The following is a 144,179-nucleotide window of genomic DNA, read 5'->3' as shown; positions in this document are numbered from 1 at the left end:
GTCACTCAGTGAGTAATAAAGGAGATGCCAGCTCCCGTCTGAACTCATTTTTTGTTCTGGCACTCAGGGAACTCACTCATCTTGGTAATTCTTTGCAGCTCTTGCTTGTCACACATGCTGGGTGAGGAATGCCTGTCCCAGAAAAGCAGATACCTCCCCATCAAATGGGGAAGCAAAGCCAAGCCCAGAGGAGAGAGGTTCAGCCATGATGTTTGTTTTGGGATTTCCCATGTCAAGTGCCTGTACAGGTAACTCCCTGCTCAGCAAACCCTTCCCTCCTAGACTTGCACTCCAGCACGCTCACACACAGGAGGCAGGGGGGAAAAGATAGACTTTACCCATGCCAACTCTAAAGTCTCATTTGCAAAGAAAAGAGCAACTTGCCCTCTCAGGCAATTAACAGCCATTATGTTTTGGGGCATTTTCTTGCTGCTGCTCAGCAGCCACCCACTTTCCCTGTAGGCAAGAGCCAGCCCTGCTTTTTAACACTTCTCATTGTGTCATGTAAGAACCAGCAATCTCACCCAGAGCCTTCAGCAAATGATGCTTGGATCCAGTGACACAGCGTGAACAGGGAGCTGCAAGCAGTGCCATTTGGCTCCACTCATTTTGGCATACTGGAGTCCTGTGGGCAACATTCCTGCTGCTGGTACATTTTTAATTTTTTTAATGAAAATATAAGTGAAACAGCATCCAAACTACAAAACTTCCCAAGGAGGCACATTGCCAGTTCTCATTGGCCAAATTGGGCAGGGGAGCAGGAACATCCCTGCAGCAGCAAAGGCACTGAGAAAGGCAGGGGCTAGATGAGGTGGATTTCCCTGAAAGTAACAGGTGAAAATGGAGGGGAAAAAAAGAAACAAACAACCTCCCCAACCAATCAACCAAAAAAATACCCCAAACAGAAACTTTAAAACCAAGCAGAAACAGGACCAAGGATAAAGTATATAAGGAAAGCTGTATGGCAGTAAGAAGAATTGCGCTGAAATTCTGTCTCACTAATGCTATCATCTTAGTTATCCTTTCTGCTTCCTTCAACACTTATCAGTCATCACATCCTCTCACTGATTTCTGATCTTCAGCTGCTCATCTTCCAGCAAACTCTCACGTGGTTAACTACTGGGAACAGTCCCACTCCAGTAAAACTGAGCTACTAATCTTAGTAAGAGTTAGCACCTAAATTACTATTTCAGGACTAGGGCCCTGGCACATGAAGCTTCCCAGGCAGCAACTGCCATAAGCTGTTCAGCATCTAAAGAGAACTATACAAATTGTTTAAGCAATTTTAAAACCAACCCACTGGATTTGTGCCTGGTTGCACAATGCCAGGGCTGGAGCCTTTACCTCAGCCCAGCCTCCAGCCCCACTGCAGCCCTTGGGCTTGAAGAGCACCAGCCCTTCCCAGGGATTAATGGATGGAGCTTTTGAACTTTGCCTTTATCAGCAAACACCTCGGCTGGGGGTTTTATTTAAAGGTGTTAATTACTTGTTCGTTGTAATTGCAGCACAGCTACAAGCTCGTCTTGGATTTCTGCCACACTGATGCTTGTGGCCTCCATTTAGCAGGATCACCTGCACCCTGCCCCTCTCCTGGAAACTGGGTGGGTAATGTAAACTCCAGCACAAAGGAGTCAAAAGAGGATTTCTGGTCACTCAAAAGTGATCAGAGAGCATTTTAAGAGTATTTTGAATCTGTATGTTCAAGAGAATGAGCAAGATCCACAGGTGCACTATACCAGCAGAATGAAAGTGGTCTTTAGTTATGCCAGACAGGTCACTAACCCCGGACTCTAAATAAATACAATATAAAAATACAGAAATCATTCACAGAGAGAGCAACAGAGTGAGAAGTTGAAGCTCATCTTGAGTGCTCCCAGGTATTTGTGCCCAACAGAAGGTAAGTCCCCCCCACTGCCTTGAGGGGGCTGTCTCACATGCTGAGAAACAGTTCACCATGAGGGCAAAAGGACAAAGTCCTTCCTGGATGAGGCTTGAAGCAACTGTGCAGTCTCAGAGACAGCAAGCAGCTAAACCAGATTTTGCCATAGGGCTAAATAACAAAAGATCAGTGTTTAGCAAGTAACTTAGGCAACAGTATCATCCATATTTCTTTTTCACATGACAAAACTGAACTCAGAAGAGTGAAGAAATGTACATTGAGTAATTTCTCCAGCTGTAGTGTGCTGACTTTGTCAGCTATTCCCTAAATCCCTGAAACCTTCATGCAGAGTGTTTCAAGCCAAGGGATGCCATTGGCAAGGAAGGGTGAAGGAGGCAGGTGAGGGATGCTACTCTGCTGCTGCAATGAGCCTGCAGCTCCCCATGCTGCTGCCACAGCTTCAGCCACAACACAGGTGCTCACCTGCTCTCCTCCACACCATCCTGGCCTGCCAGGCTTACATCTCATCTCCAACACTTAACGGTGGGAAAAGCTCCTTCCTTTACCTCAGGGTGAGCTCTGGTCTCCTTTGCTTGTGTGTCATGCTCCCACCACCTAAGTGTGGACTGGGGAACAGCCTGGCAGCTTGGGGAAGCACAGGTGCATTATTAAAGGCACTGGGGTGAATGGCTGCTTCTTCTTGTTTCGTTATCCTTCCTTCAGATGAGGATATTTTTAAAGTTTGGGAAAGGATTCAAGTCAGATGAGAAAAAAATCCCAACAACTTCTAGGCATATTTATAAAACAAGTAGTCTTTTTTTTTTTTCTTCCCTACTGGTTTATTTTTGCACAGGCTGTGCTTTCATAATGGGATCTTTTTGCTTGTTTTGTGGGTTTGTTTTGTTGACTTTTTTTTCTTTAAAAGGAAACCAATGAAAAAAATCATCATCCTAGTGGCTAGTAATTTTCAGGTTAGATATGAGGTAAAATTAGAAGCAATGACACAACTTTTTGGAGTGTGTACAGAAACAGAAGTGCTGCTCATTTCAGCTGCTGCATGGTTGCACATTTGTGGCAGGCTGTGGTCTTGCAGACCGCACGCAGACCTAACAGCCTGTATTTTTGGTATGCAACTGTAGATCATTCTCCAACACTCTGCCTTCCTCTCCAGAGCTGTTAAATGGAGCCAAGAGGATTTCTCTGCCACAGACTGGACTCATCAGTAAATGGGCAAAATGTGCTTGGGATAAAGACTAAAATTCCCACTCCCAATTTTTATGTCGGTCCCTCCAGCAGCATTCAATGCACAAACTTGCTTTTCTGGGAGCCTTGCTGATGAGCAGGTTTTCTGCCCCAGCCATAAAGCACACCTGACAGCAAGGAAGGACCTACAGCCCTGCAGTCCCTGGGGGAAGGCCAAATGATGGTCCAGCCACCCTTACTCAGATAATTTCAACAAACCAGCCAGTTGTCCCTTCTTGTGGATTTGCCCCCACCTGAAGCAGCTGCACAGGACAACCCAAGCCCATGGCTCAGGGGGTGCCCTCAGCCACCACACTGTGCCTGGCTCCTGCCACCCCAAACACACTGCCAAGGCTTGGAGCAACCTTTGACTGTCTTTGATGAACATCACACGTATTTTCAGGCAATGAATCCCTGCTGTGACAAAAAATACAAAACAAGGGAAATAAAATTGCATAGGCTGTTGTTTCAGCTCAGGGTAATGACTCCAGCAGCATCTGCAGGCTGACACACTGCTTAGATTAATGTCGTTTTCAAGAATGTGACTTGATTTTTCTTTTTAACATTTGTCTTTACCAACAAGCCCCTCACCTTAGCACCGAATAATTGACTCTGCCTTGAAGATACTAGAGCTTGTCACAATGTTGTAAATATTGGGTGGCAGCTCTCCCAAAGCAAGGGAGGCAGCCAAGGAGACAACAAGGCCTCACCTGTCTGTGCCATGGTGGGTTTGGGTGTGCTGGACCACAAGATGCCCTGGTGAGGATAAGCAGCTCCTCACCACTGCTCCCAGACTTGACTGCTCAGGCTTCCCAAAACATATCAAAGCTCAAGGGTTTCCTCAAGATCTGCCTGGTGAAAGGACACACGGGAAGCACTGCTTGTCATCCAATCCCCCACAATGCTTTGGCCAGACAGCTCTTCATTGCTTTCTTCCTTTCTAAAACTTTTTAGTATTTAATTAGTAATTTAAATACACTTTTTGTTTACTGGTAAAAGTGACCAAGTGCAATCACTGTATAACAGAGCATCATGTTCATTTTCAACCACACACCAACCATCTTCCCGTGCAGAAGGGAAGCCAAACCAACAAAAATTTTGTCTACAAACTACCTTACCACCTTCTCCAAAGAGATATTTTTCAGTGGTATTTTAAGCACCAAAAAAGGAAAAAAGAGAAGAAACTCTTTAAGGTCAGCAACAGAAAGGTAAGATCTGTTCAGATAAACATAAATGTGACGGCACAATTTTCTTTCATCTTCTTTCTATCAAATCTAAAAAATTATTTTTAATTGATTCTTGAGGCAGTTTTTGAAGTTCAATAAATGCTTCAGAAATCAGTTGGGAGTCCACAAATGTTAATAGTATTTAGCTCATTTCAATAAAAATGGCCTCATTAACATGCCAGCTGCTAAAATGTGTGATACCAACTGTGTCCTTCTGCCAGTCTGCAGGGAAGCATTCCTACTTACTACTCAGTTTTGCTTTAAGAGACCATTTAGAAAACATACCCATTTTACAGTGTGTGTGCCTTCAGACAATAATTACTTCACTACTGCTCTACCCCCAAAAATGGCTTTAAAAGTCCCTGGCACCTCTTCCAACAAGCTGAGCTCAGGCTGGCTTTCTTTGAGAATATTTTTTCCACAGGCAAGTAAAACCTCATTTGCTTTCCCATCCATCAGCACAGAAGGAGCCAGGTGAGCACCACGCCTGTCTGAGGCAAGAAGATTTTTATTATGGCTCTGCTAGGTGGAAATAAATAATCTTCACTCAGCTCTGCTGCTGTCAAGCCACAACCATTGGCTGCAGCTCCCTGGACTGTGTGTAAGCAGCCAACCTCCAGATCCAAAATTTGAAAGTCACATTGCAGTTAGCATGAGAGCAAATGCCTGTTGCCTTCATCCATCTACGCAAACTAAGGATGACCCACATTTTGGCTTTAGAAACATCTTTTCAACTAGTGTTTATGCATTGTGGTTAGATTTCTGAGACTCTTGGAATGAAAGCCATTAGGAGCTTTCAGGAGTGGGGTGATGCCTGTGTTTGAATGGGCACAGCATCCAGCCCAGGTTCGGGCAGGAATAACATTTGGAAGTATAGTAGAGGTGCCCTTTGAGTCCTAGCAAAATAGAAGTATTGTACTTGAATATCTGTAGAGAGGCTTTGCCCCAGGAGGTCCCGGTTGTCCTTGATGGGCTGCAGCTGTGATGTCCTTAATTGGGCTGCAGCTGTGACCAATGAAGATAACTGGGATAAAAGGGGGCGGGTTCACCAGTCAGGGAGAGCCTTGAAGGAGCTCTGAACTGAGAGAGAACAGCATGCAGCAGAAGGAGTCTGTGCTGTGAAGATCTGCAGCCATAAGAATGCACCGAGGAGGCAAGGGACTTTAGAAATCTGATAACAGTATGGGACTCTAGAAATAGAACAACAACATGGAAGCTCATTTTGATACTTAATTTGCTGCTCTAGGGTCCTTAAGCCAGCTACTGCTGCTGCCACTCTCCTGCCCAGCCGTGGCACACTGAGGGCTTGAGACACTACTGTGGTGCTTAGTAGCACCATTAATGATGTGCCAAATTAAACCATGTCATTAGGCCACAAGGTAAGTAGCACTGCATGAGTATTTCCAGGGAAAATGCAGGACGTTAATCAAAGTACTGATCAAGTCAAAGACACTGGCAAAAGCCAGCTCAGAAATGTCACCAACAAGTGGTAATGCCAAAAATGTCCACATCTAATACATATCTCCAGCATAAAGCTGCATTAATAACTCAAGCTCCCAGCTCAGGAAAAACAACACACTAGCCTTTAAGAGTCAGGGTTTGATTCTTGGATGATGCGAATGCCTCTTCCTCATGCTTACATTTGTAGGTGTGCTTCCAGCTGGCGCCATACCTGCCAGCAAGCTGTTCACACAGTGAAATGGTGCTGGATGTGCCAAGCAAAAGTCATTCCACCCAAACCAGCTTGGATAGCAGCACACATGCCAGCCTGCCTGCAAAGCCCTGTCCCCTCTCCATGGCAGACAAAAGTAGTGTGTGACTGGCTGTGCCTCACGTGTCCCACAGTGCAAGCCCAGAGGAGAGGCCAGCAAACATGCCAAGGAAACCCTCTTCTCACTGTTTTAGAGCATCTCAAATGCCTTACCATGACCATCCTATCCCATAAGAGCCAGCATAGAGGCTGTGAAATCCCCATCATGCTCAGAAACACCTTTGATGGGGAATCACAGGGGGAACTCAGCCCCCCATGGCTGAAGAGCAGCTGTGCAGGGTGCAACCCTAAAAAGCAAGCCAGGGTCTGCAAAAGGCAGAGCAATGATAAGCAAAACTAAGCAGCAATGAGGAGCCACTGCAGCAGCAGGTCCTACATGTGGCTACCCAGAAGGTGGGCCCACAAGTCCTTGTCATCCTGCAGCTCCTACCCTGGATGCTGGCCCAGCAGGATCTGAGTCCATATTACCAATGAAAGTGGATTTAAATTAAAACACGAGTCACCAAATGGGCTGATTTGGGTCTCCTACCTCATGCTGCAATGGAAAAAAGGGAAAACAGAAAGCAGGACTCTGAACCAGCACAACCTATTTGACTATTTCCTGAGCCCTTTGTGCAAGTAGAAACAGTGTCATACATTTGCCTTCATCCTCTTTTTTACCTACTCCTTCCCAAATGCCAACTAGGACTGTTAAAAAGGATTTTGTGCTGCTCACATTAGCACCCTGCAGGGTCAGAGGCACAAGAAAAACCTCCCACTCCAGCACCCTCAGACCCACCACTGTTTCAGGCTCTGGCAAAAACCAGAGAGACATCCTACCTGCACCCCAGATGTGCCCCAGCCTCTGAGAAACCTTGCCAGTGAAAAGACAAAGTAAGTGCTTCAGCTCACTGCACTGCCAGAATTTAAGCAAAGTACAGCACTCTGGAACACAGAGGGGACTGAAAAGGGAAATCTGTCCTGCAACCATGGTGAGTACACAGCCAGAAAACCCCATCTGTGACTCTGTGAGGCCCCAAATGCTCAGTGCCTTTCAGTGGAGATCTGACTGCTGTTCGCCCTTGTGCTGAAATAAACCTCACAGCCCTGTGGCAGGCAGGGTGACACCCCAGTGTCTGTCACCACCCTGGGCAGGCTGTGCAAGGGACATGGAGGCATCAGCCCCTCCCACAGTGATCAGAGCTTCCAAAATGACTCCACTGCCTGTCAGCAATCAGCCTCAGGGCATCTCAAAGCATAACTAAAGAGAAAGTGAGACAGACCACAAGCAGAAAAAGCCACAGGCAGGCTGAAGAAGTTATAAATGCCCAGTTCTTCTGAATTCACTGTGAGATGCTGAGCAAAGAGCCTGCAAAGATCCTCCAGTGCCACACAAGGAATCAGAGTAAAACCATGGGGGTTAAAATTATGGGGGCTACTTCAGGCAAAGGTTAAAGCAGCTCCAGAAAGTGATTGAAGATATTCACAGGAGGCCAGCCTGCCAGAGACCATGTGCTGTAATTACTTCTGTGTTGTCCTTGAGGACATCTTTGATGGCCAGAGCACAGCCACAGGTCCATGTGCAGCACTGGGACCTCTACCATAACCCTGGGCAGTGGCAGCCCACAAAGGCAGGGGAGAGGACACTGGAGAGCCCCTCTGCCTCTGGCCACCCAAACAGAGGTAAAAGGTGCCCTCCTGGAGGCCGTGGTGGTGCATGGAGCACATCAGGCTCCCTGCTACATAGTCCAACCAGGGATTTCAGCCACCAAGGACAACTTGGAATTTTGCTCAACAACTAACTCTTTATTTTTTTAATTTCACTTACTAGCCTCTGTGAAAAGGCATCTCAATAGCTGCAGTATTTTCAACTTTCCCAGCTAAGCTTCTTTTAAAGTGCAGCTATGGGGTTTTTTTGGCGTTACAGACAGGAAGGCGCAGGCAGCAGGTCGGTGCTCTCCAGACCTACATGCTCACAGACCATTCCCTGTAAATCATTGCTCCCCCCCGGGGCACCCACCAGACCCCTGAGTCCCGATGGGGGGGAGGGGGGGCGGTGCCCCAGCCACCCCTTCCCCTCTTGGTTTTATTTCGGGTCACCCGTATTTCACTGGAGAGGTCAGAGTGTGGCAGCACAGCCGCGGCTCAGGCCCTTCCCGGAGGGAGGGAGGGAGGGAGGGAGGGAGCACATGGAGCTTTTGAAGAGATAAGAGAGAGCACTGCAATTAGGGGTTTGTCGTTCCTCAGGCAAATTTGCATTTTAAATTACATTTTGGCATAATTGTGTTTCTTCTTTCTTTTCACTCTGACTTCTGTCTGTAACTTTTATTATTTCCTAAGGATGGTTTGAAATGCTGCATAAGACCACAATTAAAAAAAAAAAAAAGAAACTATTTTATATCAATTTTTTTTTCTCAAAATATTCCTTTGAGATTAACCATTTTGAGGGGGACAGGAAAGTCAACTGAGATGAGGAAGAGCAAAATAAGCATCACCCTGAGGAAGAAGCTGTGGGCTCTGGCTCATTACCCCAAGTTCAGCAGAAAGCAAGGGGGGCTTTAGCAAATATTTCACCACAGTCACCTCCGGGCCCGGCAGACACCCTGACCCCACCACGGGGAATAATCCCAATTCCCAGCCCTTTCACTCCACAAGTTCATGGCTTGGCCCTGAGCACTAAATCTAATTATCTCTAGGTCCCATTATGGAAAGATACCTTGACAGCTCTGCTGTCAGGATAGATTAACCCACAGCCACAGACCCCTGCATCCCCTCCATGCTGCTGCTGATTGTGTGAAAAGTCAAACGGCACCAGTGTGGCTGATCTGTTGCTCCTTCATTTCCCATCCCTCCCTCACAGCCCCTTTCCACTCAGCAAATACCCAGGGCTGCCCTTGAACTGGGAGCAGGAGGCTTGGCCCCTGACAGGGCTGTAAACATGCTGACCCCCACAGCCAGCTGTCCAGGCCATGGGAAAGATGTGGGAGTTAAGAGAATCGCCTCAGTTCCCTCAATACACCAAAAAAAAAGGATATCTAGATCTCTCCAGCATGCTCTGAAGGGCAAAGAAAAGCCAGTCAAGATGCACTTCAATCCATAATAAAACAACACTGCTGCTATTGTCAGGCCTCTGAATGGAGCCGTGAAGGTTAGATGAGCCTGTGTTATATTTAATGCTGTCAAATGCTGTTGGAACACAAAGTCTGGTTTGTGTTATTGCTGCACTCCCTGCCTGCAAGGCTCTCCTGCAGTCTGAAAGAACCTCCAGCACGTAATGGGCTCATTTTTTCATAATTGCAGAATTCTAGTCAAGAAAATGATGGGGACTTTGTATTTGAATGTCACCTCCAATATGTCATGTTAATTTTCCTTTTTTTTAAGACCCTCATCTAGATGCTAATGCCAGATGATTATGTTGGTATATGAAACCAGTGAAAGCAGATCTAAGTAAAAGGCCACCAATTCATATCCCATCAGGACAGTGGTCGTGGGTTTATTGGCACAGTGGTCCCAATTTTGATCCGAGTTAAGCTGATATAAATTAAAACTAAAAAAAAATTTGATGGCTGGTGGGGGAAGGTCCATGGCTGGTATTAATCATCTCCTCCAAAAGCAGTGCTTCTACAGAGACTGACCCTGAGTGGACATGTCCATCCAAGCCAGCCAGGCCACACAGGACATCCCAGGGGCTGTTGTTAAAGCAGGGGTGAATGCTGCTTTCAGCCTTGTTTGCAGAGCTTTTCTTTGTAAGTGACTTTAGCTGTTTTATACACACTGTGTTTCTGCCAGAAGGGGAAGCAAAATTAGGTTTTCCTCCCTCTTCCCCCATCCTCCAGCCCATGCAGCAGTTTCACTATGTCTAGATTTTGCCACTATAAAAAACTCCACTCCCAGGGTTTAGGTTTTTGGGTCAGGTTTTTTTGGGAGGGGGGAGTTTTTTCAGTCTTTTAAGGCAGGGGAAAGAAACAACTCAATAAATCAGTGCTCTATCTTACTGCATTGGATTAAGACAATATCCTTAGGATACCACTATTAATTAATGATCCAATCCTTACAGCTCCTCCACAGTAGGATATAAGTTGGCAGAACAGAGAAGCTACAAATGGAGGAAAACTTCTGCATCAGCTAAGGCTTTATGAGTGACAAGTCCCTGCCACTCATGTTTAGGGACACAGACATAAGCCACTTGTTATACTTCAAATTGGCTAAAAACACCCTAAATAGAAAAATTTTTTTCTCAAAACCACCTGTTACATCAGAGGCATTCAGAACATTCTGGTTTGTGTGTAGGAAGCACCTTGTTTTTTCTAACGAAAAGTTTAGAGTGGTAAAAAATAAGAGGGGAAAAGGATGAACTGCAGCACAGCCCAGCTTCAAATGCATCCCACTAAAAGTTCATGGAATAAAAAGTTACACAGAACTAGCAAACCACCTGCAAGCTCCCACTGGGTGAAATTAAAACTAATTGACTCATCTTTTTTTCTGGCAAGAGCTGGAATTTATTCTCACTTTTTTGGAGAAAGCAGCTCATGTGGGTTTGATGCCAAGTGCACTGTAATAATCACAGGCCTAACCCAGAAGCCATAGGCGGAGCACAGAGCTCTTTACAAGAGCTCCAGTTCATGGGCAGGAGATCCCTAAGCCAGCACCAAAAAGGCTTCTTGAACCAGTAAAATTGTCTGCAGAACCTTTCCAAAAGAACTATTTTTAGCAGATTAAAATGAGGGCAGTTAAAGGCAAGACAGATGTGACCAGCAATCCATTTCCACACGAGCTGTAGCAGCCAAGCCACTGCTCTGGCCCTTGCTTCAGCATCACAGGGACACACACAGCTGGTCCTGCTCCTTTCAGTTGTTCCAACATTTTGGACTTTTTCTGCATAAGGGGGGCCCTGGGTGAGCCAGGATCTCAACTTACACAGACAGGTCTAGAATTCACATGCACTGACCCCCCAACAGTGAGTCAAACCCAAATCCCCCCACTCACATCTCCTGTTCCCAGCCCCCACAATCCCAGTTTACTTAGGCTGTAATAACCACTTAAACCCTCTCCTTAAAATTACATAATCTTCTGTGTTACTGAAGTGGCTTTTTTTAAACTGATGAAGATTAAGTATTTCATTTTGCCTCTTAAAATCTGTGCTCTGTATCATCTCATGGTTTTAAAATGCCTGGTAGGATTAAACTCAAGACTTTTCTCCATTAGGATCACTAAAGCCTTTCCAATTTGAATCTGCAGGTTTTTTTTATGAGACAAGAGGATACCACATAAATCACTGGAGTCTGTTATTTTTAAACAGTGCCCCCCACCCCATCTTCAGAAAAGAAAGGATAATTTGAATTTTAGATTTTAAACACTGATCTCACTTGAGACTCCTTCTATAGTGATGTTATGCTTGCTGTCTAATTAGAAGAGATAGATTAAGTGATAGATTTATCATCTACCTTGGAAATTATCTTAACCATTATTATAATAGTAATGTCTCCATCCTGCAGTATCCAAAAGTGTTTAACCAGATAAAGAAATCCTGTTTCCATTGCACACATGTAACAGCACTAGCATCTGGGACATCTCCAGGCTAAAAAAAGCAAATCAAGCCAGGATTCCATCTAGTGTGTATTTGTGCTAGGTGTGAAGTACATCTAAGGGGTCCTCACTCTTTTGAGTTTTCTGTGTAATTCATAGGTTTAGAAATAAACATGTAGAGAAGAAACTACTGTGATCCAACCTCCACAAAGAAAATTAGAAAATAACCTTCCTTGAGATGGGTTTAGATAATTTAGGTGCCCAAACACACAGCCAGACTCTAAAATTTCTGCTTTAGATGTTGTGTAAGTCTGTATGCATCTCTTTAAAAAAAGCAGTGCTCCTCAAGCGTCTTCTGGAGAGACAGAAGTATTTCAGCCATGGCAGAGATCATGGATAGATACCAGAAAAAGGTTCTTCACCCAGAGGGTGGCTGGGCACCAGAACAAGCTCCCCAGGGTGGTCACACAGCATGGAGCCTGTTTAAGAGGCATTTGGACAACACACTCAGGCCCATGGTGTGACTCTTGGGGATGTTCCTGTGCAGAGGCAGGAGCTGGAATCAATGATCCCTGTGGGTCACTTCAGCTCATTCCATGATGTTGGTGTCCTGTGCACACCAAGGCCCAAACAGGGTAACAAAAGTAATGGCAGATAAACACTCATGTGCCCAAAGGTGCTGGGTGAGTATAGGCTGTAAAGCAAAGAGAAGCCAGTGCTGGTAGCTACTGTGGCAAGGAAAGGGCTCTGCAAGGGTTTCTCACTAACCTCATCATTGCTGATCCTTCAGGCCACAGCACAGCTGCAGAAATACACCACCTCTGCCTGCTGGCTTGCTTTTCAAAGCCTGCATTCCCATATCATTTCCAAAGATAATTTCAAAGACTCCTTAACTCAGCAACTATAAAACCCCACACCTTTAGAGCAACAAACCTCGAAAACACCAGGCAGGAAGACAACACAGGCAGGGTGAGGTTAGCAGGGCAAGGTTAGCAGGGCAAGTCCAGGCTGCCTTCATGAGGCTGAGACAGCTCTCCACCAAAAGAGCAATGCCTAAAAACTACTGGCTGCACCTGGAAGGTGAGTGCTCAACAGGTGTCTGTTGTAAAGAAGAGGGAGAACCTAAATGTTACACTTAACCCTCTTAATTCAGAGGAACGTGACAGAGAAGGTGGTTTTTAGTCGAGCATGTAAATCAGGGCAGTTTGCAGTTGTAGCTGGCTTTATAGAATCATGTGCTAAAATCAGTAATTCTTCCTGGCCAGGAGGAAGATTATCATCTGTTGTAAATTGTCATACTTCAAAATAGCACATTAATTGCTGTGATAATTTACACCAGCTGAGAATCTCCCCTGGGGACTGTGTTTATCACTCAGCTTTGTGTCTCAGACAATAGCGGTCCCTATCAGGGATGGGGTCCTGTGGTACTTTTATCATACCCATAATAATGGAAAGAGATAGAAACCTTCTGTCTTTCCATTTTGGGTAACTAATGCATCAACTGAATTGGATTTAATTGCATAACAGTGGAAGTGAAGCCTGGAAGCACTGATGAAAATCACCTTTGAGGGCTTTCTTCCCCTTCCCCCCCCCAGTTACCTTTTACTAAATGATCATCCACATATTTATAACACTGCAGAAAACACACACTTATGTCTCAGGGCATAAATAGTCAAGCTACATTTTTCCTTTACAAAACCAATCTAAAAATGCATGTAGGGAGCAGATGAGGAGGGTGCATTGGGGTTAAACTGCTTGGCACTTGAATTTACCCAAATAAATAGTGAAAACGTTTTTGGCTCGCTTCCTCAATGTATGACCTGTCAGTTGTGTTCAACTTGATAAGGTCTTTCAAAGCTAAAAGTAGTTGAGTGGGTAGGGCTGGCAACACCCTGACAAAGTTACTTTGGCTTTTCTTTTAAAGGCAGAGCCCTGTGAAACATTATTAATGTAATAATGTATTAATGCAGTAAATGTTTTACAGAAAAAAAAATTTGCAACCCAAATAACCAACCTATGCTGATACCCCAAGAAAAATGCACTGGTGGGGGTTGCTGGGCTGTCTCTCCATGCATCCTTCCCTGGGTCCCACACTTGGCCTCACAGTAGCCAGGGGCAGGACCAGCTCAAGGAGAGATGCTGGCAGGGCTGGCAACTCCCACAGACCCCCTTCATGTCCCAGGCAGCGGCTGCCCTGCGCTTTTAGTCACACAAAGCTTTTCTGTAACCAGTTCTCCTGAAGCAGGAGAACACTGGAAGATCTGCAGGAGTTTTTTTGTTCACTGCATGGCCCCTTTTCCCCTCTCCTAATGCAAACAGGCTCTTAACGATCTAAACAGCAGCTCAGAAACGTTTAGAGCAAATGTATTGCCAGTGGCTGGCCGAGCTGTCACTGCCTGCCAGGCAGCTCTGGGGGGCAGGGAAAGGAGCCAGGTGGGGCTCCTGAGGATGGCCAGCACCTCTAGCTTTTAAAGATTTCCAGCTTTTCTGGTGTGATGGAGCTGCTTTTCCTCTAACCTGTGCAGGCTGGGCTTGGTCAGCCTGCATGCTGCAGCCTGCAACCTCACATGCTGGCAACCAACCCCCTCCAGAGACAGACCTGCCACCTGTGTTGTGTGCTCCCATTTCTGCCACACTCCTGGATATCAAGAGCAAAACTGCTGCCTCGTGAAGTGGTGCTACTCAGCTTCAGCACAGTACTTGGACACAGCCCCAAACCAGCCCTGTTACCAATCTGAACTCTGATATCTGTGTTTGGAATAAAACTTTGCTGCATGAAATCTGAAAAAAAAAAAATTCAGAGAAAGTTTAAGGCATGCTATAAAATACCTGATATCAAGATAATCTCCTCCAAATTCAGAAAGACAGTAGCAGACATAATTTGGCTCACCCTCAGTTCCCTTCACTGCCATGGTAAAAAGCCTTCCCCACTCCCCAGCATGTGGAAGATTTGTTCTTGGGGCAGGCTGGGGGAGAGGACACCAAGAGCAGTGGTTCACTATTCCCATCTCTGTAAAAAAACATCTTACTTGGAAAACACACTGCAAGGAACCTTTGCTTTTAAAAAATTCAAGGCAAACAAATTAGCCAGTACCCCTAAGTGGGTAATCATCTCCAGAGACACCAACTACCCAGAATGGCTGATGTAAAGTCACTTTTTAAATGGGAATGAATATTCATGGGAGGCAACACACTACATTCACCCACTTGCTATAGAGCAAGCCATTCCATACATCCTGTTCTCATTCCTGTGATGGTGATCTGTCACCTTGCACTGCAGGTGACAAGGCCTAAGTTGCCCTGTGCCTTTGTTTTCAGGAAGAATCAGGTAATTATTAGAAGTTTCACTTACTGTTTTCAGTGCAGCCCAGCCTGACAAGAAAACTGGAAATACTGGTGACATTCTAAAGTTTAAAACTTCTAATTTCCAATGCCATCTGCACCAGCTAGTATGATCAACTTCCCCAGTAAACAGGCTGAGTTGTTCAGAAATATTTTGGGGCAAGGGAGTAGGGAAAACAATAAGGCATGAAGTAGATTTCACTCCCAGGAGCCACACTGGGGGGTAAAGACAGCACTTCACTCAAAAATATGCCTGTTAGGGATCCCCTGCCTCCCTTGCACCAGTACAGACTCTTCTAGTTAGTCCAAGTGACAAGAAGGGGCAGTTTCATCTCTTTTCCCTCAGTGCAGCACCACCAGTGCCCGTGGTGCTTTGCTATTAGAAATGGCAGATCCTGGATTCCAATGGAGCAGGTACCACCAGTTTTCACTGCTGGAGCAAGGAGGGTTGAGGCTGATGAGTGATGCAAAGGGCAGGAAAAGCATCACCACCTCCCCTGCCCACTTCCAGCCGAGCAGGAGGCTGTGGGAGCAGCCATTCCCTCAGGTTTGTACATGCCTAGGAACTAGCAGGCCACAGCACTCAGCAAATTGTCGGTCTCAGGCTTTTTACTCCTGGTTGTTGAAGCACAAACGTCATTCCCTGTGAAAACAGGTGATTTTGGTCTCAACCTGTTGGTTCAGGCTTGTACTCCTGGCACTGCCTTAGCAAAAAGCTAGGAGGGAAGGAGGGAAATGGCTATTAAGCTGCAGAGGCCTTTGATCTGCTCTATTATGTTTTACGAGGCTTTAGAGCTGGACAAAAGTTAGGACCTGCTCCTCTCATCATCCTGGGAGGTAGAGCAGCAATAAATGCAGTTGGACAAGCTCCCCCAGCCCATCCTGTGGGCATCCTTGAGTTTGTTTTAGAATGCACTATGTCAGCCTGGGGACACACCATGGGAATTAGCTCTGGGAGAGCAGGGCAGATGATGACTCTGCTCCATCCCAGCAATGCAGCATTTCTGGCAGGACACTCTCACCCCCTCCACAGAGGAAGCTTTTGGGGACTGCAAGGGAAGGAAGAGCAGGACGAGGCAGCAGGGCTGCCAACAAATCTGCCTCTGACTGTTTCTTTGCTTGGGTGGACTTTGCCACCACATGACTTGTCTTGAAGCTTGGTTAAAAGACAGCATGTCTGACTTTGCCCACGTGTAGCCCATTCATCTAATGGGGGTGATGACACACTTTAATATAAATTGAGTTAGGTATTCTTAATGCATGGCAGGGTTTCATTCTGTGTGCACCTCTAAAGCACAAATCTCCTCAAGAAAACTTACTTTCTATTTAGCAGAAAGTTAAAATATTTTCAAGAGACTGCATGGCAAAGAAAAAAATAACAGAAAGGTGTCTTCAAAATAGCTCTGGCTACTGGGACAGCTATCTGTGCCCTTCAGAAAACAAGACCTCCTGTGGGCCAGGAGAAATCATTTGGTGAGCACATTGCAGCAAAGAGGTCAGAGAATGTGGCTCTTTTCCCTCCCTTTTGTTTGAAACAACTACAAAAGCAGCTGCTGTTTTTCTCCCACACTGGTTGTGGTGTGCTCAGCCCACGGGCATGTTCCAGAGCTGCAGAGGATCCCACCAGGGCCCATGGGAAACCAGAGCTCCACACCTCTGTGAGCCAGTGCCAGAATAACCAGCCTGATGCACACAGCGCCGTGTTAGAGGCTGCTCCTCAAAGTGTGGGACTAAGGGATGGGGTTCTCTGCTGCAGAGACCATAAAGTCACAATGAGTTTGGAATGTATTATAGTGGCCTCATCAAAAAATAAAAAAACCTCCACTTTTCTGTACAGGAAAGACAAGGCAAGCTCTCTCTGCCCCAGGGAGATGTCTACACAGAGAAAACTCAATCTCTAATGTAACATGTTCACAGAGTTTAAGAGAGTTCTGTAGCATGCAAAAATACCCCAACTATGGTTATGTTATAAACACCTGGAAAAGCGGATTAGATCAGTCTGTTAAAAGGCTCAAATAATACCTCAGGTTATTTCTAGTGCAATTACAATTTCCTGCAGCAGCTCATAATGGAGAGGTCAGTGACACTTCATTGGTATGTCTTGCAACAGTTCTTGATGACCCTCACTGCCCCTTCTCACACCAGTCTTTGCAACAGCAGAAGGTTTGCACTGAAGCATCCATTCCCCTACTTTAGATTCCACAAAAAAACAAGAGCATTTGAAAAAGGCCTGAGTTCCCTTTTACTTAACAGTCTCATGCTAACATTATTGAGGATGACTCTCACTCAGACTATAAACTAAAGCAATAAGATGTGAGGTTTAGCAGGGGCAAAGCATATCCTACAAACAATAAAAATCCCAGCCAGCTGTCAATTAAACCAAGAAAAAAAAATCCCTTGCCAACATTAAGCATACTTGTCCTGCCTCATCAAAAAGTCTTACTGACTTTGGGAAAGGGAAAACATCCTATGGCTGTACCTGTCCTGGCTGATTTCCCTGGCAGGGAAATCCGCTGCCCATCCTCAGAAAGGCAGCACAGGTGCCTGTCTGCAGTCAGCCCTGCTCCCTGTACACTGCAGTGCCTTGATGACAATGCCCCTGCCCATCTGCTCCTTCTCCGTGGCCTCATTTTCCCATGCTGGAGAAAATCAGAGCAGCACCCAGCTCAACATCCCTACCCATGCCCAGCACTCAGCTCAACTCTCCCAGTGGAAAACTCCTACTCTAGTGTTGGCCTGAAGTAACCCATTTGTCTTCTTCCTATTTAATAAGGCAAAGGACATAGTCCCAGACTGAAGGGCACTGATGTTTGTTGTCTTATATATCAAGAGTTTTCTTATCATTATAGTGCAAGGAGTCCATATTGTAAGAGCTTCATACCTCCTCGATGCTTCTCATAGGCTGCTCCTCTAAGCACTGACTGTTCCTGATCCTTGCAGTAGTCATCTGACTCCTGAGCCCACCAATCCACTCTTTTATACCATTGTTCTTATTGGCTACAGTGTGGCCTGTTAAGATCAGGCCTGCTCCTAATCTTCAGTAATTGGTCCAGCTGCAACCCATTGGGGGATAAGATTACATTCTATACTACCTTCATTTGCCCACACTGTATCCCCCTACAGATGTTGAAAGCCTTGCCATACATCCTGGGAAGGAGAGCTGAACTCTCCCCACTTTCCATCTGAATTGCACCCACTAGAGCCATCTCTGCTGCCTCAGAGGTGGGGGTGAGAGGTATTGCTTCTTTGTTTCTGCTTGGTGTCTGTGAAAAGAAAATTCTCATATAAAAAAAGAACATTTCCCCACGTACAAATAAATACTTGGCTGAAGTCTCCATGTAAGATACATTTGTGGAAGTCTTTCCAGTGGATGTAGAAATTTGTTAAACATTTCCATCTGCTGAGGAGTCTGGCCATCAATTTGTCCTTCTAAATTCTTAAGTGCCATTGGTCTTCCAACATTGAAAAATGGGAAATTTTATTTGTGGGAATATCCAAACCAATAAATATTGCACAGACATCACACATGCACACGGGGCAGGGGGCGGGGGGGGGGAAGAAAAGGGTGGCAGGTAATGCACAGGCTTGCTCTTGCCAATTAGTTTAGTACTCCTAAACCCCAATGAGGGGTTTAGGAGTACTCACAAACTCTTCATGAAAATGGCCTTTTAGGCAGGCTGACATCACCCTGATGTTTTTGATTACAATGACTCTGGGACTAATTTCTCTGCTTATCTGTCACTGCCCTCCAGCACTGGTTCCTGTTGATTAAATCTGCCTCACTAACAGAGTAAAACTTTGGCTGGAGAGATTCAGTTTCCTGGTGATTGGGTGTTAAGGCTTCACTGCATTTCCACATAAGTTAGCACATACAAGGGAGAGCAGGTCCATAGCATGCTACCTCCTTTGTCCTGATGTGTGCTCAGAGGGTGTTCCTGTCCCTCTCTCCACAAAAGCAGCCCTATGTGTCCTCATGAGCCAGAAGTCAGTGGAGATGGATTCCAGAGGGGATGAGGACCTTCAGCTTCATGTTGAAAGGCAAGAAGATCATTAAACACAAGGCCCTCTGCCCTCAGTGGCAGAAATAGCTCACCCCACAAGCCCCTCTCCCTTCCACAGACAGAAACCTCACAGGGATATGTGAGATTCCACAGTCTCAGACCAAGCATGTCATGCCAGTCCAGCCAGTGAAGGCATCACTCAGCAGGGTGGGAGAAGGTTCAGAGACTGAGGCCCCAGCTGCAAACTGGAACAGAGCAGCTGTACCAACACAGCCTGGTGAGAAAGCAAAAGCAACATGAATCACTGGCAGCCCAGTGTCCCTGCAGCAGCCAACAAGCAGTAGTTTTTCTTCAAAACCCTTAGAGATTCTCCAAGTTTCAGAGCACTCTAAAAAGGCCTTATGAGTGTAGAGCAGGATTTGGACTTATTAAATTAAGCGCAATTTATTTTTTGTAAATCTCTGGGAGGACTTCACATCAAAGCCCGGTCTTGAGAGATATTTTCAGTCATTAATTTTTATTGGTTTCACTGGGGAGGTGTATACTGCATACAGCTTAAACTGTTTCTCTGAGCCCCTTTAAGAAAGCTATAGGGAAGAAGAGCCTCTCCTAACCACAGGTGACCCCTCATTTGATGCTCCTATTACATGGGATCCAAAGTAGTCTGTATCTCTGTTTTGGTCCAAGAAGCCCCTTTTCAGGGCAACACTATTAGTTTTTATGAACTTCTCTTTACATATTTAAAGTGACTGTAGTTCCACTAATGGCTATAATTGTTGCAGACACCCATTAATTTTGATTTATTAACTTATTCAATTTCCCATATTGTAGTCTTGCCCACACTGTAAGTAATTTACTGTTTTAATATTGTGGGTCAATACTAATCATATAATCTGTAAGTTGTTTAATTAATAACAATTAGCACCTCCCATCAAGAGCTCATTTTCCTGAATGAGCACTGTTAATGTAATTTTTCAGAATCATTACCTGTACCCACTCCCAACTGACTATTCAATATGTTTCACCAGTAAAGACTTCAGGCAGCTACAGTAGCTTGTCTTTTTCCATGATTTTATCAAGAATCTTGTCATATTTACTTTTCTTAAAGCCTTGGCCTTCCAGCTGAGTAATATCATGTGCTCACCTCATTTTCAATGTAATAAAAAAGTATTGATACAGCATATGAGTGTAGGAAAAGAGCTTACCAACATAAACAGCAGCTCAAAAACCAAAGGGTAAATAAGAACTAAAATGGCCTCTCCACAGATGTGTGTGAGTGTATAGTCCTTTTCTTCTTATGATTTTAAGCTGACTTCTGTTTTTTTTTCTGAGCCCACCATTATTTTTTAGTATCAGCCACTGGCATTACTGTAGTGTTTAACAAGGAATGCACGGGTATAACAGTATTCAAGTCCCTTTCATAAAAATCTCTGCAAGCCCTCTATGATGTGGCCACTTAGTCTTTCATGTCAGCAACAAACACAGAAATTAATATTCAAATTAGTCAATATCTATTTGTGGACCAAATACTCATCTTCTATCAGTTTTTCACCAGGGGAAAAAAAAATCTAGTTTCTGAATTTAAACTGAAATTAACCCCCCAACACCTTCATATTAATATGCAGTGGCTTGCCTGGTGACATAGCAAAGGCAATGAACTGTTATGCATCAACAGACATGGATTGGTCACACTCATTTTAGCATAGGAGCTAAGCAGGGATGGAAAACAACTAACAGGCAGTGTGTTGGAGATAGGAAAGAAACTCACCTGCACAGTGGTTGGCCAATCCTGGCAGAACATCCTTTGAAAATGCTGAAAGCTTACATAGGTTTGAAAGAGGCTTAGATGAGCTCCTGCCAAAGAAATCCCTCCAGCACCATTATGGAGCACCTTCAGTGGGGAAGCTTTTGCTGGAAAACCCCACCGTAGCTCTGCTTTACCCTGGGTGCCCACCAGGGCTTTGGCCAGAGGACAAAGCACAGCCAGAGGCTGCTATACCCCACCTATTGCTGGGTGTCACTCCCCACCAGCAGTGGGAGTCATTTAAAACCCTGCATGGCTTTTAAATCCAGAAGTGAAGGCAAGGGATCAAAAATCTTCTCAGAGAATGCTACCTGAAGGGCTCAGAAATGCACTGCTAGCACAAAACACCCCAGCACCAATGGAAGCAAAATAAAAGACAAAATACACACACAGCAAATTTATACTACATGATCATAACCCAAATGATTGTTTCTCATCAGGCCTCCTACACGATTTCACTATGAGGAAGGTATCTGCTAGGTGTAACCAGCTTAAGTCACTTGCAAACCGCACATCACTTTTTTTCCCACATTAGTATAAACCCAGACTTTCCATGTGGTCAACAGAAATGCACACACAGGACAGCAGCTCTTGTGCTCTCACTACCTCCCGAACCACGCCAGGAAATGTGGTTAACCCCACGCGAAGTACGGCAACGCTAGCAGTGACATACCAAACAACGTGACGTGGGAAAAAAAATATCAATGTTACTATTTTTACACAGATAAAGTAATGCAAAGAGAGGTGAATGACACCTTGAGTAGAATGGGGAACCCCACAAGAGACCTGAGCCAGGTCCTTTATCCATTCTTCTTCTGTGTGGTTCCTGGCATGGGATGGTCACCGCTCCGCACCACATCTTCACCTTTCCTCCCCTGAAACTGGCTCTGTTGTGATAGGTGCCCGTTCCAAGTTTGCCCTTTCCCAAAGGAAAAGGAGGCAAGGGAACAATTAATACAAATACAAAGTTCAGAAAAATAGCAGACATGGGGGTTAACATGTCAAATGCTGTCAAAGAGATATTTAACCCAACATAGCTGGAAAAGGTGTTGCAATGCAATCCTTGACAGTCACTTAATCTTAATTTTCTATGTTAAAAATTAAAGACTGTATTAACACAATGTCAGACTAACTTAATAGTACTCTTTTATCAAGTTGATATGATGGTAGCTAATTATTAAATGAGTTAATGTATGTCTTGTTATTCAATCTACCATGACTGATAGAGAGCTCTGTCAAATACTTATTAGACACTCATTCCCTCTACACCTAGCTGACACTAACATAGCCCACAATGAAACACCCATGCTCCCTCACTGCCAGGCACAATCACAACACTACCCAATGAGCCCATTAGATATTCCTTGGTCCAAAATGGGAGCCTCATTCTCCATGTGACTTATATTGACATTTCTTTATCTGGTTCAACATCAGCCTTTTCATTAAGGTGGTGGCAGTAACTCAGATACAGACAAGATGGTTAAGAAACTCTAGGGTTCATCAGGCTCTAGAAACTTCATTGGAACATCCTTGAAGCTTCCTTGCAAGAAGCTGAGCTGGAATCCATTCAGACACGGCTTTTGGTCACAGCACTGCCAAGGGAGATGTTTCCTTTGACCACAAGAGGTCTTTCACTGCCAAAGGATGACTGTCCTTCATCAGCAGGCAGTTACCACAAGGCCACAAGGTACTGCTCAGAGCAAGCAAATTTCTTCCCCATTCCTGGAAGTGTTCAAGTTCATGTTGGACAAGGTGTTGAGCAACCTGGAAGGTCTCTCTGCCCACAGCAGAGAGCAGGGCTGGAACAGGGGGATCTTCACATTCACTTCCAACCCAAACCGTTCGATGATTCTTGGGCCACACTCTCATTGCTTTTCTGCACTGCCATTCGGTCCATCCGGCATCAGCATTCAGCTGGATTCAAAAAAAACCCAGAAGGAAGCCATGTACCTGCTCTCTTCTTCAGCCAGACCCACTGGCCACTCCTTTTGAGGTTAGGGTCAAACAGAGCCTCTAAGTAGGAGCGGAGAATGCTGTTGTACTGGAACAAAGCTACTGCTCTTGGGACCAGAAAGAGTGGAGAAGAGGAGGAGGAGCAAGATTCAAAGCTCAATGTACCTAGTTTGCTTTAGGTCTTCTCAAATTGCTGCTCTTTCACCACTAAAAGAACAATTGCTAGTCAAACTGACAAGTAACCTAATATTGCATTCACTTCAGACATTAAAAAATATACCCTTCCTTAGCAGGAACTTCTCACAATCACCTAAAGCCACCAACAAAGTGGGGCAATTTCAGACAGGCAAGCACTTTCTAAACACCTGCATGAGCCATCCTGCTAACAGCCCAGCCTGCCCCATCACTTTGGCTTTGTTTCAGGGAGCTGAAGGTGGGATAGCAAAAGCTTGGCTTCATCACTCCCTGATGGAGCTGGCTTCAGCTCATGTCCACTTTCAAACCTCCTGGCCAGGGCAGTATGTCTGCAAGCAGCCCTGAATTTCTGATGGAGTGTGAGCTTGCAAATGGCATTTAGCAAAGCTCCTCTGAGTCTCTTCATACCTCTGGAAAACATCCCAGTGGGCTTTCAGAGGAATCTGAATGCTAAGAAAATGAATGCTTTGAGTTATTCACACACTACTCTCACTTCTCTGGAGAAGTTTTCACAACTTCTAGCAGGCTTAGGACAAATCTTCACCTGGGATTTTGGCATCTGTATTGTAAGGTGGCCTTGCAACATGCCAGGGCATTTTGAAGTTCTTGCTACTGGGAAAAATCAAGAGTGAAGCAACTAGGTATTTTATTTTATTTGCTGACTTACTTGGAGGAAAGGGCAGAAGTCAGAAAGTATAATATTAAATCCTGTCATAACTTCAGCTCATATACAGTCTCAGGAAAAGGCTTAGTCCTAAAAATGGAAGAAAGTTGTTTGTCTGCTCATAAACAAGTCAATTGAAAATAGATTAAAATATAGACTGTATAAGAAGAGCTTCCCACCTGCCTGTGAACGCCTGAGGGAAATTACCTGAAAATGCAGAAACTGTTATATAGATCAAACAAAAGCACTTATCTATAATTACTGGACTTATCTGTTTGTCTCGGGACTAGCAGCAACAGCTCCCATTGTCAGGAATAAATATGGTGCCGTGATTTGTATTCTCTTCTTCTATCTCTTTCACCAAGATCACTCAGAAAGGACTCAGTTTATCAAAAAAAAAAAAACAAAAAGTTTTCTTAACTTCACTAAATAAAGGCAGATTGAAGAGATTTGGCCAGATAAATGAGGGAGGGAAGGAGAGCAAGAAGAATAGCCAAAAGCTCTTTAGAGTGGATTTTCTTTCCTTTTAATAACTTTAGAGCTGGACCTGCTAGTATCTCAAAGACTTTGGAAAGTCACCTAGGAAACTCCTCACATTTCTGCTATGTCCTGGCTCTCATCCTACTTATTCAATAAATAATTATTAAAGTTTTAAGTATTCACAGAGGAAACTTCCTGTTGCTTAGACTGAACAGGCTCCTGCCAACTTGACAAGCCAACACTGCACGGATGATACCGAAGCCAAAGGATAATTAACCGGTTTATATGAAGCTGAAGGAAGTGAGTGCCCTGCTGGTTTGTAATCATTTGCTGTTGGCCAGTAGCCATAGGGACTTGTCTCCATCACACACCCTCAAGTTTACAACTTTCTTCTGGGAAAAGGTGTGCCTGTGCAGCTCCCACTCAAGGGTGAAAGTGGTTAACCATGCCCTACTAACTACTAGAGTTCAGGAGGCAATTTTAAATAGAATAGAATAGAATACCAGAAATGTGTCTGTTATGTCCTAGGGATGCCCAAAATGCATCTCAGTGGACAACATAGACATCCAGACGATCTGTGTCACGTTTGGCCCCGCAGGCAGATGAAGACCTGTCCTCTGTGAGCGGTCACACCTCCAACTGCAAACACTCACCACCCTATGGCTGCTGAGGGAGGACAAGTCACTCCTGCCTGAGCTACTGCCCAGCACCACTGCGTCCTCAGCGTCACCAAATGCTGAGGTTCCAGGTGACAAATGAGACGCCTGTGCATTCCTGCACCCCTGCATCTTCCAACACCTCCTTTCCAGTCCTGCAGGCTTCAGTGCCCAACGAAAGACCAGGCACAGCCCTTGTGCCAGAGCCAGGGAGGGAGCTGTTTGCCATCTCTACGTCACATTTACAGTGTTGCCAGGAGATTCTCATGTGCAAGTGGGCAGCACAGAGGGCAGAGCATGGGGCTCAAGCTGTGGGGACAGACGAAGCTGAGAGGGATGGGGATGCTGAAGGGATGAGGTGGGGCTTCCCCAGGGGTGTAAACTGCACAGGCTTGGTGATCAGAGCAGCTCCCAGTAACTTCTAAGCCATGAAACTGTCACTTCAGAGAGGATGTAATTGCTAGAGGAATTACTTAGTTAATCATCAGGGAACAGATCCATTATAAAAAAAGAAAAGCTCTATCCACGGGGCTCCCAAAAAAATCAATTACTGGAAATGGTCTGCTGGGGCTCCCTGAAACCACTATTGGCTTAACTGATTATTTCTAATTTAATACAAATCACATACACCCCCTCACACTTTCATCCACCCACTTCCTGGAAGCCAATCTGATGCCTGTGCTTGGATAAAATATTCAATGAATCCTGAACCAGTGTTGCTGCAGCCTTTTAGAGACCTAAATTCAGCTGTTAGCTATTTTTGAGGACTTGTGTCTTTAGGTGCAGCACTGAGCTCCTCCTCCAGCCCTCCAGACAAGAGCAGGTCCCAGAAAATGCTGAGCCCATTATCCATTTCCAAGGACAGCTCCTCCATCTTTCTTTTTCTCCAAAGATGATAGAAAGTTGGTACTAAGGTGCACTAACAGCAAACTGTGGTGCTCTTCTGTGGAAAAAGGTCCAAGCTCTGGTCATCTTCCTACCACCTTCTTCTCAGAGGAAAGGTGTAAGCAGATAAACACGTGTCTGGGCACTGCAAGTCTTCAGACAAGGGTTAGGATGAATTTCTGAATCAAACACACTTACAAGAAAAATTTAGGCTTCCCACAAAGCAACTTTTTGCAAACCTTTGGCAAGCTTGCTTTTTCAATAAATCATCTAAAATCAGAATCCTTGGAAGAGGAGAAGGAAGAAAGTGAGAATTTTTGGCTATAAAGGTTTGTGCTTTAAATCTCTCTCTCCCAGGAGTCCATCTCATGCTCCCTGGACAGATTTTCCATCACAAACTGCCCCACACATCCCACCAGTAACCCTGGAGGTGATGCACCTGCTTAGCAATGCAGCACTGTACCACCTAAGCACAAGAGCCTGTGGAGAGAGGGAGGTGAACCCCCCAGGTCCCTTTAGGGAACCCCAGCTTCCCAGGCTGCAGCCACCATCCCAGCCTGCCTCCACCAGCTCTGAGCCCAGCCTTGGCTGCTAAGGAGGAGCATTTCATCATGCACTACAATCAGGGAGCTGACAGGGAAAAAAACATATGGGAAGAAAACCTGGATCCTGATAGCTCTGGAGACTTACTAAGCAAGTATTTTTGTATTTGTAAGGAAACCAGCTTTTGTCTGCAGCAGCTGACAAAATGGGCATTTGGGCCAAGCTGTGGCAGATGTAAAAATCATCAGTTTGCCTCTGCACCCTCCCATCCCATGGGTCTCAGCCACTCACCCCTCAGCCTTCTCACCTTCCTTTCCCCAGCTTCACTGCGGTTCCTTACAAAACAAAGTGCTGCACACTCTGAGACAAATTACCAAAATTTAGCCTTTTCTGTTTTGGTTTTTTTTTTTTAACAATGGCTACATTCAGAGGCCAGGTGTATTTGTATGGTGAGAGTGCAGTAGGATGTGTGATGTCAATGTTTTCCCTTTCAAAAGCAAGTGATAGTGAAACTAGCCTCTTCTTAACTTCATCTATTTTTTGCTAGCTTTGGGGTTTTCTTAATATGCAATAGGGAGTCTTTTAGGAAATGTATTCTCTTCACAGCTTTTTGTCCTACAGTAACCCTTTTTAAAATGCTGAGTATATGCTTGCTCAGATAAATGTGTATCTGAACACACAAGCAATTATCCTATTTTCATGTAATTAATTTTTTTCAAGCTTCTATATGCATTTCCTGCTCATTTGACCATGCAATAATTAATTAGCATTAATTATCTTAGATTATACCTTCTCCATCTACACACAAATTCAATTAGAAAGGCAGGCTTTTTACAGCCCACTTCAGAGGGAACACCACAAGCAGTGAAAACATATCCATGGTGAGGACATATTTCACACCTGCCAGAGTATTCTGAGAAACTATTACTATTTTTCAAGAAACACTAAAATCAAAATCAAAGCCAGAAACCCACCTGGTCTCTGCCGCATCCATGCCAGGGATTGGACCTTCCCCCTTCTCCTTCACTGTCCCTCTTTTCCACATCCATGTGGATATTTTCTTCCTGGAAGAAAGGTTATTTCCTTCCTCCAGATAGATATATCTGTACTTGGAAAGCTCTCCCACTGTCTGCACCAACCTCATGGCTCTTTGATGTCCTTTTGTCCATCTCCAGCTGGTGCTTGCAAACACCCAATTTAAAGCCCTTGTGCTACCCACTCTCCTTGCCTCCAGCAGCTCTTTCTCTCCACTTCAGGAGCCAGCAATTACAACTGAGGACCAATATCTAACATGGCTGACAAATTAAAGGGTTTCACCTCTGTGCTGCTAAAAGCTGAATATGTATTTTTCCATACTGGATAGGCATTCTGGTTTCCTTCAGGAGGGACATGCCCACTCAGTCCGGGGAGAGGCAGTTGGGGAGACCTTTTTGGTAGTGTAAGACATTTTCAGCCAAACCATTTCACCACCTTTATACCAAGTCCTGCAGGAGTGAGACTGGAGGATGTTGTGGTAATCACTGCCCTCCTAAATTATTAGGGATGAAGTGGAAGGGAAAATTATCACTCCTGGGTAGCTAATGCTGTCTGGAAGCTACAACAAGCCAACCATAAGTTTAACATGAAAGGAAGGAGCAAAGTACAAAAACCCAGACAGTGCAGCTTAGCACACTGGGAAGGGAAGTGGTAGCACAGTTTTCTTTAGAAGACCAACCACATAAGACAGTGCCCCTGGGACTAAAACTTTTGAAGTACAAGCACAAGAAGATTAATCATCTTGCCATTTAAAAAAAAGAAAAATATAGAAAAAAACACATCTAACCTGAGACTGTGCAGATGAGCATCATACTGATGCAAGAGATGAATCATCTGCCACCTGTGCTGACTCAGAGCTGCACCATGGGAAGCAGCTGGTGCCAAAGGCTGTGCTGCTGAGCCCCTGCACCCCCACACTGGAGAAGATGCCCCTAAAGCCCCCAGGAGAGAGGGAGGGAGGGAGGGAGCCAGGGAGCCAGGGATGGTGGGGGATGTGTGCCATGGTGTGACATCTCTGTGCCACTGAGTCAGACCCTGTTCCCTGATAAAAGCTTTGGGTGCACGTGCTGTACACATGCATATGTGCATGCATATAAATCTGCATATACATGCACGTATGCATGCGTGACTGCCTATGCAGTCATTTGTATACCCAGTACACATAATCTGGCAGCTATTGGCACTGAGGGGTGTTTGTGACTTCTGAGAAACTGAGCATCCTTCAGCCACATGTCATAAACCTGTCACCTGGAAAAGAGAAAGGAGTTTCTCCTCAGGGCATGTAAACAGCTTCTTATCTCAGCCTTGCCACCAGGGCTTGGTCCAGTCACTGTCCCCTGTGCAGTCTCTGAGTAGGGGATTAAGTTCCCTGGAAGTGTTTGGTGGTGCTTCTGAGATCTCTGCTTCCTTGGAGGGGAGATGGCAGTGACATAATGGCCCTTTGCCCTTCCCTTATGAAGCCCCTTTCTGTGGCAGGAGCCATTTCCTCTCCAACAGATGCTACAAGGAACAAACTTGGCCTCCAGGTACAGTGGCAGGTGTGCAGTCCCCACACCTGCCCATGCAGCTGGAAACTCAGCTGTGGCAGAGAGAGCACCACCAGCACCTCTCCTTCCCAACAAAGCCATGAGGAGATGGGAAGGGAGGTGAGAGAGATGCACAGCACCCACTTTTCCTGTGTTTTGGTCTGGTCCCTAGCAGAGCTGAGTGAGGAAGCAAGAGAGCCTGAAAAGAGAATGTTGAGGCTGTATTTTGGAGTCATGAACCTGCTGTTCAACTGGTGGTCCTAACTTTGCTCCTGGAGCACTTCAGAGCATCTACCAAAACATCCTTTGGTTTTCCTAGGCTTCCTTCATTTGCCTGAGGATTTTTAGCATGTTTCTCCCTGGCAGTGCAGCCATTAGGCAAGCCTGGCACTCATTTCACTCCTCAGACTCCCTTGAGAATGCTTTTGGCAGATGAGATTAAACCAAACTGCCCAAAAGCACCCAGCAGTTCTCCTTCCCACCACTCACATGGGGACCAGCCCCTTGGCCAATCCTACTCCCATGCATAGAACTGAAGGAATGAGGAAGGATGGTTTTCACATGTCGGTGGAAAGCAGGTCAAAGGATGTGCCATCAGCTGGGATGTGTCTGCATCTTGTGGCTTCCCAGAGCACTCCAAAAAAGTGTCTTCCCTGGAGGAAATATGCTCACCAAAGGAGCATCCCTCAAGCCCTTGCGCACAGCTTAGGCACATGTGATGGCGCTCCTCGCCTGGGGATGTGTGCAGCCCTCTCTCAGGAGGCAGGCAACAGGGCAGCAGTGGTTCATTACAGACAAAAATGAGGTTGCTTATAGAATTTAGTTGTGTAAAGCAGCACCAAGGAGCTAAACTTTGCCGGGAAAATGATTTCCCTCACACTAAGTAATGATTTGTATACAGGTAGATATGCCAGGACATGGTTACAGTTCATTATCTCATGGAGCCAGGACCAAAAATTAGGAAATACTCCCTCAGGACCAAGTCTCCCAAATCCAGCCAGGCAGATAGCATTTGTAAGAAGGTTTTCCACATCTAAAGATCCTTCCCACGTAGCAGACCTAAGGATGCAAAAGCTGCCCTCAGGGTCGGCATCCCAGCCAAATCCTACAGGAAACCTCCTGGCATCTTCACCGCTGTGCAAATGAGAGCCTTACACATAAGCATTCAGGAGGGGGAATTCATGTCCCGGCACATTTTAAATCCTCTGGAAATGCCTTGCCCGTAGCTAAACGGAGTAAATGAATTCATGTTTAATGCCACCGCAGGCTGTGCCAGCAGCTGGCACCCCCGCTGGTGTCTCACGGCCGCGGATGCCGAAATGGCAGGCGTCAAGCAGCGCCGCTGGCAGCCGCAGCGTCTCACCTCGGGCAGCCGGGAGAGCTTGAGCAGGGAAATCTTCCATGAGACTGGGAGGCGACTGCGGGCGCCAGCGCTGCCAGGTGTCTCCAGCAAAGAGCCTTTCATCCGGGCAAGGCGGAGGTGATGGGGAGGAGGGTGGGAGGCTCGGGAGGAGCCCTGTTCCCCCAGGCAGTGACTCCCGCAGCGCTGGGATGTGGCCCCGAGGGCCAGGATTGCAGGAGGGTATGATGGCAAGAGGGGGCTCTCCCTGCTCCTCCGTGTTTTGTACCAGGAGGAAGAGTAGTGCAATAGTTTGAGGAGGAAGAACCTCCCTATTCACATTAGAACAACAACTTCTCTTCCCCTCAGTCTCCCCAGGAAGACATAAGTTTATCCTTGTGCCAAGCCCAAACCCCAGCTCCATGAGACCTAGCTCCCCCTGTGTTCCTCATGCCGTCTCCTTGCACCACAAAACCCCACAAAAAGGTTTGTGTCTCTCTGGGCTGCAGAATGCTGGCATCTCCTTCTCCCACATCTCCTTGGAAAACAAATCCAATAAGGGACAGGGACAGAGGATGAGGATGGAGGTGGGAGCAGCACACTGACATCTCCCACACCCAACAAGGCTCACCCTTCCTCTCACCTGTCCCTGCTGTGGACTATACCAGCCCAAAAGCAAGCTGTTGCTGTTCAGCCCCAAGGAAGATCAAGCCCTTCCCCAGGCCGCCCTCTGGTAACCATAACATTTTGTCAGAACAAGAAAAAAAGCCAGAGAAAAACCCAAAATGTCCCAAACCAAGCGCTCTCAGATTTTTCTAAATGACAATTTAAATGTCTGCCAGTCTATCAGCCGATAGCAGAAAGCAGATTGCAAGTGTAACAGGATGCAATCGAGTCAGACAATTCCAGGGAGAGCACCAGAAGGCTTAATATTAGGACTATTGGCATTCACAGCCTTTGCTAATGCTTCACGACTGTGTGTGCTGATTTGGGCTGGCTTCACAGTGCAGAGAACAACACTTTCTGTTCAAAGCTGAGAGAGACCATCAAGGCTTGATGGTCTGACTATCTTGGTGGCTGCTTCCCTGTAAATGTATTTTTTCCACACCTTAATGTGAAATAAATATGTCGACAAAATTAACAAACAAAAGTCAACTCCCCACATTGTAATCTCAAAGGATGGACATTTTATAGGCAATTTTCCAACCAACACCATTATCTCAGGAGAAAAAACACACCTGCAGGACTCAGAGGGATTTAATGCCATTGAAATCCTGCAAAAAGCACCAAAGAGAAGACAAGAGGTTTCTGCTGCCTAGGGCTACCCTTCTCTTTAGGGAAATCCACCTTTAAATTGCCCCTGTTGCAACTGGGAGCTGTGTTGCTCTCTTCAATTTGGTGTGTTAAATCCCAGGCAGGCTGGGTCACACTGTCATTAGGATTGCTCCCCTGACTTTAAAGTGCCTGTGCATTTAAATTAAAAACATTTCTCCATTCTTTGGAGGTGAGTTTGGCTGCTCACTGAGCTGCACCAGTTGATGCCCATCCCTGCTCAGGATGCTCTGCCCTTCAGGTTCATCCTGTACCAGCACAGAGGTACTTTGGAAACTATTAATTTCACAGTCCTTTACCAAGCCCTCACCTCTGGGGAAGGGGCATAAAACAGAGCAGGCATGTGGGGATGGTCAGCACACAGGAGACTGCCAGCAACACGTGTGACACTAATCAGCACATGCAGACAGCTCTGTGCCTATAGCACCTAATAGCAGGGAGAGTGTCAACACCTTTTGGGTGGCTTGGAAGTAGATGTTAATCATTAAATCTCATTTAGTGCTTCCCATGGGATGAGGCCTGGCATACTAGGAGTGTTTTTTCTAAACCCACTGGCAGAAGGAATATCCAATACTTAAGTGGGGAAAAGTGGGGGGAAATTTTTTTTTAAACCTGAATAACCTTGAAAGCCACACAACAACCAATGAATCTATTAGCAGGAATGGCCCCAGACCCTCAGCAGCCTGCAACATCCCACCCAGAGCAAACCAAGGTTTGGTTCTCCCTTCATTGGGCAGTAGTGCTGACAGCATCCTGCATCCTGCTTTCCCCACACTCAGGCCAGCCAAGATTTGTGATACCTTAAAAGAGGGCTGGTTTTACAGCATGCTGGCCCCTTGCTTTCTCAGCTGCCCCGGGAAAAGAAAAGGCTGTTGCTTTTCTGTGGGACCACAGGGTGGACTGGGAAGGTGACTGGGAAAAGGGATGAGAAGAAGGAAGGATGAGAAGAAGATGAGCTCAGAACAAGCCCTTTACCTGGCAGGTTTCATTACATGTCCCATTTCATATCCAGCTCAGTGCTGTGCTGAGGGGCAGCTCCCTGCCTTCACCACTGCTGTACCTAAAGACAGAAAACAAACCAGGAAAGCAAGACAGGGGGTAGGCAATGAGGGAATTGTATAAAAATGCAAATTCTGTGCAGCTGCTGGATCAACTGAATATGCACACAAGGTCTCTGCACTCCCATGCTGCTCTTCTCCACTCTTCCCCACCCACAGATACCACCATAGGTGTGCATGGGCCAAAAGGGCTTGGAGGCATCATTAAATCAGGCTGTCACCTCCATACCAAGGTGACACACGTCAGGTACAGCAATGCCATGAGCAGGCTTCAGATGGGGATTTTTACCTCCCCATTGCTGCTGATTTGCATGTAGCAAAACCATGGAGTTGTGAGAAATGTATCTATGAGTTTAAATGGACTGAAATGCCAAAAACATCAATTCTAGGGGACGTTCAGCTTCCAGACCAGATCTTGCTCTCCTTGCCTGAGGAAAGTTTGCCCTTAGTGAGACTCAGACTCTGACCTGCACTGAAGCCTCAATGACACAATTGATTGCTCAAAAGCTTGGCCAGAGAAAAACAGTCTGAAAGAGCCAGCACATTGTGGGGGAACAGGATAAATATCATCTGCTGAGAAAACATCATGTTCAAAGTGCAAGAAGAGTAAATGAGAAATTAAGAGCTTGTTTTACAACATGCAAAGTGTAGGTCTCACCTAAGTTTGGAGTGATGGGGCATTATATTCACCACATTTTTAAGCTATCTTTCCTGAGAGCATTTATGCATACATATGTTTACATCCCTGTCACTAATCTAGTACAGACACATGTGCACATGTACAGGCATTGTCTACCTTCACTTGGGATTGGCATCTTTGCCCTCAGTGCAGCTGACCTGGTGAAATCTCCCAGCAGATGCCCAGAGCTGTTACAAACATCAACCTCAGCAAACATCAGCTCTGCTGCCTGTTGGTTCTCTCTAATGCAATTAGGACAGATTAACATGGGTGACTAGATGTGAAAGACAACTGCACCTCACCATCTCCATCCCACCCACATTTATTAATTTGAGTCCTGCCCTTTCCATAAACTTGCTGCTCTCTTGACCTCCTTCAGATGGAGCACCCTTTTTTTTTTTTTTGCTGCTTGAAAATTAAGAAAAGCTCTGGCAGGGAAGCACAGCCAACTGAAATAATGAAAGCCACAGGAGCCCTACAGCAACAGCACACAAAGTTTCTTTGATAATCAGGACACACGTGGGAGATCACGAGATCCCTAGTGGGCTAGCAGCCACCTCTCTTGACTCCTCTGTCAATCCCTGGTTTCAAAAGCCCTGGAAGGGCTGTGAAATTAATATAATTACAACTCTTTTGCATGGGACATCTTGATTTTATCTGTTCAGTTTGGAATGCCAGGCATCTGCTCTCTGCATAGACCTCCAGCAACAGGGCGGACATCTTCAGGCTTGTGTCATGCTTTTGTGTCACAGTAACAGTTTTTGTCACAGTTTGTGTCACAGTAACAGCACAAATGGCTTAAAAGTGTGATCCACTGACTAAACTGGACCACACAATCATCTTTTCTGACTTGTCACACAGCACAGCCTTTAGGTAACCAGCTACAGCACCATGACATGTCTTTTAGACAAACTCTTGATTGAAAGGCTCTGGCACTTCCCCTGCTAAATTATTCCACAATTTAAGAAAAAAATGTCACTTGCTCTTAACAAGGAGAACCTTTCAGGCTGAATTTCTCTAACTTTAGCCCTCATTTATTGTGTTTTGTTTTGTCTTTGTCTGATTCCAGGTTCAGTCCACCCCTGCATCCCAGCAAAGAGCAATGTAAGGTGTGCTCCCTCCTTCCCTTGTGACAATGTGTTCTGTAACTCCCTAAGTGTGGATAGCCTAGCAAATGGCACCTCTCTGCTATTTATCTTACTCCAAGCACCCAGATTTTATTTTCTGTGTGGTCCCCAACCATGACATTATTGTTCTTCCTGAGACTCTTAAAAGAAGTCCATCATTTTCTTGAGATTTGCAAACATGGGTCTCTGAAGAACTGTAGGTGGTTTCTGGTCCATCCTTGGCCTGTGGGGATGTTTCCTGACAGGCCTTACCCTGCTGAGCCTCGGGTGTAATATCTTCTTCAGGCAACTTGTTTTAAGTGCAGAACAATCTTTACAGTCAGAAATTACTGTCCTGGCAATAGATGCACATTGCTGCCAATTAGCCCAGGTTTTCCTTGCTTTATTTAGAGGATGTGAAGGGCAGTCGATGCTCAGCATTTTAACAGGATTTAACATGGAGCAGATGACTTACCATGTCCTCACAGCTGCCAAAACCCCAATTCAGCAACTCCAAACCCTTCTGCTTGGGGGAGAGCTTTGCTGTATAAGCTGTCACTCCTGCAGATGACCTCTGAACTCCCTCATCTAATATATTACTGGAAGCTCTCCAGCTGGTTGCATGTCTCCATGCAAAGCTTCACCAGGCTGTGAACACCAGAGGGTACCTCCCTGTGGGGCACACTTTGCCCTTGCACAGCACCACTGGGCTGCTGGCTCCAGAGCAGCCTGGAGTTCTGCTGATGCTGAGCCTGTGCCCTCCTGGGGAGCTGTGGGCAGTGCCCATCACTGCCAGGGGGTGACTGCTCAGCAGCTGCTTGTGCTGCACCTTCCTAAACATCTCCCTTCCCACCAAGAGAGCTGTAACAGCCCTCCTCTTGACACCCCCCTCTCTTTCCTCTTTATCTGTCTCCAAAGTCATTCAATAAATCTTCCTCTTGCTTCCTCACAAATGTCAGATGAAGAACAGCCTTTCCTGGTATTTGTTGCAAAATTTAACCCCCATTTTCTCTGCATAGTTTTCCTAAATCAGCTGTGCCCTTCCATATCTGTCTTTCCAAGCTGTAATCTGTCCCCCAGAGTCTCTGTGGTGCCTGTTAAATCCTGGCTTGCTTCTGTGCTAAATATCCAAATACTTCCTGTTTATTTTCTGTACTTCTGGCATGATTTCTGAAGGAATTAAAACCAAATCTGTTTATCTTTGCTAAATCCCTCTGCTGATAAGGGTATTAGTGTTCTTATTTACAAATGGAAGAGTAAGGCAAAGTAGGACTGGAAGTAAAAATCTCATAAAGTGAGTTCCTAATTTGAGATGTCCTGAAAACATCCAGCAGTTTAATTTTCTAAAAATGCCAGATAAAATATCCTCTAAAATTCGTGCCCCTTAAGGTGCTTCAGTTTAGAGACCTCAAATGAGTGGCATCCCCACTCCCTTGGTACTGAAGAAAACTGAGGATCCTGCCACAGAGGTGGAGAGCTCATCCACAGTTTTTTTTGTGGAAGGAAATAAGATAAGTACATTGCAGGCTATGTGCCAGTCAGAGTCCTTGGTCACAGATAACCTTCTTCTATCAGAGCAATTACTTTTTAATATGTCTCCTAATTTTTCAGAGATGGAATTAGCAAGGCAGACATCATCCCAACAGCTATAATTTTTTTTTTAACTTTTCACCAGGTTCATAAAATCATTCTTTTCCTTGTCTCTCAATACCTTACTAAGGGAAGCAGAAGACAGGGCAGGTTGCCATCCCCAAGAAGCAGTACAGCTATTTTTCATTTTGACAGTGGCATTCTACATTGGAGGCAGTGGCTGCATGCAAAGGTGCATGTTGCCAGTTTAAGGCTGACCACTGAACATGCTTTGGACTCCAGCCCTCAGCCCTGCCCAAAGCACCTGCTGATGCCAGTGACCAAAAGCAAACCCCACCTGCGTCACCCTGCTGCCAGCCAGAATGGGGCAGACATTGTTACATTTGGATGACAGAGGAGACCTTGTCATAGTGAAAGCTGCTCCAATGAGCCAGGAAGGCAGCTGCTTTTCCTGAAAGAAGAGAGAATTTGTGGGGTTTTAAAGCTGCTCAGGGTGGCAAGGGCTTCTGCTGGTGCCTCACAACTGCTGAGCTCTGACAGTCTACTTTTCTTGCTCTTCAAACCCTGAGATAAAAATGTACCTTTTAATATAATGCAGTGACTGTGACTCTGATGTATGTTTGCATCTTTCAGCAGAGCTTCTCAGCAGCTTTTTGAAGGGCAGAAGGGCAACTGTATATAACATCCCCACTTTCACCTGAAGAAAAAGGATTGAATGCACACCTCCTTCCTTGAGCTGCAAAACCCTAGGCTGCTGCCAGTTCATGTCCAAATGGGTGTTCCTTGGGTGTCTTGCCCCTGAGGAGATATGGTGCTGACTCCCTGCCTAAATCAGTAGCAGGCATGTAAGAAAAACTCAAAGCAAGCTGACAGCTCAGCTAGGACCACAGACAAACTGCTCTGCCAGAGAAGGAAATCAAAAGAGACAAAGACAGCTGCAACATTTATCTTCTTTATACATTGCTTCTAGATTAGAAAATCCACACTACAGAGATCACCGGCACACATGCATTTACATTGCTTTGGAGCACTATTTAGCTGCTTAAATGCATGCTGCAAAGCAGCCAGCTTTGCATATAGCTTCCATTTACAGGGTAACATTGATTTAAGCAGAATTTAACTCAATATAATTGTGCCTGCACTAAGGATATGAACAAACATGACACTTTTGCTCAAAGACTGAGAATTTTTGAGTCACAGAGCAATGGCAACCCTATTACAAGGTTTGGGTTTTTCATCTGGATGCACTGGGAGAATGGCAACCAACAAGTAAAGTCCTACTGAGCTTGTTAAAATGACTAATGATTAAAAATGAAAAAGTAAAGCTCTTTGAGTCATACAACTTTGCAGCCCCTGCCTTTCCCAGCTCCTGCCCAGGCACACAGCTAAGGCTCCTTCCAAAGACTGGCATTTGCTGTATCACATCCCAGGTATCTGTATATCAGCCTGTTTAACTGTTTCATCAGACCCTTCTAGTTTTCCCTTGGCACTTTTCCTTTTGCAAGACTCTCTTAGGAGCCAGCTTTCATTATATGCCAGGAAATCACAGGCTGCACTGCAAGAAGTGCCACATATCCTTGACTTCTCTCAGTTAACAGCAAAACCTCTTCCTTCCTAATTGAGAGATGAGCTGTAGAAAATGACCAAATTCCTGATACCTAAAGCTGTATGTTAAAATATATACATTGGAAAATATCTAACTGAAAGGGATCAGTACTGATTACTGAGACTGTCACTAGTGTCACCAGGGGACATCAAGCACACCTGGAAAAGAGATACCTTTCCTCAGTGCTACAGACACAGGGAGACTGTTTTCAGATACCTAATTTGAAAATGTGGTTTCAGGAGATTAGTGCTCAGTCACTCCTTCATTTTCTACCATGATGTTCTGAGGAATATGAAGTTAGTTTCCAGGGAGAAAAGACACCAAGCCCCTCTCAGGGCCCAGCAGCTGTAGGAATTTAGCCTTCCATCCATCCTGTTCAATTTGTAGTCAAGCAAAAGTCATGTACAGGGACAGATGAGAGAGAAGCCCTTGGAAACAAGCCACTGTTCAAACTGGGACACTTTTTGGTCACGCTGAGAAGGCAGAGTGAACACTACTGATTTCCAGCAACAGAAGCACCAAACTCCTGCAAAAGCCTCCTGCACCCTGCTTCACACAGGCTCTTCTCACACTGCTACTGAGGGCTCATCATATGCAAGGGATCCCCTTCCATCACTGTCACCAGCAGAGACTAGGAGGAGCACACAGGAGACTCCTCCACCTGCCTGCTCCCTTAATCCTGCTGTGGAGCCACAGGGCAAGAGCTGCCAGCAAGCGAGGTGATGCTGAGCAATGCAGCAGAGCCCATGGGCAGCACGTAAGGATCCACACCAGGAAGCCACCCACAAGGCTGTGGAAGGCTTTGAAGATAAGGAGAAAACCAAACACCAGTAGAGAAGGCATGGGGAAAAAATCAGTAAAGGATTTGGCAGCTGTAGCATGCCTTTCCTGCCCAATCCACTCAAGCCCTAAGCTGTTCATGCAGCTGCAAAATGCTCACAGTTCAGGGGTTATCAAAGGATTTTAATTCCTCCAACAATCAGAGAATGGATGAATACAGCGACCAAATGTTGCTCTAGCCCAGAAATTCAGTGAGAGATGCACATTGTCACAGAGAGAACCTGACACCAGTGCAGCAGTGCTGGTCACACGTCATTGCTCAATGGTTCTGAGAGGGGTTTAAAGCACAGTTTTCCTCCCCAGAGCTGGACTGACTGATGGTGTAGCTTCGAGCCACCTGATGGCTGCGGAATGCACTCGACAGAAGCAGCACAGCTCACCACACTTTGCTGTGACAGGCATTTGCCTGTGGGAGAACATTCCACAGCAAGCCTGACTGATGGAGTGAGACCGGCTGCCGTCTCTGCTCACAGGGAGGTGTTTTGGGGAAGAGCAACCATGCACTCTGCTCCTGTCCCCCTGCGTGTGCTGCTCTGTGGTACTGGCTCGATGCACTTGTTTTCCCAGCTTTGCTGCCTTTCCCAAAGGTGCTGCAGTCCAGAAGTGAACACAAATGGGCAATGCTTGCAGGCTGGGGAGGGGGATGAGCAGAGCAGGAAGAATTTATTTTGATCCTGAATGTCGCCAGCTCAGCTGCATCAAGGATCTGTATCACACTGCTGAGTGCTCTTTCTTTGCAGGTCAGCTTCTGGCCCTTTCTTGGAAGGCTATTGCCAGAAGTCAACAGTGCCACTCCTCAGGAGTAACCACAGACCTGGTTGTCCAACCACCAGCTCAGACTTTCCCCCACTTCCTGTGAGTAGAGCTTCTGCTTCTCTTGCATAGAGGATTCAAGATTTTACTCCTACAACCATGAAAAAGCAAGCTTGGGAACTCAAAAGGACAAGCTGTACCTTCAGAAAGGGTTCTCCTGCTTCACCTCTGTTTAAGCCTCCCTTAACCCTTCTCCTCTGCCAGGGGCTTCCTTTCCCCAGGGCATTAATCCCAACCATGATCCTGGGGGCAGGAATTGCCCCTAGCAGATGTCTAGGGTGCCAGAATTCAAGCTTTCCAGCCATAAATGCCTTAGCAATCACAAGGCTACAGTCACCTCAGAGCCATAAACACTGAACAGCAGCACAAAGACATCGACACCCACTGGCAAAAGCCAAGGGTTTAAAAGTTGAGCCATCTACAGCTCTTAGGAAACACACATCTCCCACCAACACAATGACAGCACTGGGCAGACAACTCATCCCAGTGTCCCTGCAGGCATCCCAGCCACTGGGTACCTCGCTCCCAAATAGACAAACAAAACTCCTACGTGTTTCCTCTGCAGCAACTCATCTCTGCAGTCCTGGAAAAGTCCCTTCCTGTCCAGGGTAGGAATGCAAAGACATGACAAATAATGATCTTTGATGAATTCAGGGGAAAAAAGTGAGGTGGCATCCTGTCATCAACATGAGTCTGGCAGGGCCACCTCCTGCTGCCAGCTGGCATGGCTGCAGCCCCAGCATCATTGTGATCCCTCAGCTCTGAGGCTGGACTCTCAAGCTCATGGATGAGCTGATGTCTCAGGACCTGAAAAAGCCCTGCTGAAAGTATAAACCAAAGCAAAACAACAGCTCACTGAACTGGTCCTGTTGCCTTTCCGTCACCCTGTCCCTCTAGGGCTTCTGGTGGATGCTGCTGTGATCCAGACATGGGCCCATAAGAAATCAGTGTCCCTCGTGACAGAGACAAATGTCTGTGTGGAGGAAGGACACAAGAGATTTTCTGCAGGCCCATCACGTTACAGCAGCCAGTTCTCTGGGCCCCAGAGGTTTGCTCGAGGAGGTGAAATGGGGTATCTAGCAAATTTCTTTCCTCTCACCTCACATACCTCTTCACACTTTATTATGAGGACAAGACAACATGAATAAAAACAACATGAAAAGTTGAAGTCTCAGTAAAAACAATTGAATTATGGCTCTGAACTGGTTATTGTACAGAAATTCAAAGTCAGAGTTCAATTTGTCCCTGCAAGCTATGTGAAGCTAATACAAACCCACTTATTCTGCAATGCAGGGCACAGGATGAAATATTGTCTGCACTGTACATCTCTCTGGATGTTTCATTTGGGGCTTTGAGGAGGCCATGTACATTACATTCTCTCAGTAAGTCTGTCAGGTTTGCTCACTGCAGCAGGAATCTGACTGCAACTCTCATCCTGCCCTCCCCCGCCCCCAAATCCTCAACAGTGAGAAAGTTTTCCTCTAGTAGAGGGCAAGGCCCATACTCTTTGAAACTGCTGGATTAATTGTGTGCAATTACACACTGTACACACAAATGCTCTCATTGCAGGATGCTCTTCACCTGTGGTTTTGCCCATGAGAAATGTGGCTGGGATAGTTCTAGAAACAGCTCCAGAGCATTGTTTGAGCTAAGTGCATTTCAGCACATTTCCAAAGAAGCTGCATATCCGCTTCTTACAGCAGATACTTACTCTGAGGAATGCATACAGCTTAAGTCAGGGGATGCCATGTTTGAGGGGTAAAAGACTTTTTACCCCCAACTCTTTAAGGGTGAAAAAGTGTAGGGGGTTTTATGTGACTTCTCACTGTGGTCATGTTCAGTCGTTTTTCTCCCCGTTTGATAGATAGGGTAGAGCAAAATGGGTCAAAATGTCTCATTCAATAAATACATTGAAGCAAACTGAACTACTCCAAGGGAGAATTTAGGTTCATGTCCCTCCCATCAGGCTGCTAACAGATACCAAGTAACATGCATTGTAGAGCATGCTACATTTGGCAGGGGTATGCACGACAGAAAGCCATTGTCTTGGAGACCAAAAGATCCTGGTTTGTCAAGATGTAGCAGGATGGCACCGGGTCACTTAGGAGGTTTGTAGGTCGAGATAGCTGAGCACAAGCTGGCGGTGCAGGGGAGGCTCGGTAAATGTGCCTTGTGCTCCGGGAGGCAAGACAGTACTGCTGGTTCAGCAGGACTGCTCCAGAGTTTATTGAGCCTCATGATTACAACAGGCTGTCATTAGGGCAGTAAAGTTGAAAGAGAGAGAGAGTGAGAGAGAGCAAATAGGGAAGGGAACCACACCTATGTCAGGAAGCATTTAAAAAATGCACACGTTTCTCGCATTCATATGTGCAGGTAAAACATGCATGAGTGGTCCCTTATCTTCAGCACAGTCAGAAAACAAAAAATCCCAGCTCAGTTTCAAACTCCTGCTTGTGGCTTTTGGGTTTGGTGGTTGTTAGAGGGTTTTTATTTATTTTTTTTTTTTTTTTCATTTTACCCACTCAGTTACCCAGGTTTGCAGCTGCTTGCTCATGCAAAGGGAAGATAGGTCTTTGCTCCGATGCAGCAGCGTCCTGCCAAAACCAGCCACCTGCCTTTTCCAGCCACAAAGGGCTCACGGGCACGGGAGGGATCTGAGCCATGCAAAGGAGGGTCACCTCTCCCAGTGCAATGCAAATTGCTGGAGAAAAGCACAGAGAGGGGCCCCGCCAAGCCCTGTCAGCGCTGAGCCCTGGTTGGGCAGAACAAGGGTGCAGAGGATGGAGGCGTCTGCAGCGCCCTTAGAGCAGCTTAGGGATGAGACAGCGCTCAGAACACACTGAGAGGATGAGCATGGTCGCTCCTTGTCGTGTCAGCTGGATGTGCCACACCAGGGGATAAAGCAACCCCAGGCTTTAATAAAACAGGCAAACCTAAAAGAGTTTTAAATGCTGATTAAAGCCTGTGGAAATTGAGCAAATGCTGTGAAAGCACAAAAAATGGCACAATTGAGGCAGACCTTAACCATTTTTTGCATCATTTACTTTTCCAAGAAGAGAGAGACCTGCGTCTATTTGCATAGATTTAGTCTGCATGAAATGCTGCTGAAGTCAGCTCTGGAGAAGTAAACACAAAGGTCTTTGTCAGAAACTCCAGGCACTTTCCTACAGGATAGGGCTAGCCAGCCCAGCACCTTTCCAAAGGCTGTGGAGAACGAGCTGCCTCGCAAAGGTACTGAAGCGACAGACACTGCCACCAGCTATTTTAGCAAGTTGTAAGGGTGAACTTTTATCTCTAGTGTACCTCTGAAATGTTTCACAGAAATTAAAGTAAAAGCAAAACTCAGTGTACAACCTGTGATATGAAAAACAAATTACTCAGTGATGACCTGAACTTCCTAGAAATCACTCTGATCTGCATCAAATGCACCGGATTTGTCATCTTGCCGAAGCCCTTTTTCACCAGCCTGCCTTTGCCAGGCAGGGGACAGATGCGGATTCAGCATCTCTTGGGTACCACTGATGAACGCAGCGCTTGTAGACCTTCTCCTGGCACCCCCTGGGGTGAAAGACACACCGGAGAGGGGGAGAGGGCCTGGCCAGAAAGCTAATGCTCTCCTAAAATCCTCCCGGGCCCCGCACTTGCCCCGGACCAGCCGAAGAAAAGCAGCCTGTGGGCTGCTCTACTTGGCGCAGCGGTAAGTGGAGGGACCCGCTGGAGGGGCGGCCCCGGGCTCCGTCCGGCGCTCGGGACTCCGGGCGATGTTTCGGCGGTGTGAAAGCCCAGCGCCGGTTCGCAGAGAGGCGATTTTGCATACTTTTACTTCTGCTCCCCGCAGCTGCCCAGCTGGAAGGGCTCCAGCTCCGCCGGTGAAAGGCGGCGAGCGGCGCACGGAGGGGATGGCAGCGGGGAGCTGTCCCCGCCGGCGGGGGCTGGCAGCCTGGGGGGCACCAACCTCCGCTCCCAGGGCTGGGACCGGCAACCAGACCTCATTCTGCGGCTCCAGCTGCCGCGGGCACGACACCGTTCGTCCTGCGGCGAGCCCCGAGCCCGTAGTTTGGGAACGGTGCCGCTGGTCCCGCTCGTCCCGCACCGAGCCGCGGGGCTGCCGGCGCTCCCGGGAACGAGTGTCCCGCGCACCCCGCGCTGAGCAATCCCCGCTGGCAGCTCGGTGTCTGCGGGCACAGGGCTTCATTTTGGGGAAGCCTGTGGAGGTTTTGTCGATTTCCCCCGACCCCCCCTCCACTTTTCTTTCTTGGCTTTTTTTTACTCTGTCAGCCGGCCACCGCGCACTACCGAGCTGCACCCTCAAGCCTCCCGCCGCAGCCGGGGGAGAGCAGCCCGCCGCACAGCAGACGGGCTCCCGGGGCCGTGGGAAAGTGCCGCGGGCCCCCGGGGACGGGAGGGATGCGGCACGGGGGGTGTCCCACGGGGGGTGGCGGCGGCTGGCGCACGGAGGGCCACGGGCGTCCCGCGAACCCACCGGCGAAAGCAGAAAAGGCGGAGGGGTGCAAGAGGGCGGGGGTGGGAATCCCCAAAAGGCCGAAAGAGCGTCAGCAGCCGGGAAAAAAGCCTCGCGCGGTCGGGAACGGGGACGGCGCCGGTGACGGTGCTGGGGGCGCCCCCGCGCCGCGCGCTGGGGGGGACCGGGGGGAGCCGTGCCGCGCGCGCGGGGCGGTGCGCGGGGCGGGCGCCGACGTCAGGGCGCCGCGCGCATATTGATGCGGGGGCCCGGCCGCGCTCGCCAAGGAGCAGAAGGAAGCAAGATGGCGGCGCTGTAGGAGCGGGGAGCGCGGCGCCCGGGCTGTGCGTGCTGGATGTCGGCGAGGCTGAGGGACGCGGCAGAGGTCAGAGCGGGATCCCCGCGCCGGCCGCCTTCCCCGCCCGGCACCGCCGGGAGGTGTCGCGGGGCAGCGCCGCGCCGCGCCGCCGGGGGTCGGCGAGGAGGGGGCGCCGCCGTGGGTCCCCCAACATGGCTGATTGACAGGGGCGGCGGGGGCGCCGCCGCCGCCCCCTCCCCGCGGGGCCGGACCCAGGCCTCGCCTCGCCGCCCCTCCCCGCGCCTTTGTCTGCGGACGGGGGACGGCGGCCGGAGGCGCCCCGGCTTTGTGCCGCTCCCCGGCCCCGGGCGGACACAAAGGCGGGCGCAGCCCGGGGAGAGGGGAGAGAGGCGGGGGGCTCGCGGGGCTGGGGAGGGCGAGGGCGGCGGTGAGCGGAGCGCGGTGCCGGGGGCTCGGGAGGGAGAAGTGCGTGCGGGCGAGGCGGGGGCTCGGAGCGAGGCCTCCCGTTTTCCGTGCAATGGTCCACACGCGTGTTTCGCCCGCGTTGCTAAACCCCGCCGTCGGGGCACAATGTGAAAAGGAGAATCACTTTCCCGAGCGTGTTCCCCTAAAAGAACGCTTTCGGCGAGGTCAGGCTCTTTCCCCGCCAGATGACAGACAAGAGCAACAACCTCACCGCGCCTGAGTCGGACGCGCGGCAGTGTGCGCTCGCTCGCTCGCATCGCGGCGTTTATCGGCGTTAAATCACCCCCTTAGACACCAGCACTGATTCTCTTGCCCAGAGTTAAAAGGGCGCTTTTCGTCTCGCGGTCTGAGTGTTGGAAATTCAGCAGACTCTTTTCTGCTAAGTAATTTTCCTTTTCGGAGTGAGGTGAAGGGAAAAGTGATGCGGTCTAGCGTGCTTTCATCGAAACGCTGCAGCCTAAGATCTCATCACAAGAATTGCTTTCCATGATGAGCGGCGTGCCAATGTGCAGGCTTTGAGCAGTGATCGGCAGCTCCGAATATATGTTCAGCATCATTTTCTTTTCTTCTTCTTCCTTTCAATGTGAAGTTGAAGAGTTTCAGAGATGAGCAGATAACAGTGTCCCTAGTGAAAGCAGGTCAGTGGGTGTTGTTTATCGGCTAATGAGGCCGTTCCATTCGCGTGTTAATGGCAGGTTGATTTACTGCAGCAGGGGGTGAGTGCAGTCACACATTCACTTGTGTATTCCACTGTAGCACTTTGGAGGCTGCAAAGTGCAAAACAGGACGTGGTTGCCGAAGATACTCAACAGGGAGAAGTGAATGATCAATAGTCATGTCTAAACTGGAGTTACAGCGGGATCTGGCTGCTGCTGTTAACTCTGTGAAACAATGTACCCATCTTGGATTTTATCCCGCAGAAAATCACCATTTGGAACCAATGGGAAAAAAATCTCTGTTAGGCAGTATTTTGTCTCTCTCTTGGAAAGCTTAGAATGACCCCTGCCAGTGAAGTCAGAAAACATTTAAATCTAGAAGCTAGGGTGAGGGGAGGAGGGAAAAAAGGAAATGCAAAGCTGTGGAAAACAACAGAGTTTTGGTGGTGGTACTAAACTGCTGTTAATGTGAAATGAAGAACTCAAAAGTCATCTTTCAGTGGAAAGAGTTGTTACATTTTGGGAAGTGGCATAAAAACCCCCTTTGTAAATGCATCCAGGGAACCTCAGAAAGTGCTTTTGTATTGCCCATTCTGAACAAATCTTCAAAAGAAGACAAGGCTGAACAGGAGACACTAAGGCACATGAATCTACAGAACTATCACTGTTGGTAGTAAGGTTTTTAATGAGAACTTTGGCATTGTGGTGATTCATTGTGGTGGCTTTTAGCCAGAAAAACTGATATTGTTTTTATATAGTGCACATGGTCTTAGACTTTGGCATGTCAGCATTGTTTAAAGAACAAGAAATGAGTGCTTGTTGCGGAGTTATTGAGTTATTATGATGGACAGATTTCCAAGGACTCTTGTTGGTACCAGTGCTGCACTGGGTAGCAGAAATACGAGGTTGTAAATGTTTTGGCTTTTGCATGTGGAACTGGGAGAACCTGTAGCTGCTGCTGAAATTGACATTTCAGCTGCCAAAGTTGGATGGGATTGTTCCTTCTTGCCCAAGCACTTCAGATGCTGCTGGCCTGTGTCCTCCACAGTGTTCTCTTAAATATTAACAAGAGCCAAATAGCCCTAAAGAAAAGGGGGGAAAAACCCCCTAACCATATTTTGGAGCAAATCTGCTGCTTGAAAAAACATGAAGGTCATGTTGGATTAATGTTACTGACTCTGGTCAGGTTTACAGGGGGTGCTTCACTCCTAAGTTGCATGGACAGTAGTGTTTCTATCAGTGTGCCTTAGCAGTGACTTTAAATCCCTTGTTCCATTTAGTTCCAAGTGGAAGATGTATTTTGTGTTTCGACAGGAGCCAAGTAAGGTCCTTATCGAAAAGCTGACAATTTTTCAAGGTGGAATTCCAGAAGAGCTGTCAAATTTGGCTGGTCACAGGGAGTGACCCCTCTGCCTCTCTCACTGGGCTGCTGCACAGTAGCTCTAGGCATGGTAGCAGCATCTGTAAGCTAGCTTCACAACTGGAGCTTGAAAGTGGTAGAACAAAGTTGCCAAGTTTCAAGTAGAGTTGGTGGTTATCTTGGAAACTGTGCTGGAGAACACAACCACAAATTATTTTGGCAAATAATATACAGAATTTATTTAGTCCAGCACTCTGATTGCTGTTAAGGCAGTCAGCCAGCAGCATTAAGAGTTGTGACATCATTTTGAAAGGCAATGTGCTGGTTCTGAAATGGAGTGGGATGTACTATGATTCATTATTAAAAAAAAAAAAAAAGCTGTAGTCTGACAGAGATAAAGCATATGACTGCATCATGGCTGAAAGCCAAAAAGAGAATTGTATGAATCAATCACACTTGCAGCATTATTCCCATCCCTTATTTCATAAGGCAGTGAGTACCATCTTACTCATTTAGTGACATTCTGCAGCAGAAATAAGCCTTTGAACACTGAACAAGTAACTACTAACAAGTTGCCATAGTTCTGGTTGCTACTACATCATCACTGCTTACATGTCCAATTTGCATACCTGGTCCCAATAATCCTAGATAATAAAGCCTTACAAATGGAAAGTACCATGAGTAATCATCCTCTCAGTCACCCATTGAAAAGAAATCACTTCTGCCTTACCTTAGGGTAGATAAGTTTGCTTAAAAAAATCTGTATATATATAAATATCTATTTATATATATTTATATATATATTTATTTATATTTATATATATATGGGTAATTTTCCACATATATATGGAAAATCACCCATTTTGCTAAGAAACTGCTCAGTGGGTGGATGCAGAGATGGCGGGGTTAAGGAATAAAATTCTGACCCTCCAGCATCAGCTGGACTAATCCCACAGACAGCTGATGACTGACCCAAAAAGGTTGTTTGGATTAAAATACTGGGAATGTGCTTTGCATTACATAGCAGGGAGGAAGAAGGTAGAGAAAAATAAGGTCTGAGAAACAGAAATAACAGCTAACTAATTTTACTCATGTATCTCATACTGTTCTTGAAATGAAGAAAAAAATAAGTCCTAACTTATAGGTGGATCAAAAAGAGTTTTCTACTAGTTTTTCACAATAAAGAATTTTAAATCTGAGGTCACTTTAAAGACAATTGCCATGCTTTGAAAAACAGTTTAACAAATAAATGGCATAAAGATTTAGATTCCTGTCTGTCTTTTCAAGCAGGCTTGTTCATCTCTGTAAAATACCTTCCAGAATGCTGAATCATCTTAGTAACCTGAACAAAATTGAGGCTGTCTTTAAAAAGCAAAGTTTTCTGTGGAGGTGGGGATTCCAAGTTGGAGTGTTGTTGCCTTGTAGTATACATATGGCAAGAAATCCCAGAAGGATTATTCTTACAGACGAATAAAAGCTTGCAGTATTTGACCTAATTCCTTGTGTGTGTGTTTTTCCTCTTACTAAAACAAAAATAAAATGTTAATGCAGGAGGCATTTCTGTTGCAGTGTGGAAAGGAATAGGCTTGTTCAATGCTCAAGTTCAGCAAGAAAGGAAAATTCAGCATTTTAAGCCTAATCAAGTACAAAGTTTTGTTAAACCACAACAGACAGTTTCAAAGAAGTGAGCAGGTGAGTGCTTAGATAGCTAAGATAACCAGGAATAGCTAAATAATCAAATACCCCTTGGAAGTGTCTTCCCCAGGTACAGGGCAGTACCAGCCGCACTCTGATTAAATACTATGATGCAATTTAGACAACATGAAATAATCTTTGCATGTTCTACAGCATTACCTCTAACCTCAAATATATTCCACATGTTTTCCCAGCATAGCAATATTGGTTTTACCAGGTGTATGCACAGGGGAGGGGAAGTTTCCAGGTTTAAGTTGAATTTTTGCAGCTGTATAAAGAACATCTTCAGCACTCTACGTGAGCTACCCTGTCCTTAAACTCACATTTCAATGACTAAAGTTTTAACAACTCTTCTGCCTAATCTCCTTTCCAATAATGCATCAGCAGTCCAAGTTTGTGTTCCAGTGTCCTGGCGTGAGTACTCTAAGTCACAACGTGTTGGGAAAGGATTTGGCTCCTTTGCAGCAAAAGCCCAGCTTACCAAGTGGGGAGGTTTAGGTCAGGACGATGACTCTCCATGTGGTTGCGTGCACGTGGTTTGAGTGTTTACAAACAGTGTCCCAGCATCCTCAGCAGCTGCCTTGACGCAGCCAGTGAGGACAGAGTTCTAGGAATGTCCCTAGTCCTCACGACAGTGGAGGAGGGGGACAGAAAAAAATGCAGAGTTTTAAGAACTCATATCATAGTTTGGGTTTTGGCTGAGCTTTCTGCATCTGTGTTGCATTCTAGACCACTGGATCCTTTGTCAAATGCTGTAGTTTTTTTTACTCTGCACTTGAGCACAGTCTGGGCTGTGTTGATGGGTTTGTCTGGAACAGACTGACCTGAAGTATGAGATGGGGGTTAAGGGAATTATTGCAAAGGTTTCAAATTATTTTTGTGCCCCTCCTCCCCTTTTAAAAATGTATAATTAATTCAAGTCCCAAAAGCTTTTATGGCAAACCAGCTCTTTACAATATAAGAATCCCACTGTAAATGGTTATATATTTTTTCCTTAATTAAGCATGATTCACTGCCTGTTAGGATACTAGAACAATTCCCTTTTTAAAGAACAAGAAAGAAATCGTGAATCCCACTAACTTTATGAGTAAAATCAAATAGCTGAAAGTCTTTATTACTTAATGAGACATGTTGACACAAAGAGGCGTTGCTGTTACGAAAGCTTATACCACTGCAAGGCAAGTTTGGGATCTCCATTAGATGTAAGAAGCTCGGTGGAGATTTCTGCATTTACCCAACCAAATGAATAATGCCACCAATCTGTTGCTAAAAAAAAAAAAAAGGAGGGGAAAAGTGGTGTTAATTGTGTTAATTATTAGGGATTCCTTGCAGAGACAAAAATTTTGTGATTCTGTGAAAATGCACTGTAGCTAGTCAGAAGCACCCAACTGACAACATTGTTTCCTGCTCTCACCTGTGGACCTAAACCAAACCTGTCAGGCCGGTTCTGGTCTTCAGAGACACTTGAAGCCTATGCCCTGCATGTGCTGTAGGACCTTATTATCAGAGGTTCTAATGCTCCTTTTCTGGTCCCATGCACATTTTTCAGACTTTCTTAGGCAGTTTTGCAGGAAGCACTCAGAACATTGTGCAAAGCACATTACTCGCTTTACAAAATGAATCCTAAGATCTGTTTTCTCCTCATAGCAAGGAAGCAGTTGGTACAAATGTCTCTTCCACGTTCTGACTTTGTCTGGATGAGTCATTGTATTCACTGTAATGCAACAGAGTAGGAAGGCTGATCACAGATCTTGTTATACACATGGCTTCTGCTAGCAGTTGTATGTTCACATTGGTTGCTCCCATTTTCTGTTGATGTCTATTACAACACTGTAATTTTGTAATTACATTGCAGTGGTGTCTTCTCATTTACAGGATAAAATGATTTGTGTCATATCCAGAATCTGCTTCTGTTTCAGTAAGCTCTTTAACCACTTTTCATTTTCTTTTCTGGCCTTTTTTTTTTTTTGACCCACAGTTCCCATTAAGCTTGCACTGTTCTGGGCAGCAGAAGGTAGCAAGCAAGAGTAAAGCATGTGAGAGAATACGTGACAAAGGCATTCCTGAGTTTGTGCTGACTGTTTTTTCCTTCTCTTGCCAATTCTAGCACTGTTAAAGAGATCAAAGGGTAAACATTAACCCTGGGCCTGATTCTGGAGGGAGAGTTTTGCCCTCATCTTCTGTGTCCTTTAGCATCTTTCCAGATTTGTCCCTTCAAATGAAAGACAACTGTTCATGCAACACTCAGCCCCATTTCTTGCCCCCAATGCTTTTTTTCATCTTTGTTTAATCTGTTTGTTCTTTCAGTGCTACTTCACTTGTGTTTGAAGTCACATTCTTTGAAGTTATAAAATTTTTATACTTGCCAAAGGACACAAAACTCTTTCAGCTCTTATGTAAGCAAAAAGGAGAAAAGAATGATTGCATATTTTCTCTTGTGTGCAAGTAGCATTGGACTCTCCTGCTCACGGTAAAATGAGGAAAAGGAATTGTTGCAGTAAAACAGGAGTTTCTACTGCTTTCCCAAAGTTAAAGACCACAGAAGTGAGGTATTTCCATGAAGCTCCAAGTGCATGTACAGCTTAATAAAACAAATGCAATTTATCCCTAAAAGAGAACTTATGAAAGCTGGCAAATACATGGGACTCACCTCTTCCTGGGATATGGAGCAGTAGTATGTGTGCACACATATTACAAATTTTAACATACTTTCTGGTTACTAAATTTCTGTTCCCTCTGCACTCCTTTGCTTGCTTTTCTATTTAATTTCAAGTTTGTCTGCCCAAAACATCTCTGAAGTATTACTTAAATGGCAACACTAAAAATCAAAACCATGAAAGCTGAACAACTGGAAAGGGTCAGATTTAACAATTCTTTCATTTTGTGTATCTAGTAGACATTTTGTGGGAAGGAAAATGTATGCTAGTGTGTTTCCCATTGCATGCATAGGTAGTTGCAAATGTACACATCACATACCTAGGAGCAAGTGAAAATACAGACCAAATAGGGAAAAACACTCTTGATATCCATAAAGATGAAAACCACACAAAGCAGAAAAATACAGCAGCCTTTCAGTTCTCTGTTATTTCTATGGTGCTTTCCATACTTTACATGGAACATTTGTTTTTCCTAAATAACTTCACACCTGTACTTTTCTGCTTCCCTGTAATCCCTAATGCACAGAAACTTCTGTAGGTGTGAAAAAGCAGTAACAAACCCAAGAACTGTGCTGATCTGTTTTCTTTCTATTACTCTGTGTACTGCCTGAGAAGTGAGAAACCAGGCAGGAAAACAGATTTCTATCTATTTTTCCACTGTGTCTATGTTGTACAGTTGACAATACATTAAGTATAGGTGGCTTTTTTTTTCCCAATGTCAGCTGACTTGTGATCCTGCAAACTGCCATTTTCACAAAGCCCTATTCATTCCTCTTGGGCTTGCAAAGCTATACCAGAGACACCTGAGGCAGTGAGGCATCTAGTCAGTCATATACTCTGTAGTACTGAAAAAAGAAAAATAAAAAGAAAGGTAGATCTTTGGGGTTTTTTTTTCTGTTTTTTGTGGGGACAGGGAGATGAAATGGATGGAAAGACTACAGGTATAGAAGCTAAAAAACAATTTTTTACTTAGAAAACCATCTTTTCTAAGCAGTTGCAAGTTAACATGTATTTTGCTATAAAATGTCTCCAGCTGATGAATAAGAAGTTTGCTTCTGGAAGAGTGGGTCTAGCTACTAACAGAATAGCTGATTTTTCTTGAAACAGTGAGCTGGTTAGAGATACTTTGTTGGACAAGCTGGAGCATGAGTCTAATTCAGGATGGCAACTCTGATGCTTCTAAATATAAGGAGAGTGGATAGAGTGAAATTAATTATTGCACATTAGGAGGCACCTCATATCCCAGCCACAAAACAGAATCCCACTGTGCTTGGGGCTGTACAAACATAAGCTATTTTTGTTCTGTCTTACTATTTAATTCAGTAAAAGAGGCAGAGAAAAGGGGTCTGGCAGCACACAAGGGGCCAGAGTGTTAGTAACTCTTGTTTATAGCAGAGGCAGGCAGCTCCCTTTCAAAAAAATAAATATTTGCAGTAAATAAAGCAAAGCTGCTATTAGTGCCTGCTCTGTGTGTGTGTGTGTGTGTGTGTGTCAGAGGAGTTCCTAAGCAGAACTGCTGCAGCCTTTTCCCCAGGGTGCTGATGTTAATGAGCAGGCAAAACACGCAAAGAAGGAGAGAAAGGGTATAAAATTAATAAGCAACAACTGAGAGCCAAAGCACACAGAGATCGTGCAATGTGGTACAAACCCTGCTGGAGTCATTCATTTCTGTGCCTTTTTTTTCTTAACCCTAGAAGACCTACAGGAAAGCTGTGGTATAGCTGGGAACTGAACCCATATCTCCTAAACCCCAGTGCTTTACCCTCCTTCCTGCTCATTCAGAAGTTTACTGATCGTTTTCTCTGCTTACTAAGATAACAGAAGTATCAATTTTAAGAAACAGAAACTAGACACTTTTCACTTTTTTTTAGAATTTGGTTTTCAGTAGCATTTTCTGTTGATTGACAACATGTTCTGGTTTTGCTGCACAAACTTTCGGACCTCTAAATCAGCGGTGCTTATCCAAAACAACTCAGGAAATTAAATAAATCTCCTCAGGGAAAAGGATGACTTTTTGCTTTGTGGCACTGTTTAAACCCTCCACTCCAACTGAGAAAGGATGCAGAGAAGAATGTTATCTCCATTTTACTGGCACTGTAAAATGGTACATGTCTCCATGTACCTCCAAACAAATAATTCAGGATGGCAACTCTGAATTGTTAAAATTATTGTTAAAATAACAATAATTAAAAATAGTAGGTTGTGTCAGTTAATCACAGTGTGTGAAACAGTTATGACATTTCTCTAAGTAGGTACTCCAGTTAACTCCCTTTAATACCCTTGATCCTCCTATTCATTCAGGCAAGATTTCCCACAGTCTGCAAGCCATTCATGTACATCAGCTCCAATCTACCACACAATTCCCATTTGATCTGTTTTATTAATTAAAGGTTTGTCAGGGTCCACGAACCTTCATGTTGCCATCACACTTGGTAGCAGAGCTCAAAGGAGGAAAAAATACAAAATAAAATCAATTTTCATTTGTTGTCAGAAATCTCTGCTGGAGATGGGATGCACAAGCCTGCATTGACCTGACATTAACCATTGCAGTGTTCATAGCTTTCAGTTCGAGAGTCCACCTTCTTCTCCTCAACCTGAGTTGGAGATGGTAATCTTTAATGTCTCTGGCCTTTGAGAATTCCTTTGCTGTGGATCATAGTCCTAGCTCAGCCTGCCTGGTTACATAGTGCATTTAACCAATCACCCTATTTAACTTCAGCATATTCATGGACTTGTGATACAATCCATGATGAGCTGCATTTGGAAATAAAATCCAATAGGTAATTTAGTTCATGCAGCATCTCTGGATGCTGGCAGATGCAGCTGACCGTGAAGGACAGATGGATTTTTTCCCTGCATGTTTAGAGATACAGCACCACTGCAAACACGTTGGAAAAAGATGGAGTGGAGCATTCGGACTTGCCGCCCGCAGCTGCTCGTCTCCCCAGAGCGGTTTGGAGGTTCAGCCAGCCCAGGCCCACGTGGCTCACGTGCACGTGGCCACGCTGTTTACAAACACCCTCCTGGGTGTCCCCGGCACCGCTGGGCACCACACTGCAGCTTATGAGAGCTCCTGTGTTTCACCCACGGTCTTGGCTGCTTGCAGCAGTCGTGGCTGAAGGCAGGGCTCTGATGGGCTGTGGAGCTGCTAGCTTGTTCAGGTTTACTCATTTTACATTTAAGCAATATTCAGGCTAGAGGTTTAGAGCAAGGTTGTCCACAGTGAGTCAAAAATAGAAACTTCATTGCTCGATAGCGTAGTAGCACTGGAGAGCGCTAGCTGGATGTACACACAACAGTGAGGAAGGTACTTTTCTGCTTTCCAGAAACACTACTAAGGAATTGGGTAATGGTTACAGTAGGGCAGGATTTCAAAAAGCCTATGGAAATGAATGGACACTTTTATTTTTTCATTTCCCACTAACAAACCAGGGACCAAGTCTTGTCCAAGTTTAAGAGATGGGGCTCAACAAAACACAAATAATTCAGAGCAGCTAGTATTTAAAACCAGAGTTGCATTGTCACTCAGAGAAGACTGCCTTAGTTCTGCTTTGTTTTAGCAGGCCACTGGCATACAATAAGAAAGAGGTTTGAACAGCTGTGTGTTACAGTGTTTAAATGGCCTCCTATAGCTGAGGCACAAAAAGACAAAGCCTGTTTCTTTCCAGCTGCTCAGCTAAAATTGCATTCACTTACTTTTGCTACTCTCCTCACCGGTTCAGAGTTCAAGGATTCATATATCTACCGTACCTCGAGTTCAGATAACAAGATATAACTACATGGAGGGAAACAAACAGAAAAGTTCCCATTCTTCAAAGACGAGCACTTTTTCTGTACTTGTTCCCCTGTTTTGTTTCGGGGTGTGCACAGTTTATTTTTCTCCTTTTGTTTTACTCTCCCTCCCCGCACCCCCTCCCGCTCACCCTCTGCTGCGAGCACACCCTCTTCCAGCCGCCTCTCTGGCTTGCCTGGCCGAGAAGTGCAGACTCAGCAGAGACTGGTAACACTTTAACTCTTTGTCCTATTCTCAGCTCCCCCAGGAAAGGTCAAAGCAAATGAGACTTGGAGCTGTGCTTGAAACAGAGCCCCTACAATGGAGAGGGACATTGACCACAGACTGTTCCCCCTGTCACATTTTGGTTTTTTTTCCTTGAAGCATATAAAATGTGTGGCCAGCGTGAGATGAAACTTTGCATAGGTTTGGGTGGCTGAATCTGCTTATTTCTCGTTCAGAGGAAATTAAAGACTCGTGACTTTTGTTTGTACTGGCCATATCACGCAACTTCTACTGATAAACAGAAATAATTTAGGAGCTACTTCCTCAAATGCCTGAAACATGGTCTTAATTTCATCAGTGCAAAGCCAGCAAAAAGCTATTACAGACACGAAGTTTCTGTTATGTGTCTTTGAAGTCATTTTGGAAACTTTGGCAATGTGCCCTTATACAGCTCTTTTCCCTAAGAGTCACAGTTTTGCATTGTGTTCTGGGACCATGTGGGCTCCAATTTTAGTGACTTAGGGCAGAAAGGAGTCCCATTTTTCTTAAGAACAATTCAGCACTGCCATTTGCTTACACTGACGGACGAACCTGCGGGGCCACCATCAACACTAGCACACATCCACGTGTGCCACGTTCAGGAAAAGGTTCCCACTCACCCTTCAAACACCGCGCCGTGGTGGCTCCCAGGGCTGCACGGGGCGTGCGCCAGCCGGGGCGCTGGCACTGGTTGGCGCAGCGACATCACACTGGCGCCAAGCTTTACCTCTTGGCTTCGGCACTCCAGGTCATGCCGGTGTCTCGCCACGTGCTTACGCGCACATGGCAGCAGTGTTTACAAACATGACCCCAGAACTCTTCCAGGCAGTTATGAAAGAGGCAGCGAGTGCCACATCCCGCGCGCCAGGCTGACCTAGATCGCCAGCGCTGGGAACTAACAGCGAGGCGCTCGTACCCACACAGGCTCTGAGAGACGTTCAAAGCAGATGATTTTGCTCCCAAACTGTTTTGAAGTATCATTGCCACCATGAGAGCGTTTTCCACCATAAACTAAAAATAGCTACTATTAACTAGCAGGAGCGGCGGGTAAGTGATTCAGCAACTCAGGGATAGAAGTGACTGTATTCCTCGGCACTCTGAGTCTGTTTCTGCACTGAACTAACTCGGCACATAAAATTCTCACAACAGGAAGGAAATGCAAAGCTGGATTACTAAAAGAAAAGAACACTGCACGATCATGTAGTTCCTGATTGACAGTTCCTTTTTTATTCCTTTATTAACACTTGCACTCAGGCACTAATGAATGCTTTGTAGTCAGGCTGTGACCATCCATTTAGGAAAAAGATTGCCTTAGTAATTTCAAATTAAACACTTCCATCTACAAAACATGAATACCACTATATGGCTGATTTGGTTTTTTGACATGGGCCTTAAGGAAAAAAAGCAAAGCAGAAATGGTGCTTCAGCAAAATAAGCACTGAGTGTTCAACGGTCAAATGTCCATGTTCTATCTTCACACATATATTTTTTACAGTACACATCTACTGAAAAAAAGGAAAGCATTCCTTCCTCATCGTTGAAGCTCTCAAAAGAAGTTTGTATTGTATGCCAAAGTACTCCAAACCAGCTTGCTTTCTAGAAGTTAGCAGTTTATAGTAGAGTGGAGTACATGATCCAACAATTCATTTTTGACAGATTTTAGATTCTTGGAGTTGTCTCAGAAATACACGTATGTGGAGGAAGACAGGTACTATAACTGTGAGTGATTGCTTAAGATAATCAGAGTTTTCTTGAAAAAGCTGTGAAATGAGCAAAAATAGCCCATCCTTGTTATAAATCACTTCCAGTTTTCACTTTTAGAATTGAAGAATTTAATTTCAGCTTTGCAAAAGCCTCCTAAATGACGAAAAATTATTTTCCTCCTCCCAAATAGAAAGTTTGACTTTTCAGAAGCAGATGAGATGGTAAAAAGACTGTAGTTCTATTGTAATACATCACAGTGTTTGTAAATATCATAATGATAAAGCCTGTAGGAAGGACACACTATGAGCTTCTCCATGCCTCTCCTGCAATACAGTTCAATCCCACTACTGAATAAAATTTTTCTAGGTATGAATGTCATCTTTTCCAACCATACCCATGGCAGCTCTACATTAAAGTTGTGAAAATTCCTGCAAAGATTCTTTGCTATGTAAGCAAATGAAACGAGAGAGGGTGACACATGTTCACTCTGGCTTGGTCACTGGCTCATTTCATGAGGTCTCTGATAGTTCTAACCTGAGCTGGGGAACTGCTCTGCAGGTCAGCCCCTGACCCATTGCCAGTTTTGTCCAGTCTCCTAACTATTTTTAGTCTTGTATTTAGAATGTCAGCAAATGTACTTGGTCAGTTATTGTTGTCTTTTCACTGCTGAATGTTCATTACACTGTATATAAAAGACCTAGAAATAAGAATGGAAGAACTGAAAATAGGTCACTGCTGTGTTCCTATTTAAGAGCTCTTTGTAGCATTTCTCCTGCCTGAGGAAAGCAAATCCACCTTAGTGTGAAACTGTACAAGTATGGGCAGAGTGGGAGAATGGAGAATTAGAGCCTTTGTGTAAAGTCATCCCTTAATGTATATAGCTTTCCTCTTGGGTACATCATTGTACATCCTCTGGAGTCTTTCTTCAGAAACCCTAAAGCACTTTTTAAATTGTTCTGAATTAGAGAGTACTGAGGTTTACAAGGACTAGATTATTGGTATTTATGATGTCTGTGGGCTTTAGCAGTAAGTACATTTAATTTAACCAGTGTAATGACTATACAGATACACAAATTCTGTCTGGTGAATCTCTTACTCAGAGAATGTTCTTATTGTTTATAATATCTTCTTACACTATATGAATAACTTCTTTTAGTCATCCAATGAAGAGAATATAAGGGAAAAAGTGCTGCTTATGATGAAATTTATTTTATTCAATGCTTTTAGCTGGGGGCAGGAGGCAAGGGAACAGTGTAAGATTACCATTGTATGCTACAGGGTGAATACCGCCATTGTGTCAGTTTAGATGAGTATCTCAAAATAAATACAGACTCTCTCATGGGTTTGTCCTCTAGGTAAAAAAGCAGTGGAAATCTTGTTTAACAAGTTCAGCAAAAGGCACACCTAAAGTCTTCAGATGCACAAGTACAAGTCTTACTAAAGAGTTTTACTCAACTCCCAATGAACAGACTTAGGACTTTTGATTTTTCTTATACTTAGATGGATTGATCTACAGTCATGACAGTGCACAGTTTGGGGAAGAAAATCCCTTGGCATAATAAACAACTATTCCCAGCCACAGCTCTCTCTGCCACCTAGGTGTGTGGGAGAGAGCAAGAGATTATTCGCCAGTTCATATTTTTCAGTCAATACCCTTCTTTCCTCACCACTCTGAAAAACCAATCTACCAAAAAAAGCAGGGGAAGATGGAGAAGAGATGAAACAACACTTCTGGTATTTACCTGAGGGTTCTGAATTAATGTTTCTTGGAGTTGGGAATCTTGGATAGGATCTGAATTGCACATCAATTGTGCTCCAAAAGTTGAAGCACTGAATGAGGCAGTAAGAGGACTTCCTGACCTAGGAGGTAGACAGACGGGTTGAATTGTTCCTGTTTCTCTTATTTATTGTTTTCTTAACAGAAGATGGTTCCTTAACAGACCAACTGCTTATTGGTTTTGTGCACAGAGAATAAAATGTACAGAATACCTGCTGGACAGTACATTAAGTTACACTAACAACTGCCTGCAGCACTCAAAGGCTAGGTGGGAACATGTAACTGGCCTCCTAAATACATGTTCAGCATAAACCACTGGCAGAAAATGTTTCCTATCACCCTACTTAAAAACATAAGTCCTGTAAATTCAAGAGTCATAAGAACTATAATATGTAAATAAGAGAACAAAACCAATGAAAGTAACAAGGAGCATTTCAGATTTTTTACAGTACTGGGGTGTACTACAGTACAGTGACCAGAGATGTTCTTAGGAAAGCAAGAAAATCCCCCCTTATAGAGTGAGTTTAAAAAAAACAAAAGATGGCTGAACCATACCAGCAATAGCTCTTCTTCATATACACAGGATTAAACCAGTGAGGTGCTGAGGTTTCTTCCCATGTCTTTCAGTCCTACAAGAAATACTACTGTGCTTTGCCCACCAGCCTGGCTTTGGCCATGGCCAACCTCCAAAGCTTCAAAATATGACAAAAGCCCTATTTCTAGTAGTCAAGTTATATATCAATGCAAGAGAGCAGCTGCATATATTTAACAGCCAAGCAGCAGAAACCCTGATTCATTAATTCAACAGAGATACACCAGAAGCAGCAAAATCAGACCTTCTCTTCTACTCATGTTTCACTATCCTGGCAGCCTTTTTCTTTTTTTTTTTCTCTGATTTTTTTTATCCTTGCTGCAGGTCCACAAACATGGACTATGGTTGTCTCAAGAATGGCAATTTCCATGAAGCTCCATGCAAAAGAATGTCATGTTTCAGTGTAAAGTTTTGATGTGGACAATTTGGGTTAGTTTAATTTTGAGGGGAAGAGTGGCCAGTATCTTTCCTTTGTGAACTCCTTTTTGGCCTATTCAAACTTGCTTGCACCCTTACCCAGGAAAATTCTCATCAGGATGTACTGAACAGCCTTTCCCTGTACCAGTGCACAGCAGTAAGAAAGATGGACAAGCTGCTCCTAACAGTTGTATGAAATAGTCATGGAAGGACCATTTTTTCCATCTTCTTCTCCCAAGTCAGCCAAATCATAAAACTGGCACTTTTGATAAATAGGTGTATAATCTGCTCTAGAAGATCTCTGCTAATAGAGATTCTGTACTCTTACAGGTCTTCTCATTTTGATGAACATTTTTGCCTTTTGGACAGATATGCATTCCAGTTGAAGCCCTGCCAAGGCTTAAGAAGAAAAATAACTTAATGTCTGACAAAGCCACAAAAAAAGAGCCTGTGCAAAAATTGTCTCTTTTCTCAAAAATGTTGACATAACTGCTCAGCTTGATGTTCACTCTAACTCCAGGAACTCCTGTTCCTCATTCAGTGTTTTTGTTCATGATTGTTCCTGCCTTGAGACATTGCCCTCAGGCTACCAATACCAGGAACACCCTAAGAACTTTAGAAGAAAAGCTAGTGTGTGAAACAGAGAAGTTAGTGTCATCAAGGAGGAGGAACTGCATAGTGAGGGGATCTTAAGTAATTACACATTTTTGTGAGGGTCTGGTGATTCATCAGAATGTGCATTTCTTGGCCAAGGACCATGCCTGTGTTATCTGGGCACACTGCTGCTTTTCTCTGCATGATGCAAAGAGTTCTCTGCCATAGAAGAAGATCTGGACAATACAATGAACAGCTTAAGTGTAGGCACTTGCTCAATGTGGCAGTAAAGAGAAGTGGGAAAAACAGATGAACACAGTACTTAATCTTAGCAGTATCTATGGCTTTGTTAAGCAGTAGTGAATGAAGACAGAGAATGCAAAACACTAGAAAATATTTCTCTTGAGCTATAGTGCCAGAGGTGTCTGGTTTGACCATGGGAAGACCTGACTTCTTCTCTTTCTTGTTCCAGTGGGATTTTCAGATGAAATTTGCAAATTATGAGTGTTCCCATGTATTCTGACTCCAAATACAATAGCTTGTGCTGGGTCAGGGCCTCAAAACAGGCAGCACAGAATGAGGGAGCAGGAAGTAAAGCACAGTGAAAGTAACTAACTCTGGAGTGTGAGCTAGATAACATACACTCAAGACAGAGAAGGGCTCTAAGGAGCTACCTTTGGCTTTCTAGCACAGTCTGAAGAAAGACAGTATTTAAAGAAGGTAGCAGCCAATTTATTTCAAATTGCTGAAAGGAAACAAAGACAGTGGATGTGCTTAATCTAAAGACCTTGCCATCACAGCCTGTCACTTAAGCAGGTTCCTTTGTAAGCAGCAGACATTTCTGTGAATTAGGACCATGTCTAGGCTTCTGCTCCTTAAGGATACAGTCTATAGGGGGTTTAAATCTCATGGTTTTGGCTATCAGCTGGAGGTCGGCTAAATGTATTACTGAGTGATTATACATTTCTCTGAGGCATTTGCCCTTTAGCAGACCATGATAAAAGCAGACAGTTGTTTGCTTCAGTGTGGCACTTCTCAGCTGCTGCTGGCTGTTTCCCTGTGTGCTCCTGTTTCTAAAGGCTTCACCACAGTATGCCTGAGAGTACCACTGCAGCAAAAACAGGGTCCAGAAAAACTCTTATCGGGACTGTCCGACTACCCCAAGAAGCTATTTTCTTCATTTTTTTTGTTTTTGCAACGTCCCAGAAAGTTGTAGTTTATGTCACCAGCAGCAAGTGTGGCCACATCCACAGTTCTTTGTAAAGCAGTGGCATGAACTGTTAAATTATCTAAAAAGAGCAAACAAGTGTTGGGGTTTTTTCAAAGATTAGATTGAAGGAACGGGAAAAAGATCTCTCTTTTAGCTCTTTCCTTTTGTTTCTAGTTTTAATATTTAATGAACATGTGATATCATTTTAAGCTAGTCCTGATGGTCTTGTGAAGTTAGTATTTAAAGCAGATGGCTGCAGTGCTTTAATAAGGTGGTTACTATAGAAACACAGCACTGTGAAAGCAAGAGTTACTGTAATGCATGGTTCCCTCACTAAACATTTTAAAGACTCCTGATCTACATGTAGCAGGCCCAAAGAATACTAACCAAGAAATGGAAAACAGAGATAATATGCCTGGAGTATTTACTTCAGCTGGGGTCCACTTCAACTTAGCTGGATAGCTAACATTTTTGTGGCTTGCTAAAGAGCTGCTTGAAACAACATGAAACATGCGAGGAGAGATAAGCACAAATATTGATGGAGGAGATGACTGTGGGCAGGAGACATCGTTTCAGTTATCTTTTTTTAGAAGGCATGTTGGACTCAAACATTAACACAAACAAATTTAAAAATGCAAAACACCCCCAAACAGTTAGCTAATATACCCAAATATTTACTTCATAATCCTTGGGCTTTTTGTTTACTTCATCCTTGCATATCTAATGTTGCCTATCAACACACTTGTTGCAGCCTAATGCATGGGGAAGGACACACCATGTGCTTTCAAGGATTTGGGCTTTTTATTACTGCCTCTGGTTTTCTTTCTTTTGCCAAAATTGTTTTAACCTGAAAGTACCTAAATTCCTCTGCATGTGCCAAAGCATTTTACAGGCTATGACACAGACTTTAGAAATCCTTTTAAAATGTTAATTATATATATGAATATGATTTGAACTATTCGAGGGGGTAAATGGCAGTCCTTTTGGAAGGGTTACGGGTTCTGTGTTCAGAACTGAGCAGGAAAGTGCTACCTCATCTGATTGTCTCCTTTCCTCCAGGGAATTTACAAGTAGTTTTCAGCAGTCTCAGAGGGTGAGTACATGGAGATATTGGTTGGAGTACTGTAGAGACTATGAAGCAAAGAAGGTTTCAAAGCAACACTGGATGTAAAGATAGCACTTGTGAGAAATAAACATCTTTTCATACAATCTGGGCATCCTGCAGAAACTCCTGTCTTGCACTATAGTCAGCAACAGTGCTGACCTGGACAAGGTTCAGAGGGAACTGGAAACAACCAAGGCCTTTTCTTTGTTTTATCCTTTCTTTTGTTTCTTTCTATTCTCCTAAACTCAGCAGGTATTTGTGCTTCCATGTTTTCTGCTTCCCTCTGTACCTTAAAACACCTAAACTGGGCAGGTTCTGTTGCAGGATTTGTCTCTGTTAGGGAGCTAAACATCATTTTAAAAGCAAGATGGGTAAAAAAACCCTGTGAGAAACACTCAACTAATAGGGTTTTCCTCTACCCTGAGACTTAAATTCTCTCATCAGTTCCTGTTTCTGTATGGTCATACCTGATTCCTTTATGGGTTTTTTCTATGACTTAAAACTTTCAGAGAAGGAAAACCACATGTGATCTAAAACGCCTCTCACTTTTCTGCCTTGTCACTGTGACCCTTGCCACTGGCATCCTCTACACACCATGTACCAGTAGGTACATCTTACCTACTTTGCTCTGTCCTTTAGTTTCTTTCCTTCCAAACATCCCTGTTGTATAGCCATCCCACTTATGAGGCTTAACCTGCCTCATTGCTCTTTATTTCTCTGTATTTTGCTCTTTATTGCTCTGTATTTCTCTCATGCCTGTGAAGTATTACTGTGAGCAGCACTGCCCACAGCTTTGCAAGTTTAGCAAGTCTAGAAGTCAGAGGTATTCCCTACTCTACTTTACATACTGTCTGCTTTGGTTTTGATGTATTTACAGTGCAGCAGTAGAGTTATAGAGAGATACTCAGAAAGAGGTATCAAGCCCTTATCATGATGCTCACTGTTTAAATAATCCTTCAGTACAGCATTCAAGGATTTGGGCATCCTCATCTCTGAGGATGACAAAGCTCACCCTTAGACTATCTCCACGTGCACTTACAGGTACATTAAACAGACAGGCACAGCACACAAAACCAGAGATCTCTGTCTCTGTTTTCATAACAGGAATATTTTTAGGCATGACAGATACTATGAAGGAACTCTGCCTGGCTGCACTCAGGATAGACGGGCAGGCTATTTTGGGTTATTACATAGCAATTCTTAAAAAAGAAAGCTTTGTAACTTGCAGGCAAAAGCTGAGGGAAATCTGTCCCTCGGACACCAACAAAAGGAGCCCTAGGGGAATGGGTAGTCCTGTGGTCTGTACGTAGATTTAGCCCTGGACCCATTTGGTGACCTCAGAAGGACTTGTGTGATCCATGAGCACCTGTTTCCAGTTCTGACCTTTGTCTGCTGCTCCATGTAGGATTGTAATCCCTGTACTGAAAAGCTTTTTCCCCCTTTCATTAAAAAGAACATGAGTGCTTTTCCAGAGTGGTGATTATTTAATCTCACAAATAATGTCACTGACTGCAGTGAGATCACATGTGAGAACTTAGATGCATCCATGGAAGAACTCCCTCTATAGCCCTTTGGGAAGAACAATACAACAGTGAGGGAAGCCAAAAGGACATTTTATATCCTTCCAGTATCTAAGAGGAGGCCCCCTAGCTCAGCAGATGCATGAAGACATGCCTGTGGTACATAAATAGCACATAAATATTTTTTCTGTATAATTTGTTAATTATTTTTAAGTGCAAATACTGAGTAGAGGTGCAAAGCTTGGAAGTATATTGAGTGAGATGGTGTAAAGTTGGGAAAATCCTTCAGCCTAGACCTTAAATTTCTGCTTTTATGGTAGAATATGAGTCAGAAGAGGCAGAAAGCCCTTTGTAGGAAGATAACGATAGGAAAAAAAACAAAAAACCCCAAACCCATGCTTAGTATGGCTTGCAATAGAAACATTCTGTCACTTGTCTGTGGTGGCAGTGGCTTATCTTTCACACAAGCAGAAGCAGAAAAAAGTCTGGTGATCACAGCCTCTGGGAGATTATCTCATAGCACTATCTGGGTTAGTCCTAAAGGGCTGGAAACCTTTTACATTGATGCAGTCATAATTAAATGTGATCCAATTGCATTTGTGGAATAAACTAATCACCAGTATGAGTAAGGGGCTCACAGCTCAGCCAGAAGTTACTGTGGGAAAACCTCTGTGGGTTAAACTGAAAGCTCTTGAGAAATGTTGATATTTAAATGACAAAAACAGCAGCTCAAGAACATGGGGAATAAGCAACTCTGCTTCTAACATTTCCTGGCACATGACAATTTTGAAAAGGGGATTACTCTAAACAAAATTCTCAGTCTCACGTATGTTCACAGCTTTAATTAGACCAAGTGTAGATGGAAATTCACAGTCTGCTTAACCTATTTAAATCTCTCTGATATGTTCCCTTTGCACACCTGTTTGAAATAAAGTGTGAGTGGAAAGAATAACCTCATGGTTATTCTCTTATAAAAGCTCTTTCAGGCTTTTATTGTACAAGATAGGTGGCTTTGTCTGCCTGAGTTGCCTTATTTCCTTAGTATTTAGAGTATTTTTTAGTAGACAACCATGATCTGTGTGTGGAGAATGCTTGTTGGTGGGTGCAGCAGGAAACTGCAAGGAGCAGGCTACAAGAGGATACTGTAACCTAAGTAGCCTGAAGACTCCACTAGCTAAGTCTCATAAATGGCCACGATCATGTGCAACTAATATATAATCCTGTCCCAGTTCTGCCTGTAAATTATATTTCTCCAGTAAAACTACATTGTTCATTCTTTCAAAACCACAAATTTGAATGTTACAAGCTAAGGGAGGAGGTTACTGCTGGTCAGCAGGGGCTACTTTCGTAGGTTAAAGTGTGAATATCAAGTCTCTATATGTGATTTTACATTAGCTTTTCAAATGTGTATGCTAAAGGGGATGTTAGGCCTGTTTAATTTTGAAAAAAAACATATGTAAAGGTGCTGAAGATCCTTACTACAAAATATAAAATCACTATTGTGTGGTAAAATGAAAGTGGCAGCTGACAGATGCCAGCATCATAAGGCTTACACAGCTGTACCCACCACACCTATCAGCCTGACTGAGGAGACCACAACCCGCAAACTGTATTCTGAATTACAGGGGTTGCATATGTGCTGACACTCGTTTTAAACCAAAATTCTAAAAAGACCTTCTCACAAGAAGATGTAACCACATGAGAAGACTCTTGATTTATTAAAAAAAAAAGAAAAAAGTATGCTCTGTGAAAGTCCCTGCCACACCCCCATTAAAATGGTGCTTTTTTGCACTTCATTCTAAACTCACTGAAGTGAGTGAAACAAATCTAATTTCAGTGATCTTGGGATCATATCTTTAAGTTTAATTGAACAAATGCTGACCAAGTGCCCAGGTATAGGGCTATGAAGAACTACATCAACTTTTCATTAGAAAGTTTGCATTAAATTCCCACCAAATTGAATTGTATTTCTAATGAGCTCACCAACCTTTGGGATCAAAGTTCCTGATGATTTATATTTTAGCAGCAAGCTTGCCTGAACACTTGAGTATTCTGGGGTTTTTGCCTGCTGACTTCTCCCCTTCTCCCTCCCCCTTATTTACTCTGTTCTTTTCCTATCAGTATGTGCCACTGTACTGTACACGGTGCAGTTACATTAGCATTTATCTGATGGAGCTGAAAGCCTAGATCTTTCTCTGTAACTTTTGTGAGCCAAACTTTAAAAGCTTCTCCTTCTCCTCCCCCTCCCAGATCCCTGCAGGGAAGAAGCAATATGAACAAGAACACGCACAGATCTCTCAAGAATACAAATTATGTTCTGAACAGAAAGTTGGCTCATGCATGTCAATTACTTGTTATAAAGAATAAAACATTCACCTATAGTTAACCTTTAGAGGGAATGGAAAACACAAAGTTATTGCTTGCTATATGCTTTTTACTGAAGTGGCAACTGGCAGAATGAACTGTGAAGGGGGAAAAAAAAGTTGCTTTAGAGGATTCTGGGAGAGTAATTTTGAAGCAGCAGAGAGAAAGTCTTGCAGCAAAGGACAAAATTGATTTGTTGCCAGGGCGTGCAGCATGGGAAGAAGAGACATGCTCAGCAGTGCTGCTTAATTGTCCTTTTTATACTCACTGCACTGTGTAGTCAGGAGGAAAAGAAAAGAAAGCCCAATCCTGAGTAAAATGATGGAAATGCAGAGGTGTTCGGCCCGCCTGATCCAATGGACCTGCTTAAGCTCCTTGCTTATGTGTGTTACTAAAATACCTGGGGTCACTAGAAGATGTGCTATGAATTATTTACCATGCTTGTTTCTGGTGTATCTATTAGTAGGTGCCTTTTCAAAATGCTTTTGCTTTTTCATTTTTGCCCCCTATTGCACGTTCTTAAAGCGGTAGTGTATTCAGGAGAAGACTGTATTGGCCTGTAGTGGCACAGTTGTAAGCCTGTCACTCTCATTAGACAGGATCAGCATACTCCATGACTTACTAATGTAAATATATGGAAAAGTATAATTAAGAGGGCAGAAAGAATAGAAATTGCTTCGCCAGAGTGAAAGCATCAGAGCTGATGGACAAGGTAGTGAGTAACAAACCTACTGAGAAACAACCTACTGAAATCAAATAAACTTTTTTTATGAAGATGCAAAACCACAATTAGAGTACCTAAGCTTGATTCTTTTTTTATCCTCCAATATTAATAAACTGGACCTCATTCACTTCTACCCTTGCTTCAAGTCCATGCTGCTCCACACTGCTAGGGAGGACAGACTCACACCCTTCACACTGAAATGTTGTCCTATAGACTTCTTCATACATTGCAAGGGCCAAAATATCCACTACAAGTTTAGTGGATAAAATAAACTTCTTAGGGCACTCTAGAAGCTACAAATGAATACTATGGTTTTTTTTTTAAATAATAGAAATATGTGCTTGGGATCTTTCTGGTGCCTGTGTATGGGTATAAAGTCTGGTTTCATAACAGAAGCCAAAGGCTTCTCTGTTCACAGTTTAGACCCGAGTAGGAAGTTGACGTGTGAGGTAATTTAGTAGTCTAGATCCTGACCTGGTGATGTGTACCTCAAAAGCCACGAGGAGTAGTTCATCTCCACACTTGCTCCAGACACTCACAATCCTGACAGAGAGAGGCTGGTGCATAACTGTAATACTATCCTTGGTGACAGTCAGGTGATGCGGTTGTGTCTGGGATTGCTCAGGTCTTTATATGACTCTTGACTTATGGTCACCTTCTGGAGGTGAAAGCAGAGCACTTAAGCCAGGCATCCAACTAGACCATCAGGATGTAAAGGGGTACAGGAACTACATTAAGTCATTCCTGGTTTGTTTGGGGTGGAAGGTGTTAATCAAGGGCATTTCCTTCTTTGGGAAATGGGTACTTGCAATAGAAAGCTATTTTTAGTCACTCTGTGCTCCAGGAGTTGATACACAGAGCCTTGACCTGTCTGCTGATAACACATTACCTCATTTGCAGCTTCACTGCTGACATGTGCTCCACCATGTCCTTGCCTGAACCTGGCAGGCACCGTATGGTACGGTTGTCATGGCATTGTCTGAAGCATTCAGCTGCAGTGAGGAGGCTGCTACGTTTCAAACCGATGCAGAAACCCCAAATAAATTCTCAGTAGCAACATATCTTAACAGAAACACTTGAGGGGCAGGCTGACATCTGTGTTATACCAGGAAGATCTGGAATAGTACCATTTTACAGGAGTACAGTAACAGCCTCACTGTGTAATGCCATTGCTCAGACTTTGAGCCAAAAGTCAACCAGCACGACTGCTGAAATCAGGGCAGCTACCCTGACCCACAGCAGTGCAACACCTGCCCTCGTCTCCGCTATTTCTTGCAAAACACCAGATATTTTTGGCCAAAGCTAACAGGGCATCCTCAGCAAGCGTTCAGTCTCCGTAAAAAGCTTGTCACAAACCGTGAGTGGCTACCCAACAGACTCCCTTCCTCCTCTCTGCCAGGTTTTCACTGCTGCCAGCACAACGCCACATCCATCTGGACAGGCAGACAAGCCACACTCCCTTGGAGGCAGCCCGGCTGCCTTCTGCGAGCTGGCGCGGGGCTGGCATGGCGGCGTGCCGATGGACTGGGAGCCTTCCGCCCGCCGGGAGCGCGCGCGTCACCTCTGGGGCACGCTCGACATCCCTTGGCCTGAGGCCCGTGGCCTGCAATCATGAGTCAATGCTCACACTGGGTTTGTCACCCAGCTGACAGTGTAGTGACCTTACTCCAGGACACAGATTTGGTTCCACGTGCCGCAGAAAAGATATCGTGTAAACCATTTGATCATTCTGAATGGCCTGTTCACAGCACATCTTGTGAACTAACTAGACAGGTAAATTCATCCTCCTGTATTTTTGCCACACCACAGACCTTTTTCTCATCATATCCACCACTGTTACCACTTGGTCACACACCACACTAGCTCTTCAAAGGAAAGAACAACAACTGTCATTCACAGAAAGCTGAAGTTCACTATTTTGTTAGATTAGTTTTAAAAGAAAACAGAAAATCCTATTTCTTATCTCATTTCTTACCTCTATAAACTCTTTTTCACCTCTCACTTGCTCTGTTCATTTTCTGCAAGTTGAAAAATGTAACTGCTTTATTTCAAAATATGCTTTTGTAAGCTTTTTCTTCCACTATCCAGAACCTCTTTTTTTATATCTAGCCTTCTCCATTTCACATTCTCACTCATCCCTTCTTGCCCTCCTTTAGGATACTTCCTTTGATCTCACTGCTGTTTTTCCCAAAGAAGGCCAGACATCTGAATAATCTAAGCAAGGTCTGCATCTGTATCTGGATATATACAGCACTCTCCTTCTCAACTCTTGGCAGCTGCATGCTCCCAAAGCACCTACACATTTTCTGCCAGTGTGACTACCCTGCTTCCCTTCATATCCTTCAAATTTCTCTCTTCAGTTCCTATGACCAAACCTTGCAGCTATCTTCAACTCTTTCAAAACAGTTCCCTTCCCAAATTAAAATTTAGGAAGGGACTTCTAGCACATTCCCAGCTTTCTGTCCCTTTTAGTTCTGAAGCTCTCCAGCCTTTCATGTGTGTGTCACTTTACTGTGTGTGAAATGTTCTCTGGGAAAATTTGTTGACTGGCACAAATTTCCTACCCTGCAGTTGCATGACTTAGCATGCATTAAAACAGCACAGAATTTTTCTGAACTGTACCACCTGTCTGCCCTACCCCCTTCTCAAGCATTGTTGTGGGTTTTTTTTCTGACTTACCTTCCCCAAAACATTACTTATCAAGCTTCTCTCCATAAAAGACAAGAAAGCTGGAAATCCAAAGTACTGTCCTCTAGTCAGTCAAATTACAGTAAGCCTGTTGCTTCAAAAAGACCTGGTCAGTTTTACTTCTTACCTTCTCACCTCTCTCTGTGATCCCAAACAGGGAGCGTCTTCCTGTGAAAAGCTTCCTGAGAAAAGCTTCCTGTGAAGCAGGAGAGTTTCACTGCTGAAACTCTCAGTGACCCAAGAAAAGCAAACCCAGGGTAATCTTAATCTTCCTGAGGCTTGGTGCTCCTGAAACCTCCTGAAACTACCTGCTTGGAAAGCATGCCATGGGTCCCAAATCAGGAACAGTTCCCACTCCAGCCAGAATCATTTAGCATTTGCATTTCAGCTCAGAAATACTAAATATTAGTTTACAGCATGTGTTCTTCATGCTCAGAACACAAGCACCAGTAATGGCACCACAATCCCTGGAAAAGACCTTACCTCCTAGGTTTGCATTCAGTTCTAAAAAGCTCTGTAACTCAGGATAATGACAGGTATGTACTGACTCTGGAGTTGCATTCAGCCTGTTTGGGTTATTGATCTACTAATTCTCGTGTTATAACACTTCTACTTCTTCAGCAATGAGGTTTCTGTATAACCTGCTCACTGCAAAATGATCTACTTCAATGGGATAGAGGTACAGCTTTACAGGATCCTAATAGAAGTGTTTATTCAGGGGAAACTTCAAGACAAACCAGGAGTTTTTGAGGAAGTCTCAGACTACATAGTATTACTACTGAAATAACTACCATAAAAGGCAAGAAAAAATTCTTTTCCATAGTGCCAAAGGGATTTAGAATAACCTATGCAAGGCTATAGAGAAGAAAGAAAACATATGGCTGAAAACACTCAGAAGTATTCTGGCTTGCACGCAGTGTCACGCTCACTTATACAGTTATTCATACTTCTATATATAGCTCTGTGTATCCCCCAGATTGTCAAGGTGTTCTGGATAGTTTACATAAATAAAAACCTGACCTGTAAAGATCACTCTTTTCAGTTCCTGACCTTTCCTTACTCTGAACAAAAATGTAGTTAACTACTTCAGAGGAAGACCGATTTTTGTGCCTGCAAATCAGGCTACTTCATCTTTCTGTGTTGAGGATTTGGAGCTCACATAAAGGGAAGGTGGATTTACATGTGGAAATATGAATCCTACTTCCTATAGCATTTGGCTTTTCCTTGTAACTAAATTTATATATCTGCTTAGCAAGGGAGGTCCAGTATCAAGGTGAAATTGCTACTGCACTTCTCTTTTTGGTTTTTTTTTTTTTCCAAAACACTTTAACCTCAGCTTCATAAGGCTGATTCTGGCAACTGATCACATATTGTCAGGATGTTGTGGAGGTCAGCAGCAGACTAAGCAGGTTCCACAAACTACATATGGGACTGCTAACTGAATGGCACAGGCTGGTGTAATGGAGAGTGGGCTACCAAAACACCAGCAGTCCACAGCAGAGCTCAGGTATCCTGCAAGACAGCTGCACTCACAAGGATCTGACCTGTGTATTCTGTGGTCACCAAATCTGCATACCTGACTTCTGGTCAAACAGGCCCTAGGGACCATCTCTCCAGCAGCATTCAGATGTTTGGAGAGTCAGACTGGCATTTCTGTAATTCCACAGAGTTTCTATTTATGTTTGTAAACCCCCAGGACGTGTCCATCTGCATGTCTATGTGCTTAACCACCACTGCACATTTTGGCCCATCTTTTGCTCATGTCTTCAGTCTGGCACTCAGGTTGTGCTGAGTGCCGCGCCGCCGTCTCTTTGTAGGCTCAGCAGGAATAACCAGGCTTCCCTCCGTGTCCCTGAGCACTGCGGGCACGCCCCCAGCAGCCTGGCTGTGCGTGGGGAGCTGCTTCCTCAGCAGCTGGCTCACAGCCAGCCAGGAGGCTGCCTCCAAAGCACGTGGATGCACATGCAGCTTTTTCCAGCACGGCAAAGCTGTTCCTCTCCAAGTCTTGAGATCAAGGTCCTCAGAAGGTGCCAGCTTGTTTCTCCCTTAGGAGTTTGTCCATCCTGCCTACAGGAAAACTCTTATGTGCTTGAAAGTTTCACAGCAATTATTCCCAACTTTAGACAACAATGAACACACGTGCAGTAGAGCAGCAGTGAAAGCAGTTCTCAGTGCTTCATGCACACACAGAGCTGATGTTAGTCACGCACAGCAGCCAGATCAAAATCCAGCCTGTTGCTTCATGATCTCTGATCACTGTGGGAATCGTTCTGTTGCCTGCTTTGCAGCAGTCACCTCACCACTGTGTTCTCCTCCTGCATTTGCTGGTTTTCCCCATTACACAACCCACTTAGCTATTTTTCCTGAATTAAAGTTACTCCCATTCCTTGCATGTTTCCGTGATTACTCTATGATTATCTATGATGTAATTAAGAGCTCTGCCATTTGGCATGGTGTATGCTTTCTGGAGTAATGCAGCGCTCTGCACTCCTACTTGGTGCCTTCTGGTTTCCAAGCAAGGCCATGGGAGGACAGATGTTCAGCTGAGCAGCAGAAGGGTTTCTCACTGAGACCTAACCTTCCTGGCTTCATAGAAAATCTGTTTATTCTCCTCGCAAATATCCAAAATATTTTGGAATAACAGAAACAGAATTCTTCAGCTTAAGGATATTTCCTGCTTTTTCACTATAATTAGGAATTGCCAGGAGTGACTCACCTTTCCCCATACACCCCCTCTTGACGTCTTCCTCCTGGACTGTACTCTCCCAGCAATGCTGGCAGCCATCAGGGTATGAGAGAAGAAAGGGACAACCACCCTGGGTATTTTCTTCAGACAGAATTGTTCCTGAAGTGTTCTTTCTTTGGTGTGTTCATTATTGTTGTCCATAAAATAATGAAAGGAAAAACATGCCTATGTTAGCCTGTCAAGGGAAGGAAGCAGGGCGAGAGGCTTGTTTTTAATTAGTCGTTTTGTGAACATTTGTGCAAGGACAGAGTCTGCTGCCAAACAGCATCTCAATTAGCATGTCCCTGTGGGCAGACCTTGCTTGGATTGATCTGTGACTTACAAAGGTGACAGAGAGAAAATGCAGAAAGGATTAATTTGCTTTTTTATTACCCCCCTTTTTTTTGTTGCTAGGAGAGGAGACTGGTACAGTGGGTGGTGTCTAACTGGGAGCAGTGACCCAGTTCAATAAACCTGGCTTGGCTCCTGTGGGACTGAAGTGAGACAGTGCAGAAGAGCAGGCTGGGACCATACCAGGCATAGAGCAAGAAGCTGTTTCTAGTGCTTTATTAGGGAAGAGAGGTGAAACATGAAGCAGTAAGGCAAGGATGAGGAAGGACTTGAGAAAGTAAAAGCACACTGAGCAAAGACACACATACCCAGAGAGCAGGTTTTGTCACTGGTTGGTAATTCTTTGCAAAGTATCAAGTTGTCCAAACTTGAAGAGGATTTTGGAGAGGGCTGGAATTGAAGGAAAAGAATACTTTTTTTCCTAAGAAAAAGTCAATGAAGAGTATTTTTCCCTACTGAAAACAGGTGTGCATCCAGGCTTTAAAAAGCCATGATATTTCACCAGAGAGATATTCTAGAGGTTTTGGTGTTTTTGTCACACAGCAGAACGGTGTTTTGCATCACTGAAACTCCCTGAGGAGTGCAGTAGCATTTCTCAGCATGTTAATTGTCACATAGTGCAGCGGGTAGCTTTTGCTCAGGAGAGGGGGGTGGCAGTGAAAAGATTAAAATGATGATTCAATCAGGAGACTCTCAGAAATCTGCCTAGTGACAATTTTTTTTTTCTTAAAAGACTCAGGCTCTGTGGCATAGTTACAAAGGAGGAGTCTTAATTAAAATTAGCAGGCAGATGAAGCATTTGAATGGGCATCTTTCAATTCTTTTTCCCTTTCAGTTCACAGTACACCCTCTTCTCCTTTGTCTTTTCTCACAACAGCTTAAGTTTGCTTGAACAGTTTTGCTTGTCAATTTTCCTTCCATCACACACACACAAAAAAAAAATCCTTTAAATTGTAGTCTCTCTAGAGTGCCACACAAATAACTTGCATTTCTATGATTCCTTTCAGCCAGGAACAATTTAGAGGCAGTTCTGCTTATCAGCCTGTGAGTTAGTCTGTATATCACTCACTATCCCGTTGTAGTTTGTGAAACAGGCACAGAAATTAACTTAGGGTCTGCATCATGATTATCTTTTGCTGGGTGTCCATAACAGGAGTTACACATGGCTTATTTGCAAGTGCATCAGATCAGAACAGAAATGTTGTTCAACTCTGGCTCCAGCTGCTTCTGTTTCTGACACCTGTTGACAGTTAGGGATAAAATTTTACGCACTAGGACAGACAAGCAGAAATTCTAACTGTGGAGATCCTAAAGCTAACATGAGTCCTTGAGCTTTCATACACACACACACACACACACACACACACACACACACACACACATATACATACACACTCTGCAAGATTTCAGTGCTACTAGCAAAAGTCATGTCATACTACATGAATTCAGATATAGGTGTTATAAATGATGGTAATCAACAATTTAATTTGCACCTCCCGTTTCACTACCCTTTCATCATGCAGGAAAGACAGGCAAAGGTCCATTGCATGCTTTCACCAAAGAAATGAAAACCCAAACCCATTTCAAATCCTTAAACCAAATTTTTCTGACTAAGCAGATAGGAAAGAAAGCAGGTACTCTTGAGTATCAACATTTAAAGGACAGACAAATGAAATCTATTTTTGATTATCATCATCATATGGTTAAACAGAACACAAGGCCAGATAACTTGGCTTTTAAGTTTCTTATATTCCTAGATTCTGGAATAGTTTTCAGCTCAGCATCTTGCTGTGTATTTACTTTGCCAGGCAGAACAAGCCAGCTTGCTGTATTTCTTGCTGGGGTTTGGAATTAAAATGTAGATTCAAAGCAGATGGGGATGTTTCTGCAGCAGCTGAATAGAAATACACAGAAAATGAGAAAACTCGTCCCTCCCCTCCCCCTCCCAAACAAAGTCAGCCATCATCTCCTTCTGACAAAGGCCTATTCTTCTGCAGACCACATAAAATTATCTATCTGGTGAAGATCTGAATTTATGTACTATCAGGGCCCTTTGTGAAGTGCTGGCAAGCCCTGGGACCAGCAGAGCCTCATTGCTCGCAAGGCCGCTCCTCGAGAGGAGCAGAGCGACCTCTGTTCAGGAACTCCTTCAACGCTTGTTTTACATACAAAGGGAAGGGAAAACAAAACAACCAGAACTAAAATCAGCGAAACAGAAAATGATTTCCTAGATGGCTGGTACCTCATCGGCACCCAGTCTAACCTGTTCTGTATTGGAGCAGCACAACAGAGCCATCCTCCTGGATTAGAGGTTAGTAAGCACAGACAGCTGGTCTCCCCCTGGATCTCTCCCCTACACTGACCTTGCACAGGGAATCCCTCCCTCCTTTATCCTTAGATAAACTCCTGTCGCCCTGAAACCTGAATAACTGTGCCATCTCACAGTCACATTGCCTCTGCATCTGTCAGGCATCATTGTGAGCCACATTTGTTTTCAGCAGGGAGTTTCAAGTCATTACCTGCCTAAAATAGGATTCAATCATTGTGTTAGTGAATCTGGGAGTTTTCTTTACCAAGGCGCGGGGAGATTTCTTGTATTTGGATTTTTCTTTTCTTGGCTATTAACTAAGCATTTTATCAGATGATGACTTTAAATAATCAAACAAGAACAAATCCAACAAACCCATCCCCCCTCTTCCTTTCTCCAGAAAGTCAGTAAATCAATTCAGTTTCAAATCTGAATGCTAATCTCTGCCATTCTACCCTTGGTGGGGGCATTTTACTTCTACAAGTTTTGGATTCCCCTCTTCACTGTTGCGGTTTCTTATTCTTAGTCTTTTCAGTATAATTAGTCTCAGCTGTGATACTACATATTTTCTTCTTCCCCTGGGCAAAATATCCCCCCCAAACAGTTTCTGTCTGTTCTTTCCCTCCCTCTTTAAATAGTAATTTACCTTTTAAGAAAACACAACTGCCTCCCTCTATGATACTGTCCTTATCTCCTCTATGCACAGCAAGAACAAGAATTTCTACTTCTTGAGAAAACACTCATAAGCTCAAGGAGAGAAAAGGTCAACTGTGACAAGGATTATGCATTTCTGAAACTCCTTCTCCTATCTCCAAAGATTCCTATTTTATGTCCGAACTACTGAACTTGGGTTTACCCTTGCAAAACCAAAAATCTTGCTATACCACTTGTATCACCTGCTACAAGGTGATGATACTGTTCTTCATTATTCAAACAAAAGCTTGTTTTTCTGAATTGCTAAAATGCCTTTTAAAGCTAGGAAATAATCCCTTTCCTTCACCCCTAAAGATAGCCAAGAAAAATTTTAGCTCTGTTTTACAATTGGAAGAAATTAAAGAAAAAGGATTATAGAACTTCTTCTGTGAGACAAGAAGTATAAGCACAAGATTTTCTAGATTTTCTTTCTTCCTCAGCAGCCCTCAAATACAGCTAAAGTTGAAATGAAGACAATAAAAGCAACCAGCTGTGAGGACTGTAGAACTGAGGAAAGAAAGATTTCTCTCCATCCAACACTGATTCAGTTTCCTCTGCAAAGCATTTTTAGTTCTGCTTTTAAGACAGACACTGAACATGGACCAAAGTCAGATGGGGCATTCCTTCCTGGGTGTGGGGAATCTTTCAGGAATATCCCTCTTATCTAAGACCTTGTGCTGTCATTTTGACTTTTCGGGGCTCTGCCTCAAATGCTCAGATGCTAAATATACATTCGGGATCAACATCATGTAGGGCAGGAAGCTAATGCATCTACTTTGTGCATTTAAAATCACCAAAAATTTTAAGTGAAGAAGCACAGTTTCTCGTTTTTCATCTAGGTGACTTGACTTTAACTAACCTTTCTGTCATGAGTAGAGATAACAAGTGAGAGAACTGTGTAAATCTTCCCAGCAGATGATCTATTTGACAGCCTAACTTTGTCAAATGCACTAACTATAACATTGAAAGACAAAGCTGCTGATCTTTGCTCTTTTGAGGTGTCAGGTACTTAATATCATCTGTCTTCTTCATTCAGATACTATAAATCTATTTTTTCCCTTTTAAGAAAAGACAAGACTAGAGTGAGATGAGAAGATGAGAAATACAGAAACTAGAGTTAAAAAATAAAGGTTTTTTTGGTATTTTTTTAAAGGCTTACAGAAGAACTTCCCTTCAAGCAAAAAATACAAAGAATGCAAATAAACATTGTCAAGCCATGAAACACTGTGTTACAACAGAAGAGCACTGTGGGAGTTATTGGGGCATGACCAATATACAAAATACCACCACTACTTTTCCTGTAATTGATGGTAGTGCCTTTAAGTTACTAGAATCTGTAATATTTCTGCATAAAAATCTGATATCTGGCCTAGTACACAGCAGTTTTTCCATCCATTGCAGTGGATGCAAAAGTTTATGGTCCTCTTTTCCATGTACAGTCCACAGAAATGAAAGTATTAATAAAGTAACAAACGATTTTGCAGGCATGTAAGTTGTTATACCTAAAACTAAATCTAAATTATGATAAGGCCACAAATGAGAAAAAAAGTCAATAACAGATTGTTACAGCTGCTCCTCTTTTCAGTCAGCTTATTGAAAACCCAGTAAGTCTCAACTCAAGCAAGTTCATTTAAAACTTAAAAGCTTAGCTGTTTGTTTTGCAATGCCTATGAATAGCTCATCCCTGAGCTTCTGGTCGGAAAAAAACACCCTATATCCTGTCCTATGTGCTCAATGTTTTGCCATGCCACGCTGTACACAGTTCATGGCCTGTGGCCACTGTTTTTCAGTGTCTGGCCACCCTGAATCCTTCAGGGAGTGTCACTCAGTCATGGCTCAGCATAACATGCACTAGTTACTGTTCATGTCTTCATATGTGAACTGCAAATCTTCTCCTGGAAGATAGTGCTGGCAGTACTTGCCTTAATGAACCTGGTTCTGTGTATTAAAAATACATGTCTGTAGCTTTAACAGAAAGAAGCAACAATGATGCTCAAAGTGCTTACAAAATGTTTTTCCTGTGTTTTGTGCATTGTTATGTATTGTACTGCAGTTCCCTGTGAGTCTGTCTCTGTGGTTGTGACCTATATGAGCAAAACAACTGGCAAAGGCTGCTGCCCTGCTCCAGCTGGAGCGGGAAGGAAGTGGTGTCACGTGCAAGCCCCCGCATCATTCAGCAACTCTCTGTGGGGAGCACGAGGGCTCTGCAGAGACAGCCTCAAAGAAGTGCCTCCACAAATCCCACAGGTGGCATCTCAGTGTGTGCCCTGCTGCCAGGCTAGACACCAGCCTGGAGGAGGCTACTCCAGGGCAAGTTGGCAGAACGGGGAAGGCCTATGGAGCTACTCTGCACTGGGAGGGGTCAGAAGGTTGCGTGGGCCAGCTCCTATAAAGACTGATTTGAAAAGTTCTTGCAGTTACTTGGAAATGAGTGTCACAGTTGCAAACCACAAGCTGAAACCTTCAAATAAGTAGTGCAAATTCTGCAGTAGGCTCCTAGCAAGCCAGATTCAGGGGGAAGCCTCTGGAATTAACACCCAAGAAAGGTCACTGCCTGCTGATTCCAGGGTTCACAGGCCAACCCCCACAGGTGCTGCAGGGGCATCCCAACAATGGAAACTTGAAGACTTTTGGTTGGCAGTCCTTGGTAATTTCATCTCTAAAGACTACTGTCAGTGTTTTCACTCATCAAAACTTTTAGCCACAGTCTCTAGCTGCTGCAATGGCTTCCTCCAGCTTCAGCTTCCTGCAGTTCTGTGGAGCACATTCCCTCATCCCCATCCACTTCCTCTTGTTAACCTTGTAATGGAAAATCTCTCTCAAAATCTCTCTCTCTCTCTTCCTTGTTGCTATCTGAAGTACACCAATCTTTCCTCCAACACAAATACAATCTGACACAACAAACAGAGGGAGAGTTATTACTGCTGACCACATATTTAATCTTTCATAGCAATTTCCTTTGGAATCCTGATTGAGCTTTTCAGTATTCGGTAGACACAGGCTGTTCCCAATGTGTCTCTTGTAAAGGGGACTGCAAATCCTTGAGCTTTATATTTCCTCCCTTTAATTTAAAGTAACAGCAGTGTATACCAGCATCTAGTTATTTCCATGATAGCCTGTTTGACCAAGTCAGGATTTAAAACCAAACTTCAACGAAGCATCTTCTATATCATGGAGGTTTGATTCATTTACAAGGCTGTGCACATTTTTACAAAGCAGTTCCTCAGCCATTAGCCCACAATACCAGACTGGTTTTAGCATAATCTCAGAATCTTTTCTCTAATTCATTGGCAGCAGCACCAGTAGAGTTAAAATGTTTTGGTGTTCTGTTTTAGCTCTAACATCTTTTTGCTGATTTCCGAGTATCCTGTTTTACAATAGCCTCCTTCAGGCAATAGAGTCCAGAGCAAAATTTAATCTTCAGAGAGCATAACAAAAGGAATCAGCCTTAGTTACCAAAAGATCATTAAGTAGTACCAGCTGTTTTCAAGACATTGAATTTTTTCAATGAAGACAGAAAAAGTGAAGCACAGACTAAGACTTTTGTGCTGCCTGGTTATACTGCAGTGTATGAGAAAACATCTAACAACTCTGAAGGCATCTCTGCCTCCACAGCTCCAAGGGCTGGGGCAGGGAGCTCAGGCAGGGGCAGTTTGGGAGCTGCTGGGATCCCCAGCAATTTCCAGGATGGGACTGGGGCTCTGCTGGGTGATGCTGACACATGCCCTGTATACACTGCATGCTCAGCTGGCCCCTCTGCTTGAAGAGAGGAGCCTGGTTTTCTTGGGATCTATCAGTCATAGGGCTTTAAAAGTGCTAGAGGGAAAAGGTAGGAAATAGGATGGGCCTGGAGCTGTCAGCACCCTGAACATAGAGTCCAAACAGCTTCATAACATAATTTCTCTCTGTCATGCTGCACATTTGATGCACAGCAGTATGGGGACATATTCTGTTTCTAGCATTCACTTGATTTGCTAGTCCTCCACATGCTTTTTTAAATGTTAACTGCAGATACTCCAGGATATTTTTTCCCCCATTTTGTTTTCTAATTTTAGGTGCAACTAACTTTTCAGAACATTTGCCTAATCACCAATACCTATGAAAGACTTTTAAGACAATTTTGGTTTGGAAAACTGAGGCGCACATCTCATTTGTTAAACACTGTTTCCGCAGAAAGCTGTTGTGAACTAAGATGAGGCTGTTAGGAAGGTTTGTTTGCTGGGGAGTGTAATAAGCAGATAAATTTTGCCATTCATCCTTGTCTCCCACCCTTCCCACAGTAAAATTATTAGCTCATTTTCTCATAATCAACCTGGCTGACCCTCAAAGGTTAACAACCAAAGATAAAGTACCCTTACATGCATTTGACAGTGGCATTCATATTAGCTTAACTGACTGCATTAGACATTGAGTATCCTGATAGATGTCTCCTCTCTTCTCCCAACTCTCCATGCCTTTTTTTTCCTAAGAAAAAGCAGCTGTTCATTGCCCCCAGAGGCTGAATAGAAGTAACACTACCAGTCACAGTCTGCGCTGTATTTTTTCTGAGTAAAACCAGTTGCATAAATCAGATCTTAATCCCTGCCTATCATCTTTGCTTTGCCCTCAAAACTGTTCTCTTCCTGCTGTGTTTTGGGGGCTCAAGGGTGACAGAGGGACCATAGGTTTGTGTTGGCAAGAAAAGCAGGGACTGTGCTGTGCAATCCACTTGGCACATGAGGACACGCACACGCTTACGGGAACTCAAGCACGCAATGCAGGGCGTTCTCTCCTACACCTGCATTCCTGAGCTCAAGACCACCACAGCTGTGAGGCTGCTGGCTGAAGGACTAGCCTGGCAAACACTCTGCATAACCTTGCCAGGTAGGAGCAGTTCTGCAAAGCTTGTGGGATCAAGTCTTCATTGCTGGAGGTGTGGATTTAAAGAATGAAAAGTCACCTGACCCTTTTGAGGAGAGTTCCCCCGCTTAGGTCCTCTTAGGGAGACTAAAGAGAGGCATTTAAAAAGCTTCCATTAACTTTCATCGTCTGTAGGAAATATGTTTACTTAAGCTGCAAAAAGTCTCAGCTATGATTTATGAGTTTCATTCAAAGTAGTCTCATATCTTAGATTTGTCTGTAGTTCCCAGCTTTCTAAATCCAGTTGAGTGTGTACTTTACAATGGTGAGCCTTTCATCCACACTGCTTCTTTGTGCACTAAGAGCATGGCTGTGTTGGGGACAGACAATAATCAATTAGCGAAACAGTATCTCGTGACTGAGAATATGAAGTGGGCTTTGCTGAGGCTGACAACAGCTCTTTTAACTCACTCGTTTCTCTATGTCTCTTAAATATCCCAAAATATCAAAGGTCTTTCATTAGAGCTTCAGACTCTCTCAAATCCATGCAGGCCACTGATACCTCAGAAGACCATGAACTGATGTGAGCCGGCAGCAAGTGGCGAGTTGCCAGAACGAAGAACAGCCGACTGTTTTCAAAGCTTTGAAAATATTTGAAAAGGAAGGACAGAGAGAGAAGTGTTGCACTTCCCTTCAGGACTGCTCAAATGCCGCTCTTCCAAGTGTCAGCTGTGGGAGTCTAAAAGTCTTAGTGAGAGTTAAATCCCAATCTGCCAGTTCCCCTGGCTCCTTTTAGCTTGGCAGCAGTGAATTTTCTGCCTCTTCATGTTGCATCCTGCCACAAAGGGAAAAATTTAAACAGGAGAAACAATGTTCCTTTGAATTACTGGAAATTAAAGAAAAGCAGGAACGCCAGCTCGTTCTCGGGTCCCAACTGTTTCTCAGCACAGCATTCCAAGTCTTTTAATTTAGTTAAAGGGGAAAACTTTCATGCTAGAGCTGTGTTTTTAAGCAATCATCCCATTCACAAAATCTAGACTGGTTTCCAGCTTCCCTGGAATACCTAAGTGATATTCTACAGAAAGAAAAAAGCTTGTGTCCTTGTAATAATCTTTTTTCTCTAGTAGTTTTCATAAATGTTTCTTGTCACAAAATACATAGAACTCCCCATATACTGACCATTTATGCTTAAATACTAAGAAGTTTTAAATGGCTATATATAAAACCCACATCCTTTGTAAGTGGGGATAGAACAAGATAAGAAGTAACTGAGAAATGGCCTCAGTTGTGTGGAAGCACAAACTGGAGCCTATCATTTTATTCTCAGAACAAGATTAACAGCAGCCTTTTAAAGAAAAACCTAAAAACTCTCTTGGAAAGGGATATAAAACTAAAATTAGAAAGGGAAGAAAAATACTGTAGCTGAGATGGTAATTACAGAAAATATGTTTTTCAAGCCAGGCTTAAGAAGCTAGGCTGCAACTCCTCAATACATGCTGCCATGATGTGTGGTTGGGGTCTTTTGACTGACAATTTGTTTGGGTCCTGAGCCTTTTCATCTAAGAAGATCAATAACCAAGTTCTTCCCAAGCTTATATATTGAGTATTCAAAATGAAAACAGAGTACCACATCTTCATTTCAAACCTATCAGCAACAGTACCCCTGCCAAGCTCTCTTGTGTGCTTGGAACTGTGGTACAGCAGCACCAGCTCACGTTTTGTTTCTCTCCCAGAGTTTTACTTTTATCAGGATTAGACCTCAATGGTTCTTAGGTTGTCAGTTGGCTCTGGTCATCAAAACCATCTTGTCTTCCATCTCTGGTACATCTGGAGAGGTAACTATAACTGTTTTCTCAGATCTGGATTTCAGCCCAAAAATCCATGCCATTGTTCTGTGTAGATTGCAATAACCCACATGAAAACTGCTCCTGAAGACCACACACAAATGCAGAAAAGCTGAACGGCAACCATAGCTCCAGGGAGCATCTTCTCATAGACCTCTAAAAATGCATTAGATTCTTATCTTCTGTGGTGCCTCAGCAACAGTGGAAGTCAGAAAAGATGTTTGTAAGAGTAGCTCAAAGACTTGAGCACACTGGAAGCAGTGAGCACTTTTCCATAAAGCCCTGCTAGGAGTAATAAGCCTATTCTGCTGATTTCAGTGTGATTTATACAGTGAGGGAATAAAACTGCTTAGTTACTGAGGTGAAAGTTAAGGTAATTCATACAGGTTTTTGGAAGATTATACAGATACCTGTTAGAGCTGCTCATATAGCTGAATTTGGAGAAAATCTAGCAGAGTGTAGCATGTGCATAATGTCTCCAGAGAACAGACTGGGGATTTACTATGTGACCTCCATGCATTTGGTAAGGGAACAAATGGTATGGATATAGATCCACCCAGGGAGGAGATTGGATGTCATGAACTGGGTTGTTTATTCTGTCTAAGGGGGAGCATTAATAATAGTCTTCAGTTGCATGGGGAGAAAGAAGCCATAGCACAGAAGGAAAAAAAACCTGCTCTACATGTCTGTGGCAGATGGGATGAGCTGATCTAAGGTTATGTTTTAAATGGTAGAAGCTTTCTAATAAGTTAGATTAATTACTGCATGTAACTGTGTGTTATTATGCAACCCTCATCATCAGGGACTTTTGAAAACAGGTTGGAGTGGACTGGTACAGGTCTGGCTGGTGTTGCCCTGAAGCCAAGGAACAGGGCACTGACAAACCTATTTTTCCCATGTGTTTATGAGCAATTGGTCTGGTTTGTAAGTCGTGAAAGGCACGAATTGGGAGGAATAAAACTAAATCACAGGTGGGAATGAAAACACATTTTGAAATTAAATCATGCCATAATTAAAACAGTGTAAGATGTTTCCAAAACAAGTACCCTTGTTTTGGCTCAACTCCTCCAGCTCCACTGTGTGGAAGTGAAGCCCCAGCAGGACATGCAGGGGCAGGCAGTATCTCTCACAGGGACACAGGGCATCTCATGGCTCACTGGCCCTGGCAGGGATCCCCAGAACCTGCCCCTTGGCTATATCAGCACACACACGGCACACTGTGTAGTGTGGGAGCTGCCTCTTTGGCTGCCTCTCATTTCTCAAAGCACAGCAGCCAAAAGTTGAGTTCACTACAATATCCCAGCCTAGGTGTGGCAGAGCCATGAGAAAAACAGAGGAAGAATGTGTAGAGGGGTGTAAAGGCTACTGTAGTGAGGCCAGTGAAAGGGCTGAAAGCTCTGCTTTACCATCTGGACATGCAGTCAGAGTACACCTTAGAGCGATCAACATTCTCTTTGCATTCTCCCCACTCTCCTTTCAGTATGACCTTCAACTTTTAAAAAGAAATTCAAGAAAACTGCATTTTGTAAAAAATTCTGTTTTCAACAGAACTGTGAGACCAACAGGTTTTCCTACTTGAAGTTCAAAGGATAATGGAAGCCAGGGCTGCGTAAATAGGTTTTCTGAGGACATTGTAGCCCACAAGGTTTTATTATCTTCTATCAGTTCTTCCGCTCATACATCTATTTTCTGATGTTACTGACACAACACAATGAAACCTTGAAATTTTTAGCTTGCCAGTTTCTTTTTTCCATCCAGTGGTTTTTCACTCTGCCAAAAGCTGTGATGAAATCACTATGGATAACTGACCTTTGACTGGTGCTAGGAAGTCATCAACCCAAGAAATCCGTGCTATATCCAGGTCTGAAGCCAAATGGACAAAGATCACAGAAAGTGGAAGATAATGATGACAGTGACCTCTTGGTAACCCTCCCTAAACAGCAGGTTGATAACATCAAGTGTGCCTTGAGGAACGGTTCAGCCACCAACGCTTGCTTATCCTGGCGTGCTCACAAGAGGCTGCACTGCAGAGCTTGGCCAGAACAGCAAGAGAAGTCAGCTGTTGCTCTCAGGGAGCTGATTTTAGTGGCAGCCTATATCACCACTGCCATTTGACACATGGAGTAGCTGAAGTACTGAGAGGAAAATCATCCCTCAGATAACCACCTTTCTCCAGACATCAAAAACAGGTCAAAGCACAGGTTGAGCACCTGATTAACACTGCTCAACACACCTAGCCTAGCATAATGGACTGAGATGAAGAAAAAGAGACTGTTCTGTTTTCCAACCCAAACATCTTTGCCAGCATTCAATTCACAGGCACTGTGGAATTACTGAATTATGTCCTGTGTGGGTCACAATTTGAGATAATTTTGCTGGCCCAGACTTCACAGAGCATTTCCTCATTAAGCAAAAGCATCTCACTCTACACACACTTATTTGAGCACTCCTGAGATTTAAGGCTATAACTCTGCCAGATACAAAGATTCTCAAAAAACCAGCAAAGATGAAAGGGTGCTTTAGTTCAGCTTCCCTGAATTTGTTAAAGACATCAAATAGTCAGGGTGGTGCTCAAGAAATTGAGCAATAGTGGTCTTAGAGTATGCTGGCATCCCAGCACCCACAGTAGCACCAAACAAACTAACCTGGGGAGCACTGCAGCTCTGTGGAATGGCCTGTCCACACAAACCACCTGGATCCACCATACTCCAAACCTAAACTATGGAAAAGAGCTCATAACTGGCAAGAACTGACAGAGATGCCAACCTCACCTTGAATGATTTGGTTATTGCAACGGGAGGGTCCTTTTGTTTCTTAAATTCAACCTGGTTCTGAAATTTGACCTTTAGGGAAACATTTCTCTAATCATACCATGGTGGCATTTAAAGCAACTACTTTAGGAGCTGTGGTGTTTTGCTAGAAGTGCTACATAGTACAATTAGGTACAAAGTTTGTATGGAACACAAATCACAAAAAAATGGGAACTGGAGAGCTGTGTGATGCAACATTATAATTTCTGTTTACTCATATTTTATAATCCTGAATTCATTTCCTTTGCATAATTGGTTTTTTCCACCCATATTGTAGAGGCATTTAATTTTTACTTCCCTTGATTTTATGCAATTGTTAGAATAGTATAATTTTTCACATCTGGGAAGAAATTACACAGTATCCAGTCTTGTTGATGTATAGAATGTAGCAAGTGGAAATCACCATTTAGCTTTACTGTCATGCCCTCTGTATTAAGGTGAAAAATCAAACTGATTCAAGTGCTTTTGAAATTAGATCATTGTATCACTGAAATGCAGGAACTGGTGTCAGTAAATTGAGGAGGGTTTAGCACTAGTTGATTTTAAAAATGCATGAATTTTGAAGCGTCTGGCTTGGAGAAGATTTAATGAATTATTAATCCTCATATGTCACAAATCCCATGCTCTTCATTCCTGTATGTCTGCTTATATGTATATTCACTAGTCATCATTTTCCCTGTAAATTAAGGATAAATTAGCTATAAATTAGGTAACAAGTTTTATCCATCCCACATTTTCTTTTGTTTGACACAGATTATCGTAGATCTAAATGCCAGGGAAGACAATTATATTCATGTAATATGACCTTCTGAAGAATACACTCACAGTGTCACTGAGGAGTTTCTAGATTAACCCCTTAAATGCTCTTTAAAGCTACAATAAGAAAGCAATATGCATATTTCAGGAAAAAATATAGCTTTAACTATAACTTTAATAAACTTCAAGGGAAGGCAAGGCATGGCATCCTTACTCAAGTTTTTCCAAAGCATTGCTAATGCCCTAAATAAATAAACTATCCAGATGAAGAGATAGTTGAATGTAGTGCAAAAGGACCCTATTGTAAGCCATAGAGCTCAGCTAACAATAGAGTGTCCTTATCCTTCTGGGGCCTCCTTTACATCTGCCTTTAAGCTCCAACGTGTTTTCCTCAGCCATCACATATGCAGTGGGGCAGCACAGCAGTGCTGCTGGTAAGGAGCAGAGCAAATCTTTAGGGGATGTTGTGGTGTTTTGAGCCTCAGTTCACCTTGGGTATGAATGAAATCTCTCTCGAATCTGCCTCTCCTCTAAGTTTCCATGTGGAAGCTCATGTTGTTTCTCTGTGTATAAACTACAGTACCTTAAGTGCAAAACATATAAGAAATCCTTAAACTATACCACATGTGTTCAACTTTTTATCCCAGCAATAATGGAAATGTCTCACTAATAAGGAGCTTTGATGTGTTACATCACCCCTTTGCCATCTGAGTTCACTGCACGTCTTTCCTCCTCTAGGGACACTGGCAGTTGCTTACAGGTGTTAACCAAGGGCACAGCTGCAGCAACTGGTCTTTAGCTAGGCCAGGGAATCACATCCCATAATACCAAATCCTGGTGTTAACCATCATTGTAACTGCTTACACATCTTGTTCCAATGTTAAAGAAGAGAAAGCTTTGTCATAGGGTTAATCAGAAACAATTTTGCACATATGTAAGTCCAGAAGATTTCAGGTTTTAGAACAGAAATTGAACTTTCTGACAATGTCATGCATGAGTGCCCTTACCTAAGTAGTAACCACTCATGCCTCTTCTTAAATTTTCATTTGTTAGTGAAAAAACTCAAACCTCTAACTTCAGGAGCTTTTTCACATGTTGGAAGTTCAATATTTAGAACTCTTTGCCACATGCATGAATTTCAGAGAGATGCAACTGCACAACAGCACATAAGGATATGTAGCCACAAGTGAAGCCAGCTACCGTACGTACAAGAGGAGCAGGAGAGTGTAAGCAGAAAGTACAACTTACCAAACTGGAGTTTGGCAAGGCATATGGTCTAATTCACCTCCTGTCGAGAAAGTGCTAGAGGGGATTCTTGTCTGGGAGCAATTTATATCTCTGTGTCATCTGGCAGTGGCAGAAGGGTGCCAGCAGGATGGAGGCTGTGGCAACACCCCAGGAACAACCCTGTGAGCCATCAACAAGCTTCTGGGTATCTGACTTCTGCTTTCCTGAGTCTCATACTGATAATCAGTTGAGCACAAGTCAGCTGAGGGTTTGATCTGAGGATGTATATTTCTGCTGGGGAAAAAAAAACTACTGGGGAGATAAATGTCTATCTCAGCTAACCCTAGAAGGGGAAAAAAACCCATCTGATATCCCACCTTTTGGTCTTTTGGGGTCTGTGAGTGCTCTATCACAGCTATTCCCCCACCTACTTTTTCTCCTGGGAATCTTGCGCAGTTTTGCAGAAGACTGTACTCCCCTGCAGTGGGTGTATTTATTCATTCATTCATCTGAGCTGCTTTGCATTCACAAACTCCCCAGATACAGGTGCTATGGAAAATAAGCTATGAACCTCCAGAACTGGTAAAAACTAAAGAAAGATTTTCTGTGAAAGAAAATGACGCAACTTCTGTTGCTGCAGAAATGTCTCTTCTGCTTGTAACAACACCTTCCACAGTACACTGATAAGAGGTGGCAGGAATATACCAAATTTGTCCATAAAACAAACAACAAAAAAAATCTCAGGCTCTCATTCAGTGCCTAGTTTCCAGTTTGTGTCCTGTGTGTGGCAAGAAATAAATGTACTTACATCGATTGCATCTGAAAAAGTCAAACAGTGCTAGTCTGAATTCTAACTTGAATGCGTATTGGTGGGATGAGATGCGGATCCATTTGCACAGTAATGTGCTATATTTAAGTCATGCATCGTGGCATCTTCAAAGAGGCCAGTCATAATTATGATGGATTAGACTGCAGAGTCAGTCCTAGATGCAGTAATTGTTTCACAGATGCTGATGATGTGACTTGAATTTTTAATGAATTATGGCTGAAGAAAAATATGTGGAGCTTCTAAATGATCTGGATAAAATACAGCTATGGGAAAGACTAAAAAGACTAACTGCTGCACTTGGGGGAAGGTAGATTTACTTTGAGAGGTAGAGAGTTCATCCCACAATGATTGTAAGGACAACCACAAAGACTTTTTAAGATGTAAACAAGTAGGAGTACTATTTCATAGTGTCCCAGTTAAAACCAATAATAAAGATATCATGGCCATTTATTTTTTGCCAGTTCTACATTACAAATTACATTACTTTACATTTGGTGTGATTTGTAGTTGCTTGAGGAAGGTTTTTACTCAGATATGACTTGAGGATAGTGAATAACTTGAGTGTAGACAGTGAGGGAAAGAAGTATAATGCAAAGTTACCCCCATCCTAGATGCATTTCAAAGAATGCAAATCTGGCATTTTTAATGCATGAATTAACTTTGTATTTTGAAGAACTAAATGATTTCCATGTTTTTTGCAATGTCTAACACCAATTCCTTTTACACTGAAAGTGGTCAGAATTTGGAGGAACATACCATGAGATCTTTGAGAATGATGAACAATAATTCATCTCACAAGATAACCTTGTGGGTTTTGAGAACAGCATGAACCTAAGACTCTTTTCTGACCACAGACGTGCTCCTTTGAGGGGTTTGCAAGCTAAGTTTAAAGAAATCAGGGAGCCCCCACTTCTAAAGAAAATGGTGGATTTATCTGATAGATAGTAAAGAGTTGAGAAGAAAGATTGCCTGGGAATTCCCAGAAGGAATTTGCTTGCAACCCACAAGGTACATCAGAAAAAAAGCCCCAACGCAGATTTTGAGGGCCAGGCAAAGTTCCTCGCAGCTTAGTCCCACAGACTAGAACTTTTTTTTAAAGAAATAAATCTTTTAGAAGCAGCTTGACAGCATGGTGTTAATCACTATGGTGCCCTTTATTTCATTTTGTACTTGCAAAATGCAGCAGCCTATACACTCATGTCTGTGGTACACCTGCAGTTTTTAGGAATGAAAAGTGTGAAGGCAAAGTATGGCTTCCAAATTAGTCTGGCATTTTATTTTTGAGACATTCTGGGAGCATCGTTCTGCTGCCTGGCCTAGAATGACACATCAGAGGAATCCTTTTCACAGAGCTTTCTGCTAAGCATGGAACATCATCTCCCTGGGAAAGCTGCAAGGCTCATGTCTTGTGGTACTATTAAGCTAGGGTGGGAAACACCTCTAGAAGGGAATAAGCCTACACTACCATGTTAAAAAAACCCAGGCAAGACAGACAAACATATTTTTCCATCTTCCTGTTCTTAGCTTTCCATGCAAAAATTCTTTTTTAAAGTATCATCACTTGCAGTGAGAACTTCTCTACTTCTGTCATTAAAAAACCCATAAATTGAGTAAAGGAAGAAAAAAAACAAACTTCAGGAGGTCAAAAGTAAATCTAAAAACAAGTTTGGCAATCAGAGGAAATTAATACAAGTTATCATATAGGTAGTTGCTGGTGAAAGTGTGCATTTGAATTGTCCTGCTACTGAAATCAGAGCTGCAATCAGAGAGAATTCTGCTGGATGCAATGTATTTAATGAATTAATATTACTTCTAAAAGCATTTTAGAATCACATTACTAAACTGAGTAAGGCAATACTGCACTGAAAACTATACAAACTACATTTAAATAACATTTAAAATTACATTTTAAGAACATAAAAATATTAATGTAGGATAAATACATAACCAGAGCAACCATGATGGGAGAATTTTTTCAGTATAATAGTTCTTCCTACATAGTGGCAATACCAGCCATGTGTCATGCTTCTTCTGATTCTGCAGTCCAAGCAGAGCTGACCTGGTAATGGAGAATCCTTCAGATTCTCCTTTATGCAAACCAAAACTAAAAGCTTCAGAACAGACAGCCATATATCCAAATTTTCTCTGTGCAAGTTCAAATCTGTAAGACCCACTGTCAGTCTGCCTTCTGTCATTTGTGACTGGTTGAGAACCATAAACCAACAAAGAATAAATTACAAGCAGAGTCAAACAAGGGCTTTATCTATGTTAACTGGGTCTGTGAATTCTGGGAAGATGCATGTGAACAGGATTAGCTTGTCATTGTAAGGAATTTGCTCACTGCACATTGTCAGTACTTTTATCCAGCTAAAAACTTCACTTTGTAAGTAAAGAGTATATGAGAAAATGGGATTTCCCATTACAACAAAGAAGAAAAAATCCTAACTCCATAGCTGCAGAGCTCAATTTAAAACCCAAAGCATGGTTTAAGCCATGCTTGATGTCTATATGTAAATTTGAAAGGATATTGATACCTGAAAAAAAGCATTTCCATCAAACCTTTCAAAAATCACTTTATTTCTGTCAACTTTACTGATCTGCTGATGAACTGTAAGAGTTCCTGTGGACAGCAGTCGAGTATAGCTTTGTCTTGTGTATTGTGCCACTTGCATGGTCTTCAGGAATGCCAGTTTTAAAAGACCCTGTCAGACAGCTGAGGACAGGGAAAAAAAGTTTTCCCCTCTAATTGGAAACTTAGTGGCAATACTCCTTCAAGTCAGACAAAAGAGGTTTGGCACACTTGATCAAATTACAGGCTTAGCACCAAGTCTGGGAAGCACGGTTTCAATGTGACTTTCTGCCTTAACAAGGGCAAAATGTGATGACAGAGGAGTCTGTGCAAATCATTCAAAAGCAGAGAATAGTTTTTGCACCACTACAAGAGACTTCTTCTGGTAAAATATCTTCTTGTGTGTTAAATGGGGGTAAGGAAGTCACTGTATTTTTACTCTCTATCTTCAAGAACAAACCTTTAAGAAAGAGGGAGACCTGGGGGTGCAAGAAGCACTAGGATAGTGAAACATCCCTCGGGTGTGCTTGCAGGCTCACGCTGTGTGTGGGAGCTGGTCAGGGCAAGGGGTGCTTGAGTGCTGCAGGAATTGCCAGCTACTGGCTATCCTTCAATGGAAACTAAAACTGACTTGGATTCTCTCCTGTTTCTTTTCTCTTTCAGATACGTTCAGAGGGTAGCCTTGTGGATGGCCTCAGAGCAGGCCAGATGGAACAGGACAGAACCAACCATGCTGACGGCAATAGATTGAGTCCATTTCTAATACCACAGTCTTCTCACGTCTGCCAGGCTGAGCCTTCTGCAGTGAAGCTACAGAACGGGAGTCCAGCAACAGAGAGGTCTGAAGTGGAAGTAAATGGAGACCACAAGCCACTATTCAATAAAAGCAACTTTGGAGTGCCCCACCCGAAGGGAAGTCCAAACAATCGTGTTAGCCCAGACCTTTTACAAGAAAAGAAAGTATATTCCAAATATATGCAAAATGGTGGGATCAAACGCACTTTTAGTGAGCCCTCTCTGTGTGGACTTCATGAGAGCAAGAAAGTGAAACAAGATAAAGAGATAAATGGAGAAAAAGCTGAGCCAGAGGACAATAGTGAAAAACCAAGTGTCTCCAATTGTTACAGTGAGAAGAAATCTGAGAGTTTTAAAAGACAAGAAAACGAAGCTTCAGATTTGATACCATCTACAAGATACAACAGCGTTGGTTCAGAAAACCCTCATGACCTTCTGATTCAGGATGAGCAGGAGCAGGAAAATATTCATTGCCATAACAGGGACATTGTCTTACTACTTAAGAACAAGGCAGTGCCAATGCCTAATGGTGCTACAGTTTCTGCCTCTTCCATGGAAAGCATGCATGGTGAACTCCTGGAGAAAACACTGTCTCAATACTATCCAGAACATGTTTCCATAGCAATGCAGAAGAACACATCTCATATCAATGCCATTACCAGTCAGGCTACTAATGAGTTGTCCTATGAGACAACATATTCATCCCATACCTCAGGGCAGATCACTTCCCCACAGACCTCAAACTCTGAGCTGCCTCAAGTGCCAGCTGTAGTGGTTACTGAGGTCTACAACACAAAAGACTCCAGTAAACCACCAGGTAGCTGTTCACTTCAGAAACCAGATCTACAGCTACAGCAACAGATTCCAGGCTATGATACTCACCAGTTACCTGTAGGAAACAGTAATATTCATGGAAGCATAGGGCAGATTCCCAACCAAGACCTCTCTCTAAGTTCCAGCAGTAACCTGCAAGCTCAGAGCACTGCTCTGGAAAGGTACTCTGAGCAAGCAGAAAATAATGGTGCTTTCTTTACACAGAACTCAATGTTTCACAAAGATTCCTCCACTGCTCCTGCTTCAGAAATGAACAGTGCACTGTCTGCCGCGTTGCGAGAAGGACACGACTCCTATGACAACAGGTGTGATGAAACTCTTCCTGGGGAGATAAAAAATGAAGGGCAACAGGAGGGACCAATGTCAGAGAGTCCTAGCCTCAGCCAACAACAACTTCAACCTCAGCAGAGCCTTCTGCAACAGGCACAAATGTCACAAGATGTCAGTGAAAGCAACCCGCAAGCTGCTGTGGCCGCCTCAATTCCGCAGCGCCCCGAAGGAGAGACGCTGGCGTCAGAATCTCCCCTCCAAAACCTGCACGCACACAGAAGTGAGGGTGAGTTGCAGCAACACTATCAGCATTTCCCAGGACAGAGAGAACCTGAGACTCCTCCTGACAAAGAAAAGGACCAAGTGAAAGAGCCTGTACAACAGGCTCAACATTATTCAAAACCAGCCTGGATAGAACTGGTTTCCACCCAGTTCCGCCAGGGAGAGCCTCCCCAGAAGCCCAGCGAAGCATTATTGCGGTCAATTCTTCAGTATCAGGCAAGCACAGCCCAAACAGTTTATACAAAACAGTATGCTGGAAGTCCTGATTCATTAAAGGGGCCTTCAGGACAGGCCCAGAGCCAGAAGATAATGCAACAGGAACAATTTCCTCCACTGTACAAAAGCGAGAGCTCCCAGCTGCAGCCGCATCCCCCAGCTGAACAGCAGCTGCCGTTCCAGAAACACTCACCGCAGCCACAGCTCACAAAGGTGGATTCCCTTCTCAAGTCCCAAGTGCAGCAACACCCTCCACAGCAGCTCCATTTCCAGCCAAGATCAGAACAAGCTGAACAGCCTTTAGGGGCCCCCTTGAAACAGCAGCACTTGAATCCCCAGCCAGGGGAAAATGGGCAATTCCTGCATTCACACATCTTGCAACAGATGCTGCAAAAACAGGCACATCCAGTGCAACTGCCATGCAGTCCACAGCTAACCCCAAACCAGCAGCAGGCTCCACAAATGAAAACTAAAGACCTGCCCCAAGCTGTACCCCACCCCCAAAGCAATGCTGAGCAGCCTTTAGACAGGACATCCTTCAATCAACTTAAAGCAGATGAATGTTTCCAAACTGGGAGTAAGTATGCTAAATCAGCTGCATTCCCACTGCCTAACCCTCAGCTAGGCCTGGAGCAGGTACAGACCATGAACAACAAAGCTCCCCTTTACACTCAGAAGGCAAATGCCAGTCTCCAGCACCCTTGCCCAAACAAAAGACACCTGATTTCCGAGAAGAAAGGGAACGCCGCAAATATGGAACACTTTGGAGCCAATAAAATGCAGGACTTGCAGCATGTGCAGTATTTTTCAAATAACTTGACCGCAAAGCAAGATGTGAATCACTGTTTTCAAGAACAAGAACAACAGACACAACAAGCCTCAGTTCTGCAGTTGCCACCCCTCCAGCCCTCACAGGGCTATGGTGCTAGTCTGAACCAAGACCTCCCGAGCAAACAAGCTCCACAGATCCCTCAGCAGTACTTACCACATGGCCAAACTGCCCCCCACGCCCAAGAGCAGAGAGGCTGTCATTTGCAGTCCCAGACCCCTAAGGATTTTCAAAAGCATGCTGCTCTGCGGTGGCATCTTTTGCAAAAACAGGAGCAACAAGCATACCAGCAACCCAAAACTGAGATTGGTCCCAGTGCAGCACACAAGCCTATAAAAATTGAGGCTGGCACAAAGTCTAATGTCTGCATACGCCCATCAGCTGGGCAGCTGGAAAACAAAATGTGGAAAAAAACAATTAAACAAGAGAATCAGCACTTTGGCTGCGAGAACACGCAACAAAAGAGCATAATTGAGACAATGGAGCAGCAGCTAAAACAGATACAGGTCAAATCACTGTTTGATCATAAGACTTTTACTCTCAAATCACCCAAACATGTGAAGGTTGAAACAGCAGGCCCTATTACCATCCTCTCACGAAATACCAGTGCTGCAGATTTTGACACACAAACCCCAATCTTAGATCAGCAAGCAAACTTGTCTGCTGAGAAAACCCCGACCAAAAGAACAGCTGGAACTGTTCTCAATAATTTTTTAGACTCACCTTCCAAGTTATTGGATACGCCTGTAAAAAATTTATTGGACACACCTGCCAAAACCCAGTATGATTTCCCATCTTGCAGCTGTGTTGGTAAGTGCTGAGATGTACTAAAAACGTAATAGTTCACAGGAAGGAAATGAGCCTTCAAGCTGGGATCACAGGGTTAGCTGGATGTTTTTGTTGGAAGATTTTTTGGGGGTTTTTAAAGAACAGTAATTAGTGAAGACTTATAAAACTGGGATTTTACACACTTATGCCTACTCCACTTACCAACCCTACACAAGGCCCCTTTCTCATTTTTTTATTTCATAAAGCAATTACCTATTTGATTTTTCAGTCAGAATGCTTGTGGCTTCAGATCCATTTTCCTTGAGCAGCAGACATGTAACAACAACATACTGATAAAAAATAGGTCATAACTTTATGGCCTAATTTATTTGTCAAGGTTAGATACAGCTTTTAAAAAAACTATCCCAGTCCAAAGCATTTTGAGCCTTATGGACATTTTTTGCTCTAACAGTGAAATTGTTGAAGTTTCCCTTAGTAAAGCATAAGAAAAAACAGATGTCAGATTATTCCTCACTTGTTGCAAGAGTTTATCCTCCTTTTCAGGCATTTGTCTCCTGTAAGGTTAAAGAAATCCACAGTTTCATAGAGAAGCTACACAAGCAGCACCAAAAAAAGCAGTGGGGAGACCCTTGTTGTTGCTTGATGGCAAACCCTGTCTCCAAGAGCTGGAAAAAGAGAGCAGAGGGAAGCAGAGTGACAGGCATGGTCCCCTAGCCCAAGCTTTCTTACAGTACTGACACTGCACACAGCCAAGTGGAACAGGCACTTTTAGACTCTACTGGGTAAACTATTCAGGCTGAGACAAAAAACCACGTTTTTTTTGAAAACACAGTTGTCATTTTTAGGGCTTTTTAATATTGTTTCTTCCATATAGTTAGCACAAGTTTTTCTGGCACTTATTTCCTTATCCTTACTTTTTTTTTTTTTTTTTTTTCCTACTGAAACCACTAAGCAAACTTAAGAACTTATCCTCCATTTTAATTCTTCAGCCCTAGCAAACAGTAGGAAATACAAGAGTATGGAACTCTCTCTGAAGAACCCAGTGCCACAGCATAATCTATAGGTTTATTGCTCTTTCTTATCAATATTGTCCTTAAGAAGATTAAATTAAGTCGTTCCCCACTGACACGTTCATATTTACACCATCCCTTCATCGTGCTTCCAGAGGCTGGCTGTCAAGAGCAGCATCACCCATCCAGCCTGTGGAGTTAGCATGGCAGAAAGCATCGAGTCAGCATCAGGTATCAGCCAGCACAGCTCCACCATCTCCTGACCCCAAGCAGGGCCTGCCCATTTCTTTCACACAGCTGGAGCCTGCTTCCTGGTATCAAACCAAACATACAGTATGTGTTGTGACTGCTGATATGGTCCTACCTATACACAGAAAACTGAGGCCACATTCTTGGCATACAAGGGTTTTTACCAGGCCTTGGGCATGATTTTTTTCAGCAAACTCGGGGGTGGGGGGGCGGGAGGGTTTGTTTCGCAGTCTTTCCGTGGGTGGCAGGAATTCTCTGTGTAACCTTAGTGGCCAGTTTTTCAAGCTGTAAGTTCCTGCTCTGTAAAAAACAAGTACAATACAGCTCCCTAACATCAATATTTACCACTGTTATCCCATTTATCCTCCTTTCTATATACTGGGAGAGGAGGAAGTGGGAGAAGGAGAAACAATTGTTCGCTGATAACAGGAAAATGCCAATTTGAACATCAGTGTAGAGCCTGAGGTGCAGAATAAGTGTTTGTGCTAGGGAAAAGCATATTTTCGGGTTCACAAGATTCTTTAATCACAGCTGTTTGCAGGATTGGCCGTTGCCTTGCATGTTTAGTACAAACTGTGTGGGCAAATACCTGAGACATAAGTGTTTGAAAACTGACCCCAGCCCATGCAGCAGCCTTCTAACAAGCTAGAGGTAAGCTTTGTGACATTTTACATGAAAGAACTAAGCTTCAAAGTAATAACCTTTATTTTGTTTTAAACAGAGCAAATTATTGAAAAAGATGAAGGTCCCTTCTATACCCATCTAGGAGCCGGTCCTAATGTGGCAGCTATTAGAGAAATCATGGAAGAAAGGTAATTAGTGCAAAGGCACAGAGCAGATTAACTTTTATCCTTCTGTGGATGTCAGAATTTTTCCAGCTTTTGCACATAAAGAAATAAACAACTGCAAATCAAGTAATTACTTGTAGGCTCAGCTACTCCAGCGTTGCCAACATTACGCACCCTGCTATTCAGCAGAGAGTCACAATATTTGACAGGGCTAACAGTCTGCTGGCTGGCACGGGCTGGGCCCTGGCACACACATGCCAGCAAACCCAAGCCGGAACAAGTTCTCCCCAGCCTGCCAAGCAAAGCGGCTGGCAGGGGCTGCAAAGGCAGGCATGGAGCTGGTGTTCCCTCTGGCTAGGAGAATGCCAGCGGAGAAGGAGGATGAAGAGCAGAATACCAAATTTCAGCATTAGTTTCCCCTCACAAAATTACTAAATGTCTATATCTCATTCATTCATGTCCAGAGGAGTGCCACAAAATTGCTGGATGGGATTTCAGCCCAAGAATCGATAAGTAGTGTTGTGAGAAAACATTCCCCTGCCTTGGAGTATTGCACAAACCCAGTCTTATCTTGATTATGGACAATCCCCTCTCATCATGTTGAATCCTGTGGTGTATTTATTACATCAATGCTAACCAAACCAGGAATTTTTAAAGGCACAGAAAAGATATATGATATGTGCTGTTAAAAAAGATGAGTAAGCACAAATCCCACCAGCCTATCTAAGATACGCAAATTAAAAGCTGTCACAAAAGTGACTTCTGCACTGTGAATTCTGCATTACTTGTAGCCAATAATGACCAGATTTTTAGAGGTATCTGGGGACTCAGTTCCTCCCTGAACAAAGAAGCAAAAGAAAAACTATTCAGTTAAGTCAGAGACAGATGGGAATTTGATTTGTTGGTACCTTAAAAATCTGGACTCCAGAATAGCAGTGAAGCTCCAGCTAGTTTCAGCTGGTTTCAGCTGGGTCTGAGCTAAGGAGCACCATTTCTTAGTGAGGTCTGTTAGCTTGTGTTCATCACTGCACAACCATGGGGCACTTGTAGCCTATTAAATCCTTCAGGTTAAAACCTAAGGTGTTTTCTCTTTCCCTGTGACTCTTATGGTTACTGGTTTGCCCCAGTAATTTTCAGCTTGGGAGCAGCTTGAGTGCATGTAAACTACATAAATCAGCTTCCTTCTGGGAAGGGAGAGTGAACACTGATTCTCTGAAGAAATCCTTTACCATCTGTTATCTCCAGAGCTCTCACAACTGGTTCTTTAGTATTTACAAATAATAAATAAAAGAGGATAGTCATTCATGTTGTAATGTCAATTAGAGAGATGACATTTTTTCTGTTTTTTTACATTGGAAAGTAATTTTTCACTCTTAATATTGACCTTACCTTTTTTCTTTTCTTTTTTAATTTCATTTCATTTCATGTTGGCAGAAGGAAATTAGGAGATACCATAGGCAATGTGCAACTAATCAGCCAGGTTCAGCAGAGTATAGCAGCAGCCACTTGAGCATTGGCTAGTGTTCAACTGTATGGTGTGAACTATGAAATTCTCTGACTGAAGAACTCCAGAACTCATTAGTTAATTTTGTATCCCTAAGTAAAAAAAACCCAAACCCTTCACTATAAAGATACTCTCAAGCATACATGTTCAGTTGGTGACATTAATCACAACTCAAACACTTTTAACCTGGTTTCCCATGCATATGGATTGACTGGTAAGGTATCAGAACTGCTAAAGAAGCCAGGATTTGGATTTAGACTTACAATTAATATTTTAGCTATACCAAAATTAATTTCTTGCAGAATCCATAGCAGATACAGACATTTCACCTCTTCCTTCTCCCAATTCCTACTTTTGCTCAGTGAGATTTGCTCTAGTTTTAAAGCCAATCAGCTTTGGCCTGAAAGCAAGCATGACAAACATCGGGCACTAATTCCTTTCTGACAGTTGAAAAAACTTGGGATGAAGTCCATTTAATTTCCAGTGTGTAATGGACAACATATTTCTATAAAGGTATCTACACAATTGTCCTGCAATCCATATTAGAAAACTGATAGAAAATGTTAAGATTTAAAAATGTTTTTTTTAATGTTGTTAATTAAAGAAACAAATAAATACTAATATCCAAGGCTAAGCAGGAAAATGTGACCTAACAGTTGCCTGCAGAACATGTGTAGTACAACTTCATTTTGTTTGTATAATTTCCTGTGCCACTGAAACTTCACAATGAGATCACATCTAAAAATAAGCAGTTTTCGTTTCCTTTACAAGACAAAAGTTTAAATACAGATACTGACCCTTAAATATGTCACCAAGATTTTAGTGGCAAAATAAGAGGAAAAAGGGTCAAAAGACCTTAAGGCATCACTAAACGGCTGCATAACAGGAATATACCTTGATTACTCTGCTGGTGAAGGCAAGGAATAAGAAGACTGATTTAGTCAGTCCCCACACTTGGCTATTAAAAGTTAACAGCAGTGAGAGTGGCAGAGTTCCAGAAATGGTGATGGAAGTGCAGTTTGCCCAGTGCCCAAGGAGCAGCCAAGCGGCCAGGGTGGCTCAGTCTGTAACACTGAGGCCACTGTGTGTTCTGCCCCGGCCTCCCCTGAGCCCTGGTGTGCTCCTGGGCTCAGCAGGTGGGCAATCCCAGAGAAATGCCTGGAACTGGCTCAACACATCCAGCACTTTTTTTATTGAGTCAAAATATCCTTCACGTGGCATTTGCCACATATCTCCACCTGGAAAGTGGATCCTCTTTGCTCTGGCAACAGCACTGCTTGAATATGTAGCTAGATCCTGCCTTGAGAGCGTAATCCCCTTGTTTGAATGCTTCAGCAAGAGCTGAGCTCAGCCACCTTGGCTGCAAATAGGCACACAAATGGTGTTATTTGAGGCACCTTGTGATCCTATCCGGAGTACAGAAGTCGAGTAGAAGTAAATAAGTAACAACTTCTGAGAGGATTATAAAGTAAAAAAAATAGATATGGAGCAAATTAATCCTGACTTAACTGATTCACACTAAGCCAGAAACAAGCACAGAAAATTAATAAAGTGACTGTTACATGCCAGCTGTTCCATGACAACTTAATTATGTACATTTCACAGAAACAACTTCAACCCAGAAATTAAAATAAAAATATAAAATTCTTCACCAATATAAGGAGACTTCTTTTTTTAAAAAAATTCACTTTTCAAAATGTCATCTATAACCAATGCTCTAAAGAAATGTCTAAAATATTTGGTAATAATAATGTGATACTGATAATTTTTACCCATCTGGGATGTATTAAAGACATTTGCCTCTCTTAATGTATCATTCCACCAGGGTAATAAAATCATTAAGACAAACCCATTGCACATCTTTCCTTGTAATTCATAGTGTTTATTTTTCTAAGATAAGACCGGCAAATGTGCTCCATCTTTTCAATGTTCACACAGAACCACATGAATCTGCTTACTGTACATATTTTTGTTTTGTTTAAGATTTGGACAGAAGGGTAAAGCTATAAGGATTGAAAGGGTTGTCTACACTGGGAAAGAAGGCAAAAGTTCTCAAGGATGTCCAATTGCTAAATGGGTAAGTGATGTAAACAAATTATTCTAGTTTGGTATGATGGTTCATGTGGCTGACAGCAGTGACATGTCTTGTTAAGTGACACTAGGAAACTTCAAATAGCTCAGCAGCAGCAGTAATATGGGGTGCCTGTAGCCTGCTGCCACCCTTCTCTCACTCCATTGACTTGTTGCATGGAGAATAGCAAGAATAAAATTTAATTCAAAGGTATGAAAACCTAAGAAAAAGAACATGTTTGCTTAAAGTTTTGCACCACCTGACATTTTCATTGCTGTTTAATTTTAGCCTACAAATAAGTCCAGTAAGTGCATCACTGTAATGTCTTTAAAAACACTTTAAAAACACCCAGCTTGAGAGAGGTGTTAGGACATCCTCTCAGCAAACACTGTTGTACTTTGGAACAAATTACTGAGTGGTTGGCATTGCTGGGGAAAGACAGCATGAGGAAAAACTAATGCATTATAGTTTTTATGCATGCCAGACTGCACCCTTTTTAGGAAAAGCTTCTCAGTGCTTATGCTACTGGAAGGACACTTTTATTTGAAAAACATCTACTGCTTTCCTCCCAACACTGTAATGTTTGTATGTAATAAGAGGAGGTCACAAAACTGTGAGGCTGGTTATGAGTATAGCTGGTTAAGTTTGGAAGGGAAGGGGAGAGAGAGAGCTCCCTTGTCCAGTTATTTAGTCCCTTCCTTACTGCCTGCCTTTGCCTGCATGCTTCCTGCCCTAAGACAGGTGTCCACTACCCAGCTCTGTGCAGGGAGACACCTCACTGCTCACTTCCTCGTGCTCACCAACCAATCTGGGCCACACTCCTAACACAGATTCAGGAGAGGAATCCTGCTTTTACAAAGCTGGTTTCCACCACCACAGCTTTCCATGCCGTCAGTCACCCTCTTAGAGTCAGCTTCATTAAACACAAAGAGTGGCCCTGCCATATCACAGTGAGAAAAACAGACTGAACTGCCAGAAGCAAAGAGAAGGATACAAACAGAAGCTCCCCAGACACACAGTACTGCTGAGGTTTCCCTCTCTCTTGCTCTTCACATTAAGAATGGCATCGTTTGTGTTGGGGCTCTGGGGTGTGTGTTGCTGTACATGCAGGTAGTCCGCAGAAGCAGTCAGGAGGAGAAGCTGCTGTGCCTGGTGCGCGAGCGAGCAGGACACACGTGTGAGACAGCCGTCATCGTCATTCTCATCCTGGTCTGGGAGGGGATCCCGACCAGCCTGGCCGACAGGCTCTACACGGAGCTCACCGACACCCTGCGCAAGTACGGCACGCTCACCAACCGGCGCTGCGCCCTCAACGAGGAGTAAGTGCAGCAAGGGCTGTGCTCACCAAACCTGCAGCTCCATCTTCAGACCCAGCTCCTCTACTCATGCTGTTACCCTGAAACATCTACAACCTTCCCAGCTGTTTCATGCAGTTTGAAAACCCACAAACTTCGTAGGAAACCCAAAGTAAACACTCTTATAAATAGGGAAAAACATTTTGTCAGAGTTGTGAAGCATCTCAATATATTTAAAAGAAGATATCTCAGCAGGAGCCAGGATAGCTGATACCTCGACATTGAAATAAAAGCTGGGTGCACTAAAGCATACTTGTGTAAGCTGACACAGACTAGCCTGAATTTAAAGAAATTGCACTGTGTGTCTTTCCCATGCCTTTCTGAGAGACAAGAACATTTAGACCACAGCTATCACTGTATGTTACTTTGGCTTCATGGGTAGAGTCGTATTTCAGGCATTATTGCTTAGCCCCTGACAGAGGGCTCCCACATTCCTGCAGGGCTGTCAGCAGAAGCCCATGAGGCACTATGAATATCAGTACCTAACAAGGCACCACACAAACACCCTCACCCAAGCAAAGCCATGTTTCTCACACAAGTGTAGAACCCCCAAACACCCTGCTTTGTAGCCAGGAAATTATTCACTCTGATAAATTCTTCTGTTATGATGTGTATGTCTCCCTCTTGCAATTCTACATTGTTTACTGGTGGAAGATTATCTGCACTGCTGATTCCCTGGAGCACTGGCAGAACGCTGATGGCCACTGCCAGAGCACCACAGGGGGACCTGCCTGCTGCTAACAGCTGTGTTCTCTTATCTTTTAGACGGACTTGTGCATGCCAAGGGCTGGACCCTGAAACTTGTGGTGCTTCATTTTCCTTCGGTTGCTCCTGGAGCATGTACTACAATGGTTGTAAGTTTGCCAGAAGCAAGATTCCAAGAAAGTTTAAGCTGATGGGGGATGACCCAAAAGAGGTTGGTGTCCATTTCTGAAATGAGCTTCATTTGCAAAGAAATGTTTTCTGTGTTCTGTAAATAGAGATACAGTACAAGAGAGCAGGGCCCGAGGCCTCCCTGAGTGCTGTACATGTAGGGTAATTAAATAACTGCCAGTCAAAACCAATTGATTCCAGTCACTGAGCCAGCTGAATCAACTGTCCAAATTCTGACAGCTGGTAAAAGCCCTGAGACTTGAAACCATGTTTGCAGGCTTTCACAATTAGAGGAGAAGGCATGGCCTGAATAATTCTGGCTGCATTAGGCCTGCAACTGAGCATTCCCCGGTGGCACAATGGAAGGTTTACCAGCTAATGGCACATAACACTGCAACTGGGAACCAGAGCAGACTGGTTCAATGGAGACAAACATGATGAAACTCTGAGATGACAATAGGAAGAAGAGGATAGGAAGAAGCATTCTACATACAGTCCTGCCCCACTGAATGTTTCCAGACCAGGCTCTGTGTTACAACAAACTGGTGAATGTTTAAAACGAGCCAGAGTAATAAACATTGACCTTAGCCTGGACACAAGATACCCTGAAGTTATGACTGCAGTGACTCCTGGACACCTCCAGCGAGTCATGTGAAGCTCCAGTGGCCCAGTCTGCTTTCTGGCAAGGATGTGCAGATTTAGTCCCTTGCTTGTGCACTGGCACGCTAGTTTCACTGTATTCTGATGTCTTACACAAATCCAAGCATTACTCTCTCATAATCACAGAGACAGATAATTCCACATCCTACAGCCTGTGCTGAAAAGAGTGCACTGTTTAGAATACCATCATAACTAACATACAGGTTTTCCTGCCCCTGCTCTTCTACAGCACCAAGAACTACAGCTCTCCTCCATAAATGCTGCGGCATAAAGCCTTCTTTATCACAGTCTGCAATCCTAAACTACCTACCTTTCTAAGATGATACCTGGCCAGAGCACACCAGGGCACTCTTCCAACTTGCATTCTTGGATTTGCTTCCTATGGAAGCCAGATTTATGCAGGAAAGAGGGCTTTACCCTCCAGTCCTGGTCCCAAAGTTAGGGACAGCCAAAGCATGCATCCAGACCAGGGATTGGGTTCCATAGCATAGACACAGTTTACAGGCAGCATAAACAGAATCCTCACCAATAAAAACTAGAAAATACACTAACAAATGCTAACCTACAGGCCATACAAAAGCTCCACATTCTGGCAGCAGGCACGAGGTCACAGCAAGATATTTTTTGACAATTTCATGTCAAACCAAACTAGGATATTGTCCCGTACTAGGGAATGCAAACTTTCAACACATCAAATGCATTCCTCTCTGAAACCTGTTTTCTCCCAGCTCTTCACATCTTCCTTCAACACAAAAACTCCTAAAACCAAATATGCCATTCCAGTATGCCACCATTCTGTATGCATTTAAAATTAAAGATATGATAAACTTCATACAAGTGAGGTTTTGAATTTGGGATTCTCATCCTTATATGATGGGAAACAACTCTGGAGTATGTTTTAGACTATTTTTTTTAAATGCTTTATTTTGACAGTGCGCAATTTAGAGAAAAAAGGAAGTGTGGTCATTCCCACCTCATCAATTACTAGACACATCCATTCATTGCTTAAGGATTGGAAAGTTTTTGAAGGCTGCAATATTTAAATATTTTGAAATTTCTACATATAAAAATATTTCAGTATGTCAAAGTGTTGTCATTGTAATGTGCAAAACCCTTAAATTAGCCATATTTACTTGGATCATTCTGATGTTATTTCTCTCAAGCTTTCTGAAGAGTATTATTTTTCCACAACTCCAAAAAGGAAAATAATGAGGATTATCACACTTAGATCTAAAACATATCCACGTTGAAGAATGTGATTTTTCTTAATATAAAACAAATTAGGAGTATAGTATATGGTGTTCTACTGCAGGTTTTCCACTACACTGCTATAACTGCTCCATTCCTTTAAAGGCCTTGGAACAAAGAAATTAAAAGGAGATTCACAACAGTCACTGTCTAAACACCAGTGATACTGGTTCATGTCTTTACACAACAGTCCTTACACACAATTGTGTAAAGACCCCAACTTGTTGGATCCCAGATGTACAGTATGGAAGTGTCATTGAACCCTGTTTCATCTCTAACAGGAAGAAAAACTAGAATCCCATTTGCAGAATCTGTCAACCCTGATGGCACCTACCTACAAGAAGCTTGCACCTGATGCATATAACAACCAGGTATGATGGGGGAAAAAAGGAATATGAGCAGTCATGGAAATAACCTGGTTTTTAACATACTTCCCAATGCTTCAGCCTTGCACGAAACCATCACATACATTTTGTGCTAACATTTCTTTGATATCAGCATGAAGACAAATAGAAATGAACAATTTCACTTGAAATGCTCTCACAAGTAAAACTAGCAGGATTTGGTCCACTAAATAGAATTAACCTTTTCAGCTACATAACATGATAAAATTATTTCACTCTTCAGCTCCAAAATACAAATTTCTTGATTTAGCATGAATTACCATCCAAACCAACAAAGCTGCCGTGTATATGGCATGAAATTGGCAACAGTTTGCACTCAAGTTCTGAAGCCACAGTTTCAGTTCTGCTCTCTCAAGCAGCAGATTTAGTTTTCACCAAAACACCCTTTATAAACATGCTTTTAAAGTGAAGTTCTATATTTTAATACACTCAGTCCTGTGTATGCACCTAAGTGCCTGCACCAGCCTTCTTGCACGAAGGGTTCTGTTCTCAGACACGTTCAGAGCTCTGAAGAGCTTCCCACTGTGGCTATGTCTCATCTACATTTCATTACAACATGTCTTTCAGATAGTTACACCAAAATTTGACAGCACACCACTTGCAAACATGTAACTGTTGACCTTATTTTCGTTGCTCAGGTTTACTACTGTTAGGAACATTCACAGAACTTGAATCCCCAAACTTTCAGCATCTACTGCAAACTGTAACATCACCCTGCTTTCCTATTGACAGCACGGTACAACCAGCAGAAGACAGATTCTCAGCTTTAACAGAAATAATCAATTAACAAAAAACTGTCCATTATTATCTGCTGTAAAATTCACTCCTTTACTGCATATTTAGTAGCAGCTAGACAGGGTAAGCAGACTCAGTGCAGACTTACCCAGTTTCACTTACCTGATCTGACAATGTTTGGAGACTCATTATGGAGAAAACTGTGGCTATGTGCCCACTAGCTGTGGTTATCTGTCCAAATATCTGAGACACATTCTGCAAGAGAAAATAAGAAGAGAAAGAAAAGAAAAATGAGGTGGTGAACAATAAATTGTTTCTTTGCTTGGGCTGCTTTTCTTTTCCCACAAAAATTCACTTAAGAACTTTTCTCCAAGTAAGCTGTGGTGCTGCCCAACATTTGTTGAAAATACATGCTTTTACAAGTTTCAATTTTTACCTTATGTAATAAGGCATGTGTGTAGCTTGGCTTATTTCAGGAGTTTCATGTAGACCTTGTATTTGTGGGGAAACTGTACTTGAGCTACTGCCAGTGGCTTTAAAGGGAGATGATTGAGCTCTAATTTGTATGATATTGTAAAAGGTTCTAAAACCAAAAAAAGCACTAAAACCACATTTCAAATGCCCAGATTTATTCTAATCCAAATCTGGACCACTTCTGGATTACAACCAAGAACTGGAAAAAGATTGCTTCCCAACTGTACCAAACAGAACATTTCAGAGAGCAGCTAAACCCATACAGTTTGATCAGACAATTATAGTCTGGCTAACATTACAGACTGCTCACATTTAATTCCAAAGAAGTTTACACAGTTTTCAAGTGTTTTTTTTCTGCTCTTGTTTTCAGATTCCAGGGAAGTAAACAATCCAGATTTGAAAAATAAATGTCTGTGAGCAAACTAGACATATTTTTAGTGATTTTGAATGAAGACTTGGCAAAACATCTAATTTTACCTTAACTTAAAAAAGGGATCTATTAAGTTCCATTAAGTGTAGATGTTCCGTGCATTCACTTGAAAGGCTCAGGAATTTCAGAAAAGCGTTTTATAAATGTGGTTTCATTTTTAATTTTTGAAATAAAATATGAAACCATCATTTTTCTAAGGCTTTATCTTCCATTACAAAATCCTTTCTTTTTGTGTAAGGTGTGTTAATGCATTTTTGAGTTCTTTGTAAAGCTCCTTAAATGACTGCATGGGTACAAAGTACTGTCTTGACTGAATTCTCTCTCTTTTTAGTCAGGGTGGTTTAGATTTGTACTTAAGCTAATGAAATACACGTTTAGCATGCCAAAATATTACAAATCAAAAAGCAAATTATTATTTTTCATTAAGTCATTCGGGAGTCAGTTTTCTAAAGCCATTTTCCCTTAATAGCTTGGTATACTTCCAGTCTACACAAACATATCACTCTCAGAGTGCCAGTCACGGAAACCATGCACTGCATTTGTCATGTAAAAACACCAACCCCTGGCAGAGTAATACACAAAGAGAAGTATTAGCGACTAATTGCACCATCATGCCAGAGACTGAAGGTACCAGGGAACAAAGCAGCAAGGACTGAAGCATGGATACAAACCAGCCATCTAACTGCTGTAGTTTATTTGCTTTCAAGATGTGTTTGTTGTCACCTCCAAGGCATGAGGGAGACCTGCCCTTTGTCACAGCAGAGCATTCCTTGCGCACTCGTGGAGCACGCAGTGAATCCTGTCCTGTCTCTGCAGATCGAGTACGAACACAGAGCCCCCGAGTGCCGCCTGGGGCTGAAGGAAGGTCGCCCATTCTCAGGGGTCACTGCCTGTCTCGACTTCTGTGCTCATGCTCACAGAGACTTGCACAATATGCAAAACGGGAGTACTCTGGTAAGTCTGGGATGTGTAGCAGCCTCCTCACTCCAGCACTCAGCTCCTGACTTTCATTCATTATCTCCTCTCTGTTTAAACTTGTACTGCATAATGCAGATCAGTAAAAAAAAAAAACCATTAGGCAGTAACTGAGCTAAGTTAGTACCCCCTACACATTTTTCTTTCAAATGAATGAGACTTACAGTGTATTAAAGAAAGGTTTAACGCAGACCTGGTAGAAGAGAAACTGTGGAGACAATGGACAGAAGGTCCCAGCAGCACTGAAATGCCTGTTTCAGTGTTCCTGGCACAAAACAGTTCATATTTATCCTCCTGAAATCCTTCTTTTTCTAACAACTTTGGATTATATCTTCTAATAAAATAAAAGTAGAAACAAATAACTTCTTTCTGAGAGAGTTTTGGAAAATTTGGATTTTATTCCTGCTTTGGATGAGCAGAAAGTCTGCTAGTCCATGTACCCTTGACTCTCCTCAGTTCTGATTTCTGGTAGGTACAGCAGAAGTTCTGTAGAAGATACTAGAAAAGCAAGCTGGTTTTGAATGTGTATTGGATTATTTCTGTAACAAAACAGTGGGGCCAAACTTAGGAAAGAATACTCTTAAGGCTGTAATTAGAAGCAGCTCCCTAGATTCACAGTGCAGCTCTTACTATGACCAAAGAGAGTATCTGCCTTTTTAACGCAAACTGAATTTTTCCTGTTTCCGGGGTCTGACTTAACTCAGAAGTTAATCACCCCTAATGTACATTTCCAGCTGAGCTTTCTTCCCAAAGCTGGGACAATTATTTTGCTGCAGAATACATCCCTATCAGCACCTTTTTCCACAAAGATCCTCCCAATACCTGTTCTAGCTAGAACTAATACAACAGGCTTGCTGCAGTAACTCCCCTAAATCTTGTTATTAACATTACAGTTGCACTGTGAAGGGGTGTGAAGTACAACACCAGTGTGCTATATTGCACACTCTCTCTAATAGGTAGCTACCTCGTGTATTGTAGTGAGAGAATCTTCAGGTGAGTACCAAGTCCCAGATTCCACTGCTTTAGCTCTCTAGCCATGGTACAATGGATCACAGAGTTTATTTCACATGAGGGTAATCCCTAACTCTACTGTTAATTTCAGCACAAGTAAAAGAAATAGATATCTATACACCTTCTGTTTCTTTTAACACTGTCCAACAAAGTAATGGAAGAAATTACATTTGCAGGCTTGTTGTGATATGCAAAAATTGCACAGAAACTCACAGTTTACAAAGAGATTGCCAGATGCCAGTGCTGACAGTGTCAGGGCACAATGCAGAGGTAGAGTTTCAGATCTCTAATACACTTTCCTAACAGGTTTGCACACTGACTAGAGAAGACAATCGTGAAATTGGCCAAACACCAGAAGATGAGCAGCTCCACGTGCTCCCGTTATACAAAGTCTCTGATGTGGATGAGTTTGGAAGCACTGAGGGCCAGGAGGAGAAGAAGAGGAATGGCAGCATCCAGGTCCTTACGTCCTTTCGACGAAAAGTACGGATGTTAGCAGAGCCCGTGAAGACCTGTCGGCAAAGGAAGCTGGAAGCAAAGAAAGCAGCTGCAGAAAAGCTTGCCTCCTTGGAGAATGGGTCTAGCAAAGCTGAGAGAGAGAAGTCTGCTGCAGCACGCAGCAAGCAAGGCACCTCTGAAGCAGCGGGTCACGCAAAGCAGCTGGCAGGTAAACACAGGAATCTGAGTGGGGTCAGCAGTGGTAAGCATCCTACAAATCAGGGCCAGTTATAATCAGCCTCAAGAAAACCATTATTTTCAGCCCAAGAATGTAATGAAGTAAAAAGTAAAAAAAAAAAAGAGATTTCTTGAAAGCGAAGATCAATATTACATAAATACTAGAGTGCCAAATGTGGTACAACTCCAGAGAAGAAAAAATAAAAAAAAAAGTTGCAATGAGAAATCCTTTACTGTTGGATAGTTAACACTTGTAGAAATCTAGAAACAAACTCTGCTTGCCATCCAGCATATAGTAAAGTTATCTTTAAAGGACTAGTAGTGCTAGAAGCCATGAAGAGAAGTTGTGGTGCTGCTGCCAAAGAATGACCTACACATCACTCAATGTCTGCTACTGTTACAGAGCACCTCCTGATTTCAGGAGATACAAGCATAACCTCTTTACCACTATTTAAACTCTCTGCCTCAAGACCAAAAGCAAAGCAGGCTTTCCATAGTGGAGTAAGAGTTTATGGCAGTTCTCAGCAGCAGATTTGAGAGTCCTGAGCAAAGGAGTTATCAGACCTATTTTATTGTTGCAGCAGTTTTCCTAGAGAGGAAAAAAGTGATACATCTAGGGCCATCCAGAAGGTCACTGAAATACCTATGAATAGAAGTCAGCTATGCCATGACCCAGGCAAGGGCTGTGACCATTAAATGACGCCATTGCACTTCAATGAATGTTATTTTTGCTCTCATGTCTTCAGTTAATCTCACTTATTACTGCGCTGCTCTGTCTACCAGTGAATGTTGGTTTTAACATACTGCTAGGGACATTTCTTGGAGTCAGTTCTATTCATGTAGATGAGAAGAATTATTTATTCTTGGGGAAAAGAAAGTCACTTTGTGCACGGCTGTTTGGGAGCACTTTGAGGCTCCATTTCATGGGCTACTTAAAAGACGATTCAACTCTTTGGATTTTGTGCATGTGACTCTGAACAGACTGCACTGTCCTCTTTTCCCCACTGCCACTAGCATCTGATCTTGTTGGACACATGCCAAAAAGGAAGAGTAGCCTTAGTATTTATTCAGCTTCTTAAAGGATGGTGTTTGAGATATGAGAAAGGGAGCATCTGTTAATGAATCTACTTTTCTTAGAAATTTCATATAAAGTATGTAATTTGTTGGGTGGTTGGTTGGTTTGGGGCCTTTTTTTAAGAAGCCTGTTTGTTGTGTGGTTGTTTGTTTTTTCCTTTTTACATCTACAGATCTTTTACGTCTTTCAGGACCAGCCACACAACAACAGCAGCAGCAGCAGCCGCAGCAACATCCACAGCGCTCTCTCCCTAACAACCCTCAATCAAATCCCATTAACTCTTACTCGGGTTCAGGTTCTGCAAATCTCTATGGAAGGTTGCCTAATCCAGCCAATGCTTATCCAAACTCTTCGTACACTTCAGATCCATATGGAGGGTCCAATGCCGTGAACCTCTATCCAACCTCATCACAGTCTGCGGGGTCTTATTTGAATTCTTCCAGTCCCATGAACCCTTATTCAGGATCTTTAAGTCAAAATAACCAATATCCCCCCTACCAATGCAATGGAAACATAGCTATGGACAACTACCCCTCTTACTTGGGCTCCTACTCTTCCCAGCATCAGCACATGGACTTGTATAGTTGCCAGAGCCAAGACCATATGTCTAAACTAAGTCTACCACCCATTCAAACATTATACCAGCATAGGTTTGGGAATAACCAGAGTTTTGGTCCCAAGTACTTGAATTATGGAAACCAAAATATGCAGGTAGACTCCTTCAGTAATTGCACCATAAGACCAAATTTACACCACGTAGGGTCATTTTCCTCTTACTCAACCCATGAGGCCAATGGCCATTTTATGGAGGTTGCCTCAAGATTAAAATCTAATCTGAGTAATCCAAGCATGGATTATGCCTCCATGAGTAAAACAGGTGAACATCATCACATGCAACCCCCTCCACATTTATCACATGACTACCATTCTGCTCCAACAATGTTTAGTGGTCCCCCTAATTCACTGCATCTCCAAAATAAGGATAATGAAATTATTTCACATGCAGTTAATGGTTTGTCTAACATGCTTCCAGGTCAAAACCATGACAGGACTACTCCCCAGGGTGGTTTAGATAAAACTGACGTGCTGAATCCAGAAAAAGCAGAGGATCCCGATGAAGTCTGGTCAGATAGTGAGCAGAACTTTCTGGATCCAGAAATTGGAGGAGTGGCAGTTGCTCCATCTCATGGGTCAATTCTCATAGAGTGTGCAAAACGCGAGCTCCACGCAACGACTCCCTTAAAAAATCCCAACAGGAACCATCCCACCAGAATATCCCTTGTATTTTACCAGCACAAGAGCATGAATGAGCCAAAACATGGTCTGGCTCTGTGGGAGGCGAAGATGGCTGAGAAAGCAAGAGAGAAAGAAGAGGAATGCGAGAAGTACGGCCCAGACTACGTGCCTCAGAAATCCTACGGCAAAAAAGCCAAGCGGGAGCCCGCGGAGCCCCACGAGCCCTCTGAGCCAACGTACCTGCGCTTCATCAAGTCCCTGGCACAAAGGACACTGTCGGTCACCACGGACTCCACCGTCACCACATCTCCATATGCCTTTACACGGGTTACAGGGCCTTACAACAGATATATCTGACACCTTGGCTGGTTACCTCATTTGAAAAAACACCTTGTGGCTAGGGTAGTGGTGCTTTAGGTTTCGTGGAAGGCAAGGGTGGAGAAGAAAACAGTGTTTTTACAGAGCTCATCGGTGGAAAAAGCCTCGGCACACCAGCAAAAAGAGGTAAATCTCACTAGAGCACTTGTTTTCCACTGATTTTTAAGTGGTCACAGATGGCACGTAGGAAACAGACCAAAGCATCCTATGCAAAAAAAAAAAAATTACAAACAGAAGAAGAAAATAAAAGGAAAGAAAAAAGGAGAGAACACAACAAAAAAGTGTTTCACAATTTACATTGGAAAACACTGGCTCTATTACTGAAAGAGATAATCTGCAAATGGATTTTTTTTTCTTACAGTTTTTCACATCTGTGGTCACTTTTAATGTCATCAAGTTTGCATAGTCATGGAACAGGAGCAAAAACAACCCTACAAAAGAATAATACTGTAGTATTACAACTGCAGGAATCTTAAAATAACATCTGGTGCTGAATCTATGATGTACTGAAATACTGGAATTATGGCTTTTTAACATGCAGTTTTTACTGTAATCTTAATAGTATTTTGATTTTATTTAATGAAGTAGATAAGACAACAAAACACTGAATTTGTTTGAATATTCTAAAACCATGGTGCTATCAAAGAGAATGGTGTCTTTATTTTATCAGTGAAACAGTTAATGCCTTTATAACAAAATGTCAATGATGTAGTCAAATGTTCTTCAGCAACAGGGAGGACCTTTTCATTCATGTATGTATTGAAGTTACCTGGTGTTAAAATAAGCTTACTTTTTAACATATGGGAATTACAAAGACCTCTGGATTTTGCTCATCCAGTCAAGTCCTAGAAAAGGACAATAAAATAGAGAGATATTTTTTTTTAAATAGTGTTTCAAAAGCACTTTGTCTACCTAAGCTTGGCAACTTGAACAATGCTAAGGTACTAAGACATTAAAAAAAAAAAAAAAAAGAAGAGTTTACTTTGATTTTAAAATGCAAAGATAATTTTTTTAAACTAAAAAAGCTTTTAAATACTTTTGGTTTAGCCATGCATCAGCTAGTGGGCTACATATCCATTTTTAATACAGTCAGTTATGGTAAATATGGGGCTTACTGGATATAAGGGAATACTTTAGTACACAAAACACATTTTTTTCTGGTGCTCATCTCACACAGCTATACTGTAAACTGTTTTCTACAATTATTATGACAAGTTCATTGCTCAAATATGTACAGTTTTAAGGAAAGAATTTTATATTAACCACAAGTAATAATTAGCAGCATGCAACAGACTACACCTAGTTAGCTTGGGCTTCTGCTGTTTCTAGAGATCTGTGCGCTCCCACTATGGAATGGCAGAACTGCTTTTGTGTTGATAATTATGTACATTGTGGTGCAAGTCATTTCTTGGTGCAAGTGGCCTCTTTTCCAGAAAGACTGAGCAGACCGATGCCTACACAAGATGAATGAAACAGGGTTAGTTCTGTGTGATTCCGTTGATTCATAGAAAAAAAAAATAGGCAGCTGGCTTGCTGTGGTGGTTTTAAATCATTAATTTCTATTAAAAAAATTTAAAAAGCAGGAGAGTTGTATAGTAAATTAAATTGTAAACAAAACTTTTTTTAACACAATGCTTTAGTATTTTAGTACTGTAAAAATATTAAATCTATATATATTTGGGTTTTGAGCTGAATTCACATCATGGTGCTACTCAGCCTGCTACAAATATATCATAATGTGAGCTAAAAATACATTAAAAGGTTTGAGTGATGTTCCTACTTGTCATATACCTCAACACTAGTTTGGCAATAGGATATTGAACTGAGTGTGAAAGTTTATATATTGTATACCATCTTTTTCCCCCAACAGCCTTTGAAAAAAACAAACAAAAAAAAAACCTAAACAAAAAATTCTCAATACTTGACATTTTAGCAAGTATAACTTGAACTTCAACCTTTTTTTTTTTTTTTGTTCTAAAAATTCAGGGATATTTCAGCTCATGTTCTCCTATGCCAACGTGTCACCTGTGTGTATGTAAAGCTGTTGTAGGTTAAATATATTATTCTTGGGTTTTTTGTTTTTGTTTTGTTTCTTTTTTTCAGGGATTTAATGTTTTTCTTTTGAATCCCTTCTCTTATTTTTCTTGTATATGTATTGTGTAACTAAAACTAATTTTGTAAATTTGTTAGCTCTTTTTATTGTAACAGAAGTGTTTAAGAGATTTAGAATGTTTTGACTCTTTCAAATGATTAAACAAAAAGAAAGTAGAATGCACTGAGCTGATTAAAGGGAAAAATGTAAGGCAGGGGTTTGGCAAGTGACTGTTTGCTAGAGTTGTTCAAGTCACTCTCTAAACAAGGCTTCTTGGATACTGTAATGAATAAAATAAAATATAAAAAGGTACACTCAGTACAAGGGCTTCCCTAAACATGCAAACCTCCATGTCCCAGCTATATCTTGTGCAATATACTGTAAGATTATGTTTGGTCAAGAGAAATTCTATACAACAGAATCACAACCTAACTCAAGAAAATCAAAGGAGGCCTTTGGGTTTAATGGTCAAATATTTATTACGGCAATTTTGGGTTTTCTCAGTCTGTGACTTTATCCACTCATTGAAACAAAAGTTTTGCCTTTTTGGGAAAAAAAAATGATGGTTCTATGTCAGATTAAGTAAATCATTATATATCTTCATCTTTTAGTGATTTTTTTTTTAATCCTATCTAATTCATGTAATCCATAGTAGATGTTTGGTTAATATGCCATGCACCGTCATTTGCCAAACTGCTGGCAGCAGGAGCAGGAAGCTTAGTTGGAGAATCAGTTTTGTATTGTAAATACCTGAGCTGTAATTTTTGGTGTACAGAACCCTGCCTCAGTTGGAACGAATGACAAAGCAGACAGAGTTGCTTGTATAGGATTATCAGGTCGATTATAGCCATACTTGAAGATGCTTCTGAGAGTTGTCAACTTTACTTGAATGAATTTTTCATCTTGATTGACGCACAGCAGTATAAAGTTCACTTCTAACGCTAGTGGTTAACTTGTGTAGGAAACTTTAGCAGTTTGACACTAAGGTAATGAACTTCTGTGTGCATTTTCTATGCTTATGTTCTACCTTTTTTTTTTACTTTAGTTTCATTCATTTTCATGAGATGTTTGGTATGTCTATAAAAAGAATCCAAGGATGGTTATAAATACTGTAAGTATTGTAATGTAATGCAGGTTATTTGAAAGCTGTTTATTATTATATCATTCCTGATAACGCTGAGATGTGGGTGTTTTTAATAAAATTTATATTTATTTAATGCACTCTGTCTTGCAGAAACTTGTCTTTCCTTGTCATTTTTATCAGCTGACAACAAACAGGCATAACGCTCAAAGTGCATCACTAGGGACTTCAAAACAGGAAGCCTAGACATCACATTTATTCCTAGTTCTTCTTTGACTTTTACCTCCAACAGGTTGGGACACAGGCTGCTGAGGCCAGGCTACTGCTCCATAAAATCTCTATTTACAGGGAAGGAGGGAGGCATTTTTATGGGCAGGAAGAGACAGTAGAGCTTCACTGCAGTTTTTCCATTGGTCTTTGTGTACACAAATGAATATGGCATATTCACTGCGCCAGCACCTTCACTGCTCAAGTAACAGCCACAAACGCACACCTAGCAGAGGCAGGACAAGGGGGAGACTCTAAGCATTCATTTATTTGTTTGGGGTATTCAGCTGTACTTGGTTAAGCATTCTTCTACTTTATTGGAAAATTATTGTAAATAAAGTACAAGTAGTTTGTAGTATAAAAATCACTCAAATCACTCCCAAATGGTGGGAGGCTCCAACAAATAGTATTGTGCCAGGGGAGGACTAGATTGGATGTTAGGAAAAATTTTGTCACCAAGAGAGTTATAAGATTGGAAAAGGCTGTCCAGGGAAGTGGTTGAGTCACCATCCCTGGAGCTACTCAAAAGACCTGTACACATGGCACCTGGGGACAGGGTTTAGTGGTGGACTTGGCAGTGTAAGTTTACAGTTGGACTTAAAGACCTTAAGCGACTTTTCCAACCTAAATTATTCTGTGACCAAGAAAAACCTCACAATCATTAAAGCCAAAACCCTCAGGTATAATCTAAAATCACTCACAATCTAGAGAAAAGCAGAAGCAGTAAGAAAGTGGGTCTGAATCAATACCAGGACATACATTCTTGGAGACATCAGACAAAACCTTGCTCTCCTAGTCCCTTTGTTTAACTTCAGGGGATATCAGGACTTCTGAAACAGCCTACTCTGTGGGAGAAGACACAAATTGCTCTCTCCACAGTTGCAAAATGTTTCTGTGACAATAACAAGAATTCTCAAGCTTCCTTTTTTGAGAGCCTGAGTTTGTTATCAGCACTGGTCCCCCCATCTGTTGGGTTTTTGTGGTTGAGATGACCCTTGAGGTATTAGAAAGTCTTTTTTTCCCAGCCCTGCAACTGAAGAAGTTGAGATTTGTCGATTCTGCTTTTCAAGGTTGTTTATTTTTTTCTTATCTATTACATTCTTTCTCTGACCTGCTGAGATCTGTCCAGTGGGTCAGGTTGTGGCACAGTGACTGCCTTTGTGGTGGTGTTAACTTTTTCTATTATGAACTACATGTACTTTATTTACAATAATTTCCAATACCTATCACTTATGTTAGACAGTCTGTCTCTACTTTAAACCAATCAAAAAGTGTCACCATCCTAGCAGAAGAGGGAGGACAAGAAGAAGGAGAAGAAGGACAGGACATGCCCAGATGCCTCCATCTTGCTTCTTGGACCCCCATTCTAAAACCCCAAAACTCTACTTTTTCACCCTGTGACAAATTAACTATCATTTTACTCAAACTCTTGTGGTTTGTAAATCTTCACACAAAGTTGGTAATTGTTTCCACAGACTAAAATCGAAGGCACAGGTGTTTTTGATTCCATGCCAAGGTCCCTGAGCCCCTTGCCAGGGTCTCGAATCACCCAGAGCAGTCAGAGGAATGTCCTGAGTCCCGACACCCATCCATCAACTCCACACACCTTGGAAAGCCCCCCTGCTACACACATTCAGATCATTCAGTGTCTTGGGAACACAGTGATTTAACACTCCACAGTCTGTAATGTTCCTCCCAGCTCTCAGATGGGAGTGTCTTGAGGCAAGCTAGCGCCCTGCAGCAGCCAAGTGCTGCCCTTTCCTGTGCACAGGTGCATGTTCCTGCATCAGCCAGCTGAACAGATGGATGCACTGGCTTTAACAGAGCTCTCTCAGCCCTTTAGCCTTCCCTGGCAAAGAATCCTGCCATTAATGAACACCCCCACTTGTGTCTTTCAGCATAATTTCTTCAGCGCATTTTCAGAGCTCTCATTCCAGAGGGGCTAACATAGCACAATGTGCTCATAGCCAAGACCCAGAGAAGTCAAACCAGACCTTCCCAGGACACTTCTCCCAGGAACACAGGCTCTTCCTGAGACTTGGGCAGTGTGCTGCTGTGCCTCAGGGGGCCATGACCTCTCACCATCACCACCCAAACCACTGGCTGTAGCCCCCATACAGTGGTTACAACTGGGAATGCCCAACTGAGCATCCAAATAACTTCTGCCTCACCTTTTCTCTTCACTTCCCTATCTGTTCTGTCATTTCCCACCTTTTGACTCTCACAGAGAGGACAATACAGCTTTTTTATGGGAATGACTGGAAAGCCTGTGGTGAGAAGCCAAACCAGGGTAAACAAACCCCAAGCAAAAATTAAGAGCAGCAGGTAATGATGCTCTTATGGAAAAGAGCATCCAAAATATATGGAAAATTATCCAACACAAAAAGGATGTGAGGAAAAGCACAACAGATTTCTGTTGGAGAAGCAAAACAACTTATAGAAGACAGGGATTAACTCGTGGGCAATGGTAGTGTTGCTATATGCACATTTTCAACACACTTTCAAATAGGAAATGTTTTAGAAAAGCTCAAATCTTTTCACTCAAGTAAAGCTCCAAGCAGAGGAACAAGACCCTGGTTTTAAACATGAACCCTGTGGTTTATCCTGTCTGCAAAACAGAGCCTATAGAAATGCACATTCTCTTGCCTTTAGGCTGTTCCCAAGAGCAAGGCCCTGCCAGCAGAGATCTCTGTTACTTCTACACCTGTGTGACAAATGCCACCCCAAACCTGCAAAGGCTTCTTGGTAATCCAGCAGCACTGATACTAAAACTGGCACATATCATCTCAGCAGCAAACTAATACTCTGCTATTTAACTGACACAGTAACAGTTCTTTTTCGTGAAAAAGATGCATCTGTCAAGTTCCTGATACAGTTGACTCTGTTTACCTAACGCAGACAAAACTAATAGTTTTGAGGCACATTTTGTGTCAGAGGACTGACATTTCCACCTCCACCAACCCCATGAGCCAAAATGACTGCTCTCCATGCATCACTCTGTGAGACACTCTGCTTTCCAACTATGTTTATACATTAAACGAGTCCATTTACTTTGACCTGTAAATTATTCCCTAAGTTACTTTAATTAGGGAAAATATTGTGCTAGGAGAGATTCCTGCAGAATTGGGGAGATAAGTCAGCTCTATGTTTTATTTGCCTCACCTCTAACCAGCAAAGGGAATATCAGTCATTAGCACAGAAAGTGCTACTGATTTCGAGAAACAAAAAATGCTCATTTTCAGAGGGAAGAAAAATCTTACACTGGGGGCAGGAACATGAGAAAGAAGGAAGAGATGTGTTGAAGATCTACTGCTGTCCTTTCTGATGGGAGAACACTGAAGCTGGAAGTTGCTTACTTGACTTGGAATTTGCAACATAGGGGCACCTAAGCCCCAGACAAACACCACTGCTACTGCAGCAGAGTGGGGGTCAGGGGGCCCTGAAGGAGAGATCCCCAGATTCTAAGCCATGGAGAAGGGAATTACATACTTCCTACAAAATGCTGTAAAAACATCTCCAAGGCTTTTCTGTTTAGAAATCTCTTTACTGTTGACTTCAAAAGGTCTCCTTCCTTGCAAGTTTGTGAGAACAAGGCACCATTATTTCTCCCCCAAAACCATTTTGTCATTAGTTCAGGTGCTTGGAATACTCACAGTCTTGGCACTCAGGTCCTCCATGTCTGGACAGATTCAGATTATCGTCATTCTAAAAGGCTTGAAGTGCTCTGGGGTACACACAAGCCCATCCCACATCACAAAGAAACACTTCTCACCATTCTATGAAGGACTGAGGGAAGCCTGCTGTTCTACTTAATTTTAAAATAGGGTTTAATCCTCAGTGTTAAAACCAGTAACACCCTCTTGTTTCATGCTCCCAACAGAAGCAGAACATCACGGCTGGAGGCAGCCACAGGAAGGTTTAAAGGGATTTTTTCTTTTACAACCCAGCCACTCAAGATTTGCTTTGGCTACCACACTAAATACTTTGTCTTCATAGTATTTTACACAAGGAAAGCCATCCCAGGGTGGGGACATTTCCTCCTAACATCATGGCAACACACCTGTACACTCCTAAATCACAGCAGAAAAGCCAGCCTGGCAGGAACAGCTTGGGATTGTGGTTCAGCTTCCTTTTAGTTTCCACTGCATTAGCAATTGGAGCCTCATTGCATTTTCAGGCGTAATCATCTTCCTCTTATTTTTCTGCTCCCATTGTGATTATTTGTAAAAATGACAGCACCATTATCTTCTTGTATGTAAGGCTTCATACAGACCACTTTGGTAAAGAGATTTAACTGGAGGGAATGGCTTAAAGTGCAGTCTGCTCTGAAAAGGGCCGGGTAAAGTGGCATCCTGGGGCTCCCAGTCTGCATTTCAATTATTCCTGTAGGCCAATGAGCCTGATTTGGAAAGGGGGGGTGGTATTTCCCCCTTCCCCTCCATCCATCCCTCCCCAGACAGATGTACCAGATCTCCTCTGACTGGCCCTTCTCCCCACCTGTGTAGTCCTGGCTCTGTTGACATTTGTACAGTCACAAAGCTGGTCAGATGGCAGCAATCCAGTTATAATTAATGGGAGCAAATGGTTTGCTATAAACAGAGGAAGGGTTGGCATGGGGGAAGGTGACAGATGTCAAGCAAAGGGAAAACATCTATTAGCTGTTCCATCCTCCACTGCCACCCCAGCACATTTGTTTTGCATGACAGCCCTTCAGTTCAGGCCCTGGTTTAAAACATCCAGACACCAAATATTGGGTCTGTATTTGAACATTTGCAGCATTTACACAGGCCTCCTAAGCCAGGACACTGAAAGGGACTGTATAAGGCAGAAATTTAAAACTTCAGGCTTGCCTGCTCTTCAGGAATTTATACAGTCTTATAATCAGTAACCCTTGCAAATCTCCCCTCTCTTTGTCTCTTCTGTGAACGCTCTCCATACCAGAAGCAAGCAAAGGTTTTTTGTCAGAAGGCTGCAGTTTGCAGGCATTTACTCTCCCAGCTCTTAAGATGAAAATGATTGCTCGTTTGCACAAAAGAATTCCAGTACCTCTGGTGCAGGATGCAAACAAGAGGAGCCTGTTTCCACCTTGACCCAGCTCCTGCAGGAGCCTTGGGTGAGCTGCAGAAACTCCTCAGCTGAGCTGCTCCAGGGAACACAGGGAGCAAGTCCATGGCACAGAGGACACTCTAGGCTCCTCTTGTCCACAGTGCCAGGCAAGAAACACTAGCACAGAGGAAAGTCACCTGTACTAAGACAATGCTGCTGTGAGGGGATGCCAGGTGATACCAGCCAAACCAAAGCAGTACAGGGAGAAGGGGGGAGTCTGACAGTTCCTGAAGCACTCAAATTGCCAGGCAGAAATCCCAGCCACATCAGACAAGACAAAGGTGAACCTCTCTCATAGGACTACCAAGACAACATTTAGATCTGTCCTCTTGGTAATTTTCCCAGCAGTAACACACTGGCATTTTACAGAAGGATTTGCATCTCAGGACTCCTAGCCCCAGTACAGACAGAACACAGATTCCAAGTTAAATCAAATTGAAAACCAGATGTGCTTTTGACAAGGAAACCAGGTCAAGTGTAGCCATGAGGTTTCAGATCTCCTGCAGCTGTGCCTGTTACACGAAGAAAGCAGTGCTGCCTCCTCCTCCACCACAGTCTCTGTTGCTGCACAGCAGCAGCTGCTTCCTTGGGAAAGGCAGGCAAACAACTTAGTTACACATTCTCAGACTCGCCCCAGAAAAACACATTTTAAGTGCAAGGGAAAAGAAGAAAACTTCACAAAGTCTGAAGAGAACAAGTTTCCATGAATCCAGCAAGTGCTCTCTTCATGCATTTGCAATTAGGCACTAAGGAACTACCCAGATATACAGCTAAGTACACATGTCACAAAGTCACAGAGGATGGCTCAGGCTGGGAGGGACCACAGTGGCTCATCTGCTCCAACCTCTCTGCTCAAGCAGGGTCAGCACATGGCACAGGATTGCATCCAGATGGTTCTTCCAGATGAGTATCTCCAGTGAGGGGGACTCCACAAACTCTCTGGGCAATCTGTTCCAGTGCTCAGTCACCTGCACAGTAAAAAAATTCTTCCTCATGCTCAGGTGGAACTTCCTGTCCATTGGTTTCTGCCTAGTGTCTTTTGTTCTATTGCTGGGCACCACTGAGCAGAGCCTGGCTCCATCTACTTGAGATCCTCCCTTCAGATACTCACAGACATTGATGGGCTGCCTTCTCTGTTGTCTCTTCTCAAGGCTGAACAGACCCAGCTCCCTCAGCCTTTCCTTTTGAGAGATGCTCCAGTCCCCTCATCGCCTTTGTGGCTTCTGCTGGACCTGCCCCAGGAGCTCCATGTCCCTCTTGTGCTGAGGAGCCCAGAACTGGACACAGCACTCCAGATGTGCCTCACCAGGGCTGGGCAGAGGGGCAGGATCACATCCCTCAACTGCTGGCAATGCTCTTCCCAATGCACCCCAGGATGCCATTGGCCTTCTTGGCCACAAGGACACCACCATGGAAGGCTTGCTGTGTACCAGGACACTCAGGTCCTTCTCTGCAGAGCTGCTTCCAGCAGGTCAGCCCCCAGCCTGTGCTGGTGCCTGGGGTTATTCTTCCCTTTGCATACGGTCATTTACAGCTGACATAGATGGAATATAAGAAGCCACTTTCTTCCTCTTCCTAAGAAAGCAGCTTGCTGACAGTTGATAGTCACAAGTTACATGTGGCTGTTAAGTTACACTGTGAAGATCTTTCTACAGAGAAAGCCATGGATCGTCACTCTAGGAAAGCCAGTGCCCTCTTTTAGGAGTGTTATACTTGTGCTGATAAACAAACCAAAGGTTTGCTGCATTTGTGGGGCCTGCCTGCTTGCCTCTAAAGCACAGACCAAGCAGGGAGCAGACACTGTTTGATCTGTGGAAGGTCCTGCTGCTAGCAAGTATTCCCAAACAACTCCTGCAAAAGAGCAAACAAAGTGCTTGCCTGCTCAGTTAACACCGATCAATCAACTACAGTTAAGAAGAGAGATTATACATTATACAACCCTTGCCTACCACATGCACAAACATCTTCCAAAATGCAGCTGGGTTCCTGTTAGGAGGCATGGTTACTGTTTTTAAATGACTGCCAGAAGAGATTCAAGCCCTCAGTGCAGGTAAAAGAGCATTAGTCCAAGACATGCACCTCCTCGAGGAAGGGGATTCCTCCTGCCACTCAACCCAAATTATAATAATGCATGTGCTTGGCCAGAGGGAGGGAACTATGCCTAAGGGGAAGCATGACTCTGTAGTATGGGAATGAAGAGCTTTGCTGCCTGTTCTTATTTCTGCTTATGGATGTGATGTTAATGTTAAGCAGCACATTAAAAGACCGTGCTCAGAAATAGCACTTGACCCCTGCCTTCCTCTTCACAGGCAAGCACCTTCCCCTGTAGGCTCTCTCCTTTCCCAGCTACAATTTAAAAGCAGCCAAAACAGAGATGTGATGCTTGTCAGGAGCTTGGTTCCCCGGAGCACTGAGTCTACTTTGATCACAACTTAGGCAAAGAAACTCTTCATGTTGGGGTCAGGTCACATTTCCCTGTGAGCTGTGCTGTGGGACTCCCATTCTAAGCAGTCCTGAGTGGGTATGAATGGAGAATCCAGGTGATCATAGATGTCAGGGAGGTTCCTCACCTCCAAGGGTAAGTAGGGACTGAAGAGGGAATAGACAGATTGCAGTCTGGATTTCAGCATCTAAACTCTGCTTAGAACCTACTTGAGATATCCAAGCCCCTAAACTCAGTTTCTAGGTCACAGCTGACTTCCAAAAGGTTCTGCTCCAAACCACATGGGAATGTTACAGCAATAAACATATTATCAATTTAAGTGTTCAGATACTGTGGTAACAGCACCTGATTTTTGTATGCTTGAAGTGGGCAAGTTCAACTGCTTTTTTTCTGTTAACTTTCTTTTTTCCTGCTTTAAACTTCCACTCTTATGAGGTAAGCCCTATTAAAACACTTGGCTTTTCCTCATCTTTCTTTAAAACTACATCCTTTAGAGAGCTGTTCTATTGTCAAGCAGTTTATTAAAAAAAAAAAAAAAGGAGAGGGTGATGGAGAATGAATGAAAGAGACAGCTTTCTGTAAAATCTTCCAGCTCATCTAGTCCACCTCAAAGCAGGTACAGACAAGAATAGCTGCACAGTGTGCATGTAAAATTGTTTTACTAAATGTGGAAGGCAAAGCATTGATTCAGTCTCACAGACAGAAGTCAGGATTGCACAGAGCTGCCATTAGTGCTCTCGCTGCTGTGAAATCTGAAAGGAGTGGAACGGCCACTCGCTCAGAGGCCAACATAAAGGCAATGAAGGAAGCCAAAATTACTCTTCTGAATTTCCTCTTACTGCTGCTATAATTGGGCACCCCAAGGTATTTTCTTCTTGTTCACAATGCTGAGCAGTCAAACCCATCATTGCATACATAGTAGGCAGCACAAAACTGTCAGATTTTTCATTGATTTTTTATAATATGATCAATGAAATATTTCATTATGACCCATAAAATCCTATGTGCATCATCAGAAGATGAGAAAGATACTGAACAGAAAAAAACCAACACAAAATACTAAAAAAAATCCAAACCAAAACAGAAACAGAGGTGCAGATCTACTTACTACTTTTTCTCCAGTAAAAGCCCATACAAGATGGTTTCCTTTCCAATTCTAATCACATCACTGGTGAGGTGAAAAAATCAAACCCCATTGGCCAGAATCAACTTTCAGCTGGAGAAGTGCCACACAATTCAACAACCATGCTTGTAGTTGCCTCAACAGCCAGAGCAGTGTAACAGGACTGGCTCTCAGCGCTACAGGCACACTGTATTCCCTTGTTTGGAAATAACAGCATGAAACACTAAACAAAGCAGCCCTCCATGCAAACTTTACCAGCTTGCAGTGAACTGCCCCAAATGGCAAGCTGAAAAGTGCATTTTGCCCTTGGCTGACAGCTCTACAGGCAGAAAGGCCCTTTCCCAACTCATCGGTAGTGACCTTGAAGAGCTGATGGGGACTGCAAATGGCCCTGGGGCAAAAAGTGTCTTTTTCAAATGCATTCTTTGGCCCATTGGGGTAAGATAATTAGAGGTGAAGACACTGAAATTCTCCTCCTTGAATGTAAATCCATGCCTGCAGAAAGCAAACCCCCCACCACTGTGGCTGAAGGGCCATTAACTTTAGAACTGGACCTGATGATTTCTGCGGGTCCCTTCCAACTCAGAACATTCTGCAAAAGAATGAAAGAAATCTTGAAGTCTATAGAAAGTACGTGGCCAAATACGCTACAAACTCTTGGAACCTTAAAAGGTTTCAAGCTGTGCATGCTGAAAATCTTGGAAAGCCACCTGATTATTGGAATATAAACAGGTACTTCAACTTCTTTTTAACATCTCACATTAACTAGCCAACACTCAGCTGGCCACTTTGAGAAGCATTTGAGTGCAGACTAACTGTGGATCAGACTACAGTAACATCCATTTCCATACTTATTGAAACATCTTTTGTTTTTTGTCACCCAGTTGTAACTGGGGAAAGAAATCTGTAATGGAAAAAAAGCTTTACTTTGTAAATTTACAAACAATTTTTGATTGCTCACAAAACAGTCCAGATACTTTGGAATATAAGTAGTAGAGATCCTGGGAATTGGTTATGAAATGCAAAGCTTGCTCAGAGCTGTAGTATAAGGTAGAGCTAATTCGTGCTATTTATGTATAAAATATTGTAAAATCCAAGCTATGTCTTTGACCACTCCGGCCGGGAGCAGAGCCTTATTTTTATTCAATTAGTTCCAGGACAACGTTAAGACAATATCAAGTCTGTTAACGTGTGAATGGAACCTTCCTGGGCCATGATCACTGACTTCCCTGGAATGTCCGGGCCACTCAAGAGTGACCTGCACATCGGCATCGGAGATTGCATCTACTATGGGGGGGGGGCGCCACCCTTTACATGTGAATACTGACTTCTCCGAGTGCTCTGACATCATCTAGACACCTGGAACCGGACTCTAGACACCTGGAATCCTGCACATGTATGGCCCTGGTTCTGCATGTGAAGGGACACAAAGGAACATTCGGTCACTTCTGCTCCAGGCAGAATAAACTGTATATAAGCTCGCTGGGAGAAGCAGTCGGTGTGAACAGGGGGAGACTCTGACATTCGGGGCTCAGATCCATTTGTTCACCCAGCGCCAAAACCCGGGCTCGACACTGACTCTTGGCTGTGGTGGTTGTTTTTCAAAATTCTATTTTGCTGACGATTTAATAAATCATTGCTAAATTTTCTTGTAAATTTGGCTTCCAATTTGATCATTTATAACAGAGCCTTGCTTTACAAGGCTGAGTTCAGAGAGAGCTGTTTCAGACAGTGCTGCTCTGAACCTCTTGCCTTTTTAAGATCCAAGAAAATCTCACAACAGCCTAGTTCTCCAAAGGTCCTTCCCAAAAGGCAATTCATAAAGTTTAAAAGCACTAAGATGACAGTGGGACTTGTGGGAAAGCTCAAGGCATGACAATGCAGCCATTCTGCAGAGTGCTACAGAATAACCACAAAGGTGTAAGAACTGACAGAGAAGCAAGTGAACAGCACTCACCCTTGCCCATTAGTCAGCAGTACAGCAACTGAGCAGAGTTTGCACAACTCCAGCCAGGCTCACCACAGCTTTTACTCCAAGATGCACACAAGCTACACAGAACCAGAAGCACCATCAGCTACCAATCACAGTAAGATGTGGACTGAGGATTTCTGAGTGGATCATATGTGACAGAGGAAAGGCTGGATTGAAAGAAAGAAAAAGGAAAATGCTTCGTCTCATTCCATATTCTCCTTACGGAAAAAGAAAAAAAAATTAATGGAAGTAGTGAAAAACAGCACAATTCCGGCACAACACAGAAAGAGGAAGGAGGGGGAGGACAGTCCAAGAAGAGAAACTGTGACTGTTTTTTGCTGTGGATGTGATTGCACCATTGCCTGTTACAAGCTGCAGGATTCAGGCTAAGACAAAGAGGATCATTCACACTGCAAAGACAACCTCTTGAGTGTCCAGTTTCTCCATGGGCCTCATAAGCTGGGACCTGAACACAAACCATGACCAGACAGCACTACCTACAGAGCAGCCCCTGGGAACCGAGCTGGTGCATCCATGGGAATGGCAGAGAAAACCGATCCTGGCAGCCAGAATTGTTTTCAGAGCTGCAGCAGGGGACTACCAGGATGTCAATAAAAACCACAAAAACCTCCCAATTCTATGCAGGGCTCTGGGAGTTTCTTCAGCTTGCAAATTCCTTCAGGGATTTTGAAGATTTCCTTCTTTGCATCCATTTTCAGGTGCGGAAGAGATCTATTCACACAACAGGTTGGAAACAGATTTCTCCTAACAGAGAAGGAGGGTCTTTAGTAAACACCATTTCCCAGGCTGTTACTTCTGCTTGGGACACCCAGACTTTTATGCATCAATTACAAGACCTCTTATATCCTCTAAGAAATCCTGCTTTCCTCATCCCTCAATATCTCAGACCTTTAAACCTCACTGCACTGTGACTGCAGCTTTGCAGGAGCCTTTTGGAGCTCTCCCCTCTTCTACCAGGATCACCACTCTGACTCAACAGCATCAGCTGGCAAAGAAATTTTAAAAGCAAAAATAAAAAGCCATTCTGAGAACTATTAGGTGAATTCTACTTGCCATTGTGCTATTTCTGTTCACAGTGGAATGTTTTAATAAATTGTGCGCTTGTGCACTACCTTCCATCAGTCAAAAAAAAGCCCAAACCTGCTTATGCCTTCATGACATTTTCCTGCTGTGGATCTTTAATACTGTGGCCATCAATACTAATCCCAGGAAATTAACAAAAGCCTTCAACCATCAAGAGGCACTCACACAGGACTCTACAAGTGAACATCATACCAGCTATTGCAGCCACCAAAATGCTTGTCAGTCAGAGTTTCCAAAAGAATCATACCTATGAGCTTTCTTCATTCCCCTCCTCTCTTTTTGTTTAATCCACTCTACCCCCCTTCACAGCAACTCAATAACCTGTTTACCATGCCTACAGAAAACAGCATCATAAAAAGAATACTTGTGACCTATAAGAAAATTAATAAAAAAGCTTATCTTGCAAAGTGGCAAGGAATTGGATCTAAACCAAGCTCTAAATCTCAAAATTCATTGATATGCATTGTGACCCTTTCACATCTTCCACTTTAAGGGAAACAAAAAATATGAGCAATAAAGCCCCTCACTTCAGATACTTTGAAAGGAAAAGTCAGCGCACAACACACTCTTCAAGGACTCACATGGGAGCCACACGCAAACTTAAAATTTTTGATTTTAAGACATCTTGAAAATGAGAAATTTAAAATGGACCTGGGGATGACTAATTCCCTTGGGCTGGAAGATGGCATGATGACTGGATTGCTAATAAAAATAAATTATAGTCAGAAAGTCTAGGAAACAAGTGATACACTCTATTGTAACTAGCAAACAGGAGGTAAGGAAACCCAAGGAGCAAATGCCAGAACTTCTTCACACGTTAGAAGCAAGTCAGTCCCACTCTTTTTCAATGTCTTTCACAGGAAGAAAACACCTACACTTCTGTAGCCACAACAGACCTCTTGTAAAATGGACTGACTCACTCTGGATACAGTCAGCAGGCAAGTTTATTTATTTGGTCGACTGGCAGTAGGTTGTGTAAACAGTGTAAGATCACCAGGTTCCTTCACCTGCTCCGTGCCAGCCTTGCTCACACTGGGCTTGTCCCCATTGGAACGGGGACATTCCACTGCTAATGAGCACTCCAAGCCTCCACCCTGCCCAACTGGGAGCTGTCTCAGTTCCAATAATTACACTTCTAACACAGGGTGCTCCTTATCAGCTGAAGGGAGAGGTTTCAGCCTGCAAAGTAAATGCTTGCAAGGTCCACAGGAAGAGAGCCTAAGCTGTGGTTCCTTCTATAAGGCACAGAAAGCATTAACAGTGTGAGTAAACAGAGAGAAAGGTCAGAAGCAGCCAGTTAATCAACTAATTCATGCTTCTTAACTGGAACTCAGTCCCAAAGTTAGTCAAGATCTAGCTGAAACCTGAAATGTTTCCACATGCAGGCAGCATCTCAGATTTCTCTTTGGTAACCCAGGATTCAATGGCCTCGTTGCCCTTGACAGGAGGTTTTACCTGTTTTCCTGGGCCCCAAGACACTAACCTAACTTAAACACATAAGCTCTTGTTCTCAATCACGTATTTACTTCCAAAACGTGTTCTTACACTAACAAAACAATCTTACCAATGCCAAACAAACCAACCAACCAGACAATCATTAGCTTCATGAGCATTTAATTACAGCCTGAAAAAGGTTAAATGCAGGAGCAGACTTGTCCATAAATCACAAAAGTCCTTTTCAATTTCCAGTGACAACACAGACAAGCTTTTCACTTTCTCACGGCCCATCAGAAGAGCCTTAATCACAGCCTCACACTCATTCTCTCGCCCATCAAACCAGAGCAGCTGCCACACCCCTCATCATGGCCCATCCTTGGGTTTGCTCACCCCTCCAGGCAAGGAGCCTGGGACGGTGTTACAGACCCTCTCCCAGGCTATTTTATCACATGTGGAGCACAGAAGGAACATGGACAGCTACAGCACAGCACAACCCAGAGTGGTTATATCATTTTCCAGCTGGGTTTTTATTTAATGGGTTTTCTTAAATTTCTTTTTTAGAAGTCATACAGTAAAAACAAAATAACCAAAAAAATAAAATCCAGCTATCCCTTGTCAGTTACCAGGTGCTGTATTACACAAAGTATTTTCACATGTTTCAGTGATTTCTTTTCTGACAGTGCTGAGGGCTAACAGCAAGGAATTCAGCCACAGTGGGACTCGAGCAGCTCCACAGGTGGCATTGCAGGGTCTAACCAAACACGAGGCCTTGGGTGGAACTTGGGACAATGTCAACAGAATCACTGAGCTCACCCAAAGTCCAAAGACATTCAGGTTCCTCGGAAGATGCAGGCAAGTGGTGGAGCCCAGCCTCCCTGGGACCGTCAGGTCTTTATGAAGAAGCAGCATCACTGGTGTATGATGCACATCCTCTGATTAAAAGAAAACACCTCTAGTCCTACTTTCAAGGCAGGAGTCATTGCTTTTAGACCATGACTAATTTGACATTTAGCTGAAATGTGGTAGATTAGGCCTTAAACCTTCTCCATCTGGGAGGAGATCCAATTTTATAATTCTTAGCTCCAAGCTAACAGTATCCCAGAGCCTGAGCTTTCTCCACTCTTCCAGTGGCTGTTCATGCATTTGTCACTATATGGAGAAGAGCATGAAACACTAGGGCCTCCCTCTTTACTTCAGATACAGGCACTCACTACAAATCTCTCAGGTTGCAAGATAATTTCAAAAAGTTGGATGAAGGCTGCTCCCACTGAACAACCAATTGTTTCCACCTCACTGGAAAACTTCACTGTAAGGCAGAAGGTGAGAACTCCAAGCCCAGAGCCCAAGGAAGGAGTTATATTGCTGCCTCCTCACAATTACCTACTACCATAATCTTCTTTCCCCTTTTATTGAGCTTTGCATTTCAGCCACAGCTACCATTTCACAATGGGAATTACACTGCCACAGCACCAGAGCAATGATACCCAAGATGGCCAGAAAGAACAGGTCTTGCTAAATCCTGCCAGAGCAGTCACACTGCAAGGAAGAGTAACACATACTCTGAGGCGCAAGCATGGTAGGAAGGGTAAGAGGCAACAGAAAAGACAGTTGGTACTGCTCTCCAAGACACTCTTAAAATCCTTCATATTTTAAGCTTCAAGATTTCTTGCCAGTTACACAGCTCAATGCCTTACACACACACCAGTAGTAAGTAGATATTAAACTGAGCTCACCTTCTTAACTTGTTTTCCCCTAAAAGCTGCCATGATCTGCCTTGAAAAGAGAGCACCCCTCCTTTGCTCTTATTTTGTAACCTCCCTTAAGAGGCAGCAGATGTACCCTGGGCAGAGAAAACCCTCACTGCTGGAGAGCAGCCCCCGACCCAGCACTGGACTAGTCCCAGTCACACCCACTCTGCCCAGCTGCAAACCCTCTCAATCAGCTAACACAGAACAGGTGAACACATTACTAAAAAGCTGTAGGATTGTGTCAAAACCAGAATGGTTTCAGCTGGGTGCTCTCCTCCTTAACAGTGCCTGTCATTTTCACCTATAAACTGAAATATGGTGCCCTTGACTGATTCTGTCTCGTAGGTGTGCCAGTTTACCTTTAAAAAAGTGGAAATAACAAAACCTGCTCTTTGCATTCCTCACAGTTAATTGGATTTAACTGGGTGGGGAGGAAGGGAAATCTGCCCTGGTTTGGTTACTTTCTGTGTAATGGTGTAATTCAGCTTTTCCCAGAACCCAGCTATGCCTTGCTTAACAGCAAACTCCCATTCTGGGAGTCCAGACAGTTTCTGTGGCTCCACAGCAGACTGTCTGAGACTGCTGTCTGGGGCACAGAGCATAATTATACTAATTAAGAGAGAGAAAAGATAATAGATACAGAAGTTCTTTTCCCTAATCAGCTCTAGGTCAAAGCCTTACCTACAGCTAACAAGGAAATAATCTATTAATGAGCCCACATCAGGAACCAGCATAGTCACTGCAGTGCAAACATAGAAAGTCATAATTTGCAACAAATGGGTTAGAGCTACGTTTTTTAAAAATTGCAGTCTTGGGCTTATTTAGCTAAAGACATTATTATCTTTAAACTGCAACTGCCTTGGTGCTTGGTCTTAGCTTAGATCCCTTAGAAAGAAGGGATCCACCTAAAGCAATGCTGACGTTTCAGAGCTAGGGCTACCAGAACAAATGCTGAAAGTCCAAATCAACCTCTGAAAATGCCAATGGTATTTGGAAGACAGTTTTTCTTATTCCTCCTGCTAAGCACGTTGCTTATTCAAGAGAAAGATGCCATCTATTCTTGAATGATGCTAATGCATATATCACAGGACTCTGAGTGTTAGACCATCCTAGGCAGCTTAGAGCTTTCTAGAGAAAGTGGACTGTTTTATTTCTTGTACAACTATTTTATTGTGTACTCTATATACAGTACATTGTGTACTGTATATATATGTATCTATTGTGTACTCCATGTACAGTCTTTCTTAATAGAAGACTAAGAAATTGATAGACAAAAATATCAGTGCAGACTTTGGATATGCTACAGCTGGATTTTTTTTTTTTTGTAACAGCTAGTAGACGTCCCACCAGCAGCTGAAGTGCAATGGGATGCAAGGAACTGATTGTCTGTGCTGTGCTTGTAAGAGCATGGTGATGCACACATTAGAAGCTATCCTGGCTATGTCTCTTAGCTGCTGCTGTGACTGATAATCTTTTCAGGGTAGCTGGCTGGAAGCAAGCCTGCTTTTTTTTTGTTTTTTCTTTCAGGGAAGAAACAATTGCACAGATGCAAATCACAACTGACAGGTGCTCTGCCGGCAGCCTGCAGTGAAGGTGGGACACGGGGTCTGGGCTTTATGGGCAGCTCCTCTAATTCTATTTCAACTGTCATAATTGTGTAGTTATTGGGGGAGTTAATGTATATTTTATATGCAGCCTGCTGGGAGGAAGGTTTGGGAAGAAAGCAGTGCCAAATGCTACCTTTCCTCTGTACAAGCACATGCTTCCAGAGCATTGTGGTGTTAATGTCCCCTAAGGAACAAGCTGTTAATCTTTTTGTGGACCTAGGTTTTTGGCACAGCAGGGCTGCACAAAAGGACATAAAACTATTGCAGTCTCCAGATTTTGCAGCAGAAGCAACAGTTGTGATTTCAGCAAGTAAGTTCCACATGCAATGTGCAGGAAAGAGCACAGTCCATGTAAACTGCTCCCTGCAGCATGAGCTGGTTCAACCAGCACTGGGGAGCACCTAGGAAGGGAAGCTCCTTCAATCCCCCTCTTCAGGGGCTCAGGCTGTTCATGCAGGGCAACAGGAGGCCCTGCTTTTCATCTGCAGTTCAGCATGCTGAGCTCTGCCCTGCCTACCCCTTTGCTCTCACGAGGAAGAGCAACACCTCTGCTACACAGCATGAGCAGAGGAAGCAGCAGTTTCCTTGCCCTTCCTCAGCGGTTACAGCACTCATTCAGGATGTGGGAATAAAACATAGTTCCGTGTCTTCATGCTGGAACTCAGATCCATCTGGTGAGTTTTGCAAGGGCTGAATTTCCTCACAAATTGGAGAACTGAACACTCTGAACCATGGTGTAAAATGACCTGTCTGGAAGCTGTTTGGATGGAGCACTGCAGGGAGAGCAGCCTGTGTATGGCTCAGGTGACACAGATGTGCCACAGCACTTAGCCATGAAGAAAAACCCAGAAGTGTTTCTGACAATGGCAACAGCAGGACTGTCCAAGTCCAAGGATTTATGTATGAAAACCAAGGATCATACGGTTTCCAAATTTAGATGACCACAAGCAGGCTGCAATAGGAGCTGTATTAGTTCTTCCTGCAGGCTTGTCTAAGTCCAAGGATTTATGTATGAAAACCAAGGATCATACGGTTTCCAAATTTAGATGGCCACAAGCAGGCTGCAATAGGAGCTGTATTAGTTCTTCCTGCAGGCCAGGACTTGTGACTTCCATGCTCCAGATCAGAGGCAGGACAGACAGCATCTCATGTCCATGATAATCAGGCCACCAAAACAAAGCCCAAGCACCCAGACATAAATAAATCATAGGACTATCTGTTCATTCAGAAAATTAAACAAACCATATCCAAGGCCATGCTTGCTTCCCTGTTATTTATTAAAATTTCCCAAAAAGAAACAATGCTAAAACTATGTACCTGCTAATAATTTGGCTAATAATTTGCCAGGAATTTCCCATGTTTTATGGTTGACCAGCAATCCAGGAAACGCAGCCTAAGAAACACTTAAACAATGATGGTTCTTCAAATACTACCATCCTTTTCTAAAAAGATTTAATTTCTAAACATAATGGGGAACAACTATCCAAAGCCAGGCAAGGCAGACTTTTAAGAAAAGTCTGACAACCTCATGTCAAAGACAGAGGTCAGAGCTGCTATTTTTGTGATCACAGTTCCCAGTTCAGAGGCAAATAAGGAAAGCACTCACTGCAATGGAATTGTTAGGTTCAGCTGGGAAAATGGGAGAACTAGCTTACACTCCAAACAGGATAAACCAGCTCCTACCGGTTTACATAAAACACCCTAAATAACAATGCCAACACCATGTGTCAAATCACTGAACCAACAGAGCATAAGATCAAATTGCTGTTGGATAATCAACAGGGCCTCTGAGCCAGAGTGTGCTTATCTTCAAAGAACTGCTATTCACTGACTGATTCTTTAAGGCGTCTCATGCTCATACACCCTGATTTTCTTTATAAAATCTCAGAATGCCAAAAAGATGGTAAAGGGGAAGTACAAGCATATTACAGAGAACATCTGATCTTCTCTGTTCAAATGCACCTTTTGTGGCTACCACAGGACCCTGAACATACACAGGATGGTCCTAAGCACTGCACTCCTCCCGAGTCCCCTCCTCACAACCCAGCATTTCTAATATTGTCTTCTAGACTCTCACCCAGCTGAAGTGACCTTGGCTGGTATGCAGAAAGTACTTTATATTGCTACATACTGAATTTAAACATCTCTGCAGTGCACTGTGTTTCTGGTCTGTCTGGCTCAGGCAGCTCTGCCTCCGTATGTTCCTGTGCTTTTATTTTTCTGTACTGCAGCAGCCATTCAATCATTTTATTTTTCTGTACTGCAGCGGCCATTCAATCATTTTTAAATATGATTCTAGAAATGACACAGCAGAAGTCCATTTTTATTGGTACCAGCAATTAGTGATCACTGCCTGCTTCTCAGCTTTTGGGGTGGTTTGCTTGTCCTTGAGTTTTTGGTGCTTTTTAGGGATAGGATTCTGTTTTGATTTGAAAACAGGACAAAGAGAAGGGAAAGTAATTGTTAACCTTAAAAATCTGTATACATGAAAGCTTTGTGTTCTTTTTCAAGCAATGCAAGTTATTTCCTGCCTTTTTATTTGTGATTGTAATTATTCTTATGTTGATAATGTAGGAGTCAGAAGCCAGTCTGCTTGCTTTTAACTGTGTTGACCATGCAAAGCAGATTTTAATCTAAACAATAAGCAGATTGAAGCCAGAAATAAATGTTGGTCTCCAAGTAAAAGAAGCCTACAGGATGTTCCCAAAGTAATATTTTTCAGGATTGTTTCCACTGATACTTGTTAAGTGAAATAAATTGGCAACAGTTCCCTTATTGACAATAACAACAGAAACCACAGTAATTCTAATAATGATTTCCATTTCTTAACATTTATAGAGACCACTAGTTTTTTGGGCTTTCTGGCTTTAGGGGTTTTTTTTCCTAAGTGATTACACAGCATAGATGTAGTTAAACAGAGGATCCAAAATGCATTTGCCCACCTTTGTCAGTGCTGCATTTCCCCTGACTTATTTAGTAAAAAACAAATGAAACTCCAGATTTATGGGGTCTGAAAAAAAGCCATTAGTGAGAATTTTATTTGCATAATTGAAGTATCACCATGGAAAGTAAATGTTATTTATTATCACAAAAAAGCAACAAAATTGAAGTGGTGTTATTAGGTGTTCACTTGCATTGCAATGGGGAGAAAGGTCAAAAGCATTTAGCATTTTTAGAAAAGCAAAAATATCTTCGAAGTCGCTCACTTCTGAACACCTAATTCATTCCTAATTCATTCCATAGCTCCCATAATTTATGAATCCCAAGGATGCAGTTAAACATCTGCAATTTCATTATTTCATATTTTATACCATTAGCTTAAAATTTTGACGAGTCATTGTACAGGTAACAAGTCGAGAAGTTGAATATTACTGCTGCAGGAGAAGCAATGAACACAGCTGTTCAGCATGATCAAGAAAGGATTATTTCCTGTGACAGGTCATAGCAGAGGATTTTCTTGCTGTTGTTTAATACCTGCAACAGCTGAAAAAACAGCTGCTTGGTTTGAACATTTCAAAATTCCCCAATGAGAAAATAACCTTTGTTTTTAACGACTTTTGTGTTTTGAGGAGGCTTGTTTGGTGTGTGTTTTTCAAGAAAAAAATGCAGAGCTCACAACCAGCTCATTTGAGATCTTTCCAATTCATAAAATCCCACTCCTCTTTTACCAAACCATAGCAGTTTGCACAAAAAGCAGCAGACGTATCATAACAGCCTCATGAAATAAACAAGGCTGTTTTATATATACATTCAGCAAAAGGTACTGAAAATTTGGAGCATTTGCAGAATGGCAGTGAAATACTATGCAGCCAGTAGTGAAGAGCCTCTCACTCCTGCCCTTCCACAGAAGTGGCCACGGCCACTGGTAGGGCAACATCCCTTGAGGATATCCTTTGCCTCACAGGACTTGCCTTTAGCCAGAATCTAACCCCCTATTCCAGTTTTCTCTCCCCTTGTAATTACAGGAAGTGAAGCTTATGTCTCAGCTACTCTGTGGCTTTCAAATTCACACACTTTCTCCAGGAGTTGCTCCATCACAACCCATAGGTGCCTCTCACATCCTTTTCTGATGTGTTCCGTGAAACCAAAGAATTACAGGAACAGAACTAAATTAGCCACTACCCTGTCTGCTTCTACCTCCTCTACATGATTTCTGCATTTAGTGTTAGACTCAGTTTAGAGAAACTCTGTCTGATTCAGCAGTTCTGCTAATGATTACACAAGGAACACCACTACTGGCTTGCTGCACCTAAATGGTAACAACTCCTTTTAGAAGCAGCATTCCCTTGTGGCACTGGACTTTCACACAGGCTGAGAACAGTAATTCACCAGCTTCCCTTCATCTAGGTCAGGTTTCCCAACCCATGGTTTCCACACCACGCATGATGTGCAAAGCCAGCTCGAGAGATATGCACTAAAACCAGACCTGCCCACAGCTGTTTCTGTGGAGGAAATAGGAGCAGTAAATACTGCCCATGCAGCTCAATACTTCTTCCTCTTGTGCCTGCCAGCAGCCCCAGACCTGCCACCATGTCTCTTCGTGTGAAAAAAGTTAATGCTGAAGGTGGAAGTCAACAATCTTTGAGTGTTTACTTATTTGGACAAGACTTCTTTTGCTGTCCTCTAGGCCTGGGTTTTCACAGAAGCAGGCTTTGTACACAAGGGTATTTATTTCACTGTTTTCACTGCTCAGCATGAAGTATAGCACCAGGGATTCTCCCGTGCCACATGACAGTGGGTTCCAGCAGTCCCTCTGCTTTCCCCTTCCCTGACTTGTCCTTCTGAAGTAACCAACAAATTACTTAGCGAGGATGTGAATAATGTGACCGTGCAGCCATGCAGCTGTGCTCAGTCATCTGACTGCCATGTGGCATTAACTTGGAAGCTAATCTGGATGAAGCAGTCATTTACTTTCCCTCAGCTCACCTTCCTTTTTTCCATACCTCATGAAAGCCTCCTATAGGTTCAAATGGCATTTTTCCGCTCAGGGTATTGCAGCATTTGCCACAAACTCGTTTCAACATCAAGAAAGCAAACTTCCTAACCAAGTCCTGCAGGGGGCTGGGAGAAAAAAAAAGCAACCGCAGTAACTCCCATCTCCATGCACACCTCCACAGGCAGCAGCACGCTCCCAGAAAAGCACTCCTACCAGCCGACACCCTGCACCACTTCCCCTTTCCCGTCGCCGTCACAGCGCAGGCAGCGCAGGGAGAAGCTCTGTGGTCGCTGCCCTGGTCCTTTCTGCCAGGGGAGCAGGAGCAGGCAGGGAGCGGAGCGGCTGCCCGGGGAGCAGCGGCCGAGCTACCCCTGCTGCTGGCGGGCAGAAGTGCGGGCCGGGGCGGGCCGGGGCGCGCCGGCTCTGCCCTCGGCCGCGAGCACCGAGGGAAGCGGCTGCCGCTCCCCACGGCTCAAGGCCACGCTCCCTGTGTGTAGGTGTTTAACCGAGAGTCACCCAAAGGTCATTAAATGACTCCATCTGCAATAAAACTTGAAAGTTTCTGATGCTGTAAATCTGCCACTTGCTGAAACCACTAAATCACGTGTAGGAATCAACATCTGTAGTAAGTCTTCAGTTTCACTAAGCGTGACCACGCTTCAAATTTGGGATCTGGGATGCAAGAGCCAATTTTCTACATACTTCAGGAGGAAAAATTAGACCAGACTTGAGCCCACTATTTGGTTTTGATAGTTTTAATTTTGACTTAATATTTACATAGCTCCCTCCCCCAAGCATATTTCTTCTAATTTGCCTGCACCACTGAACTGTGCTCTCCAACCGACTTCTATAAGTGATCGCCTTAGTGAAATAAACCATTGTCTGTTCTAACTCGATACAAGGAATTGGACCAGGTCACTGGATACAGGACAGTAAAAAAAAAGCCACAAAAGTGGCTTTTCAAACTTTTAACAAAAGTTTGAAAAAACATGGTGAATGCATGGATCAAAGGTTTCTGCAAACATGGAAGTACTACTTCTGTTCCACCTGACATTTCCAAGTGCTATTTTTCTTCCTGGGTCAGTGCCTGCATCCTACAGGATCTTTTCTTAAGACACTGTAACAAGGAAAATAACACAAGATAGATTGAGAGCTTGACAGCTTTTAAGAAGTGAATGAATCAACTGTTCCCCCTAAGATCATGCTCCTTTCAGAAGTGGTTGGGGCCTAAAATAACTGGGGAAGTTGAGGCTATCACCTCTCTAACCCCTCACCACAGTCTGACCATGTTCTCAGAATGAGAAACAAGCTGCTGTGGTCAGTGTGTGTCATGGGGTTTTGCAAATGATACAGAAAAGATGATGGGCTCTGAGACACAAACCCGGGCAAAAGGGGCCTCTTTCATTTACTCCTGCTCACAAGAATAAAATCAGAACTGTAATGCACAAGGTGGGAAAAAAGATCCCTCACAAAAATCTGCTTCTTTCAACTTCATAGTCTCTCATTTTCATACATACCATTTTCTTTCACCTTCAGCACCCAGACAACTCCAGGTCCAACACTTCCTACAAATCTACGTTCTCCAAAAAGGAGCACACAACCCTCAGCTTGCCTGCACGCTCACTGTCCCCAGTCTCAGAAGCAACAGCTCAGCAAGGAGAAAACTCTCTAGAGCTCTACTGCTGCCTAATCCACATGACAGATCAATTTTTCCTCTGTGTAAATTCCTCAGCTTTTCATTCTCCACTGTACAGCTCTTCTGCTGCATTCCTGTCTCAAAAACAGTCAGAATGTCTCTGAAGGCAGACATATTTCACATGGGATGCCAAAAGTCCATCTTCTGCAGAAATCACTAAGGGCTGGATCATACTATGATGCTAAGTCCTTGTCAGCCCTCTCCATGAACATCTTAAATGGGCCTAACTAGAATTAACAACTTTGGAAGGGGAAAAGGGTGGGAGAAAAAAAGAAAGAAAAAAATGGCCTAGTGTTTGCCAACAAACAAAACATAAAGTTCCGTTGAACTTCTCCTTTCTGCCTTCCTCAGATGGTTCTCTTTTTCAGATGGAAAGGGGAACTGTATAAAGAAAGACTTTTCTGATCCTCTTTCCAAACTGGCTTAATGATCATCCAGGGTTTCAGGCTGCTGTTAGGAGTTGGGTTTTAGTGATTTTTTTAAAGGCTGAATGCTTATTCAAATTCTGCACTTCACAGTCATGTCACCCTACCACTAGCTGTGACCCCACCAAGTAATGCCCTATTCCTTACTGTTTAAAACAAAGTACAGAGATTTTATTCCTGCATGGCTGTTCTACTTCTGACATAATCTATGAACAGACCATTTCCTCTGGCTGCAACAGAGATGCCCATCACTAACTGTTCATGCCATGCTTAGCTCAATTACCACTTCCTCAAATCTGCTGACTTGTTTAGTCTGGCTATTCCTCTGATACACATTTCTATCAAAATGCCCTTGCTCCAGTTAAATAATCAAAGCTATAAAACTTTGAAAGCCTGATCTGAGAGGTGGAAAGCTCATGAAGCGTTTGCTACAGTTAGATATTGTGCATCAACAGCCTTTTGGGGACAGTCCACTCAATTGCATCAGTCTTACCATAAAATCTCTCTTCCAGAACTACTGCTTAATTTAACATAGCTAAATTGTGCGTTGTCAAAAGAAAGACATGTAACATTTTCTAGTCCCCTAACAAGAAGGAGGGAGGATGGAATAAAATTCTCATGGATATACTCACACTCCTATCCCTTACTCTCATGAGCTTCAGGTTCAAGCAGAATGCCTCTTGGCATTCCCCCTCTACACTGCTGCACAAGGGATTAAAGTAGTGATTAGAGCACACTTCTAACATGAACAGATCTGCCTCAGCCCATTTGAAAAATCAGAGAGGAAAAAAACCAAGATATACTCAATTGATTATCACAGTTGTTTTTTGCTAGTAATACTGTAATTCGGTTAATAAAGTTGCAACTGAGTTTAACTTGGCTCCATGTCCTTTAATGTAAATAATCTGCTGCTGGCATTAAACATGTTAACATTTGAGCATATGGTCGAAACACCACACTTCTACTGAAACAAACATCATCAGCTTGAATAAAAAGCCAAATACACAGACTCCTACACCAGAATATCTTATTAATGGAAATCTGATAACAAATATAGTTACTTATTTGGACTCTATGAATAGTTCAGCTTGGATGACTACAGTCTCATCATACAAATGTTTTCTGCCACCCTGCCAAAGGAATTGCCTCTAGTTTATACTTTCATTAACATACAAGATTGGAAGTAAGAAAAAAGGAAGGACTACGTTAGGTCTGCATTATGTGCAGAAATTTCTTCACGTATTAAAAGATTTTAGCTTCCCACCCCTGCCACCATGTGTGAGGTGAGAGTTCTCTGTCAGTGCTGTAGAAGTATTTTACAGTAACACAGGCTAGGTAGGTGAGTAATCTCTAAGCCAGCTCAAAGGGTTTGCAAAAACAATTTAAATGATGCTAGCTTAACCCCTGGAAGGCAGTGACTCTTCACTCACTAACTCTTCAGTCTGGCCATATGGTAGAGAAAGACATGAAGGTTTTTGTCATTCCTGAAAGCTCCAGGATTCAGCTGACAAAAGGACACAACAGATAGGGTCTAGATCCAGGGAAAAGAACTTCCTGGAGGTAAATCACACTTTTACCTCCTCTGTGAACGCAAGGATTCCTTTTCTGGACCTCTGCAACATGTGGTACATAGGTGAGCAAAACATTAGGATACAACACCATGCATTTAAGGTCCCAATATCCTACATTTTTACCATGTAGGGTATGCTAAATTTATCCTGCTTACATGGCTGTTTTGCATTACAAGCAGCCAGTCTCCTCCACATAACACAGAACTGTCAAACAATAGCACCATGACGTTGCAGTATGGAAGGTGAGAGGTCAGGGTCTGTACAGAGCTCATCTCTTTCACAGCCACTGCCCCTGAGTAACCAACTGGTGTTCACCTGCTCCTCAAGTTCTCTCCATGGCACAACAGGAAAGGTATTTAATTCTTCTACCATATCTTACCTTTTTCTTACACTTATGAGTGTTAGCTCTTTGAGGTACTATGTATATTTTGATGTACCTACTACAATCTCTCTGATCATGATTACTAGTTCTAATAGATGCAGAAAATGGTTATGGCTGCAAAATTAGGTATCTCCATTATTCATATTCTGGAAAGTAGCATCTTTACAATCAGAAAAAAAGTTTTCTCCATGTTACACAGAATAAGCATTTTATTTTTAAGGATACTCTGTATCATTTGATGGGTCAGAATACTTCAGTGCAACATGGTTTTGAAATGAGTCATTTAAAAATAGGCATTTTTAAATAGGAAAATGTATAATTTAAAAATTCAGAAAGCAAAACCCAAAGAGAACTGAGAATGAGTCAGCTACATCTATTCACTATGCAACTAATCATCATAAAGAAACCATTTCTGCTAAACTTATTTTAATAAACTTATATTTAGAAACAGATTAGGCTTTTAAGTTAAAAGGAAAAAATCCTAAAGTTTTAGGAGCTGCTGTGCATATGTTCACTAACTGCTACAGCTTGCTTGGTCCCTTCTTGGGACAGGATATATCTCCCATCCCCCCCCTCATCCCTATTTCTCCCCCATCTTTGAAGAGATTTCTTTTACACAAGATCACCAGATCACAAACTCAGTGAAAAATATCACGTGCTGTGCAACTTGCATACATTACACTTTCGGGCAGACCAGAAGGATGTTGGTATGATTCAGATTAGTTATACTGTGTATGCAACAAAGAGCCCCTACGTCACCGAAATATCATTATGATATTTTCAAGAACTGTCACTTCTTCCAAGAAGTGTGAATTGAAGAGAGACATCTAAGACTAATTTGCATTTCAGTTGGAGGTATCTTGAACCATTCCAGCTCAAGATAAAGTGCTAAGTGAATCCAAGAGCAGACTTTACAAAGCAGAATAGTAATCAGGGAAGAACACCTTTACAGGGCTTGCAAATAAGGGACAAAGAAGTTGCAGTGACACTTAGGTCCACAAAAACACATCTCCAATCTCTTCTTGTACTGGGACAGGAGATGCCATTTCCTTTCCCACATCTGAGTCTCCTTGGTCTCCCCTCTTGTTCTCCCAGTTGCATGACTAGCTACAACTTTTTTTTCATATGCACTTTACAATAGTGCTTATCCTGACTATTTTCTCTTGCAGGATTTCCCTTCTACGTACACATAGCAAAAGAAACTTTCTTTGACAGGATCCCAAAACTCCTGAATACTGAGAAGCTTTGTGCTGCCAACCTACAGGGTCAGAGAGACATCTGTTAGTAATCAAACTTCTTTGATCTTTAAGGTTTTTAAGCCACTAATGTCCACAACATTACTGTAACATAAACAGATAGTATCCCTATTTATAGACACAAAAAGTGAGGGAGAGGTTTGTGTGGTTTGTCAGTCAGAAAGCTCTTGATTCCCAAATCATAACATACAAGGAATCTAGTAATAGCAAGGCAGTATGAGGCAAAAAGTGAATTTCAGTGAACAGCTGTCAGAGGAATTTTGTCCTCAGCTGACTGTACCTTCCCTCTCATCCCAGCTCTCCAAGGAAAGCAGGTTTCCACTCAGATGAGATTTTTTTTTACTACACTGTAAATTTTTAAGTAGCAGAATATTTTTACTTTAACTCTTAAGCCAGCTTTGTTTGCAGGTCTCCTATGATTTAAAGTTAAAATGCTCAAAACTCCAGGTGGTCAGGAGCTATACTTTGAATTTGGCATTTCTGCACTCCAAAAAAACCCCATGAATAGGCCCATTAGGGGACTTAAAGGCTTGGTTAAAAATTGAGTCTAGTCTCCTTCAGAAGTCATAAGAACAAGATGCTAACTCAAACCTTGAACTTTCATCACCACTGATACTCTTTTCACACTCAAAATGCATATGCCATCAGACCACCCTTGGGCAGATCAGTCTGACTAGCAAAGCCTGCATCTTCAGCCAAATCGTGCAAAAAGCCTGTCAGTATAGCCCACTCCTCACTGTAAACAAAGCTGAATGAATCCTACGTTTTCTGAGACACTGGAAGGAGTTCCCCCCTTGCTGGGGCAAGTCTCTATTAAAAATCAGACCACTCATAAAAGAAAGTTTTCTACCCATTTTACAGGTAGAATAAAGAAGACTTGGCCTGCCCAAGCCCACGAGGTATGCCTAAGCCCACAAGGTATGCCCAAGCCCACTATGGAGAAGCAGAATTTAAAGTTAAATCTTTGTAGTCCAATGTAAGGCTTTTGACTACAGGTAGATGTTTACTCTTCAGCAGATTAAAAATGTGAAATACAAAATGCTTGAGAGAATCCCCAAATTGTAGTTGGTACAGCAGCAGCAGGCAGATTACATAGCAGGCCAATCAGCTGCCTAACATTCCAATATCCCTATCCTCACACACACACACCAATAAATGAGCACAGGACTAATAACAGCTGTGAAGTGCAGCCATTTCAGTGACTACACTTACTCTCTTCATCCCAAAAGAGAAGCCTACAAGACCATCCAGTGATTTTTTAGAACTGGACACTGCACAGAAAACCAGATTTTCAGGTCTGGAAAAAAACCCTTAGTTTCCAGGCAAGTATTAGTACATACACAGAAGCAATCAACTAGGTGTGCAACTGAGCACACAAATTTGCATTTGTGCCCTAACACCTGAGTAATGCAAGTATTTTTCTTCCAAAGATAATGAATAAAAAAGTTAGTCATAAACTTGGTGACATCTATAAAGAATCTACAAACTTTATGAGGATGTTGTTAGGGAAAAAGCTAAAGGGCAGCACTGCTCTGGTACATAAGAAATACTCTTCATGCATAGAATAGTGAAATTATTTCTGGCTTCTGCATTTTCCCTTATGAAGAGAAACCCTTCTTTGACCCTTGCAAGTAGAGCAAATCATCAACAAAAATCTTACATACTGACTCAACATTCTGAATCACTGACAAGACTGACTCAGTTGTAACTGAGCAGATCTAGAATGAAAATTTTAAAAAAACATGCAGCACTTCTTGAATTCTGCCCAGAGCAATTTAAGACTTCTGCTACAACAAGTAGTGAAGAATTGATTAGCCAAAGCTGACAAATAATTGCAAAGTGATAATCTGCTGCAGCAAGCTTGGCTTTTTGTGGTCTACTCTCTAGACCCCATCTGTAGCTTCAGGAAGAGAAGGCAGCAGTTACAGTGAGCTGTGAGAAAACAAAGACTCTGTGTGGGTGTATCAGTCAGTCAACACTGCTGAGCACCCAGGTCATATCTGCATAACCCAAGAGACTCCCAGGAAATCAACAGGATATATACAGTTGCTGCTTTCCATTATCTTCCCCCACTCAGCTGGCTAAAGATTAAAGCACTGTTCCTGTGCACTGAGGGGATGCAATTACAACTTTTGTGTGGTAGGTAAACCTTCTTCCTTGGCAAGTGCATCCTATTGACCTCTCCAGTTGCATGAAATCAGCATTGTTATATATTGCCCTAATTTTTTAGGCATGTTTTAAAGCATTTCTGTCACTCCTATTTAGAATTCTATCCATTATTTTTATTTGCCTGAACCTCTTAGATTCTTTCTATTCTCTTCAAAAAAGTAAACTTTTTTCCTATTTATTCTCTAAATCCCAGAACTCTGGTCCATAGGGAGTAGAACCCAGGTTGTCAAAC

At 43.3% G+C, this 144,179-nt stretch overlaps 1 protein-coding gene and 1 long non-coding RNA gene across 3 annotated transcripts; one reads left to right on the top strand and one right to left on the bottom strand.

The window, feature by feature from the left end:
- Window positions 1-43,767: 43,767 nt before the first annotated feature.
- On the top strand, window positions 43,768-114,845 carry TET2 (tet methylcytosine dioxygenase 2). 2 transcript variants are annotated; one of them, XM_077177175.1, is made up of 10 exons: window positions 43,768-43,917; window positions 91,030-94,402; window positions 96,362-96,452; window positions 99,916-100,009; window positions 101,114-101,322; window positions 102,124-102,274; window positions 104,421-104,510; window positions 106,999-107,136; window positions 108,475-108,835; window positions 110,109-114,845. In XM_077177175.1, exons 1-10 carry the CDS (start codon window positions 43,888-43,890, stop codon window positions 111,509-111,511), a joined length of 5,940 nt encoding a protein of 1,979 aa, XP_077033290.1. In that variant the 5' UTR covers window positions 43,768-43,887; the 3' UTR covers window positions 111,512-114,845. The 2 variants fall into 2 exon arrangements, with proteins under 2 accessions (XP_077033290.1, XP_054489784.2); XM_054633809.2 differs by having other exon boundaries at window positions 110,091-114,845.
- Window positions 49,104-55,454, bottom strand: LOC129121078 (uncharacterized). Its single transcript, XR_008534362.1, has 2 exons — window positions 55,341-55,454; window positions 49,104-49,293 (listed from the first exon to the last, which is right to left on the bottom strand). It is a non-coding gene; the product is annotated as an uncharacterized LOC129121078 (long non-coding RNA).
- Window positions 114,846-144,179: the final 29,334 nt, after the last annotated feature.

This window comes from Agelaius phoeniceus, chromosome 4 (genome assembly GCF_051311805.1).
Source record: "Agelaius phoeniceus isolate bAgePho1 chromosome 4, bAgePho1.hap1, whole genome shotgun sequence".
NCBI lineage: Eukaryota > Metazoa > Chordata > Aves > Passeriformes > Icteridae > Agelaius > Agelaius phoeniceus.
Note: the sequence above shows the minus strand (reverse complement) of the source record. Positions and strands in the feature narration are given on the sequence as shown.

Coding starts and splice junctions, on each gene's coding strand:
- TET2 (XM_054633809.2), top strand. CDS start 43,888: ATGTCGGCGAGGCTGAGGGACGCGGCAGAG. Junction 94,403..96,361: donor CCCATCTTGCAGCTGTGTTG/GTAAGTGCTGAG, acceptor TGTTTTAAACAG/AGCAAATTATTGAAAAAGAT. Junction 96,453..99,915: donor AGAGAAATCATGGAAGAAAG/GTAATTAGTGCA, acceptor GTTTTGTTTAAG/ATTTGGACAGAAGGGTAAAG.